Source organism: Ovis canadensis, chromosome 16 (genome assembly GCF_042477335.2).
Source record: "Ovis canadensis isolate MfBH-ARS-UI-01 breed Bighorn chromosome 16, ARS-UI_OviCan_v2, whole genome shotgun sequence".
In the NCBI taxonomy this organism is placed as follows: domain Eukaryota; kingdom Metazoa; phylum Chordata; class Mammalia; order Artiodactyla; family Bovidae; genus Ovis; species Ovis canadensis.
Genome location: NC_091260.1, coordinates 23,449,402 through 23,593,580, shown reverse-complemented (window position 1 = coordinate 23,593,580; position 144,179 = coordinate 23,449,402). Strand labels below are relative to the sequence as shown.

General features: G+C 40.5%; 3 protein-coding genes and 1 long non-coding RNA gene across 6 annotated transcripts; 3 read left to right on the top strand and 1 right to left on the bottom strand.

Annotated features, from left to right (window-relative positions):
• The first annotated feature begins 61,772 nt into the window (after positions 1 to 61,772).
• Positions 61,773 to 96,625, top strand: SLC30A5 (solute carrier family 30 member 5). Of its 2 annotated transcripts, XR_011249650.1 has the most exons (17): positions 61,773 to 62,200; positions 72,108 to 72,230; positions 76,936 to 77,002; positions 78,398 to 78,483; positions 81,174 to 81,261; positions 83,837 to 83,924; positions 85,411 to 85,487; positions 85,720 to 85,890; positions 86,544 to 86,832; positions 87,008 to 87,216; positions 87,826 to 87,983; positions 88,765 to 88,894; positions 91,496 to 91,703; positions 92,477 to 92,703; positions 93,667 to 93,795; positions 94,398 to 94,942; positions 96,356 to 96,625. XR_011249650.1 is itself a non-coding variant. In XM_069556222.1 (16 exons), exons 1-16 carry the CDS (start codon positions 62,121 to 62,123, stop codon positions 94,566 to 94,568), a joined length of 2,301 nt encoding a protein of 766 aa, XP_069412323.1. In that variant the 5' UTR covers positions 61,773 to 62,120; the 3' UTR covers positions 94,569 to 96,067. The 2 variants fall into 2 exon arrangements, 1 of the variants encoding a protein (XP_069412323.1); XM_069556222.1 differs by lacking the exon at positions 96,356 to 96,625 and having other exon boundaries at positions 94,398 to 96,067.
• Positions 83,244 to 110,161, bottom strand: LOC138421852 (uncharacterized). The gene is made up of 2 exons (XR_011249652.1): positions 110,078 to 110,161; positions 83,244 to 85,885 (listed from the first exon to the last, which is right to left on the bottom strand). It is a non-coding gene; the product is annotated as an uncharacterized lncRNA (long non-coding RNA).
• Positions 110,162 to 110,185: 24 nt separating this feature from the next.
• CCNB1 (cyclin B1) lies at positions 110,186 to 119,996 on the top strand. Its single transcript, XM_069556248.1, has 9 exons — positions 110,186 to 110,463; positions 111,054 to 111,224; positions 111,317 to 111,469; positions 113,131 to 113,313; positions 117,854 to 118,012; positions 118,225 to 118,461; positions 118,738 to 118,878; positions 119,488 to 119,598; positions 119,770 to 119,996. Exons 1-9 carry the CDS (start codon positions 110,443 to 110,445, stop codon positions 119,875 to 119,877), a joined length of 1,284 nt encoding a protein of 427 aa, XP_069412349.1. The 5' UTR covers positions 110,186 to 110,442; the 3' UTR covers positions 119,878 to 119,996.
• Positions 119,997 to 125,959: 5,963 nt separating this feature from the next.
• Positions 125,960 to 143,850, top strand: CENPH (centromere protein H). Of its 2 annotated transcripts, none has more exons than XM_069556374.1 (9): positions 125,960 to 127,124; positions 130,629 to 130,684; positions 135,589 to 135,637; positions 136,035 to 136,109; positions 138,085 to 138,141; positions 140,194 to 140,257; positions 140,587 to 140,638; positions 142,872 to 143,035; positions 143,690 to 143,850. In XM_069556374.1, the coding sequence occupies exons 1-9, from the start codon at positions 127,000 to 127,002 to the stop codon at positions 143,780 to 143,782; spliced, it is 735 nt and encodes a 244-aa protein (XP_069412475.1). In that variant the 5' UTR covers positions 125,960 to 126,999; the 3' UTR covers positions 143,783 to 143,850. The 2 variants fall into 2 exon arrangements, with proteins under 2 accessions (XP_069412475.1, XP_069412474.1); XM_069556373.1 differs by having other exon boundaries at positions 142,869 to 143,035.
• The last annotated feature ends 329 nt before the right edge of the window (positions 143,851 to 144,179 follow it).

Here is a 144,179-nt window from a genome sequence, read left to right as displayed (position 1 = left end):
TTTATTTTTTAAAATCTTATTATTTTCAAAAACCTGAATATATATCATGGAAACAAGAAGTACTGCAGTCATCTGTGTGGGGATTATGTCTCAACATTAAGGGTACTGTCATTGTTAGCATCTCCTTTCATGAGGAAAAAAAAAAAACAGAGACAGGTGAAGTCTTGGACTCCCAGAAATCACAGCAAACTCTGAACCTCGAAATATTAACCAGGTCCATTTCCCCCCTTCCTGCCCACACAGGGCCCCAGCGTAGTCCCACTTCCCTGATAGTCCTCAGGCTCAAGCCTGTACTGACGCTTACCAAAATATTCACTGGGTCTTGGCAAAACACAGCTAATGGCCCAGGAAAGGAAGAATAGAGAATCTCAGGCTTTTCACCTTTGTTTCGCTTTCTGGACCTGAGCCTTCTCAGGGCAGGACATTGGAGGCAAGTGCATTAACGTAAAGGCAAACAGAAATCTCCCTTTCTCCACACTTATTGCCAGCTCAGGGTTTGTTTTCCTAATCTACCCCATAAACACAGCTAAACCGTGCCCTGCCAAGAGGCACCTGGGAGAAAATGGGAGTCCTTAGTCGTGTTTGCCCCGGCTGCAAAGCTACAGTGATTCTAGTGAGCCAGGATCAGATCCAGCTTGCCTAGTGCAGCTTTATGCCCGCCTCATTTACTCGGGTCACTCTGTGTGGTACATGTTATTATAAGCAATGCACCCACCCGCCACAGATTGTAACGCATCCCAGAAAGCAAATTACTGTCAATGATGAGTTATATGACATTCCAGACCAAATTAGTCGGTTATTCATCTGAAGATCAACAAACTCAGCCTCTACTGAACCATGAAGGAAAGGGAAAACCATTGAATGATCACATAGATGTTCTACAGTGAAGGGTTGGGACAGGACTGTATTGAAACCCTTTCCTTAGCATGGAAAAGCTGAGAAAGGTCTGGAGAGGTCATTCAGTATACCCCCTGCCTCAGCCTGCTGCAGACTCCAGGGATCCATTAGCATCTCCCAACAGAACAAAAAAGATATACCAAGAAAAAGCATGTCTTGTTACACATTTGACAGCTACAGTTTTCCTAGGGCTACTCCACTGGAAGTAGAACAATATGTCAAGAATAACTTAGGAGAAGTTGGGGAAAAAAAGTCCTAGGGATATGTAAGAAAGTTGGTGATGACATGAATAAATGAAGCAGTATAAGACAAAAAGGCAGCTCTCAATAAGCTCAGATCACACCTCATCTGCCTCATATCACACAGGATACTCGCCAGCTGATTCCCACACAGTAGCGGGCAGGTGAAGGAGAAACAGGATTTGGGAGCTTTCATTTCTATTTCCATACTTCTGATTGTTCTTAAATTCCACTCCCTAGGTGTCTTAAACATTAACAGGCTAAAGCTATGCCCTAGCCTTACACTGGGGTCACACAGAGTCGGACACGACGGAAGCGACTTAGCAGCAGCAGCAGCAGACTTACACTGGGGTGCTTATGCTCTTTGGCTTCCAAAGGACAGAAATAACTTCACATAGGCTACCTCAAGTTGTGAGGGCTCATGATTCAGTTACACAGGGTAACATGTGGCTTCTCCCTTTTCTACCTATCTGCCCCAACTGTCATCCTTAAGCCCCAGTCTGGCTGGCTGATCCTCTCTATATTCCTCAGACCAAATTCCAGAGTCTGTTTCCTACTGTAATCACTTAACTCCTATTGGTCAGAAGCCTTACCTGTCAGCCACCTACGAGCTCACCAGCCTATGAACTGGCTGCCTCTGAGTCAGGTGTCTACATCTGGTCCAGTCATCAGGTGCCCACTGCACAAGATAAGGTTTAGAGTAGCTTCTTTGATCAGGGGCTATGGACCAAAGCAACTTTTTCCAGAAAAGAATGACTGGGGCTGGGGGTGAGGTCTCAAGCACATGTCTTAGTCAAATTGCCACCCAAAGCTTAGGCAGAAATAAGCCATTGATTTAGAGGCAGGGTCTTTAAAGGAGCAGGACCAGTTTCATAAGCTTATGCACAGGTACACAGGGTCCCTGCACTTACAAGGGCCCACACCTGGCTTAATGCTCCTTTGTAGATATCTTAACATTCTTAATAATCCTTGAATAGGGGGCTCTACATTTTCATCTTGTATTAGGCCTTGCAAATTATATAGCTATTCCTCTCTGAGAACTTTTATTGTAACAAGTGAAGGCAGTTTCATAGAACTAAATAATTTTGGATTCAAAGATTCTTCAGAGATCATTCATTCAAAATACTCATTTGACAAACAAGAAAACTGAGCTCAAAGAAAGGCTGATTGCTTAATCAAGATCCCACAGTGAGCACTGGCAGTGTCAGACTAGAAACAGATTCTTATCGCAAAGTCCAATCTTCTCGTTACTCCATGTGGCAGGCTTCCTAGCAGAGAGGACTGCTTGACAATCAGTCTATTTTGCCAAAATATTTGGTAAACTATTTATAAATCTCATTTTATGAGGCTGATGTAAAAACACAAATATCCATCTTTCCTTGTTCAATCTTGCATCCTATTTCCTCACCTGTGACCTCCAATGGAACAGATTCCATTGACAATCTCCAGAATCTAAAATGAGAGCTGGATAGAGAAATATAAATTAATAGAAACTCCTGGAGAATTATATGATAACAGATATAAAAATTACAGTGTCCATACCCCTCACTCCACAATTCCATTTCTACATAGTGTCTCACATACACATGAATATTATTGCACACCAGAGACTATTCATTGTGGTGTTGCTTATAATAGCAAAAGATTAACAATCTAAATATCTGTCAATAGGAAACTGGTTTAAATTTATATATATATATGCATATAATATGTATATAAATACATGCACACATACAGATATATATATGATACCATGTCCATGCAACAAAATATTACATAGCTCTTAGGAAAAAGAGGTTAATTTATATTTACTAATATGGAACAATATCTAACATACTGCTTCACAAAAAAGCAAGGTATAAAACAGTGTACAGCATGCTTCTCTTTGTGGGGGGAAAGGATACAGGAGTCCCCCCAGCCACCACCCCCGGCCACTATCTGTAAGAGAGAAGTTCCAAGTGGATGTCTAAAACCACAGATAATACCAGACCCTTTATATACTATGTTTTTCCTATACATTCATGCCATACATACTATAGGTATGAATGTATAAGAACTATGATAAAGTTTAATTTATAAATTAGGCACAGTAAGAGATTAACAACAATAACTAATAATAAATTGAATAATTATAACAACATATTGAAATAAGTTATGTGAATGTGGTCTGCCCTCTTTCTTTCTCTCTCTCTTTCTCTCTCAAAATATCTCATGGTACAAGTGTAATGCCTTAAAAGGAAGCACTTTACAGCATACCCGAATTGCCAGCATCTCTATCCTTGCACTCTGGGCCCATTATTAAGTAAAGTAACAGGAACAGTGCAATCCGGCAACAGTTATTTCATATCAAGACGGCCACTAGAGAGGATGCGATGATTCACATCCCTCATGGAACAGAGGGGACAGTGCAAGATTTCATCACGCTACACAGAACAGTGCGCAATTTAAAACCTACGAATTGGGAGTTCCCTGGTGGTCCAGCAGTTAAGAATCCGGCTGCCAGTGCAGGGGACACAGGTTCAATCCTGTATCCCTGGTTTGGGAAGATCCCACACACCACAGGGCAACTAAGCACATGCACCCATGAGCCCTAGAGCCCACGGTCTGCAACAAGAGAAGCCCCCGCGATGACAGCCCTTTGCACACAGCTAGAGAGTCGTCGCCTGGCTCTCCACAGCTAGAGAAAGCCTGCATGCAGCAGTGAAGGCCCAGGGCAGCCAAAAATAAATGAATAAACACATAAAACTTATGAATTGTCTATTTCTGGAACTTTCCATTTAATATTTTTGAACCTCAGTTGACCACAGGGAACTGAAACCTCAGAAATCAAAACCACTGATAAGGGGGAAAACACCACTGTATTTAGTTATATTCCCTATAATTACACAAACATACGCTGGAGTATTTGTTCTTGCACATAATCTATCTAGAAGTACATTCAAAACAGAATGACTGCCTTCAAGGAGACTCAGGGATAGGAATGTGGGGAAAATTTTTATTCTATGCCCTTTTGTTCCCTTAAAATGTGTGCAATTGGCATATATTTTAAAAAATTAAACAGTTATAAATTAGGAGGTTGGGATTAACCCATACACACTGTTGGATATAAAATAGATAGCCAATAAGGGCCTACTGTATATCACAGGGAACTGTAGTTAACATTTTCTAATAACCTATGAGGGAAAAGGATCTGAAAAAGAACATATATATGTATGTATGTATATAACTGAGTCAGTGTGTTGCACATCTGAAACTAATATAACATTATAAATTAACTAAACTTCAATAAAATAAAAAAATTAGTTCCATTGAATGAGTGTCTGAAAGAGGACCCTATGACACTGCCAGTATTGATTCATGTCTATAATAGTGGCTTTGCTCGTAGCTCAGTCAGGAAAGAATCTGCCTGCAGCGCAGGAGACCTGTGTTCGATTCCTCGGTCGGAAAGATCCCCTGGAGAAGGCGATGGAAACCCACTCCAGTATTCTTGCCTGGAGAATCCCATGGACAGAGGAGCCTGGTGGGCTCTAGCCCATGGGGTCTCAAAGGGCTGGACACGACTGTGACCAAACCACCACAATAGTGAAAGCACACTATTGCTACCTTGTTTACTAAGGCTTTTGCTAGGATCTTGTATTGAACTTACAGACAAAGGCAATTATAAGCAGTTACATCAAACTGGGGGGAAAAAACACACAATTCTCTCTTTTCCCCCTCCTCTGCTCTATATAAAAAGAAAAATCTGAAGTTTTCAAAACCTGCTTAATCCATTGCTTGTTTAGTCATTGGCGCAGCTGTGTGACACAGCGGAGAAAATGAGAAATGTTCCAACTCTTTCTTTGGAAATTTGCCAATATCCTCTCCAAAGCGTCCTTCAGAATATCCACTAATGTTTTACCAATGCACCTACCAATTGTGTTGCTGAGCACTTTCACAAGAGCTTTACTTTGAACCAAAAGCACAAAGGGGGACACAAACGTCAGTACTGCCCTCATTCAGCAGAAGTACATTTTCCTCAAGTGGCAACACAAATGGTGACTTTAACTTGCCAAGTGAGCCCAGTTCCCTTGGGAAAACCGATTCGTAGTTAACAAGCAGAGACAAGGGAGTCCCCCATCAGCCTCGTATGCTCTATTCTTCCACTTCACATGGTCTACATTTATGCAGCCCACATGTAGTGGACCAAGAATAGCCACACATTATTGACACACCTCTCCTTGGGAGGTAGGATCTGTTTCCACTCTTCGAGACTCTGGGTTGCCCTGTGACTTCTTTGACCAATGGGATATAGCAGAATTGGTGCCATACCAAGTCTGAGTCCAGTTTTTAAGAGACTAACTATTTCCTCCTCTTCTTTTCAGCGTCCTAAGCAAGGCACTGTGTAAAAATTCAATTGCCTTCCTAAGGAGGGCAGGTGGAGATGCTAAAACAGCATGGAGAGGGAAAAAGGGCCAAAGCCATTCCTGTCAAGACACCAAGCACGTGGAGAAAATAATCTAAACCCTCAGCCCCTACCAGCCACCAACGGAAGAGCACCAAGTAACCTGTGTCAATGTTGGGTGCAGCGGAAGAGCCACCCAGCCAAGCACTGCCCAGATTCCTGACCCAAAAAATTATGAGATGTAGTTAAATGCAGCAACACATAACCAGACTACCATCCTAGGGGCTATTAAACACTGACATCTTCAAATAGTTCATACTCAAAATTCAGTCTTTCCTAAATTACCTTAGAATAATAATAGAATTATCTCATGCCAGGCAGCCACCACTCCTGGGAGAAGGAGCCAGGTTCAAGCTGAGAGAATAGAAGGGTCTCCTCCCCTAGCATCTCTTCCTATGATTTCTAGAGATGAATCTACATGGCCAAGGTGAGGGACCATCATCTGTCACTGAGGACTCCAGAGATCACAGGTCACAGAGCCTGAAGTTTGCCAGCTCACACAGGATCCCCATCCCTGAGGGTATCCTTTGACCAACCCTATCCATGGCACTGCTCGACCAAACCCACGTCCACCATGTCATGGCGGTCACAGGTGGTTATTCTTGGAGGTGGGATAAGAACCAGTCCTCTCACTGCAGCCCTTGCCCTTCCAGGCTGAGCTGAGAGGAAAAGCCAAGTCTTGGAAGGAGAGATTCCTGGATTAACTTCCCCAAACCATCACTGGCAGCTGCCACCCACTCCAGCCCATGTGCCTGTCCTCACCCACCCACAGGGTTGCCAAGGCCTGAAGGAGGTGGCTCTGTCAGAAACCATAATTAGGGATTTCATCATATGCTTTAGCTCCCTGAGAACAAATTCTTCCCTACAGCATGCAAATCTATTGTTCAAATTTCAAACACCCAAATGACCTTCAAACACATTATTGGGAATGCATTAGGTGGAAAAGTAAAGACACCACCTCTTCTGAATTACAGACATGGTCTCGAAATGCAGAAAAGGGCATTTCTAAGGTTGAAGCAAGAATGAGCGACTTTAAAACAACGTGATGAAGGAATACAATGAGACTGACAAATACAACTTCGCAGGGTCCAGGTTGTACAGAGGAGAGCATGCACAGAGATGCTATGAGAGAGGAGAAAGGGGAGGTGAAAAGAGGGTCTTCTCCCCTCCTGGTTCCTGGCTCCAAAGGAATGAAGTCTCATTCAGTGTCACTGAACACCTTCCCCCACTGTCTGTAGAAACAAATATAAATGGTGAGCTGACCATCTGAATAATCTATTATTCAGAAAATCTGGATATTACTAGGGAAGAAAGGTGTTGGTTTAGAGGAAAGCTTTTTTTCCTCCCAAGCCAAAGGAAGAAATTTAGGACTTTTCTAAATGATCTCAATAATTTTCTCAATTTTTTACTTCAGATAATGACTCTTCCCAGAACACTCTTGGGTCAGGTCTATAGAGGCAGAGGAGGGAAGAGAGAAGGGGAGAGCCACCCAGGTTACCTCTCTGGTTGCTTAGACTGGTCTAATTCCACTAAGTATCACACAAACCTCTTCATTGCTTCTGCTGTGTTCACCTGACCTTTTTCAATTTCTTTTTCCTCTCTCCATTACCCTAAGGGAGTTATCTAGCCACTCCGACTTTCTTTGCATGCAAAATGTAACAGTCCTTTGTTTCTTCTTTCAGATAAAGGCCGTCTTGGGGAGGGGAAAAGAAAAGAGCCTGGCTTCTTCAAATTAGCTCTGAAATAAAAGTAACTGCCAGATGTTATATAAAAGGTGACGTAATCCTAAAGTACTTCATTACATATGCAGCTCTGCTCTTCAGCCCAGGAGGAGTTTATTACATTTTGTCGATCCCATTTTCTAAACCCACATCATTTTTACATAATTTTTCCAGCCTGACAGACATCTTCACATTTTCACAGCAACCCATCAAGATAGCGTTGCAACAGCACAGGGAACTGGGTTGGCCGTTTACAAATAAGGGCGCTAATAAGCCAGATTTGTCCCTGAGATACAATTCAGAGGTAAATGGTCTATCCATGCATGTAAGAAGCACATCTATTTTAGAAAAATAGGGAAGAAAGCAGAGCATCATTCCAGCTGACACCGTGTTCTTTCAAAATAGGTACTGAATCTATTCTACAAGTAGGAAAATGGGGAAATGCCAATCTAAACTTATTCTTGCAATCCTCTTCGTTTCCCTAATAAATTCCTGAGTCCTAGTGGAATAAATAGCCATGGCAAATGCATTAAGATCAAACTTCCTGCCTTTTTGGATTGGCGCAAAATTTAGATGAAAACACGCATTTGTACCAAGGCAATATCTAGCTACCGGGATGCTTTAAGTGCAAACACTGCGAGACATTTCCTCCCACTCCCCAGGTGCTAAGCATCTTTCCCCCTCCTTTCCTGGGCACTTGGGGCCCTACTGCCCTCTGATGGTGAAAAGCAGCAGTGCAGGCTGGACACTTCCCTCCCAGGAGGATTAAGGACTAGCTGGAGTCCAGAGCCGAGAGGGCTACTGCCTTAAGATCACTATGAGAGGCCGAATACTCTCAGCTACTAGCTGGGAAAAAATCTGACTCAGAATTCCGGTGGGAGAAGAAAATGCCTGTAACTCCCACTCCCAAGCAATGTATATACATATATGCCATTCATGTTGAGAATCTCCTTCAGTTTTAATGAAAGACCTCTGTTAAAATGAACTTTATGGCTCCAGACTGTAATTACAAACTCGGGGTAACAGATTTTCTCGTTTAAGCGCAGAATTTGAATATAGGACAAAGGGAGCTGTGAAGGCTTTGTAAAAGAACTCGGACGTTCCCCTGTGCCCTCCTCCCCCATTGCTGAGGAAAGAGATGTACAGCGATGGGTCACTAGGCCCCAAAATACACGCATTATTTTCTACTTTTGCCCAAGGTCATCATTAGCTCTAAAGTATTTTGCTTCATAGATTCAAATTTTCCTTTCCCTTTAAAGCAGTTTCTCTTCATACGAAGGTTATTCGTGCACATGGCCTAAAGAGTCAAATAGTTCCGCAAGACTCATTCCAAAAAACAGCAGTCCCCACAGCATCCACCTCTTGTTTCCTGCTCCTAAGAGGCAACTACTTTCAACTCTTTCAACTGAATCCTCTACTCTCTGCCTCCATGTTTCTGAATGATACCCCTTGGTGTTCGGCTTAGGCATTTTATGCTGAGTGTGCACTGTGGAAGACGATTTCATGCACGTATACACACAGACCCCATCACACACAATATCCTTTCCAGTAGAATTTTGGTAAGATTAAAACTCAATATGTATAGTACTATGACTATTAAATTCTTAACAGCCAAGTCATGTAGGCTTCGGGAGCTCTGGCATGCTGCAGTCTATGGGGTCGCAAAGAGTTGGACATGACTAAGGGACTGAACTGAAATAATGTGGTATGCCATATTAAGTTTTTATTTTCCTTGGAGTTTAAAAAAAACAAGTGGTTTTTTTTTTCCCCCACATGCTCATTTTTCTATTGTATTCATTCCCTGGAAGAGGTCATGGCAACCTACTCCATTTTCCTTGCCTAGAGAATCCCATGGACAGATAGAGGCTTGCAGGCTGCAGTCTATGGGGTCACAAAAAGTCAGACATGACTGAAGCAACTTAGCATGCATGTACCCAATGTATTAATTTCATAGGGCTGCCGTAACAAAATACCACAGTCTTGGTGGCTTTAAGCAAGAGAAACTGGGAATTCCCTGGAGGTTCATGGGTTAGGACTCTTGTGCTTTCACTGCAATAAATAAATTAATAAGTCCACTGCTGAGACCTACAGCTCAAGGGGGTGAGGATTCTTTTAAAAAATAATAAGAGAAATTTATTATCTCACTGTTCTGGAAATTTACTATCTACAGTCTGAAATCAAGGTGTCGGCAAGACCATGTTCCCTTTGAAGCCTCTAAGGAGGAGCCTTCTTTGCTCCTTCCTACCTTCCAGTGTTTGCCAACAACCCTGGCATTCCTTGGCTTACAGAAACATCTACACCTTGATGGTCACATGGCCTTTTTTCCTGTGTATGCCTGTATCATCAAATGGCACACTCCTCTTCATATGGCATGGTCTCTCTATATTGCTTCTCCTCTTGCTATCAAGACATCAATCATCTAAGACTAAGGGCCTACCCTGTTCCTGTCTGACCTCACCTGAATTTACATCCTCATTGCATCTGCAAAGACATTATTTCTGAATAAGTTCACATTCTCAGGTATCAAGTGTTGGAACCTCAACTTATGTTTCAGTTCAGTTCAGCTCAGTCGCTCAGTCGTGTTAGGGGGTCACTATTCTACCCACATCTACATCAGTTTATTCCCAAATTCCCTCTAATTGTCTAAATCTCCTCTGAGTATATGCAAATATTTTCTGTTTCCTATCAGGTTCCATCTTATGTGTTGGTTCCCACTCAGGCTTTCCCTTTATGACTAATTATAGTTACAGTCCATAACCTTTCAAGTTCAAATGCAAGAACAGTGCATGTTCCTATCTCAATGGTGTCATTGGCTAAACAAGGTCACATGCCAATCTCAAACCAATAGTTACATGCAGGAAAATGCTATGTGCACAGTGGCTTAAGCCTGGGTCTTATGGTCTATCCCTGGAGCTGAGAGTAAGACCAGTTTTATTTAACTGCATGATCTGAGCATGAGAAAGAGGTGATTCCTGTATAAGAGCAGGATTTGAATATGAGACAAAGTGACATAGGAATATGGAACAAAGGGTGAATAGATGTCAAGCACCAAAAAACACTAATGTCCACTATATCCTGTCAACAAGACCCTTAAGAGGTTTCACTTTCCCTAAACCAGAACACCAACTTTGGCTCTCTAGAGAATTTTATGATAATCGACTCACTCCAGGAAAGTTAAAAAAACAGAAAAGAAATTGAACAAAAATACATTCACATCTACATTTTATCCTTTTTTTTTTTTTTTTTGCTTTTATAGGAATTGGTCTGGTAAGATCTAAAGGAAAAACACACATCACTTTAACACATTTTGACATCCTAAAATGTTTGGGGAGAAGGTATTATCCCACAAACAAGATGTCCTACAAATGCAAAGAAATACCCTCTGGTCAAATCCTCATGATTTCAAACAGAATGATGGAGAAAACAAAAATTGCAACCAAGCAGGCAATAACCATCCCACTGATATTAAAAATGTTCTCCTGCCGAGATGCCACAAGAAGTTTTCTTCCAGTGAGTTTTCGCACTTCACCCTGGTTGTCCAAAATCATCTGTTCCCGTCTGGAGTTTTGAGAACACCAGACTCACTCCCCCTCCATCGCACAGCATCGAAGGAGTTCAGAAATGTTTAGCTTTGGGTTTCCTTTCTATTGACTTCTCTATTAATCTTTGACCTAATTCTTGGTACTTTGGAACAACAGATCCCAAACTTTAACAGTCATTTTATTCACTGAAACAGTTAGTGTTTGAGTCTAAGAGTTAATGATCTTTCCCAGCCTAACACAGGCTTAGAGACGTAAGACCCAAGCCAATAAAATCACAAAGAAAAATGGAGGAAATAGGAGAAGATGGTGTCATGGTTAATTTTACGTATTAGTTTGACTGGGCCCCAGGATGCCCAGACGTCTGGTTAGGCGTTATTACCTGGGTGTGTCTGTGAGGGTGTTTCAGGAAGAGAGAGATAGGCATTTGAATTAGTGGACTGGTACCATCCCATCCATTGAGGACACAGATAGTACAAAAAGGCAGAGCAAGGTTGCATTCTCTCTCTGCCTGAATACTTGAAGTGAGATATATATTTATATTTTATGATCACAATGAAATTTCCATTTACTTTGCATTATATGTCATTGGTCATGTATGGATGTGAGAGTTGGACTGTGAAGAAAGCTGAGTGCTGAAGAACTGATGCTTTTGAACTGTGGTGTTGGAGAAGACTCTTGAGAGTTGGACAGCAAGGAGATCCAACCAGTCCATTCTGAAGGAGATCAGCCCTGGGATTTCTTTGGAAAGAATGACGCTAAAGCTGAAACTCCAGTACTTTGGCCACCTCATGCGAAGAGTTGACTCATTGGAAAAGACTCTGATGCTGGGAGGGATTGGGGGCAGGAGGAGAAGGGGACGACAGAGGATGAGATGGCTGGATGGCATCACTGACTCGATGGACGTGAGTCTGAGTGAACTCCAGGAGTTGGTGATGGACAGGGAGGCCTGGTGTGCTGCAATTCGTGGGGTCGCAAAGAGTCGGACACGACTGAGCAACTGAACTGAACTGAACTGAAATGTCATTATAAATGTTAACAAAACTTAAAAAGGATACCTTTGGGTCCGTCAGAGGAAAGTACCAAAGTCTCATGTTGGGGCTGCAGTTTAAGGATGCTGTCTTCAGCCATCACATGGTAGCAAAACAGTGGTGAGCAGTACTCAAATCCATATCAAAGACACTGTGCATTTCCCTATATATCTTATGGAATCTGTTTCTCTGGAGAACCCTGAATGATACAGATGGAATAGAGAGAAAAAGAAAAAGTAATCAAATAAAAAGCTAGGGAAAGAGAAGGCAACAGAAAGAGAAGAAAACAGAATAAAGAACATGGAGAGAAGAATATAAGATGATAAGATGGGTATGAGGAGCTGCTCTTTGTAACTCACTGCCTAGCCCTGTGCGCCTGTCTGGGGTTACCCCTCTGGGCCCCAGCCTCCCCACTAAGAGGAGCAACCTGACAACATCTCTTGAATTCCTCTGGTCCAACCACTCTCTGGAAAAAGCAGTGGCACCCCACTCCAGTGTTCTTGCCTGGAGAATCCCAGGGACGAGGGAGCCTGGTGGGCTGCCGTCTATGTGGTCGCACAGAGTCGGACACGACTGAAGCGACTTAGCAGCAGCAGCAGCAACCACGCTCTAATTGTGATTCCTCCAGTCCACCCCCTCCTAACACTCATGCAATAGGTGCCCACCTGCCAGGGTCCTTACCTGGGTGGAGATGACAAGCAGCTCACTGCAGGACTGGTTTTAAGTGCTGCCTTTGTCAATAAAGCCCTTTTCGGCATTCTGAGCTCAGAGAGAGGATCCCGGTGGGATGGGCAGCTAAGTGCTGGATGTAAAGCTGCCAAACCATCAGGCCCAGGGGAGGCGCTCTGTGAAGAGCATTTCCTAAAAACTCAGCATGTAAATGACATCTCGACATCCCATTCCCAGAACCTATCACTTCACTTCCTATGGGGTTTTAACGGTTGAAAAAACAATAAGCTCTCTATTCCAGGTGATGTTAGCAAAAGACCTATTTCTCGGATCAATGCCCTCAACCAAATACCAGAGCAAATACACAGGCTCTTTTAGGCCTTACCCACTCTTCTATTTGCTGCTGCCCCTCCATGGAAGCAGGTGAGATTTTATGGCATGGTTAGTACTGAGAGTTCTGGGCGAGCAGTGATCTTCAACCAGAGGACATTCAAATGCCCTGGAGAGATTATTTTTTTAAATGGCTGTTTAGGCCCCTTTCCTGAAATTTTTCATTTAATTGGTCTAATAGAGGAATGCAGGCATCAGTCTTTTCTCTTTAAACACTCCCCAGATGATTCTAATGTGAGGCCAGGATGAGAACTACTAGGCTGAGGGCTACAGTGTTTCCACCAGGTTAGGAGCAGCAGGGAGCCCCCCAGACACATCTGCTTTACCAAGAATCCTTAACAGAAAGGAAGTTTCCCCCACAATAGCTGTAGATGCTGTGTTTTGGTCTAGCTTTTCTCTTTCCCCTACAGAGCTACAGACATACTCCAAGCAAGCAAGGGTCCTACCAAGGGTGAGAAAACCATCAAATTTTTGCCAGACTAGCGCCCTTCTAAATTTGGGGCTGACATCACTGCTTTAGAACTTACAAGAACCATTGATCTACCTCCATCTAAGGAAATGAGTTCCAATGCCAAGCAGTTCTGGTTCGATAATATGTTCAATCATCAAAGCCATTTCTTAGGTACTGGAGGAAGTAGAGTCACTGGCCCTGTGTTCCTAAATCTTAAACTTTGTCCTGTATTCTGAAAAGTCTGTCCCTCCACAGAGTTTAAAACAGCTATATCCATAGTTTGAGCAATATCTCAGTTTGTCATGGATCTTCAGAGTAAATTATCTGGCTTCTGTGGCCATCAAGTCTTACTTTTGGAAATTTGTCAATAATATTCCTCCCTACAATGTCCCATTGGTCAGTTTTCATTCCAATCCCAAAGAAGGGCAATATCAAAGAATGTTCAAACTGCCGCCTAGTTGCACTCATTTCATATGCTAACAAAGTAATGCTCAAAATTCTCCAAGCTAGGCTACAACAGTACATGAACCGAGAACTTCCAGATGTTCAAGCTAGATTTAGAAAAGGCAGAGGAACCAGAGATCAAATTGCCAACATCTGTTGGATCATAGAAAAAGCAAGAGAATTCCAGAAAAAACATCTATTTTTGCTTCATTGACTACGCTAAAGCCTTTGACTGTGTGGATCACAACAAACTGTGGAAAATTCTGAAAGAGATGGGAATACCAGACCACCTGACCTGCCTCCTGAGAAATCTGTATGCAGATCAAGAACAGTAGACTGGTTCCAAATTGGGAAAAGAGTACGTCAAGGCTGTATACTGTCACCCTGCTTATTTAACTTACATGCAGAGTACATCATGTGAAATGCCAGGCTGGAAGAGGCACAAGCTGGAATCAAGATTGCCAGGAGAAATATCAATAACCTCAGATATGCAGATGACACCACCCCTATGGCAGAAAGTGAAGAGGAACTAAAAAGCCTCTTGATGAAGGTGAAAGAGTGAAAAAGCTGGCTTAAAACTCAACATTCAAAAAATTAAGATCATGGCATCCAGTCCCATCACTTCATGGCAAACAGATGGTGAAACAATGAAAACAGTGAGAAACTTTAATTTCTTGGGCTCCAAAATCACTGCAGAAAAGACACTTGCTCCTTGGAAGAAAAGCTGTGACAAACCTAGACAGTGTATTAAAAAGCAGAGACATTACTTTGCCAACAAAGGTCCATATAGTCAAAGTTAAGGTTTTTTCAGTAGTCATGTATGGATGTGTGAGTTGGACCTTCTGAGATTACAATCTCAGAAAGCTGAGTGACAAAGAATTGATGGTTTTGAACTGTGGTGTTGGAGAAGACTCTTGAGAGTCCCTTGGACTACAAGGCGATCAAACTAGTCAGTCCTAAAGGAAATCAATCCTGAATATTCATTGGAGGGACTGAAGCTGAAGCTCCAATACTTTGGCCACCTGATGGAACAGCCAACTCATTAGAAAAGACCCTGATGCTGGGGAAAGATTGAAGGCAGGAGGAGAAGGGGACGGCAGAGGATGAGATGGTTGCATGGCATCACCGAATCAATGGACATGAGTCTGAGTAAGCTCTGGGAGATGGTGAAGGATGGGAAAGCCTGGCATTCTGTAGTCCATGGAATCACAGAGAGTCAGATATGACTTAGCAACTGAACAAAAATAACATGATCTTCCATATATTTAGCCCTTACAGTATATCAGGCACCATAATAGACACAAAATATATCTAATTCACAGGACAACCCTGAAAAAAAAGCACTATTTTTCTAAGTTTACAGATGAGAGATCCCTTGGCTGGTAACTGTTAGACCTGAGATTCAAATTCAAGTCTATCTGGCTCCAAAAATAATCATCTTCTCACAGTGCTCTACTTCCAACAGAAAATCTGTTGGAAGGTCAGTAGCTACAACAAAACAATAAAAGTAGATATTTGTATAGTAATGAGCTGAGTTACCCCCAGTGTTCTCTCCTTACTCCCTGAACTCTAAAAGGATCCTTAGCCCCAGATTTCCCATCCTCAACTATATTAAAGTCTTTAGAGCCTCCAAGTCCTCTGAGAATGCCTATACTTCCTGATTAATTTGTGAGATGCATTACACACTTCTAAACTCTGTATAATCAAATCCTATAGATGTTAAATCAGTGTGCCTGGTAGAGTAGGAACTGGAAGCTCCAAGGGACAGACGGACATCTGTTTGAGTCGACTAGGAAAAAGACTTTCTAACAAGGATGCAAGTTCTTACACAGATCAGGCTCATTGAGAGAGAAAGGGAACTTGGGGCAGACACCAGGACCGCAGTCAGCCACATTCAAAGACGAGGAACTCAGGATGCGTGCCAGCCTTTTGAGAACAATGAAGGCCCCACTCCCCAACCTCTGGTGCTCTACAAACCAAGCGAATTGACTGCAATCTTAAAATGTTTATCCAGCTACGTTCCCCAAGGGTTGTCTTAAAGAAGATAGAAAGAGCCAGACCACAACAGAAAAGCCCCTCTCTCACTTGGTAGGTGATGCTGAAGTTGGAAGAATGTGATTGCTTGAATATTTAGATCCCATCCGAGTTGGCCCTTCTCACTGAGACAGTCTAGCCTTAAAGAAGGGCTGTCCCTTCCTCTCTCCTATTAGTAGGCAGCAGCCGCCTCGTCATCCCCTCCAGAGTCAGGAAAGCTATTATCTATCTCCTGGATTTAGTGAAGCAAATAGAAGTTTGATTTCTTTTCAGATAAAAGAGATGATGCAAATGAGAATTTTATCTTGCATGGAGGAGTGACAAAGTAGGAGAATGAATCCTTCTTGATTACAATCTTCCATCATTCTGATTTTATAATTACTGAATGGAATCAATCAGCTTTCAATTGTTACCTTGGTGAAAGATTAAAACATCATTACTTGTCCTACATATTTCACACTTTAGCAAATTTTAATAAACTGAATGCATGAGAAATGGTTATATTATTTCTCATGATATTGGGATGCTAATGACATTTGTATTGATTTTAGTACACATTGGTTGGTCAAAAAGAGTCAGATTCCAACGAGGCATAGCATCCTATAATCAACACTAACAAATGAAGACTGCTGAACACAGAAATGGCCCAGATGAAGTCATTAATCAGAAATATCATAAAATAATTGCCAAAAAACTAGGGCGGTCTTATCTTCCTAATGAACATCTTTTATGGAATATTGATTAATTTATAACTATTACACATTGTTGATTTCTCTATTAAAATATTTTAAGTAAGTATATGAAAAGCACTTTAAAAAGCAACATCAGGAGAGAACTAACTTCTCAACAGAGAGGCTCATAGGTACCTTCCCAAAAGGTGAGAAAGAGTCCTAAAGATCACAGCATATATACAACTCTTCCTTAAAGCAATTGAAGTCTGAAAATTTCTTAGCCTAGGAGTGGGAAAGAACTTACAGAGTTATGAATAACATAAAACAGAATAAGAAAGGTGATATTTCCATAGTTAAGACACCACAGCTTCAAGTAACTTTGGCTGCTTGACTTGTACTTCAGTCCCCTCATCTGTAAAATGGGACAAAATAATAGCACTCACTTCACAGGGCTGGTGTCATGATAAAATGCAAAAGTAATATACATACAGCCTATATTAGCATCCTCCAGTCAAACTGCATTTCCCCAGTTAAAAGTGTGTTGTTGCTGTTTGGATGCTAAGCTGTGTCTGACACTTTGTGATCCCATGAACTGCAGCACGCCAGGCTTCCCTGTCCTTCACTATCTCGGAATTTGCACAAACTCATGTCCATTGAGTCAGTGATATCATCCAACCATCTCATCCTCTGAATCCCACTTCTCCTCTTGCCCTCAGTCTTTACCAGCATCAAGATCTTTTCCAATGAGTTGACTCTTTGCATCAGGTGACCAAAGTATCAGAGCTTCAGCATCAGTGCTTCCAGTGAATATTCAAGGTTGGTTTCCTTTAGGATTGACTGGTTTGACTTCCTTGCTGTCCAGGGGACTCTCAAGAGTCTTCTTGAGTTTCATATATACGAAGATCTTATTTTGTTTCTCCCAAATTCTCTCTGTTTGATTTTTTTATGATTACTTACTCTAGCTTGTACATTGATCCATGCCTCCTAGGAGGCTAATCAAGTCTGGGAGGATCTGGAAACTAGAGTCTAGCCTTGCAGGTAATAAATAGTGAGGGGTGATGAGGAAGCCAGAGAATGAGGTGTTAAATGCGTCACAGTGTGAAACTTTACCAGTGCCAGCCTTTAACAGACCTATAAGAGTTGTGATAAATGTCTTCTGTGGGATTCCATTTCTTTTAAATGCTGGAAAAAGCAATGTTTTTCTCCAAGAAAATATAGAAGATAAAATATAGATGGCCCTGGAAAGACATGTGAGTGGAAACAAGAGAGCCAAGCTTATAAGAAGCAGGACACATGAAGAGTCACGGGAAGGGGACTGGTGTGTCTGAGCCAAGTTCACCTGAATCTTCCAGAAATGAGTTAGAGGACTGGAAACAGGGGTCCTAAGTGACACCACTGGGTATTTCAAAATAAAACCAACTCTTCCAAAGCCCATTTTCTCAATTTTAAGATTCACTGGCTTTCCTTTCCATTTTGGTTTTTCAAAACTTCATTGACACCAATTCAACATACTATTCTTCAAATCCAGTTAAATTCATTCTACCAACCTCTTTTATCAGCTTTTTATTATCCCACATCTTCCTTTAATGTTATTTGAAATTTTAAAACAATACAATAATGAGCGTTTTTTAATCAAAGCAAGATACCTGTTATGTCTGCTGTGGAAAAAAAAAAAAACGTATATAGGCCACTTATACCTTGACTACGATGATGACAGCAGTAGCAGCTATTGTCTGTGGAGTGCTCACCATGAAGCAGGCATCATGCTAATTGTTTTACTTACATTAATGTGTTTAACTCTTACAACATCCCAGCAAAAGCAGACTGTTATTACAGATGAGGAAGCTTAAGGTCATAAAGTTGGTGGTAAAACAAGGATTGCTTCATTCTTAAGTAACTATTCACTAGGGGTAAAATACAACAAATAAAGTACATTTTTAAATGTAGATTAAAGAAGAGAGAGGTGTAGTTATATTCTTAAGTACATTTATTCACAAAGGGTATAAAAAGCAACCTGAGAGCAATCACAGATAAATAGTGCTTTACTTTAAGGCCCTTGAAAAAAGGTTTTGGTCTTCAAAACTAGTCATAACAGTAAGTCCCATGCTACATACCTGTAGTGTGATTTTTAACTCTCCTTACTTTGTGATACAGGGGGGTCTGGGTTCCTTCGTTTGAATCTGGGAGGGCTTATGACTAACAGTGGGGGTGACACTATGTACCCCAAGTTTAGTTCATAAATGCCTGCTTCTGATGGGATACTTGCTTTTGGAACCCAGCTACCATAGACTTTCATCTTAAAGACCCAAGAGAAATACCAATTCCTTCTAGAGAATTAGAAGCTCTAGAGAGCTTAACCAATTACAGGAGGCTCACTCAGATACCGTAGCAAAGTCCTTAGGCGCCATTGTTCTTCGGATCTCTTGGCAGCCCCCATTCAGCAAGGACAACCACCACAGGACCCCACAAACCAGTGGAGAGCCAACAGAAGGTTTTCCCCACAACTTTCGGGATCACCTCCACAACTCTCGAACCCCGCATGTCAGTGGATGGCCACCCTGGTATTACACCCACAATTTTCAGGCCCCCATGCTGGTGGTCAGCTCCCACCACTTTCCATTCCCTGTCCTGTATCTCCCAACATCTCAGCATTCAGGGCAGTTTCCTCCATCTCCAGGCTGTCCTGCCGATTGCTGGGCTGCATCCCTGCAAGGCCTATGCTTGCCCAGCTCCAAGATGAAGGAAAGAACCCAAAGTCAGTAACAGAAGTTTAATGGATGGGGGGATCTTACATGTCTGAAGCAAGGTCTTGAAGCGACATCCACCGTGTGCCGCTGAGGGCAAGCAGGACATGGTGGCTGTCTTTGCTGGGAGGTGGAGGGGATTACCAGTTACAGGGGAATTGGCCTCAGGTGGTGCTAAAGCTGAAACTCCAGTACTTTGGCCACCTCATGCGAAGACTTGACTCATTGGAAAAGACTCTGATGCTGGGAGGGATTGGGGGCAGGAGGAAAAGAGAATGACAGAGGATGAGATGGCTGGATGGCATCACCAACTCGACGGATGTGAGTTTGAGTGAACTCCGGGAGTTGGTGATGGATAGGGAGGCCTGGCGTGCTGCAATTCATGGGGTCACAAAGAGTCGAACACGACTGAGCGACTGAACTGACTGACTGACTAGGCTCATTAGTTACCAGGGAATCCCACAATGGGGGCTTGCTCCTCACTGCCCCTTTGATGAGAACAATCACCAGCTGGGGCCTGAGGCAAATATGTAGAAAGGTCAGTCTGGTGGATAAGATACAGGTGAAGCAGGCACTGGTCAGTCACGGGGGCTGGGCAGAGGGCAAGAGAGCAGCCATCTTGAGTGCCCTGGCCATACGGAGACCAAAGGAGCCAGCAGGGTTGGTTCCTTCTGCCAGCTGTGAGGAAGAGTCTGTCCCAGTCCTCTACCCTGGCTTCTGGTAGTATGCAGACAATCTTTGGTGTTCCTTATCTTGTAGATGTATCACCCCAACCTCTGCCTTGATGGTCACATGATATTCTCCTTGTGTGCATATCTGTGTCCAAATTCCCCCTTTTTATAAGGAAATGAGTCATATTGAATTAGGAAAGTGAAGAGGAACTAAAAAGAATCTTGATGAGGGTGAAAAGAAAGAGTGAAAAAGCTGGCTTAAAATTCAACATACAAAAAATGAAGATCATGACATCCAGTCCCATCACTTCACGGCAAATAGAAGGGGAAAAAGTGGAAGCAGTGACAGATTTTGTTTTCTTAGTTTCCAAAATCAGTGTAGACAGCGACTGCAACCACGAAATTAAAATACACTTGCTCCTGGGAGGAAAGCGATGACAAACCTAGACAGTGTATTAAGAAGCAGAGACAAAAATAAATAAAAGCAGAGACTTGACTTTGCTGACAAAGTAGTCATGGTTAAATGTTAGGACTTAACTGTCCAATTTAGTCAAGTCAAAGCTATGGTTTTTCCAGTAGTCATGTACAGATGTGAGAGTTGAACCATAAAGAAGGCTGAATGCCAAAGAATTGATGCTTTTGAACTGTGTGGTGCTGGAGAAGACTCTTGAGAGTCCCTTGGACTGCAAGGAGATCAAACCAATCAAACAAGCCTGAATATTCATTGGAAGGACTGATGCTGCAAAGCTCCAATACTTTGGCCATTTGATACAAAGAGCTGACATTGAAAAAGACTCTGATGCTAGGAAAGGTTGAAGGCAAAAGGAGAAGGGGCGGCAGAGGATGAGATGATTAGGTGGCATCACCAACCCAATGGACATGAATTTTAGCAAACTCTGGGAGATGGTGAAGGACAGGGTAGCCTGGCATGCTGCAGTCCGTAGGGTTGCAAAGTCAGACATAACTGAGTGACTCAACAACAACAACAACAAACAACTAATGACCTCATTTTAATTAGGCTTTGATTATCTCTGTAAATCCTATCTCCAGTCTCACTTTCTGAGGTTCTGGGGGTCAGAACTTCAACATATACCTTGTGAGTAAGGGGAGAGACACACAATGCAACCCATAACATCAGTGAAGAAATATGACCTAAAATGGGTAGTTTCATCATTTTGAAAAAAGCAAAACATAAATTCAGCAGACACTGGCAGTTTGCTTGATGTGTATATAAAGAAATGTGCAAAACACTTCTTTAGAAATTCCAGACAAAAGCAACTCTGGCTGGCTCTTTTCATGAGCCTCAAATTCGGCCCAGATTCATAAATCCTTGTAGAAAACCCAGGCCAATTTTGAAGTTTCCGACAAATTCCAGAGGCTGAATGGATCAGACAGAATTTCACTTGGTATTTAGGATTATTGCAACTAACCTGAAACTTAAGGCACATTCACGGAACACAAACTCCTTACAAATTGAATAGCAGCAGATACTAAGGGCTTGTGAGCCATCTGGAATGTACATGCTGAATGCTGAGGTTTTCCCATGTCAATAACATGTGATGAGGGTGGCAGGCGGGCTGGCGAGTTCTCACTGTTATCAACTCTATAATGGCGTATTTGCATCTCATGTACATTTGAATTATTTCAAGTAGTGCAGATACACAAACAGTAATAAAGAACCTCTTTGCGAGTAAAATTTTAAAACAATGTGTATCTCATCAAATGTAAAATTTGTCAAAACTCGCAAAATTTCAAGATGGGCAGGCTGATTGACTTGCAAACTGTGGTTTTACTAATGCCATAGGAAGATGTTACTTTAGCTGGTTATTGGAAACAACTGCCATCTTTGACCAGCAGGCATTAGTATCCATGTACATCTAAACGTCCACCAGTGGTTTCAGTAGCCATTGTGCTCTCATTTCAAATTTGACTGTGTTGACAAAGGATTAATAGGCAACCAGCTCATGCAACTCAATACTAGAAAAACAAACAACCCAATCAAAAAGTGGGTAAAAGACTTAAACAGACCTTTCTCTAAAGAAGACATACAGATGGCTAGTAAACACATGAAAAGGTGTTGAACATTGATCGTTTTTAGAGAAATGCAAGTCAAAACTACAGTGAGGTATCATTTCACACTGGTTGGCCATCATCAAAAAATCTACAAACAATAAATGCTGGAGAGAGTGTAGAGAAAAAGGACTGTTGCACTGTTGGTGAGAATGCAAACTGATACTATAGAGAACAGTATGCTGCTGCTGCGGCTAAGTCACTTCAGTCGTGTCCGACTCTGTGTGACCCCATAGACGGCAGCCCACCAGGCTCCCTCGTCCCTGGGATTCTCCAGGCAAGAACACTGGAGTGGGTTGCCATTTCCTTCTCCAATGCATGAAAGTGAAAAGTGAAAGTGAAGTTACTCAGTCGTGTCCGACTCTTCACAACCCCATGGACTGCAGCCTACCAGGCTCCTCCGTCCACGGGATTTCCCAGGCAAGAGTACTGGAGTGGGGTGCCATCACCTTCTCTGGGAGAACAGTATAAAGATTCCTTTAAAAACTAGGAATGAAACTACCATGAGTGCATGCTAAGTCGCTTCAGTCATATCCAACTCTTTGTGACCGTATAGATTGTACCCCACCAGGCTCCTCTGTCCATGAGATTCTCCAGGCAAGAATACTGGAGTGAGTTGCCATGACCTCCTCCAGGGGATCTTCGCAACCCATGGATCAAACCCATGTCTCCTGTGGCTCCTGCATCGCAGCCAGATTCTTTACCACAGAGCCACTGCTGAAGCCCCCAAATTACCATGTGACCCAACCATCCCACTACTGGGCATGTATCCTGATAACCATAATTGAAAAAGACACATGTACCCCAGTGTTCTTTGCAGCACTATTTACAATAGCTATGACATGGAAGCAACCTCAATGTCCATCAACAGATGAATGGATAAAGAAGCTGTGGTACTTATACACAATGGAATATTACTCAGCCATAAAAAGGAATACATCTGAGTCAGTTCTAATGACTGAACCTAAAGCCTATTATACAGAGTGAAGTAGATCAGAAAGAAAAACACAAATATTGTGTACTAACACAAATATATGGAACCTAGAAAAATGGTGCTGATGAGCCCATTTGTAAGGCAGCAATGGAGACGCAGACAGAAAATAGGCTTATGGACACAGCAGGGGAAGGAGAGGAAAAAGTGGGGTGAATGGAGAGAGTAGCATGGAAACAAACATTATCATATGCAAAATAGATAGCCAGTGGGAATCTGTTGTATGATGCAGGGAGCTCAAACCAGTGCTCCGTGACACCTAAAGGGGTGGGATGGGATGGGAGGCGGGAGAAAGGTTCCAAGAGGAAGGGAGCATATGTATACCTATGACTGATTCATGTTGAGGTACGGCAGAAACCAACACAATATTGTAAAACAATCATTCTCCAATTAAAAATAAATTTTTTTTTAAAATTTGACAGTTGTTAAGATGAAGATCTTTGGAAAAACAGTGTCACCTAGGGGTTCATTTAAGTGATGGATCTACTACTGAAAAACACACTGGAAAGATCAGTAGCTTGGGACTAGGAATTAGGTGTGATAAAAAGCTATGGAGGCAATCAAGATACCAACCTTGATATGCCCTACTGTGAAATTAGAAGAGAGAACTGTGTAAAAGACTAAAGACCAAGAAACAAAAAGCAGTTCAAGCAAAAATAGGCCTCCATAGGTGTGCGGGGCTTACACTTTGCAAGTACATCCCCTCCATTTTATACTTATTCCCATGGGAAAATTAGTCTTAAATTGTGAAGATTTTAATTGTTCAAGGCCTTCAGGAATATTTCTCTTGAATTAAAAACCACCATCCTGTATTTTCTTAATAGTTTTACTGAAATATAATTTATATATCCTCCTATTGTACCATTCAATGATTTTTAATAAACTTACTGAATTGTGTAACCCTCACCATAATCTAGGCTTCCCAGGTGGCACCAGTGGTAAAGAATCCGCCTGCCAATGCAGAAGGCACAAGAGATGCTAGTACAATCCATGGGTTGGAAGATCCCTTGGAGAAGGAAATGGCAACCCACTCCTATACTCTTGTCTGGGAAAGCTCATGGACAGAGGAGCCTGGTGGGTTATAATCCATGGGGTTGCAAAGAGTCAAACACTCCTGAGCACAGGCACACATGAGCTCACACACGCGCACGCACACACACACACACACACACACACACATCATACTCTAGTTTTAAAGCATTTTTATCAGCCCAGTAAGATTTCTCATGACCATTGATGATTTTTGTAATATTTATTTATTCATTCAGTCATTCATTTATCTGGCTGCACTGGGTCTTGATTGCAGCATTCAGGACCTTTGATCTTCATTGCCGCACGTGTGATCTTCCAGTTGTGGTGTGCAGGATTTTTACTTTTGGCATCCTAAAAGTAAACTATTTGGCATACTAAAAGCAAACTATTAGTAGCAGCATGTGGGATCTAGTTCCCTGTCCAGGGATCAAACCCAGGTCCCCTGCATTGGGAGCACAGAGTCTCAGCCACTGGACCACGAGGAAAGTCCCCCCACTGAGAGTTAATCCCTATTCTTACCTCCATCCCCAGGCAACCACTGACTACTTTTTGTCTCCTTGGAGTTGCCTTTTCTGGACATTTTGTACAAATGGAATCAGATATAATCATACAATATGTGGGTTTCGTGTCTGGCTTCTTTCATTCAGCATGATGTTTCTGAGGTTTATCCATACTGTACCATGTATCAGTATTCCATTCCTTTTATTGCTGAATATTCCATCATATGGATCCTGTAGTCATTTTTGGCCTTTTTGGTTTGTTTTGTTTGGGTCTTTTTTTGGTGGCACTATACAGCCAAAAAACTAAGCTTGCAGGATCTTTAGTTTCCCAATCAGGGAACCAAACCTGGGATCCCAGCAGTGACAGCACCAACCACTGGAACACCAGGGACTTCTCCTGTAGTTGTTTTTAGACTTAAGTTTAGATGTCCCAAAGGTACAGCTACTTCTTACTGTGTATGCCAGATGTGACTTTGAGTATGTGTAGTACATAGTACCCCTCCCTGCACACACAGCTTACACTGAGGGGTGGAGTCTATTTCCTCTCCTCCTCTCCCTAGCTTGCCCTGTCACTTGACTTGTTCAATAGACATAGAAGTATCATCCTGGGACATCTAAGCCCCATTAAGAAAACTGGCATCTTCTGTGTCCTTCTCTGAGAAGCCAGGCATCATGCTGTAAAGAAGTTAGGGCTAGACTACTGGATGAAGAGAAAGCACAAGGAGCTAGGCTCGCAACCACAAGAGACATCTCAGATGTCCCAGCTCCAGCCAAACCTCCAGGTGAATGCAGCTGCATGAATGACTGCTGTCACATCATGCAGATCTGAGAGAACACTCGGCTTAGCCCAGGCAATCCAAACAAGAACAGATAATAAGTGGTTGTCATTTTAAATCACTCAGTTTTGGAGTCGTTCGTTATGCAGGTATTTTTGGTTACCTAACCAAAACATAATGATTAGCCACAGTCTTTCTCTTCCATTTTAATTCTTGTTGATTTTGCTTTCTTAGTTTCTATAGTTGTATTATATTCTGTATTATAGTATTGTATAGTCCATATATCATACAGTATATTCTACAGAGATTTCTAATGGGCCTTGACTTTAACATTGCTTCCTTGGCTTTTTTGGGGGCGGGGGTGGGTACATTGAAGAATTTTAGGTCAACCAACCTGCTTTCTGATAGTCATATGCTGAAATACTGAGACAAAAATTTTTAAATGCTCTGAAGAGAACCACCTGGAGAGCTTTATAAAAATGAATTCTACAGCCCCATCTCCAGGCTCTCACTGTGATGGATAAGGAATCAGTATCCAGCTGTTCCCATAACAGTATACAAGTTAATTTAATAATCACACCAGGAAAGCTATTTTAATAACTCAATTAAGTATTTCCTGAAATTTGATTAAAGGAAAATCAGCATGTTAAACACTGTGTATAAGGACACAAAAAAGCATCAAAATATAACCCTTACCTTCAAAAAGTCTAGACATTGGCTGCCAAAAAAAAAAATCAAGTCAGTATCAAATTAATTCTCAATCAGCATGCTCTCCAAGTTTCACAACGCTATGGGGCAACATTCACAGAGAAAATAATGTGAATGGTATCTCTTTGAAGCTATTTCACAGACTGCACTAGACATAGAAAACTTGATAATTGTTACATATCAATTCTATCTCAATAAAATGAGAGAAGGAGAGCGAATGTCCCCCTTCACCTCTAGAGGACCATCCCTACCCACTTCCCATGTATTCAGTCCATGAGTTATTGTCTCCAGGCTGGCCAATCAGAGGACAACATCCTTCTTGCTGTTACCAAGTCCAACCTCATACTGCTCACTGCACAACAGGCCAATAAATCAAGAGACAAGTTGTTGGGGCAACAACAGAAAGCCAGCAGTCCAAGAAGACGGTGGACCTAGTGTCCCAAAGAACCATCATACCTGAGTTAGAATTCAGACTTCTTTTATACTAAAAGGGGAAAGGAGTGTGATTGGTTGTTGCAAACACCCATAGGAATTTTGCAGGAATACTTTATTCTTGCAACTGTCCACATAGTCATACTATTCCTATAAACCTTCAACAAGACAAATGTTATTCTCTGTTCTGCAACTTTTTATCTCTAAATTAATGGGAAAATGTTATACCTTTAAATGTCAGAGCCTTGAGAATGGGCTATTCTGTATATTTTAAGCTATAGGCAACATTTTTTAAAAAGACTGATTATTAATTTTTAAACTGGATTTTCAGTGATGCGTGCAGGCCCCCTCCAGCCGCGGTGAGTGGGGAACACTCTTTGATGCGATGCTTGGGTTTCTCACCACAGCAAACTCCTCCGTTGCAGAGCATGGGCTCCAGATGCGTAGGCTTCAGTAGTTGCAGTGCCTGGGCTCAGTAGCAGAGGCTCTCAGGCTCTGCGGGTAGGGGTGAGGGGCTCAGTAGTTGCTCCGAGGCACGTGAGATCATCCCGGACCAGGGATCAAACCCATGTCCCCTGCATTGGCAGATGGACGCCTAAACACCAGACCACCAGCGAAGCCCTGTAGGCAACAATCTTAACTTGTAGCAGAAATAGTAGAATACAAAGGTTAAAGGAAAGGAAACAGAACCAGTGTGAGGTCAGATTTGTTCTTCCCTGTTACACAGCTCAGGGATGAACATGGGATGCAGTTAGAGACAATGAGACACAGCGTCTAGACTTCTGCTGGGACTGTGAGAAGGAGATACTCTCCTTTGTCTAACTGGATTTAAAGCTGAGAGTGAAACCTTAGAGCTATTAACAGCCATTTTGTCACCTAACCAGGAAACAACGTCTTAGAAGAGAACAATATATTAGAAAAAAAGAACTGGGAACTGTCAAGAGAAATGGGACCCTCATGGTATCACCTGAACATCTCTTTCAAAAAACATTGAAACCCAGTTCCTGTTCTGGACTTTTCAATTCTGTGAGCCAAAACACAGACACAGAGAGAGAGAGAAAGACATCTATTTTTCATTGTTTAAGCCAGCTTGAGTTGGAGTTTCTGTCACTTTGTAACTGGTTTTGGTTTTGCTTTTGCTTTTGCTTTTTTTGTTTGGTTTTTTTTTTTTGGGGGGGGGGGGGCGCGGGGGGGGCGTTGGCCATGCATGCATTTGTGGGATCTAGTTTCCCAACCAGAGATCAAACCCAGGCCCATAGCAATGAAAGCTTGGCATCCTAACCACTGAACTGCCAGGGAATTCCCAATAACACATCTTTCTTAAAAGCATGTTTCTCACCAACAAAATGAAAATAGTACCTGCTACTGGGCTTTGGTGGAGTCTGAGTATTTTGGAAAGCATACAACCTATTCACCTATGATATATTATTCCTAACTCCTCTTTTTCCTCCTGCCTGAGTTCCTTGCAGGAGAACATAATATATAATGCTATACCAAAAGAATATTTTCATCACCAAATATGCCCATTCTGTGTTCAGGGACTTCTGATCCCCATCTGTTCCGCAGGATTTTTCATATCATAGAATTCTTTGAAACCATATAAGCAAAGTTCTGTTTCAGTGAACTGTTTGTTCCCTAAGCCACAAAAATAGCTTCTGCAAACAAGGTCCTATGTTAAAATGATATTTCTGAAAACATTTTACCTGCGATATATGCCAACACACTTTGGAAATGAAACTGCCTAGTAAATTTGTCCCTGATGTTTAGTAAATTTTCATTACTGCTAATTAAAGTTTAAGTTCCTTCTAGTTTCTAGGTCTTGGGACATGCTGCTCAAAAAAGACACAGCCATCTGAGAAACCAACAATAAAAACCGTTTGGTCTTGACTCAAACAGCTGATTTTCCTTTCAATAATCAACTGCTCGTTTTGACTCTGTAATTCTCTTTTTCCTTCATTTCTGCTTCTCCTTTTTTTCCATGACTTTTAATCCAACACTGAAATTTCATTTTTTGATTTGATCCGTCTCCAATATTTATTCCTCAAAGCCATCATCAATGCTTTTGTCGAAACTCATCTGATGCCCCTGAACATTCAGTTCAGTTCAGTTGCTCAGTCGTGTCCGACTCTTTGCGACCCCATGAATCGCAACGCCAGGCCTCCCTGTCCATCACCAACTCCCGGAGTTCACTCAGACTCACGTCCATCGAGTCAGTGATGCCATCCAGCCATCTCATTCTCTGTAGCCCCCTTCTCCTCCTGCCCCTAGAGGACAAAAAGATATTAGACGATAGGGAGACTTTAAAATTTCAGGAACAGAAACAATATTTTGGTATTTGAATTCTATCTCAGTGGCACGCCACTCCAGTACTCTTGCCAGGAAAATTCCATGGAGGGAGGAGTCTGGTGGGCTACAGTCCATGGGGTCTCTAAGAGTAGGACACGACTGAGCGATTTCACTTTCACTTTTCACTCTCATGCATTGGAGAAGGAAATGGCAACCCACTCCAGTGCTCTTGCCTTGAGAATCCCAGGGACGGGGGAGCCTAGTGGGCTGCCATCTATGGGGTCGCACAGAGTCGGACACGACTGAAGCGACTTAGCAGCAGCAGCAACGCTGTTACTTAAAAAGAAACAAAACAGCAATGAGTTAATCCTGACCCAGCCCCGGGCAAAGAACCCATACACCATCACATACTGACTGCTTCTCCCCAGAAACAAACTGTGCCTGGGGTTCACCAGCAAGGATGGTGACGTTCTTCCCTTGGTGCTCAAATAAAACCCAGCAAACTCTCCTTCGAGTGTTATGGTGAGGCATGTGGACGCACAGTGAATGGGCTGAACTGATTAAGGCACTTCATCAACCAGCACTTCACGTGCCCCTTCAAGGCTGAAATCCATTTCAGTGTCCCTCTTTATACTCCGGTGCTACCTGTGTATACAGAGCAAACCAGCCATTAAGAAAGAAGCTTTCGGACTTCCCTGGTGGCGCAGCGGATGGGAGTCTGCCTGCCAATGGAGGGGACAGAATTCTATCCCAGACTGGCAAAGATTCCACATGTATGGGGGCGAGGGCAGGTGCAGCTCTGCCTCCGCGTCACAACTTCTGAGTCCGCCCTCTAGAGCTTCTACTCCGCATCCGCAACCGAGGAGGCCGCCCCGCAAAGAGTCCCTAAGCACTGCAAGGAAGAGTGGCCCCAGCTCGCCACAACTGGAGAAAGCCCTCACAACGCCACGAGGACCCAGCGCAGCCAAAAAGAAAAGAAGCAGTTTTGCATCTTTCTACATAATCCAAAATGAGGGCAAATTATAATGTGGTAATTAAATCAAAACCTCACACAAGAAAAAAATATCTCTGGACTGGTATATCCAAAGCTACCTTCTTTTTAATTTTATTTTCTATTTTTTATGTTTTATTCCTCCGCCTTGCTGGTGCACGCTCCTTGTAATTCATTCTCCAGCTAAGCTGAACTTACTGCTGCAGACAGGACAACAAAAAGATGATGTCACCCTTTAGCCAAATTGCACTGTTATTTCAGGATCGCTCTCACTCATTTATCTCTGCCGACAACGCTCCACGGGAAGGTTTTCCAGGGCAGATGCGAGCTCCCTCGGCAACAAAAGTGGTGGAGAGTGCACATTCATTTTCAAATCCTGAGAGGCAGAATTTAGTAAATCTTGAGATTTGAGAAATATATTGTGAAAAGGAGTCATCTAATGGCCTTCAGTCTCTTCTGATTATTTAAAAACCTCAACGAATCTTAAGTATGAAACAACCCCCGGGTTTTTTCTCATTACAGAAATGTTTTCACCTAAAAGCATGCTTTTGACCCACGAAAATATCGTGCAGACTAGTCTCTTTTGTAAACATATGCATAGATGCTAAGACATGATTTTCCATTTTAGTTATCATTTGATTAAGAGTTGGGCAAAAATTAGTAAAAGATAAATATGCAGGGTTCCATCAAGTCCACAGAAGCAGCTTCAAGATCAAATGCAGGTGTCAGGGATAAAGGAATGAGATGACTTTTTGAAGAGGAAATCTAGCAATCAGAGAGACAGTATAAAACCAAAAAAGCAACCCAGAAAATGAGAGTAAAAAGAGAACCTAGAATAAACTGGCTTCATTTGAGGGGTACTTTCTCCCATATCTGCTCTTTTTCTTTCTTCCCCGATTCTTTAGAGCAATAGGTAATTTTTTAAGCTACATTTTCTGTTTTGTCTTATTAAAATATAATCCACACACATCACAAAAATTCCAATAGTACATAAAGAGATACAAAGAATAGGAAATCCCTGGGACTTCCATGGTGGGCCAGTGGTTGGGACTCCACGCTTCCGCTGCCGAGGGCTCAGGTTTGATCCCTGGTTGGGGAACTAAATTCCCACATGCCACACAGCATGGCCAATAATTTTTTAAAAAAAGAAGAAGAATAGGACATCTCTCTCCCACTCCTGATTCCAGCTCCCTAGTATCAGCCTCTCTACCACCTCAAGAAGGCAAATACTGCCATAGACTCCTCAGCTATCTACTCAACACTATGGATGACCATTTCAGAGTAATGTTTGAAAGTGAGTGAAATGAAGTGCAGACAGTTACAAAGGAAACCAGTCACGCTGACATGATTCTATCCAGGAAGCCGCTAGGCGTCTCTAGGCTCCAGGACAAGAGCCTCTGCTCTTATGGTTCCCAAGCATGTACAGTGGTGTGCATGTATGTATCTATGCTTTCCCTCAAATGCCAGCGGGCCTTCTGCAGTGGGTGCTGCTGCAGCTCTGCCCAGATTCCCTGCACCGCCGCTGAGTCCGTTCCCCACCTGCTGTCAGTGACACAATCTCGCCCTTCTACAGGGAGTCTCCCCCCACACACACCCCCACACTTTGGCATGCCCAGCCAACACAGGGGAACCAATGACTGGTTGACTCTGTGGTGCAATTCATGCTCCAGGGCCCCGCATGGGATCAGGCTAAAGCTGATATCCACTGAGACCACCCCCATTTTTTCCTGCCCTACCCCATCCCTCCTGCCCCTGGGAGCAATGCACCCTAAAAACCCAAAAATCCCTGTCTCAGTCTTGGCTTTCAAAAATCCAGACTCAAGGCACTCACTCACCATTCCTTACTGTGACTTTTCCATTTATCAATTTCTTGAAAGAGATTCCACACTGTACTTATGAATCTGCTGCATTCTTTTAACAGCCACATGCTAATCCATTCAGTGGATTTACCATAATTAATATAGCACATTTCCAGCACAGTCATTTCCAGCAGTTCCTCTCTGAGAACTTAAAAATCTAATTTTTACATGTTTAAATGCAATTACCAACTTACCACATTTTAAGCACAAATGGTCCCTGACTTAAGATTTTTCAGCTTTACAATGGTGAGAAAGTGATACACCATTCAGTAGAAATCATGCTTGGAGTTTTTAATTTTAATCTTTTCTCAGGCTAGCTATATATGCCCCAGTGCTCTCTCTGATGCTGGACAGTGGCCGCAAACTCAGCTTCCAGTCAGCCACCTGATCAGAATCAACACACTTACAATCATTCTGTACCCATAAAACCATCCCATTTCTCACTTTCAGTACACTATTTTATTCAATAAATTACATCAGATATTTGATACTTTATCATAAGAGAGGTTGGGCTTCCCAGATGGCACTAGTAGTGAAGAACCCACCTGCCATGCAGGAGACGTAAGAGACTCGGGTTCGATCCCCCGCTGGGGAAGATCACCTGGAGTGGGGCATGGTGACCCACTCCAGTATTCTTGCCTGGACAGTGTCCATGGACATAGGAGCCTGCAGGGCTATAGTCCATAGGCTCACAAAGAGTCAGACACAACTGAAGCGATGGAGCATGCATACACACATAAGAGACATTAGAGGATTTTGCCCAACTATAGGCTAATGGAAGCGTTCTAAACTCATTTAAGGTAGGCTAGAATAAGCTGTACTGTTGAAAATCCATTGTCAATAAATGACATTTTCAACTTACGATAGGTTCACCGGAATATAACCCCATTGGAAGTTGAGGACAATCCATTTCTAATTAGTTGCTCAGGAGTCTTTCTTCAACTTCATTAGCTACAAAACTTTAGAACCTTGCTATCTTTGGAGAAGAAAGTTTTATTCTCAAAACAATTTATATTTCAATTTGACAAACTATAAAGACTCAGCTGGCTCCTAACCCATCCATCCCTCAATCCCCACAGCACCAGCCTCTTTAATACCAGATCAAGAAAAAAATCTCCATTGTAAGCAGAAGAAAAACCAGGACCTACAAACACTTCACTTGAACCCTCGAATCTCTGGACTTCACAACTTGCCTCCTCAACAACACGCATAGATGCTACTCAGGAATCTGGTAAGAAGCTGCTGGATCCCATGCTCTCACAGACCCATGCTTGTGCTTGGTCATGTCTGACTCTTTGCAACTCCATGGACTGTAGCCAGCCAGGCTTCTCTGTCCATGGGATTTCCCAGGCAAGAGTACTGGAGTGGGTTGCCATTTTTTCCTCCAGGAGATTTTCCCAACCTAGGGATCAAACCCACATCTCCTGCATTGCAGGTGAATTCTTTATCACTGTGCCACATGGAAGTAGCAATAGTCACGCATTCCCAAGGACAGCACAGCCTAAACCACCAAGGAGAAGAGAAGCATTTCCTCTCTGCCCCTCCCGTTGATAGGGGCCCCGTCCCTGCCCCCAGGGTAGCGCTTGTTGAGGGTGTTTATTTGCAGCTGACCAGCACCTTTCAAAGACCCCCACCTTACTGCAGGTAGGAATTTCCTACAGTGTAAATTCCACTATCCCAAGACAGAAACCAAAACTTGCTTTTCCCGCCTATCACCTGCTCACAGTGTATGTGGTAATAAACCCAGAACAGAGCAATGCTAAGAAGCAGGTGCTGCTCAAAACGATTATTTCTGGTCAGAATGAAAGCGAGTATCTGAGAGGCGTGGAGACTCCCAGGAGGGCAGTGGCAGTAGGGTCTCTGCTGTATTCATTCAGTGAAGTAAGTTCTGTTGCTCACGTAAGAATTGAGGCTGATCATTTACTTCACATGGGTTTCTCTTTCCCTTATAAGCTCCTCCCTCCTCCAACCATAAAAAGATGCTTAATTTCACTCAAAATCAGAGAAGTGCAAAACAAATCAAAAGAAATAATGTTTTCTACCTACCATATTGGCAAAGATGAAAAAATTCAATGAACTACCACCTAGATAGCATATTAAAAAGCAGAGACATTACTTTGCCAACAAAGGTCTGTCTAGTCAAGGCTATGGTTTTTCCACTGGTCATCTATGGATGTGAGAGTTGGACTGTGAAGAAAGCTGAGCACTGAAGAATTGATGTTTTTCAACTGTGGTGTTGGAGAAGACTCTTGAGAGTCCCTTGGACTGCAAGGAGATCCAACCAGTCCATTCTAAAGGAGATCAGTCCTGGATGTTCTTTGGAAGGAATGATGCTAAAGCTGAAACTCCAGTACTTTGGCCACCTGATGTGAAGAGTTGACTCATTGGAAAAGACTCTGATGCTGGGAGGGATTGGGGGCAAGAGGAGAAGGGGACGACAGAGAATGAGATGGCTGGATGGCATCACTGACTCGATGGGCATGAGTTTGAGTGAACTCCAGGAGTTGGTGATGGACAGGGTGGCCTGGTGTGCTGCGATTCATGGGATTGCAAAGAGTCAGATACGACTGAGTGACTGAACTGGACTGAACCTTGGTGTGAACATGGGAAAGAATGCTGATGGTGGAGAGTAAACCAGAACAACCTTTACAAAGAGACGTGGATTATGAACTATCAAGTGTGAATGCAAAACCCTCGATCCAGCAATTTCACCAATGGGAATTTATCTTACAGATCAGAGGTGAAAAGACTTTGTCTTTCAAGGACCAGGTAGGAAGTGGTTTAGGCCTCTGGGCCAGGTATCACTGCTGCTATCACTCAGCTCTTGTAGCATGAAAGCAGCCACAGACCTTTTGAAAACAAATGGGCATGGCTGTGTTCCAATAAAACTTTATTTACAAAAACAAATGGCACTTTGAATTTGGCTCACAGGCTGTGGCTTGCCAACCTCTGCTAGGTACTCTTGCACAAAAAAAACAAAAACATGTACTATATTCTTCATAGCAATACACCTAAGAATAGAAACCACCTTGATATTGGTCAAGAGAGGACTGATAAGTAAATCATAGTACATCCATTCAATAGAATACTTGCAGCCATTAAAAAGAAGGTGGCAGCTCTATGTGCCCTGATAAGGGTTAATATCCAAAATGTATCAGAAAAATTCTATTAATTTATTTACTTATTTCGGCTGCACTGGGTCTTCGTTGCTGCAGGGGATTTTCTCTAGTTGCAGCAAGCAAGGGGCTCCTCTTCATTGCTGTGCACGGCTTTCTCATTGCTGTGGCTTCTCTTGTTGGGACTCGGAGGCTCTGGAGCTCGGGCTCAGTAGTTGTGAACACGGTCTCAGTTGCCCTAAGGAATGCAGGATCCTCCCAGCCCAGGAATCGAACTGGTGTACCCTACATTGGCAGGCAGATTCCTATCCACTAGACCACCAGAGAAGTCCTCACAATTTTTAATATATTAAAACAATTTTTTTTATATTTCACTACATTGAGTTTATTGGATGATACCACACTGAATATCTTTAATCCCAGAATCTGCTTGTTATTGTTGTACAATTGAAGTATAGTTGCTGTACAATATTATATGAGTTACAGGTGTATAACATAGTGACTCACAATTTTTAAAGGTTATACTATAAGTTATTATAAAGTATTGACTACATTCCCCATGTTGTACGATACATCCTTGTTAATTACTTTATACCTAATGGTTCATACCTCTTACTCCTCGACCCCCATATTGCCCCTCCCCTTCAACTTTTTAAAAAAATTTGTAAGTGGGGAGCAGGGTAGAATACACTTCCAATTTTTATAAAAATTATATACATATACATATATATATATGCTTATCCAGGAATAGCACATACGTGATGAACACAAAAGAGAATGAGGAGGGAAACTAGATGGCTAGGGAACAGGAGCATGAGGGAGACCTTTTTTCACCATATGCCCTTTTGTGCTCTTTGAATTTCATACCATGTGCTTTACCGGTGAAGGACTGAATACTGTCCTTCACTGAATGAATACCAAGAACACTGGAGTGGGCAGCCCCTCCCTTCTCCAGCAGATCTTCCCAACCCAGGAATCAATCTGGGGTCTCCTGCACTGCAGGCAGATTCTTTACCAACTGAGCTACCAGGGAAGCCCCACTAATGAAGGACAGATAAATACAATTAAATTTTTTTAATGCAAGTGCTTTTTCAGTAGTATTTTGAATCATCAAGTACAGACAGAAAAGTAAAACAGGGCTCCAGATAGCAGACCTAGCTATTTCCAAAGTCCCCTCCAGTACCCAGAGGCTGCATGAAAAGAAAGTGAAAGTGTAAGTCACTCAGTCATGTCCAACTCTTTGCAGTCCATGGAATTCTCCAAGCCAGAATACTGGAGTGGGTAGCCGTTCCCTTCTCCAGGGGATCTTCCCAACCCAGGGATTGAACCCAGGTCTCCCACATTGCAGGTGGATTCTTTACCAGCTGAGACACCAGGGAAGCCCAAGTCTGCATGGTGTCCCTCAAAGAGCATCCCAGTGAGAATCAGACTTGGGCTTCAAGTCCACCCTATGTGACCAACTCCCTGTACTGCCCTGGACAAGTCACCTCAACTCTCTGATCATCTCTTTCCTCATTGGTAAAATGGACACAATGGTACTTGTGAGCTACATAATACAAAATAGTGTTATTCTTATTGGAGAAATCTCTTAATGTCTCTGGGCCTCTTTCCTAATCTGCAAAATCAGAAAGTTGGACAAAATGAGCCTCTAACATTATTATTCTGTTATTAAACAAAGTTGTCATTTACAAGAATTCAGGCAGAATCATGGACTTGGCAAGCAAGTGAGGATCTCATTTTACTTATCTCAAGAGAGTGACCTCCAAGTCCAAAAAAGAAAATAAGATACATGTTTAGACTTAGAGATCTCGGAGGTGGGAAAGGGCTCCTTTTACCAAGGACACCACTTCTTCTTTCCTTGATCCAGCCAACCATGCAGGTGTTAAGTCAGGCAACTTTTTTTTCTACCTGCCACTGAATACAGAAGAAGCCCTATTGGGAAAAAGAAGCCCTATTGGGGAAAAAAGGTTAGAAAATGTCACTCATAAAGAGGGGTGGACACACTAATAATGTCAAATGATAGACTCCTGAGGGCTGACAAAGAAATGGAGGGGCCGTGTAGGGAGGCCCATTCTAACTTCCGTCTTCCACTAAGAGTTATCATTTGTGTTGTTTCAGGAGCTCCAAGGAGATGACAGGGTGGCAACAAAGAAGAGCACCATTGCACTATCCTATTTCTGAGAATTTCTGGTTATTGTTAAACAAGAGTTTGGAGAAGTTAAACTGACAGGAAATAACACACATGTTGAGTTATAAGGTGGAAAATGTTGTGAAATTCGTTTTCAGAAAAGTTCAGCTGGACGAGCGTGTGCTGATGTGATAAGGAGCAGAGCGCTCAACACCATCTCAGTGGGTGAAAGACTCTTCCTGCCCCTCCTCATTTCCATGGGCTTGGGATAACTACCTAGCCACTTTGAAAAGGCTCTTCATGTCTTTGGCTCCAAAGAATGTTTTACTCTTGAATAAACCATGTTTGTCCTCTCAATCTTAGAACCAAGGCAGCCAACCCAATTTAAGGCATTTCAACAAATCACAGACTCTACCTGGACATGCACAGAACCTGGTAGGGATACATCCCCCAAAATGATGGTCTGAGACAAGAGAGAAGGAATATGGGCCTTAAGGCATCAGAGGAAAAAGAGAGTGGGATTTCAAATTCGAGTTGAAGGATTGCACTTTCTCTGTCTCTGGGCACGTGGCATCTGGACCAGGGATCAAACCAGAAGCCCCAGGAGTGGAAGCCTGGCACACTAACCACTGAACCACCAGGGCAGTCCCAAGATTGCACTATCTGTATGAGAGGTGGGAGGAAATGTTGTTACATAAAAGATGCAGGACATAAGGGTTTGCTAAAAATTTCAGTGGGCTATGGAGCAACTAGAAATAGGATGGAACAAATGAACGTATTTATGAAACAGAAAGAAACAGACAGACTCACAGACATGGAGAACAGACTTCTAGTTGCCATGGGGGAGAACAGGTAGGGGAGGGATGGATTGGGAGTTTAGGATTAGTGGATGCAAGTATTATATATAGAATGGGTAAATAACAAGGTCCTCCTATGTACAAAGGGAACTCTATTCATAAAAGAATGCATATATTGATCACTTTGCTGTACAGTGATATAAATACAACATTGTAAATCAATTATATGTCAATAATAAACAAACAAATGAATAAATTATTTTAATAACTTTTCAAAAGAGAGGAGAAGGGGGGTACTTTCCAGGTGTCTCAGTGGTAAAGAATTCACCTGCCAATACAGGAGACATGCATTCAATCCCTGGGTCAGAAAGATCCCCTGGAGGAGGGAATGGCAACCCACTCCAGTATTTTTGCCTGGAGAATCCCATGGACAGAGGAGCCTGGTGGGCTATAGTCCATAAGGTCACAAAGAATTGAACATGACTGAGCAAATGAACACACACACATGCAGGAAGGGTGGGAAGGAAGGACAGAAGCAAAGAATAAGACAGATACATGCGTATGCTCAGCAAATGTACTAAAGAGAAGTGTATCAACATATTAATAAGAAGTGAAACTATGGGAGTGTTTTTTCTTCTTATGGATTATCTGTGTTTTTTACAATGACCATATTTTATTTTCTGTTCAGTTATCAGAAATGTCATCATGCAAATGAGAATTATGTCTGGTGACCCTATGATACTTACAAGTACTTTAAATAATTTTCCTGGAGCTCAAAATAAAATAGAAGAGAGAAAAGAAATCTGTTTGGAGTAGAGAAAGGTTTATCACAAAGGCCAAGCCAAGAAGAACAGGTGATTCATGCTGTAAAGACCCAAACTGGGCTTTCAGACAAGCGTTTTTAAAGACAACATTAGGGGAGAGGGTCCTAGGATGCATGCCCAGCTCATGGAACTTCTTCTGATTGATTGGTGATGACCTAACAGGGTGATATTTTCAGAATCTCAACCTTCTGCTTCCAGCTGCCATCTGTGTGCTTGTGGTCAGCATGTAGTCACCACCCACCACCTGGGTGAAGATCTTAGTTCCTACAAAACAGCTCAAAGAAATGCATCAGATTATTATCAATACCCTTTCAGGAGGAAATAGGGGTCCTGTCACTATCATCCTAATCATTAACTATTTGAGCCTGCCCTTTAAAACTGGAAGAGACTTTTTTCCCCTATAAATAAGAAATGCAGGGTGAGGCACACAGAGGTGCTTTGTACCTGGGAGGACCACTCAGGGTCCTGTGGGTTTCCACTAAAACTTCTATCTCACTTGGCTATAAGTTGGCGCTTTCTGTGACCTCTTCCCTGGTGGCTCAGACTGTAAAGAATCTGCCTGCAGAGTAGGAGACTTGGTTTTGATCCCTGGATGGGGAAGATGCCCTGGAGAAAGGAAATGGCTATCCAATCCAGTATTCTTGCCTGGAGAATTCCATGGACAGAGGAGTCTGGTGAGCTACAGTCCATGGGGTTGCGAAGAGTAGGACATGAATGAGCGACTAATACTACCATGACCTCTTCTCCTTTAGATTCAGTTATTTCCTAGAACAGCTCACAGAACTCAGGAACACTTGCTTATGTTTACCAGTGTATTAAAGGACACGATAAAAGATACAGATGAACAACCAGATGAAGAGGTTCATCGTCAAGGCAAGGTCAGGAAGGGTTCTGAGCACAGGAACTTCTGTCCCCGTGGAGCTGGCAGGCCTCACTCTCCCAGTAAGTGGATGTGTTCAGCCCACCTGGAAACCCCCCAAACCCCACACTATGGGGATTTAGTGGATGTTTCATCCATTGTGTGTGCGTGTGCGTGCACTCAGTCATGTCCGACTCTTTGCAACCCCCTGGACTATAGCCCTTCAGGCTCCTCTGTCAGTGCAATTCTCCAGGCAAGAATACTGAAGCAAGTTGCCATTTCCTTCTCCAGGGGATCTTCCCGACCCAGGGATCAAACCTGCGTCACTTGTGTCTCCTGCATTGGCAGGTGGATTGATAGGCATGAACAATTACTAACTTCATTTCTAGCCCCTCTCTCTTGTCTAGAGAATGGGAGTAGGGCTGAAAACTCCGAGATTTAATTGCGGCTTGGCCTCTCTGGCGACCAGCCCCCATCCAGAAGTCTATTAGAACAACAGATGCTCCAGGACTGCAACCCGCCAGGCTGCTCTGTCCTCCACTATCTCCCGGAGTTTGCTCAAACTCATGTCCATTGAGTCAATGATGCCATCCAACCATCTCATCTTCTGCTGCCCCCTTCTCCTTTTGCCTTCAATCTTTCCCAGCATCAGGGTCTTTTTCCAATGAGTCAGTTCTTTGCATCAGGTAGCCAAAGTATTGGGGCTTTAGCTTCAGCATCAGTTCTTCCAATGAATATTCAGGATTGATTTCCTTGAGGAGTGACTGGTTTGATCTCCTTGCTGTCCAAGGAACTCTCAAGAGTCTTCTCCAGCACCACAATTCAAAAGCATCAATTCTTCAATATTCTACCTTCTTTATGGTCCAACTGTCACATCCATACATAACCAGTGGAAAGACCACAGCTTTGACCATATGGACCTTTTTCAACAAAGTGATGTCCTATGTTTTAATACACTGTCCAGCTTTCCTTCCAAAGGGCAAGCATGTTTTAAGTTTATGGCCGCAGTCACTGTCTGCGGTGATTCTGGAGCCCAAGAAAACAAAATCTGTCACTTGCTTTCTCATAGGGGAGCCGTAAGAGATAGTAACAGTGGAGCGGTCACCAACCGCAAAGGAATAAGGGAAAGGAAAGCTTGCCTGAAGCTAGAGATGTTGCTAAACTCAGGCTCAGCTGCTCACCGCTTGATGGAGCAAACTCCGGGCGATAGTGGAGGACAGAGGAGCCTGGCAGGCCACAGTCCATGGGGTTCCAAAGAGCTGGACACAGCTTAGCGACTGAACAACAGCAACTGTTTATGTCTCTTCCTTGAGGAAGAACCAGAACCCTGCTCCGAGGGTACACTTGTTTCTTGACCGCTTTTCCTCTGTTTCTTCATTCCCTCCTTCCCACGATAAGCAACTGTTTGAGTCTGCCCTTTGGAACTCAGGGAAGGTCAAGGAGAGTAAATAAAGCCTTTTTCCTACAAACAGGAAACAGGGGACATGGACAGGATCTGTACTCAGGAGGGCCCCACGGGGTCCTGATCCGTTTCAGAAAGAGAGTAGTTCAGAGTGAGCCACCTAGACAGGAGTGGTGATCATCTGCTGAGGAGAGCAGCAGCCTGGCAGCCTCCCAGGCAAGATCCAGAGAAAGGAACCAGCTCTCCCTCCCGCCTCCTGCAGAAAGCCAAAGACCATAGGTGCCTTTGATGTAATCCACGCACGACAGCCTCACAGGAGAGAGAAGAGTATGGAGAAAGGGGAAGAATGGACCTAGAAGGGCACAGTGAAGAAATTCAACCCCTTTGCCCAGCTAAACAAGCTCAGATTCTATCCCGTGTATAGGAAAGGCAAAATGCTGTAAGGAATTTTGAAGCATTTTTTTTCTTCCTGAATATGAGTTTAAATCATGAGTTGCTAAGCCAAAACCTCTATTCTAAACCCTACAGAGCACAGACTATAATAATGCCAACCCAATAAAAAAGACATTTAATAAAGATCAGAAATGTTGAATAACTCACAGTTCTTAGTAAACCCAAGTGCCCTCCTATAAACTTTCAAATGTGATGGATGACTTTTTAGAGATTACATAGGAGTTATAAGGACAAGGAAAGCAAAAGAATGGTAATAGGGGCATACATAGTTCATGGAACATTTCTTCTATTTTCCATCTTTCATCTCTGCCAAGGAGAAAGTTTATTGGACAGAAAATAGAAGAACAAGCATTCAAATGAGAGACCCAAAAGTCCAAACTGGTTTAGCGATTCTAAGAGAGCACCTGGATTCACTACATTCATGCAAACCTTCTGGTTCTGACAAACTACATCCCAGCCTAATACTGGAAGAACTTGGCAATAAAACGAGCTACTGTTTGTTATCTCAAAAGAATCTTAGAAACTGGGGCAGGGATAGATGATAAAATTCTCAAACAAGTTATCAAACACGATCCTGAACACAGAGAGAGAAACGGGGGGCATTCAAACATGCCTAGGTGTCAAGAAAGGCCAAGTCATGATTTAACGAATTCACAGCACTTCCCTCCTTCTCCAGACTGTGCCAGATTAGTAAATCAGAGAAATCTGTCGACATTCCACTTCAGCATTTGAGATCATAATTTGATAAAGACCCTCACCCTGTGAACAAGATGGATGAATGTGGCTCAGATGATCACAAAGATAAATAATAATTATGAATCAATGTCAGCACAGAGTCTTTGGTGCCACAGAATTCTGTCTTTAGCCTTGACCTGTGCCTTGAGCAAATAGCTGAGTGTATAGCCAACTTGCTTTTCTTCTTCTTCAATGGCTGGAAAGAGAGCCAAATATATTGAATGACAGTGTGGATCCAAAGGCCATAAAAAACAAAATTCAACAATAAAACTCTTAATTGGAATAAATGCAAAAGCCTACACTTACACTGTTTGATGCATAAGAACAGAATCAGAAAAGCATGACTAGGCTTCCATATAAAAACAGTCATGTTTTACTTCTTACTTTTCTCTTCCAAAGCAGACCAAAATGGCAGTGGGTGATTTTTTTAATAAAATTATAAATCATAAGAACAAAAAGAATGAGAGGGGATGAACAGAGGACATGAGATGCGGGACTTCCCTGAAGGTCCAGTGATTTACAATCCTGTACTTCCAATGGAGGGGGCACAAGTTTGACCCCTGGTCAAGAAACTAAGATTCCCCCATGCCACAAAACCCTTAGAAAAAGCAAAACTCTTAGAAGGAAGGAGATGTGAGCAATAATTCAAAAGATGGAAAGCCTACAGTAACTGATTTGGCAGAACCCACCACGAGATAGCTCAGTTGGTAAAGAATCTGCCTACAACGCAGGAGACCTGGGTTCGATTCCTGGGTCGGGAAGATCCCCTGGAGAAGGAAATGGCAACCCACTCCAGTATTCTTGCCTGGAGAATTCCATGGACTGAGGAGTTTGGTGGGCTACAGTCCATGGGGTCGCAAAGAGTTGGACACGACTGAGCGACTTCACTTTCTTTCACTTTCACCACCAAAGTACCTGCAAAGAGGGATGCCAGTGAGAAAGCAGCCAGTTCTACATGAAGAACCCTGGAAAGGCCTCGGACCAGGAGGCCCAATAGTGCAGAAGAGACTGGTGAAGCCCAGAGTGAGAAGCAAAAGTATTGAACATATGAAGAGAATGAGCTGCTCCGTGAAAGTGTGTTTCCATTCACTGAGGAGGTTCAGGCAGAATTTAGACAGCCGCTCATCAAATACACTAGAAAAGTGATTCAAGATTTGGATAGAAACATGTCTCTGACAACCTTGAAATTCCCATGACCTCTGAAATCCTGTGATTCTAATCTTGTGAACTGTGATGCTGAAGAAGACTCTTTAAAGTCCCTTGGACTGCAAGATCAAAACAGTCAATCCTAAGGAAATCAGTCCTGAATATTCATTGGAAGGACTGATGCTGAAGCAAAAGCTCCAATACTTTGGCCACTGATCCGAAGAACTGACTCATTGGAAAAGACCCTGATGCTGGGAAAGATTGGAGTCAGGAGGAGATGGGGACAACAGAGGATGCGATGGCTGGATGGCATCACCAGCTGGATGGACAGGAGTTTGAGCAAGCTCCAGGAGTTGGTGATGAACAGGGAAGCCTGGCGTGCTGCAGTCCACGGGGTCGCAAAGAGTCCGACTGGACTGAGCGGCGGAACTGAACTCTAGACAGGACTCCAACGGATTTGGTAACTTTATACACGTAGTTCCGACAAGAGTTCTATAGGTGGCACTGTGGTTTAAGACGAGAATCGGCGATGGGTCCTACCTGATTCTTCTGGGCTATTCTATTGACTAAGGAAAAAAGCAGGTTCATATAGTCAAAGCTTTGGTTTTTCCAATAGTCATGTATGGATGTGAGAGTTGGACCATAAAGAAGGCTACGCCTGAAGAATGGATGCTTTTTAACTGTGGTGCTGGAGAAAATTCTTGAGAGTCCCTTGGACTACAAGATCAAGCCAATCAATCCTAAAGGAAATCAAGCCTGAATATTCATAGGAAGGACTGATGCTGAAGCAATAGTTCTAGTGACTCATAAGCCTTTGAGTGTATTACTTTGGTCACCCTTCTCGGTTCAAGCCTTCTGCCTCATTCATATCGCAGTTGTGACACTTCACCATATTTGTCATTCAGGGACAACAAAATAAGTCACACACCAAAGCAACTGTTCTTTCACATCCCAAATGTCCTGCTTCACTATCTGCCCTGCCCTTTATCTCAGGGCTCCTAGGAGTATGGGACTCTACAAGCTTTATCCCCCTTGTTTTAAAAAACAAGAAGAACAAAACGCCGTATTTTTTCAAGTTTAAGTCTAGGCCAGTAACTCAAATACCATGTCTCTGCTCCTCTTCCCTTTTCCATAGCTAAAGATTTGTGCTCTGCTTTCTAAAAGCTATTTACTTAATATCCAGCTCTTCCTGACAAATTTTGCCACTCATCAATACTGTAAAATTTGGTTTATTTCTCTTATCAGCTTCAGATTTACAAGGTCTTTGGGGAATTTCTGCTTCTCACCAAGGAACGTCTCCAACAACTCCATCAGTTCCATAGATTCGAAAGGCTCCTCCATTCAGGTCTCAATTCCAGGAAAACTTCTTCCCATTTGGAATCTATAAAACTGTGAAATCCACTCACTTTTGGCGAAACTAGCCTCTTCCAACCCACTGATGCGGGTTATTGTTGTTGTTGTTCAGTCACTAAGTAGTGTAGGGGAATGCCAAATGTCATCAGTCTAACCAAAAGCCCAGACTGCCTTCCTTTTTTATGTTGAATCTAGTCTAGTTGAGTGAGAAAAAAAAAAAATCTCATACTTCTTTTTTGTTATATTCACTAGTTTGTTGTCTTTTTCAAATTCCAGGTATAAGCGATAAGGGTAAGGGGGTAAGCAGTACAAACTATTACACATGATATAAGCTATGAGAACATGTTGTACAACACAGGGAATATAGCCAGTATTTTATAATAACTATTAACATTAATGGAGTATAACCTTTAAAAGTAATCACTATATTGGGGCTTCCCTGGTGGCTCAGTGGTAAAGAATCTGCCTGCCAATACAGGAGACACAGGTTTGATCCCTGGTCCAGGAAGATCCTACATTCTAGCCTCGGAGCAACTAAGCCCGCGTGCCACAACTACTGAGCCCATACCCCTAGAGTGTGTGTTCCACAACAAGAGAAGCCACACAATGAGCAACCCACACACCACAACCAGAGAGTAGCCCCCACTCACTGCAACTAGAGAAAAGTCCGCTCCCAGCAGCAAAGAACCAGCACAGCCAAAAATAAATAAGGAAAATAAATTTTACAACAATTACTATACTGTACACCTGTAAATTGTATAAAATTTTATACAGCTATATTTCAATTAACAAAAAAAGATATGTGATCACCAAATGCAAAAAAAAAAAAAAGAAACCTCATACTCATTCTTTTATGACTACATTTTCCGTTGTAATGGCATCCTTGTCACCTATTCCAAGTATTTATCCTAATTACCTTGGTCCTTTATAGGCCCAGGCCCTCAATATCTGATGGACCCAGGTTGTTCTGTTTGTTTTCTGGACTGTCCTTTCTACTAATTTGATCTAAACCTAAGACTATGACGTAGTAGCTCACGACATTCTCCATCTGTCCTAATTCTTATACCAGCTTTCTAGATTTAATCTTTCTTTCTCTGGAGAGAACAGAAATAATTTATGTCCTATTTAGGGCAATTAATAAGGACTTACAGAATCATCTGTGAATTGTTTGTCTCACAGAAGGAAGGGTAGCACCTGGTTAGTTAGTCCTCCAACTAAATCATTTCTATTGTTTCAAAAATATTCTTGGCATTGCCAGCATCATTTGTGCAAGTGAGTACCCCTCCACCTCTATATCACAAAAGGGAAAACTTTCAAAGGAGTGCTGTGCATTGGGGCATACTTTTAAAAATTATTTATTGTATTTTGGTGCTGTGCATGGGCTTTCTCTGGTTGCAGAGAGCGGGGGCTACGCTCTAGCTATGGTGAGTGGGCTTCTCATTGCAGTGACTTCTTGTGGAGCATGGGCTATAGGCATGCAGGCTCAGCAGTTGTGGCGCACAGGGCTTAATTGCATGTGGGATCTTCCCAGACCAGGAATCAAACCTGTGTCACCTTCACTGATAGGCAGATTCTTAACCACTAGACCACCAGGGACGTCCAAGGCATACAAATTTGTTTTAAATTTCTTATGATCTTGTCATGTTCATAGCTCATACTTAAGCCCTTAAATGGCTTGTGAAATGGGGGGTAGTGCTCTAGTGATCCTTGTAATCTATTGCACCTTGTAATCTACTGCTATAAGGCAAATTACAGTGTATTGAAAAGAGAAGAATTTAAACTTTGTGGATTCAAATTAAGCATACAAGTCCCCATTTGAGACAAATTCATTAATGCTGTGTTAAAACTGTGTGCTGGGAGACCCTAAGGATGAAACAAACCAGCATCTCTGGGTGTAATTCATGCATTTTAAATATAGCTGTGGCTTGCATCAAACCAGGATGTGGGAGAAGCTTCTAAGGCTGATGAAAGAGCTGCTCAAGAAAACATAAAAGGTCTTAGTTTAAAAAAAAAAAAATCAACAACTTGAGCCTATACTTGCTTCAGGAAAGTCTGCAGTGAAAATTAAAACAAACAAATAACAAATAAAAACATCTTAATAAATGCTCCAGAATTAGTTTCTCATTAGGGCACGTGGAGGGATAATAGGTCTCTAAAAGTCTACTCAAAAAAGCCAACAAAGATTCTCCACTCTGTGGCTGTTCTGGTGTTTGTCTCCTGATGTTTATAGCAAAAATAAGGCTAGAAATATGAAGATAAGAGCTTTTGACTAGAGTTTTATGAGATTATCTCATGTGAAGTGTAATGTTATATACACTTGGCCTGCTTGATCAATTAAGAAATAATTTGGAAAGCATCTTTTAATATTTATTTGTTTGATTGCACTAGTCTTAGTTGTGACATGCAGAATCTTCAGTTGCGGCATGTGAGATCTAGTCCCCCCCACTCCCACCAGGGGTAGAACCTGTGACCCCAGCACTGGGAGTACGGAGTCTTAGCCACTGGACCGCCAGGGCCATCCCTGGAAAGCTTAATACTGTGCAAAATCAGTTCCTCGAGTCACCTCTCTAAAAAGAAATCAAGCTGCAAAGCAAGAATATCACCTCCCCATTTCACTCTTGTTTCTATAAGAAGCCAAAATTCAGCTTGCTTTACTTCAATTTATAGAAGCTTTTCCATGCTCATACGCATCATGAGAAGGAACTGACTTATGAATGGTACATAAAGTTCGAACATGCAAAGCGTACGAGAATGTCTGTATGTTTGTGTGTGTTAGGGTTTTTGATGTCAAGGCAACTTCAGTTTGAGTACTAGGGGATTTACTGTGTGTTGCACACAGGATTAATAAAATAGGAATCTGGGCTACATGGCCAGGCACCATGGGGCTCAGTGGAGCAGGACAGTAGCTGCTACAGGGCCTGAAGGGCAGTTCCCAGATCTAAAAGGCACTGGTGCAGTGGCAGTGACAAGGGACCCAGGCTGCCAGCCTCGGCAGCTGGGTTCTCTGCCTCTCCATCCTCACGGTGACTCAGCAGCTCTCTTTCTTCAGTTTGTCAGGCTGAGACAACCTCCTCACTGCTAGAACCAACCACCCCACTGCAAATATCTTTTCTCTCCCTCAGGGCTTACGTCACTCATGGCTTCTGCTAGTTCATGGTCTATGTCCTCTTGGCATCGATGCACTGCCTTCCATGGGGGAAATCCACCCCGCTTCCATTATCACCTGGCTGTCTCTTTCCCTTTATTGCCAGCACAAATTCTTGAAAGAGAAAACTGCTTGACTTCGTAACTATAGGCTACCTCAGGGCTTCCCTGGTGGCTCAGTAGTTCAAAAAAATAAAATCTGCCTGCCAACATGGGAGACGCAGTTTCAATCCCTGGGTCGGGAAGATCCCCTTCAGAAGGAAATGGCAACCCACTCCAGTGTTCTTGCCTGGAGAATCCCATGGACAGAGGGGCCTGGCGGGCTACAATCCATGGGGTCACAAAAGAGCTGGACACGACAAAGCAACTAAACAACATCAAGCAACAACATAGGCCACCTCATAGGCCTCCTGCCCAGGGGTTCTCAAATTAGGGCATAAAATCACCAGGAAGATTTATTAAACACAGATGGCCCGCCCCCAGAGTTTCTGATTCAGTAGATCTCTAGTGGGATACAATAATTTATGTTTCTAACAGAGCCCCCAAGTGACTCTGATGCTTCTGATCTAGAGATTACACTTTAATTAAAAGTTTCTGCTGTAGCTACAGGTTGATGGTCCTTCATGTGTCAGCAGGGGATAAGTGGTGTGATTTAGAATATATGGCCACCTATAAATAAGGACCTTACCAGTGCCAGTTTCCTCAGCAGGAGACTCTGAACAGAAAAGCTTTAATATGGTCTATGGATAGGCAAGCTCTGACATGCTCCCTGTCTACACTTCTTCTAAATGAGGTTCTGCAGCGTTCAATGAGTGTCTTTTATGCGCCACACCTTTAACGTACTAAGCAGTGGAAATACCAAACTAGATGATATTAAATTATCACCAGGGACTCAGCTAAAGCATTTTAACAACATAAAAATCAAGATAAATGTTTGCATTCCCTTTTGGATATACAGACACATCAAAAGAAGACTACAGAAATCCTCGTTTCCTTTCCAATCATATTGTGACAGAAACAGAAAAAGTGCATAAGCAAGAAAAGCACATTCAAACACGTTAATTAAGAGAGGGGGCTTCCCGGGCCTTCCCTGGTAGCTCAGTGGTAAAGAATCTGCCCACAGTGCAGGAGACTGGAGTTCGATCCCTGATCCAGGAAGATCCCACATGCTGTGGAGCAACTCAGCCCGCAGGCTACAACTATCCAGCCTGTGCTCTAGGGCTCAGGAACCGCAACTATAGAGCCCATGTGCCGCAACTACTGAAGCTCGGCGCCCTGGAGCCGGTGCTCGGCAACAGATGAAGCCACTGCAGTAAGCAGCCTGTGCAACGCAATGAAGACTAGCCCCCACTCGCTGTGACTACAGAGAAGCCAGCACAGCAACAAAGACGCGGCACAGCCAAAAATAAATAAATAAACAAGACTTATTAAAAAAAAAAAAAAAAAGATAGGGGGCTCGCCTGTTAGTACAGGAGTTGAGAACCCGCCTGCCAATGCAGGGGACACGGGTTCAGTCCCTGCTTCGGGAAGATCCCCATGCCCTGGAGTGACTAAACCCATGAGCCACAACTAGAACTGGAGAGCTGCAACTAGTGAGCCCACACGCTGCAAATACCGAAGCCCCCTCGCCTAGAGCCTGTTCTGCAGCAGAAGCAGCCACTGCAGTGAGAAGCCCACACACCACAAAGCCCCTGATCACCACAACTGGAAAAGCCAGCACAGCCAAAAATAAATAAATCTTTTTTAAAAAGAAAGAGTAAGTTACAAGTGACTCAATTTCTAACTCTGAGTAAAACCAAAGTATATTTTGATAGGGACTTGCATGGTCCAATGACTAAGACTCTGAGCTCCCAACACAGGGGGCCCAGAGTTCAATCCCTAGTCAGGGAACTAGATCCCTCGTGTCACAACTAAGACCTAGAACAGCATCCAAATAGATAAATTGTAAATAATTTTTGAAGTATATTATAATGGAAACAAATTAGGCTCTGCGCTTTCAAATTCGAGTTGCATGCAAAAGAGTCAAGTAAGCAGATAGTGACTGCAGCCATGAAATTAAAAGATGCTTACTTCTTGGAAGGAAAGTTATGACCAACCTAGATAGCATATTCAAAAGCAGAGACATTACTTTGCCAACAAAGGTCTGTCTAGTCAAGGCTATGGTTTTTCCACTGGTCATCTATGGATGTGAGAGTTGGACTGTGAAGAAAGCTGAGCACTGAAGAATCGATGCTTTTGAACTGTGGTGCTGGAGAAGACTCTTGAGAGTTCCTTGAACTGCAAGGAGATCCAACCAGTCCATTCTAAAGGAGATCAGTTCTGGGTGTTCTTTGGAAGTACTGATGCTGAAGCTGAAACTCCAATACTTTGGCCACCTCATTCGAAGAGTTGACTCACTGGAAAATACTCTGATGCTGGGAGGGATTGGGGGCAGGAGGAAAAGGGGACAACAGAGGATGAAATGGCTGGATGGCATCACTGACTCGATGGACATGAGTTTGGGTAAACTCTGGGAGTTGGTGATAGACAGGGAGGCCTGGCGTGCTGCAGTTCATGGGGTCGCAAAGAGTCGGACACGACTGAGCAACTGAACTGAACTGAACTGAAGCACATCTTAAAAGGAGGAGATGTCCAGCAGATCTGCTTGGGGCAGGAAAAAGCCACATATATACAGGTTTTAGAAAAGGTCACATTTAACCAGCCGGAAAAGTGGGTGCTGTGAAGAATAGTTCATACTATTTTTCCCTGACAGGAGAACCCCAGATCAGGCAACAAACTTGTCTCCTTCTCTAGGCCAGGCTGCAGTGCTGTCTCTGCCCTTCTCTAACTTTCCTCAAGCATTCACAGCCTAAATTCACCATGGATTGTGTTGTCTTATATCGTCCTCTAGTGGTTTCAAAAATTTCTTATCTCCCATTTTTAAGGACAGTATTTATCACAGGGCCCTACACATACATGATGCTTAACATATGTCTGTTAAATGGATGAAAATGACTAACAGAGATCCTAGAGATGGCTGCAAACAAATAAGACAACCTACCTCAGCATCCCTGGGAGAACGAGTATTCTCCCAAGCAGGAGTATTTCAGGCTCAGGTCAGTTATGCCATCCCAGGCTTTCCTTTAAAGTACATAATGCTTGCATAGTTTGAAGAAATTCCCACGTAACTTTGGGGAGTACGACACCCTGAGAGTACAAAAATTCCCAAAAGGATAACTACAAGCGAAGTGTTTAAAGTTGGTCTCCATTCCAGAATATTGTGACCAAAAGGCACTTTGTAATGAGGCTTCACTTCTCAGTCATATCTAAATAACACCTCACTGAATAAGGAAACCATATAACTTTATGGCTTATTAAGTTTTCTAACCCAGCAAAATGAATTTGTTTGGAAATAGCAGAGAAATTGCAATTTGTAACATGCAAACCATAGACTAGTCCCTCCTTAGTCTTTCTTTTGTGTCAGCTTGCTATATTGTGCGTTTGGGTTTATTTTGTTTTGTTCGTACTTTATGTGTCCATTCAGTAGGTGTTTACTGTTCTGCTATATGCAAGGCATCCTGATGTTAGTTCCGGTAGGAGCTAGAGATACAAATGAGATTCACCCTTGCTTTCAAACTGCTTACCCTGTAGAGAGAAAGCAGCGTACACACAGAGAGAGATAGAAAAGGAGTTTTAGGAGTTCAAAGAAGGACGAGGTTCCCTCTGAAATAATTCTTTCTGAATCTCTGGCACATATCTTTCAATCCTGATTGAAGATCACTCAACAGCAAACAAACCACAGCAAATCAATAATGACCAAGAGCTGATATTATCACCTATCTTGAAACTGTGACTAAGGACAAAAAAATCCCACTCCTGTTCTTCAGATAACAAAAATACCACTGGATTTCAACCCAGGAGAAAATATTCACTCAGAAATTTCCAGCTTTAAAATACCTTACCAGGTACCAAAATGAAAATTAAAAATAGCGAAGATATTGACTGCCCTGAGAGAATTCATCACATCGTGGGAAACCTGCTCAGGATTAACAGTTACACAGCGTGTCAGAGCAGAGATCCTCTGAATGACTCTCAGGTTAAAGCTCAGCTCTTTTTTCCTTTGTTCTGTCAAAATATTTTGTATATAAAAAAATCAAATAAATAAAAATATAAAAACATTTTATAACTCTCCAGGGGTTAGTACTGAGATTGGTTGTTTTTTTTTTTTAGGCTTATCTTTTTTGCTGGAAGAAAATACTGCAAAACATTTATTGACAAAGGAATGGTATAATCAGAATACAAAAAAAAATTCCTACAACTCAGTTTAAAAATACAAATCACCCAATGAAAAATTGGGTGAAATACTCAAATAGATACTTCTCAACAGAAAAATGGCCAACAAGCAAATGAAAAAGCACTCAACTTATTAGTCTTTGGGGAAATGTAAATTAAATGAGATATCACTATATACTTATCAGAATTGTAAACAGTTGCAATTGAATGATTGATACCACCAACCACAGTGAGGATGTGTAGCAACCAGAACTCATATGTTGCAGTAAGCCTGTAAAACAAAACAGCTACTTTGGAACAAAGGCTGGCATGTTCTTAATAAACTAGAACATACCCCTACTCTGTGACTTGGCAATTCTACTCCCAAGAAAAAAAAACACCTTTCTACACAAAGACCTGTACAAGTACGTTTAAAGCAGTTTTATTCACAATACCCCCAAACTGGAGCAACCCAGGTATCCATCAGTAAGAGAATGAATAAACTGTTAACTCATACACTGAACCAAAAGTACCAAAACACACAGCAAGAAAAAAATAATAAACTACCAATCTATGAAGCAACTATGAAGACTCTTAAAAACATGCTGAGTGAAGAAGCCTTTCTCAAAAGAGAACTGTGGCAGGATTCCACTTATGTATAGTTCTAGAATAGGCGAATCTACTGTATGGTGGCGGAAAAAATGAAAGTAGCTGTTTCCTCTGCTGGAAGTCAGATTGATTGAGAAGGGACATGAAGGAACTTTGAGGGGTGATGGGAACAGCCCATAACTCCATAGAGGTGTAGGTCACAAATATTTTTCAAAACTCAGCAAATGTACAGTTAATATGTGTACATTTCATTGTACATAAATTTTACATCAAAAGAAAAAAGTGGTAAGCAAATATTGAACTTTAGTTGACAATAAGCATGCTGGGCTTCCCTGGTGATCCAGCGGTTAAGAATCCACCTTGCAACGGAGGGGACACAGGTTCAGCCTCCGGCCTGGGAAGATCGTACATGCCACGAGGCAGCTAAGCCCATTAGCCAAAACTACTGAGCCCATGCACCCCAGAGCCTGTGCTCCACAACTACAGAAGCCACAGCAAACGAGAAGCCCCCACCTGCCGCAGTTAGAGAAAGTCCGCTGCTAAGTCGCTTCAGTCCTGTCCGACTCAGTGCGACCCCATAGACGGCAGCCCACAAGGTTCCCCAGTCCCTGGGATTCTCCAGGCAAGAACACTGGAGTGGGTTGCCATTTCCTTCTCCAATGCATGAAAGTGAAAAGTAAAAGTGAATTCACTCAGTCGTGTCCGACTCCTAGCGACCCCATGGACTGCAGCCCACCAAGCTCCTCTGTCCATGGAATTTTTCAGGCAAGAGAAAGTCCACACACAATAGCAAAGACTCAGCACAGCCATAAATAAACAGAAAAATTTAAAGTAATAATAAACATGCTGAAGAATTTAGGAAAGGCCTAGATTTGCCCATTTTAATTGCTGATGTGAATGTTTTAAAAGGGTCTGACGCAGGTTGGGTTCTCCAGTTGCAGACACTGGTTTGAAATTTGCACACAAAGTATTTACGAAGCATCAACACCTATGGAAAAGAGTGGGAAGCAGGACTCGGCAGAGAGAAAAGTGGAACTTCAATCCAACCTGCTCAGAACCTCAACCCCAGGATGTGCTCTGGGGTGCATATGATCAATCAGAGTTGAAGAGCATTGAGACACAATGGCAAAGCCCTGGAACCCGGCCTCGGTCAGCATGATTGCAGACCACCCGTGGAGTGAGGGCACCCAAAAGGAGTCACAACTGAGGACCGCAAGCTGCCAGCTGGACAACAAGTCCTGCCTTGAAGTGGGATCTGGGACACACATGTCTATGCCCGCCACAGCATATTTCCTGTTTAAATTTGCACTTCTTTCATGATTAACAACACTTTTTAAAGTGGATTAAAGTGCAAATCTAACCATGCTCTAAGACATTTCCAATCTAATGTGCAATCGAGTCTCCAAATAAGGAGCCACTAAAGGCTTTGGCGTCTTGAAGCAACTTTGAGCCCAGATGCAGTGGAATGGAAAAGATAGGGATGAAGTTGGATGGGAAAGGAAGGACAGAACCAAATTAAGGAGAGAGAAGGGAGGTTGAAACTTTACATCGTCTGGGAACACAGGAGTCAGTCGCTGACTGTTTCATAATAGGGGAATGGTGTGATGACATGGTCATCTAGCACAGGGATTCTACCAGAATATGTCAGCACAACTGACAACAGATGAGCTTTCTCCAGCCATCTTTCGAGTTTGACCTTTCTGACTTCTTTCTCATCTAGTTTTCACTGGCCAACCACCCAGCCATGATGAATAAGGTAAGATCAAAGACTAATGTGGCATCAACAAGCGGTGGTTCAGAAAATACAGAAGACAGTGTAGAAATTACACCTCAACATGGCCCAGGCAAAGAATCCAAACTGGAATTCGAGTCAAAGGAATTTCCTTAGTGTATAACTTTATTTTTTTATACGAACAGAAGCTAAGTCCCTTAAGAGAAAAATGAGAAAGATCGGAAAACAATTTCCATACACTTGAAAATGAAGCAGAAGAGTCAAGAAATATGTCAACAGATGTTCAAACTCAATGGTGAAAAAAAGTTTTGCTTTAATTAAAATACCAGTGATATACAATATTTTAACTCATAAAATTGTCCAAAATCTTTGTCCTTTTATTTTTCTTTGGGGGTATCCAAAAATGCAGGGAGCATGGACCTCAGGTTTGCATCACATTGTCTTGCCTCCTCCACTCCCAAATCCCATGGAGATGATGCACGTTAGCCTAGATGGATGCTCAAATGCAAGTCAGGGTTTGAGAAACCCCTGTCTTTTAATAGAGCTGCTAGCCCAACCTTGTCCTAGAGGGAAGCGGTATCTTTGTTATGTGTTAGTCGTTCAGCCATGTCCAACTCTATGCGACCCCATGGACTGTAGCCCGCCAGGCTCCTCTATCCATGGAATTCTCCAGGCAAGAATACTGGAATGAGTTGCCATTCCATTCTCCAGGGATCTTCCCGACCCAGGGATCAAACCCAGGTCTCCCTCATTGCAAGCAGATTCTTTACTATCTGAGCCACCAGGCAGCAAACAAATCTTCCTTCTGTTTCAGAGGGAGATATTATCTCTGTCTTCCAAGGTTGTTTGTTATACAAACATCCTTGAAAACAGTCTGGGGCAACAGCTATCCGTGCTCCTGCTCAGAAGGCATGCAAACCACAACAGACCCATAAAGAATTGCCTTCCAACAAATTTCTTTTTTAAGTTTTTTTTCCACAGTGTGTTTCTCCCAGTTAAATTTCCGATCAGTTTGAGAAGGGTAACACTGTATTTTTCTCCATTCTGGGATATAATTGGTACAGGCACATAGGAGGCCTTGAGTGAATATTTCCTTTATGATTACTGGGTATATGTGTGGATGAATGGCAGGATAAATTCTTGAAAAACTTGGGACATAATTATGATGAAACTTCTAGATCCACTGTTCTGCTAGCTGAAAATGTCAAAATAGCAATTATTTCCCTCATTTGCATCCTCCTAATCATTCCTATAGTGTTTTTCATTTTTAGCTGCCCATATTTAATGTCTGCTAAAGAGATTACACACTAATGTGCCTAACTGATAGAACCTCAGACCCTTAAAAATATCCAGCGCTTCCTTTTATAGCTTAGCATTTGTATTGCAAACTCAGTATCTCCCTTATAATTCCAGGGCACACACACACTTTCCTCCTTCTTCCTACCTGGTCAGGAAGGATAAGGAATTACTGAGCGTTGTCTCGTTTCCTTTTTCCACTTTCAAACAGACAACAAGAATATGTTTGACATCAAATGAAGTCATCTGATGAGTTTGGGGCAGCTTTCTCGACTATGGTGCAACATTTTAGGAGTTCATTTTTATAAGCATCATAGTGTTCCCCACTCACACTGTGAGTGAAATAAAATGCACTCACAAAATCTCTGAGCTGATTACTGTTCTTAAAGGGTTGCTGCCATATCACCTGTACCATTCAGTGATTTAATTACCAACAGCAACCTCCATTCTGACTAGTTTAGGCAGGAATTTATTGAGGGGTATTGGGTAAATCACAGAACTTCTCGGAGGACCAGAGACCCACGCTCTGAAGCTAGGCAGCCAAAAACAAAGTCCAACCATATCATGAAGGCCATTCTGCCCAAAACACCAATGCCATGGCCACCTGGCACCAAGGACACTCAGAAATGGACACACACCAGACACACACCAGACGCTCAGCTGCCACTCTTCCAAAGTACTGGGTCCTTTTTCCCAAGTAGAACATCAACTCTCGATTTCCTGCCTCCTCAGCTGAGGTCAAGTTATGCCTGGATAGTCTGAGTGGTGAAAAACCCAGGTCACATTCCCAAACCCCAGGTGGAAGGAAGTCTGGGAATGTGAGGTTTCTGATTTCAAGCTTGAAAAGGTAGACCATATAATGTGGGAAATGATCAAAATATTTGTAGTCTTGCAGTGGACATTATCATCAATAAGTCCCTTGCCCATGCCCCCTTGATCCCTTTCCTATCCTTACCCATGCACTCCTAACAGCCAGGCAGCACCTTCCTCTCTTTGTCGGTGAACTACTCCTGAAATATCCTCATTCCTATATACTATGGTCTCAATGTTGTGTCTCCCTCAGAATGCACACACTGAAATCCTAAACCCCAAGGTGATGAAGTTGAGAGGTGGGCTTTAGGGAAGTTATTAGGTCATGATTTGGATTAATATCCTTGTAAAAAGGACCCTAGAGAGTTACTCCCTCCTTCCACCACTTGAGGGCACAGTGAAAACGCACTGCCTATAAACCGGGAGTATGGCTTTCACCAGATACCAAATCTGCCAGCACCTTGATCGTGAAAATCCCAGCCTCCAGAACTGTGAGAAGTAAATTCCACTGTTTATTTATAAAACCACTGAGTTTACAGTGTTTTGTTACTGCGGTGCAGGTGGACTAAGACACCTTACCCCAACCAGGACTCTCTGAAGTGGGGCCTTCACAATATCCAAGCTCCCCAGGGGAAGTGAACCTGCTCTCACTTCCTGCTTATCTTTCTTTCCTGTCCCACCTTCCCACCCTCCTACCAGTTTTTCCTGGGAACACTTCCACAAATCCTCATTTCAGAGTTTGCTTCAGGGAAACCAACAAGTACCTAGAATTGGACCTACACAAAGTAAGCACTCAACAAGTACCATTAGAAGGAAGGAAGCAGCCACTAATTTGCTCCGCAGGACGATGGCCGCCATATTCTTTGATCCAGATTCCTAGAGGCGGCTTACAAAAGAGGCCCTCCCGGCATTGGGCTCGCGTACATCACTGGAACAATCGTCACTCGTGCAAGCAGAAGAGAGGAGCCAAACAGCTGACCCTAGGGTGCACTTTGCCCAGTTAGTGGGGAGTCTTGCCTTACCCGTTATATAATTTTGGACAGTTTACATAATCTTTTTTGGGAGCCAGGTTTTTTTACCCTCAGGGAAGAGAGATACAGACATAGAAAGGGGCAAGTCTAGGATAAAAACATCTAAAATTAGCTTGCACTTGGAAGTATCGGTATGAACTTTTGGTTTCTGGTATATGATAAATAGAAAAATATACTTAGGTACAAAAACACACACCTAGTTGTGTACATATGTACATACATAATTCCTAACTCTGTCCACTGAGAATTCAAACCAGCAATGAGTGCACCAGCAGCAACGCGATACAGAACACCCAGACCTCGGTCTTTGTTTTATTGAAGTATAGTGGATTTATAATACTGTGTTAATTACTATTGTAAGATGACTCAGATATATGTGTATATACACACATATATTCTATTTTTGCATGCACGCTCAGTCATGTCTGACTCTTTCCAACCCCATGGACTAGTCCACCAAGTTTCTCTGTCCATGAGATTTCCCAGGCAGGAATACTGGAGTGGGTTGCCATTTCTTCTTCCAAGGTATCTTTCCAACCTAGGGATCAAACCTGGGTTTCTTGCATTGTAGGCTGATTCTTTACCACCGCACCCCCTGGGAAGCCCATATATTCTATATAGAGAGAATATATAAAATATATATTCTTTTTTCTATTCTTTTTCATTACAGTTTATTGCAGGATTTAGAATACAGTTCTATGTGCTGTACAGTAGGACCTTACATTTATCCATTCTATACATACTACTTTGCATCTGCTAATCCCAAACTCCCGATCCCTCCCTCTCCCTCCCTCATCCCTTGTGGCGACTACGGAGGTATTCACCATGTGACTCTGTTTCTGTCTCACGGATAGGTTCCTTTGTGTTGTATTTTAGATTCAACATGTAAGTGATATCATACGGCATTTACCTCTCTCTTTGGAATCATGTCACACCTTGGTTTCTGTTTTTAGCCACGACATACTGAATCTTAGTTACCCAACCAGGGATGGAACCCGTGCCCCCTGCAGTAGAAGCACTGAGTCTACAGCACTGCCAGGGAAGCCCCGTACAGACCTCAGTTTCTAAATACCACTCTCCTCAAAAGGAACCAGAGCTCCTTGGAGGAATGGCTAATTCCAGAGCTAAATTAGGGAAAGCACGTAATAAATTTGGAACCTCTTATACCAAAAAATATGGAAATTCTGAAAGATTGATAGGAATATTTCAGAACTGTACAAAAACCAGTGGCTTAATTTGGGACAATTTAGCATCAAAAGAGTCACAGCAATGGATTATAATCCATTTAATACAACAGGAACCCATGAACTTCACAATACTAAGATAGATACATTGGGGGCGGTACAGGAAATTTTTACCTTACAGTAGAAAGTCAAATAATAAATGTAGACAAGATGATGGAACAGGTGATTAGCATGTAGCAAACTTTATAGTAAAAACTGTTTTGATCGAGGAACAAAATGGATACTAATACAAATGACTGAAAGTGTGATCAGAAACAGAATTTTAACACGGTTTCAAAGTATCTCCAGGCAAAACATTCATTCAGTAACATTACACTGGAAAATCTAGCAGATGTCTTCTTATCAAATGATAAAAGTTAACTTTTTACCAGTTCATGAGACAAATCAGCATCATGTCCCTTCTGATGTAATGCAGCAAGAGGAATACAGAATCACTTCTGTGCTATTCCTGCCAAAAACGCATACCTAAAATCCAATCATGAGGAAACATCAGGCAAATGCAAACTGACAGACATTCTGCAAAGTAATTGTCCCATTCACTTCAAAAATGTCAAGGTCACGAAAAAAAGGAGAGACCAGGAACTGTTCCAGATAAAATAAAACTAATGAGACATGACAATTAAATGCAATTCATGATCCTGGATGAATCTTGAACCTACAAAAGACTTTATTCGGGAAAAAAAAAAAAACTGTAACGTATTTCTCAAGAACCATTTTAGCTCCAGATACGGCCATGAGGTTTACTGTGGCTTTTGCTGGTGTGCACCACTTCTCAACTTCTCCTACCCAGCTGTTTCCTTTCCCTCCCCTTTACAGCTGTTGGTCCCAAAAGCACTCCTTAAAAAGTATCTTGCACAATAAACTCCATCTCTCAGAGTCTGTTTCCTAGAGAAACTCAACCTGAAGCATAAGGAATGAGTAGGATCTTAGCAATCAAAGGTTGAGATGGGGTGCATTCTACACATGAAAATTGGTCTGAGAAAAGTCTTATATTAGAAAATAAACAGCACAATTGATGACTGGGATCCTGAGAGTAGAGGGCAGCTTGAAATGAGATAAAGCTGAAAAGACAGATTAGGGCAAGCCCATACAGGATGTTGCTGGCCACATTAATGGTTTGATTTTGTCTTAAACACTGCGTACTCAGTTGTGTCCAATTCTTTGAGACCCCATGGACTGTAGCCTGCCAGGCTCCTCTGTCCTTGGAATTTTCCAGGCAAGAACACTGGAGTGGATTGCCATTTCCTCCCCCAGAGGATCTTCCCGACCCGGAGACTGAACCCGAACCTGGGTCTCCTGCGTTGGCAGGCAGATAGATTCTTTACCACTGAACTTGTGTTAAGAGGGATAGAAAGTCACAATGGATAGGAATCCGTCTGCCAACGCAGAGGACATTAGTTCCACCCCCGGTCCAGGAAGACCCCACATACCTCGGGGCAACTAAGCCCATGTACCACAACTACTGAAGCTTAGGTGCCTGGAGCCTGTGCTCCGCAACAAGAGAAGCCACTGCAATGAGAAGCCTGTGTACTGCAAGAGAGTAGCCCTCACTCACTGCAACCAGAGAAAGCCTGCACGATACAACAAAGACACAGCACAGTCAAAATAAATGAACAAAATCTTTAAGAAAAGAGTAATGGGAAGCCACTGGAAGCCTGGAGCGTAGAGTCGGGTGGGGCAGTGCATAATGAGATTTGCAACTGGAAGAGATTGTTATTACTGTGGCAGAACGTGGAAAACAAGACTGTAGAAAAGGAAGAGAACTTGGACAGACTAGTAAGGGGGTTATTGTAGCCGTCTAAATAAAACACCACGGTCATTATAATGGCGATGAGGATGGAAAATTTTGGATTGATTCAAGAAATACTGAGAAGGTAAAAAATGGATTAGAAAATAACAATTCTGCAAAGAAATTGCTACAAGAAAAAAAAAATGCTACAAAAAGTGTCACTTCAAGAAAGTGAAGCAAGAAAGTCATTCTCCGTTCAGCTTCACCTGATCTACTCCACTCTGAGTCAATGACTATCACCTAACTCAGGTAAAAGACATGGATGTTTTTGTACAAACTCAATAAACAAACATCCTGAATTTAAAACCCAATTCACTGATGGGGTATTGTATCTTTGCTCTCTTCTTTGCCTCAAATGGGAAAATGTGCATCCTTAGCTTTTACAGTTCGTGCCTTCCCCTCGCACCCTAGAGCCCACACTACGCAATGAGAGGCCACTGCAATGAGAAGCCGGTTCACTGCAACCAGAGAACAGCCCCTGCTCTCCCCGAGAGAAAAGTCTGGGCAGCAGTGAAGACCCAGCACAGCCATAAATAAACAAACAAACAAATAAATAAAAATTAAAAGGAAAGTTCATGCCTTCTTTGTTCTACACTTAGGACCTATCCTCCCACAATGTTTTTCTCACATATCCAAAACTCAGGTTCCAGATCAGCTTCTATCTGTGAGTCTTCTCTGGTTACACCCCTATTACACCTTTTTTGGGAACCCTTAGCATTTGTGCGTTTAAGGTGTAATGTTGCCAACCAGGTCTTACTCTCAAATTGCTAAATATTTTCCACAATAGATTATGAAGTCCCAGAAGGCAGAGACTGTGACTCCTCATTCTCTAAAAGGTTTCTCAGACTCTATATATCAATATATTTGAATTAAGTGGAACATTGTAAACTAATCATAATTTACACTGCTCAAAAACCCCATTTTTATCTCCATATCCCAGGCCTCAAATTTCCCTATAAATAATAGCTAACGTTTGATTACTATAGACCATTCGCTGTTACAGACACCACATAGTAACACTTACAATCCTCCCAACAACCCTATGACATAGATATTACTATTCTTGCTTTGCCGATAAGAAAACAGGTACGGAGGCCAAGTGACACAGTAAGTGGCAGAGTTGACATTCAAAGACAGACAGGCACTGAAGCCCATTTTCTTAACTTTTTAGCAACAGAAAAATAACCCGAATAAAGCCTGCTCCTACCTGCCCAGGTTTACTGATGTGCCAGGATTAAGTAACAAGTTTTAAAACCAGAATTTAAAAGAAATTCTAGTCTATCAATATTTCATCACAAGAGGGGCATTTTCGGTCTCCTCTCTCCGCAGCAGAACTCGTTGTAGTTCTTACGGCCCATAGGTGGCGCTGCAGGGACAGGCATGTGCTCAGGCTTCATCAACTGGAGGGGCAGATGCGGGGGGGCGAGAACTGCATTCAAAGCCCCGCGGTAGGAGGAGCCTTGGGGAGGGGATGGGGATGGGGAGTGTTGTGCAGTGCGCAGGCGCAGGACCGGGCCCTCCCGCCCCGAGAGTGAGGGCTGCTGGGCCTGATGACGTGGCCTGGTGCCGTCCGCTCCGGTGAGCCTTCGGGAAAGCCGGCGCCCCCGGAACTGTCCGTGGCCTAGTCCCCACGCACGCGTGCTTGTGAGCCGGGGATAGCGGCGGCGGCGGCCATCTGGCCTGCGGAGACCTGACGGGGCCGTTGCCATGGGGGAGTGACGCGCCCGCGCCCGCTGTTCCGCGGAGCGGAGAGACATGAGGAGCCCCCGCCGCGGGGGTAGCGGCGGCGGCGGCGGCGGCTCCTGATCCCCGGGATGGAGGAGAAATACGGCGGGGACGTGCTAGCCGGCCACGGCGGCAGCGGCCTCGGGCCGGTGGATGTGCCCAGCGCTCGGTAAGGGACCGATCGGGCTCCCGCTTCCGGAGCCGCTCTCTCCCTGCGCCCGCCCGGCCGCTGCCCGGATCCTCCCCGGTGCACGCGGGGCCCGGCGGCCGAGAGCCCGGAACGCCCGCCTCGGTGCAGTCCGCGCTCCCGCGGCAGCTCTCATTGGCTCCGCCGTTCCCCGCTGCGGGATAAATGCTCTAGGATCCGGGAAGGTTCCGCCTGAGTTTCTGGTGTTCAGAGCGGTCCGTTAACCTTAGAACTGCTGGCCAGTTCACGTGAGAGGTTTTTCTCACCTGTCAGAAGAATTTCTGTTGGCTGCTCCTCCCTCAAATAGTAGTTTGGTGATATTTAACCTTTCTGACCTTTTAAAGGAAGGGTCACCATCATCTCTTCAGGCGAGGAAATCAAAGTGCAAACAGATGAACTTTGAGGTTCAGGTTATAACCCAGCACATTAAGAATCCAGCCCGCCCTCTAGTTTTTCTTTTCCTTTCTTCGCTTATTTTGTTTTATCATTAAATAAGAAATGCGTGTGCACTGTCAAAAAGTTCAAACAGTACAGAAATTCATAGAGTGAAAAGGAAAATTTTCCCTTTCCCTCCCTCCCTGTAATGTTCCCACGAACGCCAGAAAGGTAAGTCAGTACAGTGACCACTTTCCAGCTTGTCTTTATGGACCTGTGCTAATATCTGAGGTAGTGTCGCAGGATGCACGAAATACCGCTCAACAGTCTGATTGAACCTGATTTTCATCCCCTTTGTATTTAATAAGGTTAATGAAGTTAGGTGTTTCTTGTTCTTGGATATCTCCTTTGAGACTGGAAGATTGTTTTGCTGAATTCTTTGGAACTGTATAAATAAATAGCATTACTAAAATAACTTTTTTTGTGAAACGCTGAGCAACTTAAATCAGCTGCATTTTTTGTAGTACAAGTTTAGTTTTCTGATCTATTTTGAACAGCTCGTTTTTGTAAAATAAAAACATGGTTGTGGTGGTTTAGTTGCTAAGTCGTGTCCCAACTCTTTTGCAACCCCATGGACCGTAACCAGCTCCAGGCTCCTCTGTCCATGGGATTTCCCAGGCAAGAATACTGTAGTGGGTTGCCAGTTCCTTTTCCAAAAGGTCTTCCTGATCCAGGGATCAAACCTGGGTCTCCAGCATTGCAGGTGGTTTCTTTACTGACTGAGCCACCAGGAAAGCTCAAAAAAAAAAAAACATCATATCAAGTATTATTTACTGAGATGTGACAGCTAAATGCAATAGGCAATTCTGGTGTAGATTTAATACTGGAAAAAATGTAGTAAAGGATAGTACTGGGTCAGTTGATAAAAGTGGACTGTAGATGATAGACTAAAGTACATTCATGTTAAATTTCCTATAGTTTATAACTCTGAGTTCAGAAGAGAATGTTCATGGGTTTAGGAATACAAGTAATTACGGGTAGAGGAGCATAATACATGTAACTTACTCTTAAGTAGTTCAGAAAAAAAAGTTTGCACCTGCCATTGCAGGAAATGTGGGTTCAGTCCCCAGGTGGGGAAGATCCCCTGGAGAAGGAAATGGCAAGCCACTCCAGTATTCTTGCTCCCAAGGGCAGGAGGCCCAGGTCTGATCCCTAATCAGGGAACTAGATGCCCAGATACCACAACTAAAAGACCCCACATGCTGTCAGGAAGACTGGAGATCATGAGTGCCATAACGGAGACCTGGAGCAGCCAAATACATAAAAATAAATCTTTTTTTTTTTTAAATAGTTCATTACAGAATCAAATTCAAATCAGGACTGGTTGAATTTTGAATAGATTCCAGGTTGAAAGAATTTTTCTTTCTATAGACTGAAAATCAAATTCTGATTATAATCTGCAACAAAAGCTAATTGACAGATTCTTTGTGGATGTTTTTATGCCTGAATTCACAAATATGAATTATTTTACATGTTTCTGTGTTGGCTTCAATAAATCCTCTTGGCAGGAAAGAGCAGAGGGTGACAGCCAACATTTGTTAAGCACTTCCTATGTTCCAGGGACTTTGCATGCAGCATTTCACTTAAGTCTTACAACAGCACTGCAGACTCATTAGTTATGTCCTTGTCTCACAGATCAGGAAGCTGGGACATAGAAAAATAATTTTTCTAAGGCCACACACCTAGTAACTGAACTGGGAGTCAGTTCCCTCAGACTTCATTTTTTTTTTTTTTTTAAGCTAGAAGCTTCCTTTTTATTTATTTATTTTTGGCTGTGCTGGGTCCTCTTTGCTGTGCAGACTTTTCTCTAGTTGCAGAGAGCAGGGACTACTCACTGGTTTCAGTGTGAAGGCTTATTGTAGTGGCTTCTCTTGTGGAGCTCAGGCTGCAGGGGGTGTGTGGGCTTCAGTAGTGGTGACTCCCTGGCTCTAGAGCACAGACTCAGTACTGTTGTGGCACAACCACTGAGCGAGTTGCTTAGTTAGTTGGTCCCAGCATATGGGATCTTCCCAGACCAGGGTTCAAACCCGTGTCTCCTGCATTAATTGATAATTATTGGATTGATTGATAATTATTGGATTCAATAATGGTTCAAACCCATGTCTCCTGCACAGACTGAGAATTATTGAATCGATTTATAATTACTGCATTGATTGATAATTATTGAATGTCTCCTGCATTGCAGGCAAATTCTTTACCACTGAGCCACTAGTGAAGCCCCCAAACTTCATTTATACTGCCCTCTACATAGTAGACACTTAAATATTTATTGAATGAATCAAAATAGAATTACATACACTGATTCTGTCATTTTAACTGCGAGCTGCTACAGTGGGCAAAGCCCAAAAGGCACGTTTGAATCCAAACTCGGATTTCAGTAATTTCAGATTTGAAGAATGAGTTTTTTTCTAACCCTTCACAGGAAATACCAGTGATACCTTAGATGAGGCTAGTTAATGGCAGATAATGATTTACAAGTCAGGAACCTGACCTGCCTCTTGAGAAACCTATATGCAGATCAGGAAGCAACAGTTAGAACTGGACATGGAACAACAGACTGGTTCCAAATAGGAAAAGGAGTACGTCAAGGCTGTATAGTGTCACCCCTGCTTATTTAACTTCTATGCAGAGAACATCATGAGAAACGCTGGGCTGGAAGAAGCACAAGCTGGAATCAAGATTGCCAAGAGAAATATCAATAACCTCAGACATACAGATGACACCACCCTTATGGCAGAAAGTGAAGAGGAACTAAAAAGCCTTCTGATGAAAGTGAAAGAGGAGAGTGAAAAAGTTGGCTTAAAGCTCAACATTCAGAAAATGAAGATCATGGCATCTGGTCCCATCACTTCATGGGAAATAGATGGGGAAACAGTGGAAACAGTGTCAGACTTTATTTTTTTGGGCTCTTAAATCACTGCAGATGGTGACTGCAGCCATGAAATTAAAAGACACTTACTCCTTGGAAGAAAAGCTATGACCAACCTAGATAGCATATTGAAAAGCAGAGACATTACTTTCCCAACAAAGGTCCGTCTAGTCAAGGCTATGGTTTTTCCTGTGGTCATATATGGATGTGAGAGTTGGACTGTGAAGAAGGCTGAGCGCCGAAGAATTGATGCTTTTGAACTGTGGTGTTGGAGAAGACTCTTGAGAGTTCCCTGGACTGCCAGCAGATCCAACCAGTCCATTCTGAAGGAGATCAGCCCTGGGATTTCTTTGGAAGGAATGATGCTAAAGCTGAAGCTCCAGTACTTTGGGTACCTCATGCGAAGAGTTGACTCATTGGAAAAGACTCTGATGCTGGGAGGGATTGGGGGCAGGAGGAGAAGGGGACGACAGAGGATGAGATGGTTGGATGGCATCACTGACTCGATGGACGTGAGTTTGAGTGAACTCCAGGAGTTGGTGATGGACAGGGAGGCCTGGCGTGCTGCGATTCATGGAGTCGCAGAGTCGGACACAACTGAGCGACTGAACTAAACTGAAGGTGGATTGGATCCTGATAAGTTGCCTGAAGGATCAGTGAGTGGCTCAGAAGCCACTGCCCTCATTTAAAAGCCTCCCTTCCTCACCCCTGAAAATTTTCCCTCTTGGTATGTTTCCCTTTGCAATGTGAACTAGGGATTATGTGCTTATTATTGATAGTATATGGTTACCTGGCCTTAGCTAGTGTTTTGTTGTTAGCCCCACAGGAAGTCTTCATTAGTTGACACTTTAAAAATCAAAGTATCTACCTTTCAGCTAAATATTAAAATAGTTTTCCTAATTAATAATGACAACAAATCTTCAATATATATTACATGAAAAATCATAAAAATATCAAAATATGTGTACAGTGGTAAATACATGAATGTATCTAAAATACATGCTTGTCCATACATGGAGATGCAAAGGAAAAGGTTTGGAAGGATGTACCCAGTTGGGCACCTGTGAGCAGAAAATTAGGAATGGTTTTATTTAAAATGTTGATAACAAGCAACTACTCAGGAATTCCTTTCACAATCTGTTTTTTTGTTTTTGTTTTTTAATTAAAAAGGAAAAGCATCCTTGTTGGCTCAGTGATAAAAACTTGCCTGCCAGTGCAGGGGACACAGGTTCAATCCCTGATCCAGAAAGATCTCACATGCTCCAGAGCAACTAAGTCCTTGAGCCACAACTGTTGAGCCTGTGCTCCAGAGCTGGGGAACCGCAAGTACTGAAGCCCACTCACCCTAGAGCCCAAGCTCCACAACAAGAGAAACCACCGCAATTAGAAGCCCAAGCACCACAACTAGAGAGTAGCAAGTATTAACTAGGGACTTCCCTGGTGGTCCAGTGGGTAAGAATCCACCTTGCAGTGCAGGGATGTGGGTTCAGTCGCTGGTCGGGGAACTAAGATCCCACATGCCTGGGAGCAACTAAGACTGTGTGGCACAACTAAAGAGTCCATGCGCTGCAACGAAAGATCCCTCGTGCTGAAACTCAGATGCACGCAGCCAAATATTTTCCCAAAGAAATACCATGTTCAATGTTCCATATGACTGAAGCCTGCCGTTAAATTGCCACATTTTTAAGTTTTGTTAGCAATTTAAAGAAAAATTATTTAGAAATAATTTTACATATTCCCTCATCTTAAAACAAGCCTAGTAGTTTACGTTTTTCTTGATGACAAGACTTGATTGTATCTGACTGTGACTGCATGGACTATAGCCCATCAGACTCCTCTGTCCGTGGAATTTTCCAGGCAAGAACACTGGAGTGGGTTACCATTTCCTGCTCCAGGGGATCTTCCCAACCCAGGGATGGAGCTCAGGTCTCCTGTGTCTCCTGCATTCTTGGCACCGTGCCACCTGGGAAGCCCCATTGCAGCACACAGACTCTCTAGTTGTGGCTCTTGGGCTTAGTTGTTCCACAGGATGTGGGATCTTAGTTCCCCCACCAGGGATCAAACCCACATTTTTTGATTGGGTTGTTTATTTTTTCTACTTAGTCTTTAATACACACACACACCTGAGACTCTGAAGACTACTTTTGTTTCCCTAGTTGCAATTAGTTGCTTCCACATCTATTCCTTTAGATCTCTGCTAATTAACCTGGGTCACATAAACACTTGTTTCTTGCCTGTCTTCTTTAGACCTCAAACTCCTTGAAGGGAGGGCCTCTATTACAAGTTTCTTGGATAGCACCTAGAAATGCATTTAGTTGTAAGTAACCAAACTAAGAGAGCTTTAAACAAATACGGATATATTCTTCTCACATAAAAGACGCCAGAGGCTGCCAGTGTTGGTTCAGCCCCTCAGCAGTACCATCTAGGAGCAGATTCTTGGCCTTTGCTCTCTGCCATTCCAAGTATGGCCCTCATATTCAGGCTTATTACCAAATGGATGTCATTTTTTAAAGAATGTTAAGACTCTGATAACATTTTAAGATAAATTTTAGATAAAAGTCCTCCTTTGAAGTCAGAAAGAATGCAGAACTAGTTCCAGGTGCATCAGGCCCTTTTATCAGGAGGAGGGAAGGCTGTCGTGCCTGAAACCAACCTGTCAGACTGGTCTCATTGGACTCCAGTGACACCTGGCACATAGTAAGTGAGCAGGGAGTATTTGAAAAATGGCTTCACAGCTCCCTGAGGGCTGTACAAGGCTCTTTGCTGGCATCAGGAATCCCCAGATTGCCGGGGTTTTTAATGTACGTCCGTCGGTTTTTTCTGGTCTCCTGTTTATCCTCCCTGTCTTGTTGACAGTGTCGTTCTTTGTGCCCTTGCTTCTACCCTGCTGCCTTATTTTTACATGTCGTTAAGAGCTGAAGGAGTGAAGTGCTTGAGGCTTGAGCTTCCCTCTCTCTTCCCTCATTCTGAATTCATGCCTGAGTGGATGACAGTTTAAATTGCCAGAAGCTTGACGGCCAGTTATGTACTGTATTACTGTGCTATCTGTATTGCTATGCTAGACATCACTGTATCACACAAATGTTAACAGTAGAGTTAGCATTCTTTCATTTAGGAAGCATTTGCTAAGCACATATTATGTAAGTCCCCTTGTTAAGAACTGAATAAACAACAGAACTGAATAAACGAAAGTAGTATTTTTATTGACTAATTACAAATTGCTGCCATGATCATTAGCGTTAATACAGTTAATCTACTTCAGTCTATCTGACTTTTTTCTTTTTTTTTAATCTGACTTTTTTCTCTAGCTTAAGTGAAGTTGCTCAGTCATATCCGACTCTGCGACCAGGTAGACTATAGCCCGCTGGGCTCCTCTGTCCATGGGATTCTCTAGGCAAGAATACTGGAGTGGGTTACCATTTCCTTCTCCAGGGGTTCTTCCCAACCCAGGGATCAAACCTGTGTGTGTCCCACATTGCAGGCAGACTCTTTACCCTCTGAGCCACCAGGGAAGCCCTAGCTTAAATAGAGAAAATCTGCATTAATCTTGGGTTTTAATATGCATTTTGTTTGTAATATTTAATGATTTTACCCTTTGCGAGGGCCACTGAATATATAATTGGGAACGGTTTAGAAGATGGGAATCCCCAAAGCCTTCTGGATGAACTTGGGTTTTCTGTGTGACCTAGGAAAAGAGCATACATAAGAGTCTAGGGCTGGGCCCTCGCTAACTCTGTGGCCTTCAACTTCCCAATCTGTGACAGGGAGGAATTGGACTAGAGAATCTCCAAGGTGTTTTTCAGCTCTTAAATGTTGTGTTTTGTTTTTTCTAGCGCATATACATTTACTTTCATACCTACATAATTGCTAGAAATGTGACGGATTTTTCATGTCGTACTGTGTTTTCAATCAGTCTGCAAACAATCCAAAAACAAAATACACTCAGTTTTTTGTAGTTGTTATAGCCACTAGTTTTATTATTTTCTCCAATACTCCTTTTCTCATTGAGATATAAATTACTGTAAAATGCGTAGATTTTAAAGGTACCAGTTTGCATTTTTCGCAAATGCCTATTCATCTTTTGAGCACAATCAGGCTATAGGCCGTTTTTATCACCCCAGAAAATCTGCTTGATCCTTTAAACAGAAATTTCAATATTTATACTATTCTATAGGTAGATTGGGCTTCCCTGGTGGTGCAGAGGTTAAAGCGTCTGCCTGCAACGTGGGAGACCTGGGTTCAATCCCTGGGTTGGGAAGATCCCCTGGAGAAGGAAATGGCAACCCACTCCAGTATTCTTGCCTTGGTGGGCTACAGTCCATGGGTCGCAGAGTTGGACATGACTGAGCGACTTCACTTTCATAGGTAGATTAAGTAGGAACCTCTGTGCTTTAAGATTTGAGTTACATCATTCTGCATAATGTTTTTATTAGCTTATTGGTGATAATTATCACATAGTTAAAATTCCCAAATGGCACCAATAAAAGGTCCCACAGATTATGTTCATGAAAAGAAAAACCATTTTGTTCTAATTCTGATTTTCGTTAATGTTATTTGGTCTAAAACAGAAAATGAGCTGTCAGACAGTGAAGATGGTAGAATTGTTGAGATTCATTCTTTCAAGGATGAAATATATTTTCACAGTTGCATTAAAATTTCCAAAAGTATATATTTTGATGTCTTCTTAAGCAGATTAGTTTGTTGATTTAGTACCATGAGACTTAATGATTCACACTCAATGATTTTTTAGACCATCCTGTGTACATTGGTATCATTGCAAATCAAACTATTTTAGCTCTAGTATTTGAATGACTAAGGTTTCCTTTAAACTTCTGTGTCTGCTTTTTTGTATTTTTCTCCCATGGGTAGAGACTTCTTCCTCTGCTGTGCTGCTTTGCACATCCCCTGTACCTCCTTTTTAATGTATTAACTCCTGTTAGACGTAAACTTGGCAGATAGTCTCCTGGGTGACTTGTGAAGACGATCTGTTAGAATTTCTCAAATTTTTATCTCATTCCTTTTCATTTCTAATTTGTATGTTTTATAACATATAATAATATCAATGTAGTAGTACATGTTTGTAATATCTAGATAAATAATGGGTTTCAGGTACTTTTTTTTTTTTAATACTAGGTATATGATCAAAGAAGACTCAGTTCAGTTCAGTTTAGCTGCTAAGTTGTATCCGACTCTGCAACCCCATGGACTGGCCTCCCTGTCCATCACCAACTCCCGGAGTTTACTCAAACTCATGTCCATTGAGTCAGTGATGCCATCCAACCATCTCATCCTCTGTCGTCCTCTTCTCCTGCCACCTTCAATCTTTCCCAGCATCAGGGTCTTTTCACATGAGTCAGTTCTTCTACTAAGCTGGAAAACAGATAATTTCTTCACTGTTTTCTGATTGCTCTTTCAGGAGTTCCTTTTCCCTTTCTTTTTATGGCAGCACCAGGTTTTCATTGGATGCACTGTTCTTTCTTGTCCGAGAATATATAGTTCTTTGATGTTCTCTACTATTCTCTATGCTCTCTGTATCTTTTAAATTTCTTTTTTATTTTAGTTTGGTCTGTTGTTATAGACTTATCATAAATAATCAATTATCCAGATTTGGCTTTTCATATTTGAGTGAGGCCTAAAAATCTAGTTAGAAGACTTGTGTAGGGCTTGTCCCCTGATGGGCTTCCCAGAAAAGGGTTCTCCTGCTGGGAGATTGAAGTCTGACTGTTAGGATGTTAGAGCTAACTGAGGGAAGACAGGTGTGTTGGGGTAAAGACGGGAAACTTCCTTTTAACCTCTGTGATTTTAGTCTAACACCTCATCCTTTTTTTTCCATTTGCCTTTTATCTAGACCTCTCCAGAGGCTGAACTTCACTTGTTCTGTCCTCATTGAGGGAAAATGGTTGCCTAGCTGTGCTGGGTGGGATTCTGGAGACCAAACTACTTGGCACATTTCTAGTGTGTGTGTGTGTGTGTTAGTCACTCAGTTGTGTCCAACTCTTTGCAACCCCATGGACTATAAACCCCCAGTCCATGGGATACTCCAAGCAAGAATACTGGAGTGGGTTTCCATTCCCTTCTCCACACCCTTTCTGAGGTGCTTCACATTCCTAAGCCTTTTCAAGACTGTAGGTCAGGTCACTTGACTTCAACTATGACTGCTGCAGCCACTTAACGAAGCAGAGGAGAGGAAAACTTCAGGCGTTTGTCGTCCTCTCCCTTCCTGTATTATGGTCTCATTTCATGACAGAGTGGTTTCTGTTTTTATTCTCTTTGTTTGGAGTAATTCTTTAAAAAGTGCATTATGTAGTAGTCAAGGTGACTCAGGAAATCAAAAATGTTTACTTTTAGTTTGCCTTTTTTTTAAATAGACTGTACCTATACATAATACATTCATGTACATGAAAAGAATCTGAAAGTATATATACCAGTGTTAGTAGTAGTTATCACAGGGGGGTGAGTTTTGTTTCATCTTTTGTTTATATTTATGATTTTCATAATGACCTCTATTGTATAACAAGAAAAAGATTTCAGAGTTCCTTGTGATTTCATTGATAACTGAAACTTGCTTCTGTTTTTTTTTTTCAGATTAACAAAATATATTGTGTTATTGTGTTTCACTAAATTTCTGAAGGCTGTTGGACTTTTTGAATCATATGATCTCCTAAAAGTAGTTCACATTGTTCAGTTCATTTTTATATTAAAACTTGGGTGAGTGTGTACAGTTCTTTTTTTCTTAATGTTTTTTAATGTCTTTGAAAATTCTGTGTTAACTGAGTGTCTTTAGGAAGTTTTACATAAAACATTTTGTGCATTTTATTCCTCCTGAAAAGTGTTTGATATATATATATGTATTTTAAAGATAGACTACCTAAGGTTAGAGATAACAGGCTGGATTTAAAAAAGAATTGTCACACTCTATTAGCTTGCCAAAACATCAGCTTTTACTTTGGTTTGTGTTAATGTGTGAAGAGATACCCCACAACCAAGGTAAGAGAAACCCCAGTAAGACAGTAGGCACTGAGAGAGGGCATCAGAGGGCAGACAGACTGAAACCACAATCACAGACAACTAGCCAATCTGATCACATAGACCACAGCCTTGTCTAACACAATGAAACTAAGCCATACCATATAGGGCCACCTAAGACAGGCGGGTCATGGTGGAGAGCTCTAACAAAATGTGGTCCACTGGATAAGCCACTTCAGTATTCTTGTCTTGAGAACCCCATGAACAGTATGAAAAGGCAGAAAGATAGGACACTGAAAGATGAACTCCCCAAGTTGGTAAGTGCCCAATATGCTACTGAAGATCAGTGGAGAAATAACTCCAGAAAGAATGAAGGGACGGAGCCAAAGCAAAAACACCCAGTTGTGGATGTGACTGGTGATAGAAGCAAGGTCCGATGCTGTAAAGAGCAATATTGCATAGGAACCTGGAATGTTAGTTCCATGAATCGAGGCAAATTGGAAGTGGTCAAACAGGAGATGGCAAGAGTGAACGTTGACATTCTAGGAACCAGCGAACTAAAATGGACTGGAATGGGTGAATTTAACTCAGATGACCATTATACCTACTACTGTGGGCAGGAATCCCTTAGAAGAAATGGAGTAGCCATCATTGTCAACATAAGAGTCCAAAATGCAGAACTTGGATGCAATCTCAAAAACAACAGAATGATCTCTTTGTTTCCAAGGCAAACCATTCAATATCACGATAATCCAAGCCTATGCCCCAACCAGTAACGCTAAAGAAGCTGAAGTTAAACAGTTCTATGAAGACTTACAAGACCTTCTACAACTAACACCCCAAAAAAGATGTCCTTTTCATTATAGGGGCCTGGAATGCAAAAGTAGGAAGTCAAGGAACACCGGAAGTAACAGGCAAATTTGGCCTTGGAATGCGGAATGAAGCAGGGCAAAGGCTAATAGAGTTTTGCCAAGAGAATGCACTGGTCATACAAAGCACCCTCTTCCAACAACACAAGAGAAGACTCTACACATGGAAATCACCAGATGGCCAACACAGAAATCAGATTGATTATATTATTTGCAGCCAAAGATGGAGAAGCTCTATACAGTCAGCAAAAACAAGACCGGGAGCTGACTGTGACTCAGATCATGAACTCCTTATTGCCAAATTCAGACTTAAATTGAAGAATGTAGGGAAAACCACTAGATCATTCAGGTATGACCTAATTCAAATCCTTTATGCAGAGTGGAAGTGACAGATAGATTTAAGGGACTAGACCTGATAGAGTGCCTGAAGAGCTATGGACCGAGATTTGTGACATTGTACAGGAGACAGGGAACAAGACCATCCCCAAGAAAAAGAAATGCAAAAAAAGCAAACTGGCTGGCTGAGGAGGCCTTACAAATAGCTATGAAAAGAAGAGAAGCAAAAGGCAAAGGAGAAAAGGAAAGATATATCCATTTGAACGCAGAGTTCCAAAGAATAGCAAGGAGAGATAAGAAAGCCTTCCTCAGTGATCAGTGCAAAAAAATAGAGGAAAATAATAGAATGGGAAAGACTAGAGATCTCTTCAAGAAAATTAGAGACACCAAGGGAATATTTCATGCAGAGATGGGCTCAATAAAGGACAGAAATGGTATGGACCTAACAGAAACAGAAGATATTAAGAGGTGGCAAGAATACACAGAAGAACTGTACAAAAAAGGTCTTCACAACCCAGATAATCATGATGGTGTGATCACTCACCTAGAGCCAGACATCCTGGAATGTGAAGTCAAGTGGGCCTTAGGAAGCAACAATACAAACAAAGCTAGTGGAGGTGATGGAATTACAGTTGAGCTATTTCAAATCCTAAAAGATGATGCTGTGAAAATTCTGCACTCAATATGCCAGCAAATTTGGAAAAGTTAGCAGTGGCCACAGGACTGAAAAAGGTCAGTTTTCATTCCAATCCCAAAGAAAGGCAATGCCAAAGAATGCTCAAACTACCGCACAATTGAACTCATCTCACATGCTAGTAAAGTAATGCTCAAAATTCTCCAAGCCATGCTTCAGCAATATGTGAACCGTGAACTTCCAGATGTTCAAGCTGGATTTAGAAAATGCTGAGGAACCAGAGATCAAATTGCCAACATCTGCTGGATCATCAAAAAAGCAAGAGAGTTCCAGAAAAACATCTATTTCTGCTCTATTGACTATGCCAAAGCCTTTGACTGTGTGAATGACAATAAGCTATGGAAAATTCTGAAAGAGATGGGAATACCAGACCACCTGACCTGCCTCATTGAGAAATCTGTATGCAGGTCAGGAAGCAACTGTCCAGTTAAAACTGGACATGGAACAACAGACTGGTTCCAAATAGGAAAAGGAGTACGTCAAGGCTGTATATTGTCACCCTGCTTATTTAACTTCTATGCAGAGTACATCCTGAGAAACGCTGGACTGGAAGAAGCACAAGCTGGAATCAAGATTGCCGGGAGAAATATCAATAACCTCAGATATGCAGATGACACCACCCATATGGCAGAAAGTGAAGAAGAACTAAGGAGCCTCTTGATGAAAGTGAAACAGGAGAGTAAAAAAGTTGGCTTAAAGCTCAACATTCAGAAAACTAAGATCATGGCATCTGGTCCCATCATTTCATGGGAAATAGATGGGGCAACAGTGGAAACAGTGTCAGACTTAATTTTATTGGGCTCCAGAATCACTGCAGATGGTGACTCCAGCCATGAAATTAAAAGACACTCCTTGGAAGAAAAGTTAATGACCAACCTAGATAGCATATTGAAAAGACATTTCTTTCTTTGAAGAGACATTACTTTCCCAACAAAGGTCCATCTAGTCAAATCTATGGTTTTTCCAGTAGTCATGTATGGACATGAGAGTTGGACTGTAAAGAAAGCTGACAGCCAAAGAATTGATGGTTTTGAACTGTGGTGTTGGAGAAGACTCTTGAGAGTCCCTTGGCCTGCAAGGAGATCCAACTAGTCCATCCTAAAGGAGATCAGTCCTGGGTGTTCACTGGAAGGACTGATGTTGAAGCTGAAACTCCAATACTTTGGCCACCTGATGCAAAGAGCTGACTCATTTGAAAAAACCTTGATGCTGGGAAAGATTGAGGGCAGGAGGAGAAGTGGATGACAGAGAATGAGATTGTTGGATGGCATCACCAACTCAATGGACATGGGACTCATGGACTCCGGGAGTTGGTGATGGACAGGGAGGCCTGGCGTGGTGCAGTCCACGGGGTCACAAAGAGTCGGACACGACTGAGCAACTGAACTGAACTGAATGCAGTTTTTGCAAATTTAATGTCTGGCTTAATAGAACACAGCTGGATTCCCACATCTGAGTCAGCATTCAGTTGGTTACGGTCAGCATTCAGCTGCTTACAGTTGCAGTAACCCACATGAACTAGCTTCTGAAAAGCTCTCCTGTACAGCCCTGAGAGAATAAGAGTGAAAAGAGTAAATAATATCTAAATACTCCTTTAAAAATAGTGTGACCTCACAGCTCGCTAAAGGGGCCTCAGGGGCCCTAGGGATTCCCAGACCATCCTACTGGGGATGGAATGTCACCTGAGCCTTGTCTGGGCACAGATGTTCATTTTCCAAGTTGCACCACACTGGTCTGTGTTCACTATATGTCCCTTCGTAATATAGGGTAGGCTTGAAAAGAAAGTAAAAGTGTTCGTCACTCAGTCGTGTCTGACTCTGCAACCTCGTGGACTGTAGCCCGCCAGGCTCCTCCGTCTGTGGGATTTTCCAGGCAAGAATACTGCAGTGGGTTGCCATTTCCTTCTCCAGAGCATCTTCCTGACCCAACAGTCTAACCTGGGTCTCCTGCATTGCAGGCAGACTCCTTACTATCTGAGCCACCAGGGAAGGGCCCGCTTACAGTATACCTTTTACATTATTCTGCATGTAGTAAGAAATTTTCTCTAAAAGTTCTCAGGACCTTGGGACTGATGGTGACCAACCTCTGTATTAATAAGAGTTTGTTACACTCCTGGCAGTATAATTTTAGTAATAATGAAAAGTGATTCTTGACTAGGAAATTTTAAGCACCAGTTATATGTATTTTTAATAACTATTTTGGGTATGTGAAAGGTAGGGTATATAATTAGTACTTTTTCAGTTCTATTTCAAGACTTGTTATTACTAAATTTTTTAGAAGGTAGGAGTTATTTTCTTTGGCATTTCAGAGTATAAAAAAATATCAAGAGTTCTTTTGTGGCTTGTAAACTGGGTTTTGAAGGCCATTACAAAAGAAAGAAGAGTTCCCAAGACATTGTGGCAGAAGCCTTATTAAAATAAGTGGTGTTCTCTAGTATAATTTCTTTAGAGGCTAACATACCCTTTAAGTTCTCGTATATTAAAGTGTCTTTAAACCATACCTTGTATATAAGATTAATTAATATTAGTTAATATTTCAATATTCACAGGACTGCATTTTTTATGGTTTTGTTTCAAAAGCCTTTTTCTTCTGGGAAAAGTATTACCAAACGCCAGGTAAGTCTTTTGCAGAATCCTTTTGTCCTAGCAGTAGACCAGGAGGCACTGTTCTTTCCTTGCTTAGGGTTACTTATTGAATGATTTTAAGTGCACAACAGAACATTCCTAGAGTTAACTTGCTGTTGACTTAGCTTTTCAGAACTGAGGCTTTAAGAGTAAACTATAAAGTACTAAGATAATGAAGTACTTAAAAATGTAGTATAGGGTAGAAAATGTCTCAAGCATGCATATAATTATTTCCTTTAATACACGATCCATATTTTGAAAAGATTTACAAATCAGGCATATTAACATGCCCACAAAACTAGGATAGATGTCACTGGGGAGCAGGTGAAGCATAAGGGTAAGAACAAGGCACCTGCAGTCAGACAGACTCATGGCTGGTCTAGTTACTAACTCTTACTTAGTAAGTTACTTAATTTCTTTACCTTCAGTTTCTCACCTGAAAATGCAGATGATAATGCTTTCCTAATGAAGCTATGAGGAATAAATGGATTAATACATGTGAAGTTCTTTAAACAGTGCTGGACATGTTGTGAGTGTTAAGTCGCTTCAGACTCTGCAACGAGTGGACTGAAGGCAGCCAGGCTCCTCTGTCCATGGGGATTCTCCAGGGAAGAATACTGGAGTGGGTTGCCATGCCCTCCTCCAGGGGATCTTCCCAACCCAGGGAGCAAGCCTGCATTTCTTACGTCTCCTGCATTGGCAGGCGGATTCTTTACCACTAGTGCCACCTGGGAAAACCCACGTAGTGAGTATGCAGTGCATACTGGCTGTCTCCCTCGTCGTCATTATTATTTTCTTTAAGCATCTGAGGTTCAGGATGCATACCCAGAAGTGTCCTACTTCTGCGTAATCATCTCACATTATCACCTCTTTGGACAGCACTTATATCCTACTACATGTTTGCTTTATGCCACAACTTAGAAACCTGGGCTGTGATTTTTTATTAGAAAGAAATTTAAGTACCTTTGTTTTAGAGGACCAAAACATTTTTTAAAATAGGATTAATTTTTAAACCCCATCTTAACTTCCCCATCCCCCTTTTCAAATAATTGGAGAATTGACTATTCCTGCTGGAGAAGAATTTAAAGACTAAAACATTTTATGTTCCTGGCAAACTGGTGAGAACTAATGTAAAAAATGGAGAAAATTGTACTCTATAGAAAAAGATTTCAGGATCTAGCACCAGAGAAGAATATAGAAAATGCAGAACAGCATAGTATCTTGCAAATCTAGATTTAGTCAAGACATCTTAATAATTTCTGCTTGATTTCAAAATACGTAATTATTTGGCCTTTAAAATATTTGTGTTACCATTATCTTCCCCTGTGTGTTTTGTTTAAGATTTTGAGATATCTGGCTAACATAATTTTTTGTTTCCATTTTTAGTGGATCAAAATATTTAAACATGCAGTTGCTGGGTGTATCATTTCACTCTTGTGGTTTTTTGGCCTCACGCTTTGCGGACCACTAAGGTAAATAGAAATGCATGTTTTGAGTGTTCTTATTTCTTCATTTCGAATATTGGTTTTTTGCCATTATGTTTTAATGTCAAATATCTTTGTCAGTTTTATACAAATGTTTCTTTCACTTCGACAGCATTGGGTACAACTAAGTAAGTATATATATATATTGAGGACCTGTTTAGTCTGTGGACTAGTTCTTTGTTGAATAGCATTTATGTATTCATGATATGTCAGAGATATTTTACTAGAGTCTACCAAACAGTTTCAGAAAAATTTTAGCATAAATGGCTTTTTTGTTATTCATTGATTATATCCCTTTTAGCAGCTGATTTTAGAAATGAAAAGTCTAAAATGGTAAATAAAATCAGCCCATAAGGAGAAGAGCAAAATCTTTTAAAATTGCTCCCTCCTCCAACTCTGAAAGTCCTGTAGTATCCACAGAAGATGTGTGAAAGGTATGGTTATAAAAAATGTCTTGGAAATAGTGTGCCAGTCATCAGATTTAAGATGAGTTAACTCTGATTGCATATTCCCCTAAGTCTATATAGATTCTTTTATATAAATTGGTCAGTTCAAGGGGCAAAATGCTTTAGGGCCACTTAATTTAATAAGAATTATGACAGGTGCAACTGTGTATAAGTCTTAATGTTTCTCTTTCTCAAAATTATAAGAAAAAGTACCCTGCCATTGATGAGGGAAGAATATGGGGACAAGAAGCAAAGAATAAGCTGAAGGGTATTCTAAACAGATTCACTCAGGTTGATGGAGTGAACAGAGTAGAAAGTGATTAATGGGACCTGCTTTGTGAAAAGGCTTTTCTTCTCTCCCAGCGAATAAACGAGCTCCGGGTGTGTCTCCCTTTAGCTTGTGTACCCTGTACTTCTTGAAAGAGGAATATGTAGAACTCCAGTGTCACATCCCGGTCCGTGACAGCAGTAGGATCCCGGAGTGGTGGGAAAGCTGGCTGGAAATTTTCAGCTTGGGGAAAGCCTTTTCAGTTTATGCTTAAATATGACTGACTGATCATTTCTTCCTCCTGAAGTGATCCTTTGGTCTGTTTGTTACTAAATCACCATCACTGAGTGTCAGGGAAGGAAGGGGGAACGTTGTTAATTCTTACTTGGCTCCTCATTTAGTCATCTGTTTCTTCCCTTGCAACCCTCAGTACCACCAGCTCCTCTGCCAACGCTGCCCCTCTCATTCTTTTACTAAAATCGTCATTCAGCTTCTTGATCATAGACTTCTTTGGTGTTTCACAGCCTGTCTTATTTCAAGTTACTGTCATTCTGCTGATATTTTTTTATTGTAATTTCCCAAATGTTAACAGAACTAAAATAATCACTGCCATGTTTTCATTACAGATTTTGAGTAAAGAGGAAAAATGAAAATGTTCTTAATGAGAAGCTCAAGATCTGTAGATCCTATAAGCTCCCTTCAGCTGGCAATAATTTTTTAATATTTCATACATATAAAACCATAAATCTAAATAAATACGAACATTCATGTGTTCCCCCAAATAAAACCTTACCAGTTCCTCTGGTGCCTTATGAATCCCCCTCCTGATTAAATCCCTGTCTCTGGCTACCATTGGATGTAACCAGCATTTCTTTTTTGCAGATTTTTTACTTGATATGAATAGAATCACATTGCATGTGCTTTTGTGCAGCATACTTTTTACATGTAGTGTTATGTTTGAGATTTGCTCATTTTGATGCATGTAGTGTGTGTGTATATATGTGTATATAGTTCTTTCAGTTTTATGTTGTTTTTTGAAATATAATTCATAGACCATAAAATTTGCTCTTTTTGTCTCAGTCCATTTGGGCTGCTGTAACAGAAATACCATGGGCTGGGTGACTTTTTAAAAAATGCACATTTGTTTCTCATGATTCTGGAGGCCAGGAAGGCCAGGATCAAGGTACAGGTGATTCGATGTGTGAAGAGAGACCTCTTCCTGGTTCATAGAAAGCCGTCTTGTTTCTTCACTGTAACCTGACATAGCAGAAGGGGCAAGGCCGCTCCCTTTGATCTCTTTCATAAAGCTTTAATCTCATTTATGAGGGTTTCACCCTCATAACCTTAAGCACCTCTCAAAGGTGTTCCTTACCTCCTAATACCGCATGTTGGGGATTGAGTTTAACCTTGGGGCAGGGAAGTGAAGTGAAGTGAAGTCGCTCAGTCGTGTCTGACTCTTTGCCACCCCATAGACTGTAGCCTACCAGGCAGGGAGGGACACAGACATTCAGTCTGCAGCACTTGTAAAGTATACAATTCTGTATTTCTTAGAATTTGTGTATATTTGTAGAATTTCCTCCATTTTTTCCACTGTATAATAGTCCTTTGAATGGATACGCTCTATATTATATTACCCATTCTATCTTCAGTGAGTAGTTAGGTTGTTTCCAGCTTAGGGATATTGCAAACAATACTGGTATCTTATAAGTGTTTCCTGGTACATGTATATAAGAAATATGTATGATATAATCCTACAAATAGCATTATTAGATATTTATAGTTACAGCCTTCTAAGATACATAATGCCAAATGTTTTCTAAGGCAGCTGTGCATGTTTATTTTTTCATAATGGTTTATGAAATCAAGGGGGAAGATGTATTTTCTTCTCCCTTAATCCGGTTGAATTCCTGCCTCCTGATAAAGATCAGACATACTTCATGAATTACGGTGTTTTATTTTTGTAGGACCTTGCTGCTATTCGAGCACAGTGATATTGTTGTCATCTCACTGCTCAGTGTTTTGTTCACTAGTTCTGGAGGAGGACCAGCAAAGGTAGAATTTTCCATTATTTGAAAATTGAAAGTATACAAGTAAAATACTGGAAGGCAATAAAATAGTATATCCTTTCCCATTTAAAAGAATGCAGAGACTTTTTGCTAATTATAAATTGTTCTCATAAGTGTTCTATTTTTTACTGTTTATTTTTAAATCATTATAAATTCCTGCGTGTGTGTGTATACTCAGTCATGTCTGACTTTTCAAGACCCCATGGGCTGCAGCCTGCCAGGCTGCTCTGTCCATGGAATTTTCCAGGCGAGAATACTGGAGTGGGTTGCCACTTCCTCCTCCAAGGGATCTTCCTGACCCAGGGATTGAACCCATCTCCTGTGTCTCCTGCACTGCAGGCAGATTCTTTACCACTGAGCCGCCTGGGAAGCCTAGGAAGCTGCAAATACAGTACAGAGAGGTCCTTGTGGCTTCACTCAGTGTCAGCAGTAGCTTCTTACCAGCTCAAGTACACTGTCGAAACCAGGAAGCTGACATCGGTACAACCCATAGACAGTATTCAGATTTCACCAGTTCTACGTACACTCGGGTATATGTTTGTGTGTGTATATGTGCGTTTAGATTTGTTTAACCATTGCCATAGTCAGAGATACAGAACTGATCAATCACTGCAAACATCTCCTTCATGCTTTACCTGAGCCCTCCCCTATTTCATTCTTAACTCCTATACATCATTTTTGGAAAATATGTCCCTAAAACCTTGTTATATTTAAAGTTTGATGAACATTTGCCAAGTAGGCAACCCTATTCATCTTATATAATTTAAGTATTAACCTACTTTTAGTAAATTTATCATCAATATGCGATTAAAAGTTCTTACAACTATAATACTTTTACTTACCAAATTAAATGCTTCCTGTGTTACAGAGGAAAGGAGAAATAAAGGCAAATAAAGTATAATAGTCTCTTTTCTGAAAGGGACTTTCAGGCTCAGTAGTGTTCCAAAGCAATATGCCACGTAGAGCAAAGTGAGTCTGCCCAACTTGTACATTTCAGATTGGAACTATGGGTATTAAAGTATATGCTACTATTTAATCTTTTTCCTTTACTCACAGAGTATTCCAAAATAAACGTTAAGTGTACTCACAGCATACTCCAAAATCAATGTCAAAAAATTACAAAAGAGAAAACCAGTACATGTGACTTCATAATGATTACAAACATCTACGTAACAGATACCATTGTGCAGGGACTTCCCTGGCAGTCTGGTGGTTAAACTCCAAGCTTCCACTGCAGGGGACGCTTCCCCGGGAGGGGAACTAGGATCCTACGTGGTACAGCCAAAAGAATAAATAAATAAAAATATTTGGAAAATAATTGTGCAAACTAACAATGGTAACAAATTGCCACAAAATTTTACATTAAAAATATATATATATACTCAGATCACTCACATAGTATTAAAAAATGCTGAAGATCTTCAACATAAACAAGCTAAGGACAAAGACAACTCATAAAATAAACACAAATGACTTTACAACATTAAAAATTTTACTGTACTAAAATGAGAGTATAGATCTTACATATCCTCTCGTTAGTGTGGGTAATGAATCCAGGCATCTAACCAGAACTGTGGTTTATATTTTAGTTCTGACTGTGAAGTTCTACAGAATCCTCAGTGCCCTCTTTGCAGCAAAAGTCTTAAGTTATAGTCTCCATGTTTGGGTATTGTTAATTTACCATGTCCTGATTCAATGAAAATTAGGAAATTTTAAATTGTATGGCTTATGGATACTGACTTTGTCAAAATACCTACCACACTGATAGGAAATTTATCAAGTATAGTGGTTATCCTGTAATGAATAAAAATCCTCATTTTGCACTTAAAATTTTTATTTTCTGAAAGTATCTGGTATTACACCTGTAAATTTGTAACTAGAGAATGTGTAATAGTGCTGTTTAGATTGCTTCTGTATGAAAAACTCTGAAGTATTTGCATAAACCTGGATAGTCTGTCCTTCTTTTAATTTTCTTTTGTCAAAATCCTTTCCTGGAATGAGGACTTAAGAAGTGTGTCAGCTTTTAAGTGCATTACACCTTTACTAGATATTAGAGATGACTACTGATTTTCTTAACATGCCCTCTTAGTTCTTTTTCCCTAGAAGAATGATAACTAGAGTATGGACATTATTGTAAAGCAACTGTCTTCACTATTACTTGCATGTTAGAGAATAAAATGTCACTACTAATTATTCCTTAGCTACTTGAGCTTTTCAAACAGAAGCAAAGTAACATTTAAGAAGATTGGCTCTTTGAATATTTAATAGTTTGTGCATGGTAATATCCCTATTCATAGTTGCAAAGACACAATTGAAGTTGTCATTATTAAGTGTCTTAAAGTGCCCTGAAAACATACTGCGGAATTTATGGGAGCTCTTTACTTTTGCATCTTACTGTTAATACTATAAATTTACATGTATAGTATACAGATTTTAATGTCAAATGTTATTTTATCTTTAAATAGGTATTTGAAAAAATTTTCTTTAGCATTTGTATAGTCATGGTCTTAAAAATCAACACTTGAAAAAGCCACTCTTGATATTATTCTCTTCATTTTCAGACAAGGGGGGCTGCTTTTTTCATTATTGCTGTGATTTGCCTGTTGCTTTTCGACAATGATGACCTCATGGCTAAAATGGCTGAGCACCGTATCCTTTTGCAGAAGATGGGAGTTTTTTAGTCTTACGGAAAAACAGAAGACTGGCAGAATGGGAAAGAAGGAGTAACTGAATTAAACTAATCAATCGTGAATGAAGCTTTCATAGATTAATGTAGGTATTCTAAATCACTATTCAAATAGTGAATAAATTCATTCTAAGTTAAACATCTTATAAAGCACCCTAAATTTTCAGCAATTTTGGGACAATGAAAGAATATTTTAGAATGTTGTGGTGCTAATGTATGTATGTGTATACATATATATGTATGATTTACTCACTCAATAAAATCAATCTGTTTGCTCCGTTATAATTTAACGATTTAAATAAATGCTCCCTTTAGAAGGCAGTGGCAGTTATTAAATATAAACTTTTTTGAAATTAAATGAAAAAACCTTTGGCATCTTCTTACCTGAAAGAAGTTTAAATTCCTTAATCTGGTATTCACTCCCTTGCTCTAAATTATTTCCAACTCAGCCCCCCACTCCTCTCTTATATTGACTAAACCCAACTTCCAATCAAATATATCTACTCATTTTCCTCTGCAGACATGGCTTGTTCTTTCCTATCCACATACCCTAGCTGCTGCTAAGTCGCTTCAGTTGTGTCTGACTCTGTGTGACCCCACAGACAGCAGCCCACCAGGCTCCCCCATCCCTGGGATTCTCCAGGCAAGAACACTGGAGCAGGTTGCCATTTCCTTCTCCAATGCATGAAAGTGAAATGTGAAAGTGAAGTCGCTCAGTCGTGTCCAACTCCTAGCGACCCCATGGACTGCAGCCCACCAGGCTCCTCCATCCATGGGATCTTCCAGGCAAGAGTACTGGATGGGGTGCCATTGCCTTCTCCACCACATACCCTTAGCCCTCTCCATTTAGCAGGGCTCAGAACACCAGTTTTGAATCTTCTGGTGATTGATACTGCCCTAAAACCTATTCATTAACTAAGACCAGTTTACTGTGTTACAGTGAAAGACAATGGTATGACTTTTGCAAAACTTCAGGTTGACTGTTAGACAACTGTTGCCCACCCTCCCCTCTTTTGCTTGCTGCTTATTTTGCTGAGGTTTATGTTATCAATGACTAAGAAGCAGATTTAGGACTGAGTTTTACATGGCATTCCAAAAAAAATCAACCTTAATTGAATCAGATAGGAGTGGTCCAAGGAGGTTCTAGTAGGTATGCATATGTCATTTGGAGGTTATGTACTAAAATTTAACAACTATGCCTTAAGCACTATTATACTTGTCTTGGAGACAACAAAAGAAGTATATACAAGCCATTCTAATTTACAAATCATGTTCCCTAAATTAATTTTTTCATTATTTTCTTTTGTTTTTAAGGGAAACATAATTGAGGATAGTCAGGTTTGGGGCCCTCAGACTAATAAATAGTGAACCCAGAATAGTAGGTAAATTCCAGGAGGACTTCAGGATTCAAAGAGTTAAATTTTTTTTCCTTTACTCCGACTCACTTAGCTGAAGGACATCATGACAGTGCTCTAACCCACATGCTTTACACAGCCATTGCCTTCTTAGGTGTGGCAGATCACAAGGTATGTTTTCTTTTCTTTGTTCTTAACATGAGAGATTCTGAAAAGTTAAAGCAACGATAACTTTAAAAGTGCATTTAAAATGTTTTACAGTACTGCCAACCAATTTAAGTAGTTTAGTAATTTGGGTTATGAAAAAAAAAATGCTAGCTGCATTTCTTTAAATATTATATATTTAAGGCTTAAGTATTGAACTCTTGTGTCTCTAATAAGACTTATCTACTTTTACTCACAGGGTGGAGTATTGTTGCTAGTACTGGCTTTGTGTTGTAAAGTTGGTTTTCATACAGCTTCCAGAAAACTCTCTATAGATGTTGGTGGAGCCAAACGTCTTCAAGCTTTATCCCAAATTGTTTCTGTACTTCTCTTATGCCCATGGGTCATTGTTCTTTCTGTGACAACTGAGGTAAGAACAGGAATTTATTGGTAATAAGTAAAATAAATTACTGTTACTTATAGATTTTAGTTCAGTAAAGTATATTTTATTTCAGTTTGATGTTGCAAGTGGCTTAAATTTCTTTGCATTTTCTTTATAGGTTTTGAAATTTTTTTTTAATATTTATTTTTATTTATTTGGCTGCACAGGGTCTTTTGTGGCATGTGGGATCTAGTTCCCCCACGAGGGATCAAACCAAGGGCCTCAGCATTGAGAGCTCAGAGTCTTAGCCACTGGACCACCAGGGGAGTCCCTGAAAATTTTTTAGAGTTAACTTTATTGTTTATAGAAAATACAAATCAAGTACTATTACATTTATATACCCCTCCCGTCCCTGTGGTAGTATTTAACTGATCCCTTCAGTTAAATACTACCCAAAATAATTTAATACTTACCCAAAAACCCAAGGATTGTACATCACCAAGTATTTATTAAATTATTAAACCATAATGCTTCTTTTTTTAACACTTGGGGGAATATGAGGAAAATGTGACAATATCTTATAACTCATATTTTGGCATTTTACAAGTTATATTGAATCATGGAAAAACTTGTTTACACATATAAGATGTGAACTTTATACCCATATGGTATTAACAATTTTTTTTTTTTTAAATTTCTAGAGTAAAGTCGATTCTTGGTTTTCTCTCATTATGCCTTTCTCAACGGTTATTTTTTTTGTCATGATCCTGGATTTCTATGTCGAGTCCATTTGTTCAGTCAAAATGGAAGTTTCCAAATGTGCCCGCTATGGATCCTTTCCCATTTTTATCAGCGCTCTACTGTTTGGAAAGTTTTGGACACATCCGATAGCAGGCCAGCTCCGGGCTGTGGACAGAGCAGCACGCCAGGAGGGCACGGAGCACGTGCTTTCTGGAGGAGTGGTGGTCAGCGCTGTGTTCTTCACCTTATGTGAGCATTTCCCCTAGCAAGTTCCTTCCTGTGGATTCTGCGGCTCATTCACTCAACTGGGGAGTGTGTTCAGTGCTTACATAGTGCTGAGAGATACTGTTGGGTTCTGTAGGTTAAACTTTAAAAATTTTTGTAATATATGTATATATATATATTTTTTCTTTCCTTCTTTTAGCTGCCAACATCTTATCATCTCCTTCTAAGAGAGGACAGAAAGGTACCCTCATTGGATATTCTCCTGAAGGAACACCTCTTTATAACTTCATGGGTGACGCTTTTCAGCATAGTTCCCAGTCCATCCCTAGGTTTATTAAGGAATCACTAAAACAAATTCTTGAGGAAAATGACTCTAGGCAGATCTTTTACTTCTTGTGTTTGAATCTGGTAAGAGTTTTAAATATTAATGGCATATCTTGAAAGCTTAATTTTTTTCTTTTCTTTCTTTTTGAAGGCTTAATCTTTTAATTTTGACAGTTCTGGTGTAATTTCTGTTATTCCCAAATAATTTTAATAGTTAGAGGTGGGCTAAAATATTTTCTCTAGTAGAAAGATTACAGGATCTTATTCATACTGCTTAAACACTTTTGAGGTATTTTAGAGACATTGGTTTAGTGTGCCGTTCAAGAGTAGCTTATAAAGATTCTTATGTACACCTTATGGGATCTCACTCCCAACCAGATTGCTAACATTTTCTAATCTAGCTTATTGAGTTCTACAGACATGTAGATAAAGCTGTCTCCTTTTAAATAATTTATAAGATGGACATACCTGATGTAGCATGATTTCTTACCATTTATATGAAATGAGATTTCTTGTATGAGAATCAGTTAAGTAATGAAAGAGGCAGTATATCTTCAAGTAAGCTTTGGGTAATTAAGCATTAAATTCCTTATGATCAAATTCTGATAAGTTAAAACAGTATTTCCCAATTGTTTTTTTGAGAAATAAAAACTATTCCCCTGTTGTTGTTGTTGTTTTTGGAACATGTTTTAGCTTTTTACCTTTGTGGAATTATTCTACGGCGTGTTGACCAATAGTCTGGGTCTGATCTCAGATGGATTTCACATGCTCTTTGACTGCTCTGCTTTGGTCATGGGACTTTTTGCAGCCCTGATGAGCAGATGGAAAGCAACTCGGATTTTCTCCTATGGGTAGGTACACTGACTTCAAGGCTCGTGTTAATAGCAAATTCCATGTCATGGGATAACATTTTACTACCTTTAATACAAATTTAATTTTTCAGAGCCTAATTCTTCTTTAAAGTAGATAAGAGGAAATAAACCAAGCATTTGATAAATACTGAATGGCAATAAGCTTAAGACCATATTCCCTGACAAATCCTTCTCATAGATAGATAGCAAAAGTCAGTTAAACAGTGAGCTGTTTGGCCAACAGTGTTTCTTTGAGGTCATGGAATGTGCATGTTCATTCACATCTTTGCTGTTAGAGAATTCAAACCTTGAAGTGACTGTACATGCAATATCCTTCCACTAAGTGAATCATTCAGTGAATATTAGAATCCATGATTTGTGCAGAGTATTTTGATAAAGACCTATTGTAAATAGGTTAATAAATTCAGCTTCTTTTCAGCTGTTTATATTTTGAAAGATGGATGAGCCAAAGATACAAAAAATCTTGATACAAGCTAAATCTGTGTGTTATGACAGATACAGAGAACATCAAAGTCTTAAAGAGAGAAAAGTAACTTCTTGCTAAGAAATTAGGACAGGCTTTGTATAAGAGGGGACACTGAAGAAGGACTCTGATAAACACATAAAATCTCAACAAACATATAAACCTTCTTTCAAGTCTTACTGTTTGTGTAGTTGAAAATCTGGACTCATTTCCTCATTTATAACATAATAATGTTTATATTTTAAAAATACTTCATTTGTCAATTTCCTTTTCTAAAAATATATTCTCCACTTTTAGGTATGGCCGAATAGAAATTCTCTCTGGATTTATTAACGGGCTTTTTCTAGTGGTAATAGCTTTCTTTGTGTTTATGGAATCAGTGGCTAGGTTAATTGATCCTCCGGAATTAGACACACACATGTTAACAGTAAGTCTTATCATTTTACTATTTGAATTTCTACTCATACAGCTATTTCCCTACTAATGTTTAACTACTTGTAATTATTGACCTAACAAGGTTTTTATTTTTATTTTTTTTTACTCAACATAACTTCCTATCTTGCTATTTATATTTACACTGCTGACTCTTAGAAATTAATTAATACACCTTTCTCCAGTACATTGGTAGTCAGAATATTAGATGACATTCTAAAACACAGATTGTTTCTCTGCCTTATTAAATGTTTTTGTTTGAAGATGTGTTTTTAGGTACCTGAGGAAATTTGCAGACTTTATTACTCTGAGTTAGTGCTGTGGTGGCTCAGTGCTCTCCCCGCGCCCCTTAACCTCTGCATGTGCTTCTCCTTGTCGCTCTCACACCTTTCCCACATTCTGCCCGTTTAGCCTGCACTTCCAGCGTCACCTCTGGTGGGATATCTTCCCTTCATCCCTCTCTTCTCACCACAAAGTATGTTTGATTTCCCTTTCTGAATATTCCCATTATATCTGTGCAGTCTTCTTATAGCAACTCTGACTTAAAGCTGTTTAATTTGTCATTCTTCCACAATTAAGATGTATTTTCAGGACCTGAATTGTGTATATTAACTCTTAAATTTTAGCACCTGGCTTATAATAGAAAGCCAACTATTAATTGGTAGGGATTTTTTTTTGTAATATAGTAGAATTTTTATTATAATGTTATGTTAGTTTTCAATCTACCACAAAGTGATTCAGTTTTATATATATATATATATAAATACATATGTATATAAATACATATATATACACATATATATAAATACATATATATATTCTTTTTTTACAGTCTGCTGTTAATCATTAAATGACTAAAAACAATTATGAATCTTGTTGATGGAAGCATATATTAAATGGTTTTGAATTGTAGTTTGGATATATATTTTGGATTTTTAAATGCTTATATCTTTGACCTTTAATATTTGCTACAGAAATATTCACACAAGGGTATAGGGGTACACCATTCATTGGACCATTGTTTATAATGGTATAGTGGCAGGGAAAAAAGAAAAACAGTGTTCACCAATGAAAGGACTAGTTAAATAAACAGCACTCGTACAATAGAATACTACACACCTACTAAAAAGAAAGGTATATCAATATATGCTGGCATGAAAAATATTTACAGTATGTACTAAGTGAAAAAATATACAATATTGAATATGATCCTGTTACTGATTTTTAAAAGGTATATATGTATATTAGTATTGTGCATAGAATATACACCATCCTCTTAGGAGAGACTAACTCTTAGAGGGGTCTTTCACTTTGTTATTTATTTTCATTCTGATGAAATACAGAAACATGAAGTATTTCTTAAAGAGTAGAGTATTTATGATCTAATGAAGTCTCTGCAAGCAGTATTTTATTTCATTCAAAATTCATTAACACTCTTCAGGATCATAAAGCTGACTGAAGTTTTAAAATCTGACGACAGATGGTCTGAGTCATGAGAAAAAGTAAATAAGTTCTACACATGTTTACTACAGACTACAAAGCTAGTCTCTTACTAGCTTTGAAAATTAATTAAAATATTCTGTGCCCTTAATTTTATATGTTCTTTTTATAAAACAAATGGATTTCTCTAAAGGAGAAATTGTAGATATATGTAAGTTAAATAGTGCCATGAGCTACTACTTCAGATCACCTTGTAAGAGGTGTTAATGAAGGTAAGTAACTTTGTTTATCCTCTGAGGTGTTGTTGTGGCACCATTAAGTCAAGATAATCCCGCTTACTTTTTGAAAAAATGCTTTTTCATTATACTTTTTTTATTTTGGGAAATCTTACTATAGTTAAGACACAATAAGACTATGTTTATTTGGAGTCCACTCGTTAGTAAATTACAGTCATTGTCTTTTAAAGTATTGACATTTACCTAGTAATATAAATGAGATTTCAGGTACAGTGTATACATGCTCTAGTTAAGCAGTACTTTCAAACTCTTCTTTAAATAAACAAGACAAAACTTGAGCATCATTTACTTATTCATAAACCCTGAATCCGGAGAAGGCAATGGCACCCCACTCCAGTACTCTTGCCTGAAAAATCCCATGGACAGAGGAGCCTGGTAGGCTGCAGTCCGTGGGGTTACTAAGAGTCGGACACAACTGAGCGAATTCACTTTCACTTTTCACTTTCATGCATTGGAGAAGGAAATGGCAACCTACTCCAGTGTTCTGGAGAATCTCCAGTGCCTGCAGAATCCTGGGGACAGCGGAGCCTGGTGGGCTGCCTGCCGTCTACGGGGTCGCAGAGTCGGACACGACTGAAGCAACTTAGCAAACCCTGAATCAAGTACACTTTTATTCTTAATCATTTAATTAAAGCAAACCTAAATCCTTTTACTTGTCAGCACTTTGGTATTTGAAACTTAAGTGCTGCTTCTAAAATATTCTAAAATTCACACTTTAAAATTTTTTCTAATTAATGAGGTTTTACTATATTTTCAAAACTGTAAACCAAAAAAAAACGTATAGCTGTATAGTAAATTTTAGATAACAATTTTTTTTTGTTAATTACAAATTTAAAGGTTTCTTTCCTCTTTTTTGCTAGCCAGTCTCAGTTGGAGGGCTGATAGTAAACCTTATTGGTATCTGTGCCTTTAGCCATGCCCATAACCATAGCCATGGAGCTTCTCAAGGAAGCTGTCACTCGTCTGATCACAGCCATTCACACCATGTGCACGGACACAGTGACCATGGGCACGGTCACGGCCACAGCCACGGATCTGCTGGCAGAGGCATGAACGCTAACATGAGGGGTGAGTCCTGGCCAAAAACTGTCCTACCTTTCAACTCTTCTGAGTTGATACTGCATTAAGAACTGGGCTTCTGGTACAATTTTATTTAAAAAAAAAAAAAAAAATCTGTAGCTAAGAGATCTAAAATCATCTGTTATAGAAAATGCCCGCAAATGTTCATACATGTCAATTTTTTTAATGAATTATTGTAATTATAGAGTCTCTTTCATTGTAACACTTGAATAAATATTAGTTGCAAGGGAGACTGTGTTGTTATGCATTTTCATGTAAAAGAATTAGGAAATGTTTATTGTACTGTAAAAAAAAATACAGGGGAAGTATTTATCATTTATGTGATATTTATTCTGATATTTATTTGTTTGGATGTGCTGTGCAGCTTATGGGATCTCAGTTCCCCAACAGGTGATTGAATCTGTGCCCTTGACAGTGAAAGTGCAGAGTCCTAACTTCTGGACTCGCAGAGAATTCCCCATTCTTGTAGCTTAAATAATTTGAGTATTGTCAAAAGTTGGCAAATGTATGATTTCTAGGAATCCATCCCAGACAAACTACACTATCGTAAAACTCACCACATTGTGAACAGTTGCCCAAATCTTTATTTTCACCTCTATGCCATGAATTCCTTGATGAAGTGAGGAGGTTAATCATTTGGAAGTACCAGCCCCTAGCAGAGTACCTGGTGGATAATAGATATCCTGTGATATTTGTATAATGAATAAAAATCTAAATTAGATGTGCTTTAATTTTTAATATTTTGTATGCCTTACTTGTAGGTGTATTTCTACACGTTTTGGCAGACACGCTCGGCAGTATTGGTGTGATCGTATCCACCATTCTTATAGAGCAGTTTGGATGGTTCATTGCTGATCCCCTCTGTTCTCTTTTTATTGCTGTATTAATATTTCTCAGTGTTGTCCCACTGATTAAAGATGCCTGTCAGGTTCTACTTCTGAGGCTGCCACCAGAATATGAAAAAGAGCTACATATTGCCTTAGAAAAGGTACTGTATATAATTTCCTTACTATTCTTCTTCCTTTTAAAATAGTATTTGAAATTAAGTTGGCCTAATGAGATGAAAATGAAAACGATAGTCTTGTAGAAAATGAACTGAAAATATGGACAGGCAATTCATAGAAAAACCAGACACAGAATATATTTCAACTTGTAGTTTGCCATTTAATATTATCTGCTGATGAACAGTTGGCATGTTGACTATATAAGGTATAACATTTTAACCACACTGGTTTCATAAATAAAATTAGTAAAGTTTTCTCACTTTCTCATAATTGGTATCTACTAAAGAAAAGTTTTTACTGTGTCCTACTAAAAAAAGTATTTTACTTCAAAACTAATATACGTCCATTACAGAAAGTTTTAAAGTATAAAAAAGGAAATATATATATAGTTAGTTTCACCACCTGGAGAGAAATACTTTTGAAAAGCTATTTTTCTATGTAAAAATACTTTAAAAATAAAAATAGCCAAAAAAATGTTTTGTACTGCTTTGTAAATTTTTTCCCATTGAATTTAACCGGCCTGTATTGTTGAACATGAAGGCTATCTTTTGAATGTGTTATCTCCAATATAAAATAAAACTTGAACATTTGTATCAGTATAAAGGAAAACAGGTAGTTCACTAAACATATCCGATGTTTAAAACAGGTAAAGTGCATGTTATATAGGTAAAAATAGGTGTGCACCCATTGTGTATAAAGGCGCCTGTGTAACCCTGTTCACTTCCTATTCCAAACTTCCTTCCCTGGCATCACTGCCAGGTCAGTATTGTAGACACCTTGACTTGTAGTTGTCCCTCCTGTTCCCTTCTAAATTCTAGGCTCTCCTTATTGTTGTTGTTATTATTTTTAATCAGCTTAATAATGGTTCCTGGATCAGAAAGACTGCTGTGTGTTCAGTAAGTTAGCCTTTCAGGTCCATTTATATCCCCTCTCCTTTTATCTGACAGCTACAGAAAATTGAAGGATTGATATCATACCGAGACCCACATTTTTGGCGTCATTCTGCCAGTATTGTGGCAGGAACAATTCATATACAGGTGACATCTGATGTGCTGGAACAAAGAATAGTACAGCAGGTAATCCTCTTAAGTTTTTAAAATAATTTCAGTTGAGGTAATTCATAAGTAAAATTGTACACATTATAAGTTCTACAGCTCGATAGTCACTTAATTTTTTAAAAATATCAGCCTTACAGCTGTCCAGGGATAGCTTTCTTTTTTATATTTAGATTTGTTTTATATCCCCAAATAGTAAAAATAAAGTCAGTCTTTATTATGTGGAGGACAAGCTTAAGTTAATGTAAAAAAAATTCATTTGTAATCCACCGTGATTACCAACAGATGGTCAAGAAATAAGTTATTATAAATAGTCCTAAGTTAATAATAATAAAGTTGGCAGGGTGGCGATAAGGATGAAAACAGTTCCTGTATCCCTATTCTGGACCTACTGAATTGAAAACAATAGCTGTTTTCCTTTACACTTCTGAATGTCAATTCAGTGAGCTACTGGCCTCCTAACAGATCGTATGTAATATTTGACCAGCTAAATAATAAATGTTACTTTAAGGACTTACAACTGACTATCTGGCTGTTTTCTAAAATGTGATATTCATTATTTAATCCATGTGCACTAAATGCATTAATCTAAATGCTTTTCAATGTATGGATTTTTATAACAGGTTACAGGAATACTTAAAGATGCTGGAGTAAACAATTTAACGATTCAAGTAGAAAAAGAAGCATACTTCCAACATATGTCTGGCTTGAGTACTGGATTTCATGATGTTCTGACTATGACAAAACAAATGGAGTCCATGAAATACTACAAAGATGGTACTTACATCATGTGAGATAACTTGGGAATTACTGCTGGGGTTTGAACAATGAAGATTAAAAGGCCGGGTATTTATAATACCACCAGAAAAGAAAATTGCACATAATTGTACAGAAACATTTTGTTGCTTTTGAAAAAATTTTTAAAGCTCCCTAAAGTTGGATCAAGGAATCTTTCTTAAAGGAAATTTAAATACAGAATGAAGCATTAATTGTACAAGTGAAATAATTGTTGAAATTATGTGTAAAATAGCAAACTTGAAATTTGAGTGAATGTGATGTAATATCACATCATCTTCAAAAATGAACATACAATGATGGATTCAAGTGAAGACCAAGATTACTTCTGTGTGTTTACTTTCCGCCAGAAAGCATCTCCACTGTAAATAATGTATGTAACATGTTTATTACGAAGACCCAAATGAAAAAAATTTAGTCACTTTTTTGCATAGCCCTAGGATAAAATAGGAATAAAAGATCTATATTTATGGACTTTCTGTATATAAAACTGGTTTCTAATTATAACTTAAATCCATTAAGTAAAACCTTTTTTGCCACTTTAAATGTAAACTGAATTACTTGGGAGAGGCCTCAGCCACTGACGGGAGGCAGCAGTGGGGGCGTGAAGGACAGCATGACAGATTCTAATGCATTACAGAAGCCAACCACTCTGTGAAATACATTTCTTTTTACTTTTGGTAATATTTGCAAGTGAATAATTGCTTTATTGGGGTAAATAACTTAGACTAAGTTGTGTCCATGTTATTCACTCACTTGTCTTCTTCTAAAGTAGAATATTCCACTTCTTGTTATGTATCTGGCATTCCAAGTTGCTTATTAAGCTGGTATCCAAGCAATGCTAGGCTTTTCATCTTTTCATTTAGCTCCATATACTGTGGAAGAGCCAGTGGAGAGAGTCATAGATAACTGTCAACTCAGAGTTGAATTTTCTGCCTAAAAATGTAACTTAAAAAAATTCTGAAACATGTCGCTATAAAAGAAATATCAAAGAATTAGGTGGTTATTTTAAAGTTTAATAAGTAAATCTTGTTCATAAACCCTTGGGCACTATGAAATCAAAATACCCTTAAGTACTTTCTGTAGTAATATCTAATTTATATTTTTTCATTTCCGATTGAAACTGAATGTATAGTCTGAAAAGACTGTATGATAAATAGATACATAATAATATATGCAGTTCTATGAACACCAAAGAATGTTGTCCAAAAGAAACTTTTTAATACCTATTTATAAGCATCTGAATATTTTCACTCTTATACTAGGAATTTTGACGAGTAGGATGAATTAATTTTAGTATGGGTACTATTTTCTTATCTATACCATAATGGCAAACATGTATTGTAAATCATATTTTTGTCTTACAAATTTTAATATGTGAGAGAGAGGTTTTAGAAATTTGTTATAAGTTATTTTGATATTCCTTGTCTACTCTTTACACATTTTCTGGTCCAGAATCTTCAATACATATTAAAATTTTGGAATGGTGGGAAAATAATTGCATATGGATGTTTTAATGTAATTTTTATACATTAAAAAATTTTAAGAAGATAGGTACAATAAATATTACATCGTTTTTTAAAATTATTATTTCCCTTTAAAAATAAAATTGTCATCTCCCTTAGAAGGCATAAAAATAGCAAGAAAATTAAGCTAATGTGATTGACAACTATCAAGATGAAAGAGAAGGCAGCATGAGGATATGACTTTAGGCAAATCAGCTTCTGGTTTGTATTTTTTTTTTTCTCATACATAAAATCAGAATACAATCTGCTCGAATTCACAGATATGGAGCAACTGGAACCCAGACAGTACTAGTAGGAATATGAAATGATGCAGCCACTTTGGAGAACTGTTCAACAGTTTCCTTTAATGTTGAACATACATCTATCCTGTGACCCAGCAGTTCCACTCCTGAGTCTTCACCCAAGAGAAATGGAAACATGTCTATAAAAAGAGTGGAACAAGAATGTACATGTTTGTGAGAGCCAGAAACTAAAAGAATCTAAATGTCCATCCTCAACAGATAAGTAAATTATGGTGTATTTACAATGGACTACGACTCAGCAGTTTTTTAAATTACTGTTAGAAACGATATAGGTGAATCTCAAAAACATTAAGTGAGGGACTTCCCTGAAAGTCCAGTGGTTATGACTGTGCTCTCAATGCAGGGGGTAAGGGTTCAATCCCTCGTCCAGAAACTTAGATTCCTACATGCCACAGGATGCGGCCAAAAAAAGAATCAGTGAAAGAAAGCAGCTACAAAAGAGGTCTGGCTTCCCTGGTGGCTCAGATGGTAAAGAATCCGCCTGCAGTGCAGGAGACCTGGGTTCGATCCCTGGGTTGGGAAGATCCCCTGAAGGAGGGCATGGCAGCCTGCTCCAGTATTCTTGCCTGGAGAATCCCCATGGACAGAGCAGCCTGGTGGGCTACAGTCGTTGGGCTACAGTCCTTACAGACTGGGCGACTAAGCACAGCACAAAAGAGGTCTGTATGGTTCCATGCATATAAAGTCCCAAAACAGAGAAGATTACTTAACAGAAACTTATCTTATACTTCTGCAGTCAGAAGCTGAGGATAGGACTTACTGGGCTAAAATCAAGTTGCCACAAGGCTGCATTTCTTTCTGGAGGCTCTCAGAATCCATTACCTCATTCATTTCAAGTTGCTGGCTGAATTCAGTTCTATAGTTGTGATTGAGGTCACTGTTTCTTTGCTGCTGTTCCCAGATTCTAGAGACCACCTATATTTTTCGACCACCCCCTTCCTCCATCCTCCAAGCCAACAAGAGTAGGTCATGTGCTTCTTACACTTCAGATCTCTCCTGCCTCTTTTTTCACTGTAGCATCTTTCTCTGACCCACTCTTCTGTCTTCCTCTTCTATTTTTAAGGACTCTTGTGGTTACATTGGGCCCACCGAGGTAATCCAAAATAATCCCCTTTCTCAAAGTCCCTTTTGCTATGTAACATGGTCACAGGTATGTTCATATTCACAGGTTCTGGGCGTGAGGACAAGGACATCTTTCGGGGAGTTGTTATCTTGCCTGCCACATGGTTGCCTTGGGAAGACAAGGAATTGTTCCAAAAGGGCAGGGAGATCTTTTTGGAGTGGTGGCAGCGTTCTATACCTAGAGCACAGTGGTGGTTACACAGGTATATACAGTAGTCAGAATCTAACTTCTGTTACTGCATTTTTTTCGAGTGCTTTTATATTACTAATTTGCTAGTAATTACTCAGAGCAACTATATGGTAGGCACACAATTATCCATTTTTTCTCTTAGTACTCTAGTGTTACCATATAATAAGGTAGCTTTAACTTATCTAGTTCAATAACACAGTATAATAGACTAGATGTTTTTCCAGATACATTGTTCCTCTCTGTGGCTATGTTCCTCTTGAATATAAAGGCCAAGGAGGTTTCCCCCGTAACAAAGTACAGTACATAGATCTGTCAATATTCACACAGTTATGGAAAGCCGAAGAAATAATACAATTCAGTTTATTTATGGTTTTTTAAACACTGAATAAATCCATTCATTCTTAACAAAACTCACTAAAGTTCTTTATAGCAAGACACTGCTCTGGGAGCTAGGGGTAAAATCACCAGTAAAACAGTCCTGCCGTAGAGGAGCTTACTTCTAAATGTAGAAGACAGACCAATATGTAAAAATACCAGTTTGTGATAAGCACTATGAGGAAGAGCAATAACTTATTGAACCCTTGTTATGTACTATGTGGGCACTATTATAAGCAATCAATATGTCTAATTATTACCCACATTTCACTGATGAGGAAACAGGAAACAAAAGGTTAACTGCCCCAAATCATACACCTAATAAGTTATAAAGCCAACTTTCCAAACCAGGCAGTCTGGTTTGTTTTACTCAAGGGAGGTGCTAGAGATAGCCAAAGAGGATCTCCATGGGCGGGGGGGGTGGGGGGGGAACAGAACCAGATTTGAATAAGGAAGCAAACAATATTAGTATCCTAAACCATATTCTACTAATAGCCCCTTTTCTACCCTGAAAGAACATCAAATGCATGGCATTTGAGGCAGGCAGTGGTTAGCATGATAGAAGAAAAGAAGGCCAGTGTGATAAGAGCAAAATTAGGCAGATGGTGTAGGGAGGACATGGAAAATCTGTGGAGGGCTTTGAGTAAGGGGCCACTTGAGCTGATTAGTTTCAAAAAGATCAGGACAGGAAAACCAGAGTGGAATCCAGGGAACAGTGAGAAGGCCTTTGCCAAAGCCCAAATGAAAGATTTGGGTGGACTAAACAGCATGTCCATTGCCTCTTATTTATAAGCTCGCTGTTTAAATAAAAATAAATCAGACACAAACCCTGCCTTCACTATGCTTGTTACATAAGGAAGATAAGGTGTACATAACTGTAATTCAAGATTTAGAGAGATTTGGTGCCATGAGGGAGTGGCAAAGTTCGGAAAATGGAAGTTACTTTTAGCTGAAGGGACAAGGGTGAGTCTTCACAAAGGAGGTGGCATTTGATAGATCAAAAGGACCGATGGGGTTGGAGACAGAAGGCAAGGGGATTAATTTCCTCTGGAGTAAAGTGTATAAACCCATTAGGGGTTCCCTTTTGCACAATCACAGCTTGTGGGTGTGGGTGTGGGGTTAGTAGTCCTATGATTAGGAAGGTTAGGAGCAGAGCATTGATATCTGAAAACCAGGTTACAGCCAACCACTGACCTGTTAGGTAATCACGCATGCATGCATGATAAGTTGCTTCAATCGTGTCTGACTCTTCAACCACATGGATTGTAGCATGATAAGTCGCTTCAATCGTGTCTGACTCTTCAACCACATGGATTGTAGCTCACCAGGCTCCTCTGTCCATGGGATTCTCCAGGCAAGAGTACTGGAGTGGGTTGTCATGCCCTCCTCCAGGATAAGGTAATCATACAGGCGTTCATCTCTAGCTCTATAAAAAGCATCAGCTAAGTTACAGTGACTTATGCCTTATTTCAAGTAGGGTTTTCCATTGTTGGTTGCCTTGGTTTTTCACAGGAACAGGATAGGAATGCCTAATATGAAAGACTGCACACTGATAGTGGGCTGGACACTGGCGGGCCTAGGAATCAGACTTTGCCCATAGCTGTGATCTAAGTGTCCGTCACTTAATCTCTGACCTAAAATGATAGGGTTTGGATCCAGTGAATATAAGGTGATCAAGCCCTTGCAGTCCTGTGCAATCAAGGCAATAGTCCTAAATTCGTCTACAGGAACCATTTTTGTTAAAGGCAACAGATGCATTAAAAGCCTAAAGTGTACAAAGCAGAGTGCATGATACAAAGAAGTCTAATACAGTCTCTGCCCTCATAGGAACAAAACAGTTACTAAAAATATAAAAATATGTAAAAGCATGAAAGAGATACATGCTGAGAGAAAGGCAAGTGTAACACTGCTCTGAGTTCAGAAGAGAACCCTTCCTCTTGGAAGACTGCAAAAACAGTTATGGAGGAGAGGGCATACATTTTCAATAATCAGGGAAGATCAGTGCACTTCGTTATGATTTTGAAGCTTGACTTGTCCATATCTTGGCTATGTAAAAAACTGAATCTGCTTAAACTCTGAGCCTCAGGTTCATCAGCTAGGATCACCAGTGAGTTCTGGGGTGATCAGCAGTACCCTTCACCTACTCTCACTTCTGAACTCATCAAACAGCCACTGTAAAGTATAGCTGGGCATCAACAAAAACTATTAAATTGTGCTTTAATTTCGCTCTGTACTGTACCCCATGTTACTCAGCCCCAATCTTAAGAGTCTCAGGCTACTCAGCCTTCTAGAAAGACTACTCACTGTGCAGACTCATTACTGTGCAAACAGAATAAGGACAGATACAGCAGGAGTGGCTTGCAGAAGAGAATCCTTTCTTCAGTTTCCAGGACCAGTAGACTGTCCTCTCATTCTCTATCCATTTTTTCTTGGGCTTCTTTTATTACTTGCCTTTCTTCTTCATTCCCTTTTATTTCTCTCCATCTCCTTGTAAGTGAAAGTCGCTCAGTCATGTCCAACTTTTTGCGACCCCATGGACTATACAGTCCATGAAATTCTCCAGGCCAGAATACTGGAGTGGGTAGCCTTTTCCTTCTCCAGGGGATCTCCCCATCCCAGGGATCAAACCCAGGCCTCCCACATTGCAGGTGGATTCTTTACCAGCTGAGCCACAAGGGAAGCCCAAGAATACTGAAGTGAGTAGCCTATCCCTTCTCCAGGGGATCTTGCTGACCCAGGAATTCAACCAGAGTCTCCTGCATTGCAAGTGGATTCTTTACCAACTGAGCTACCAGGGAAGCCCATCTCCTTACCACGACTTAACCCAACAAACTGAAGGTCCTACGAGCTGTGAAGTTTGACTTTACAATAGATTTCTCAAATGTGTGAGACATTTAGTTGTAAAATACTTCACCTCACTTTGCTAGCTCTTCCCTTGGAGCTCAGTTGGTAAAGAATCTGCCTGCAATGCAGGAGACTTGGGTTTGATTCCTGGGTCAGGAAGAGGCCCTGAAGAAGGAAATGGCGACCCACTCCAGTATTCTTGCCTAGAGAATCCCATGGACAGAGGAGCCTGGCAGACTACAGTTCACAGGGTCACAAGAGATGGACACAACTCAGCAACTAAACCACCACATAGGGCATAACTTATTCCCAGAGTAATGTCTGTAGGAAAAAACAAATGTATTAATATTTCCTTTCCTGGACACTGCTATAATTAATCACAAGTGTCAACAAAAATTCAATTAATAATCAAGAAGAAAAAAGGGAATGTTATTCAAGTCAAACTAAGGATCATAACCTGGGAGATAGACTCTTCAGCTCCTAGAACTGTTTCAAAGTTAGAAGTTGAAGGCGCAGTCATATACATTTTCAGGACAACAGATTATACATCAAAATGACATACAGATATTTGGTATAAAGTTCACCAAAGATACATAGACTAAATAAGCCTGTACAAGGGTTCCCTGGTGGCTCAGTTGGTAAAGAATCCGCCCACAATACGGGAGACCTGGGTTCAATCCCTGGGTTGGGAAGACCCCCTAGAGGAAAGCATAGCAACCCACTCCAGTCTTCTTGCCTGGAGAATCCCCTGACAAAGGGGCCTCGTGGGCTATAGTCCATAGGGTCACAAAGAGTCGGACACGACTGAGTGACTTAAGTACACACACATACAAACTCGTACAAAGTGAACAGCAAGTCACCGTGACCTCCTACAGAGTTGGGAAAGAATGCTGTTCCTTTCTGATGGTACATTGCTAGCATCAGAAGAAAGAACAAATTGATCTTCACAGTTAAGCAGACACTTCCGAATTTAAGAAGGTCTAGTTAATATGTAATGCAGATGAACACTGGATATTAGGGAGGGAAGGGAGACTTTTATGTTTGTTTTCTTTCCCTGCCATAAAATGTAAACACGATTTCATCACAATAAATAGAGCTTCAACTGTAAGATGTTTTTGCATGAGAGCAATTCAAGAAATATATACAGACCATATTCTAAATATAACAAATTATATTCTAAATAAAACAAAAACAAGTTTTTCACTTTCTTCTCAAGTACCAATTCATTAACACCCTTACTTCTGTAAACCAATTTTTGTGTTCCTCACGCTCACACACCCACATATCCACTGTGGGGTAGAAGTAGGAGCAGAAGTATCTTGCAGCTTTAAAATCTATGTACTTTTACATGGGACTTATCTGATGGTCTGGGTGGTTAGGACTCTGTGTTACCCCTGCAGAGGGCACAGGTTCAATCTCTGGTCGGAGAGCTAAGATTTCCCAAAACACCTATGTACTCTTATATGTGCACAGAATATTCCTGAAGGATACGCAAGAACCGTTTAATATATTTTCCTTTGTGGAGGTGGAACGACTCTTTATTTTATAACCTCCATGACTATTAAACACAGTATCCAAACCCTAAAATAACAAATTTAAGGGACAATGGCAAGGGGTTATAGTATACGTCAGCTTTACACATCTGTGGTCAATATACAGCTGAAGAAATTATTTTATGGTGTTTTTCTCTATACTGTGTTTTGTTTTGTTTTTTGACCACATAGCTCGTGGGATCTTAGTTCCCTGATCAGGGATTGAACCCCAGTCCTCAGTAGTGACAATGCTGAGTCCTAACCACTGGACTGGCAGGGGATTCCCTATACTGTCATCTTTTTCAACTCCTGTTTCTATCACCATTTTAGTGTGAATGTCCCTGATTTTCAGTCAATACATCAACCACTCTAACCTTAATTTTTTTTTTCAGTTACACAGTGTATTGTCTTAGAAAGTCAAATAGTTCTTTAAAACTGATAACAAAATCATTATACCCCTTTCTACCATTCCTGCTCTCTAAAAAGAACCATTTTCTATTTTTGTAACTGTGTGATTTGCTATTTACAGTCATAATTCTTAATAATGTCCTTATCTTGTTATTTTCTGTAGTTTTTTACAGGTTTTAAAAATCATCCATGTCTAACAATGGAAGACGAGGGTTCAGCTCTTTTATACTATCAGCACACATACATACTCACACCTAACACTCCCCTCCCCAACCTTCCAATAGAGTTGAACCATACTTTGGGGTTAAATCAATCTTCAGTGTTTTAATTATTTTATGACCATATGATTTACCAATCCGCACTAAGTCCCATATTATGATTACATTTCCAATTTTTCTTTTAACTAGCTCATTACAGATTTAATAGTGCCTTATTTATCTTCATTTGCCTAGTTTTTCTGTACCTATTACTCATACAATCTCTTCTCAGTATATTCAAATACTTCAAGTAAGGTATTGATTTAATTTTCTACTTGGAGATGTCCCACTTAGAACCCCCTATCATCCTTGTCATTCTATTCAAACGTACCCTGACTGCTCTCCAGGCCTACTAAAGAGAGTCAGCTGAGGGTTACCTAAAGCCTCGGGAATTCTCTTTGCCTTTGTCCTATGGTGGAACTACTGTTTTGTTTTGTTTGATCCCACACCATGCAGGCTCTTAGTTCCCCAGTCAGGGACCCAGGGACCTAACCCACGCCTGTGCAGTAGAAGCGCAGAGTCCTGACCACTGAACCGCCAGGGAAGTCCCCTTCCCCTTTTAAACTTTTCATCCTTGTTAGAAGACTACACACTCCAATAACTTTCTACAAATGCACATGTGGAAAATAATTTTTAGACTTTGCCAATCTAAAAATGTCTTTATTCTACTTCATGACTGTTTAATGGTCTGACTGGGTACAGAATTATGGACTGAAAATAACTTTCCTACACAATCTTGTAGCTTTCAACATTGTTATCGAAAGCCTCGTTCCATTCTGACTCTAGATCCTCTGTATGCTATCTGATTTTGTCTCCTTAAGGGTCTCCCCTTTGTTTCACATGTCATATGCCAGCACAGTCTGCAGTGAGATGAGCCTTTGGTTCACTAATTGTGCGACTCTCAGACATGGACCCATGAAACTCATGTCCTTTAGTCCTAAGAGGTTTTCTTGTATTATCTCTTTCAAAATTTCCTCCTTTCATATTCTTTTGTCTTTTTTTTTCCTAGAACTCCTCCATCTGTTGTATGTCAGATCTTATGAAATGAATTTCTTATATAAATAAATTTCTTATATTTGCTATAGTTTATCTTTTTGTCTTTTTGCCCTTTCTGGGGGAAATTTTCTTGACTTTCTTTTACCAACCTGCTATTGCATTTTAATGTTTGTTATCATATTTTTAATTCCCTAGAGTTCTTTCTAAAGCCTGTTTGTGGGTGCATTATTATCTTTTCTTTCTCTGATTATATAAATAACTTTTATACTTATTTTTTAGCTTTCTTCTCCCTGAATTTTCTGTCCACTTGGGAGTTCTTTTTTAAAAAAATATTTATTTATTTGCTGTGCCAGGTCTTAGTTGAGGCATGCAGGGTCTAGTTCCCTGACCAGGAATGGAACCCAGGCTCCCTGCACTGAGAGTATGAAGTCTTAGCTACTAGACCACCAGGAAAGTTCTAGGAGTGTCTTTTTATGTATTCTTGTTAGGTCTCTTTCAAGTTGGAGGATTTCCTTGAATTGTCCAGTGCTCCTTGACCGGCTGTTAATAGTTAGGAGTAAGAAATTAATATATTGATGAGAAACCTTTGTCAGCATACAAATAGGTCAAATGGTATCACTTTAAACATGTCGCATCCATTTCATTGATCATCCTTCCTAACCTTCTGTATTTTTAAGACTTCTCTTTCAGGCTCTTCACTTCTCAGAGAAGCACACTTCGATCTCACTTAGGAGGGTGTAAGTCCAGCTGCCTGCATTTAGGGGACTAAGTGGAAGAGGGAGCAGGAGGTCTCACTAATTGGGATGAAGAATTTCACTTCATCCCCTTACAGCTTGCCTGGAGTCTGAAATCCCAAGTTCCATTAGTTCAGCCTCTAATCTGCCAGGACCAAGAAGATGTTTCACTCTACCCATGCTCCCAAGTGCAGGAGGTTATCAAGCAATCCTGCTCTCAACTCTACGTGTGTCACCAGTTTCATCGATTCCCAAGACTAGCTGGAATCCACAGGACGAATCCGTTTACTTCTCTAATCTCCATTGCCAGCCTAGGTTCTAACTTCCTTGGTCTGGTGCTTCCATTACCATTCTTCAATGTGTTTCCTGCTTCCAAAATGATGTCATTATTGTTTCCTCACCCATCTTTGACAGTTTATGCATTAAAAAAAAAAAATTCCCTTTATTGCCTTCAGGAAGAAATATGCACGTTCAATCTGCCATGTTAAACCGCTACTCCCTCTGTGAAACACCACCTTCTCTTTCATGAGAAACCACTGTTTGGTGTCCTATGTCTTTGGTGTTTTTCCCCGATCTTCCTCACAGAGACGGGCTCCCCCTCTCTGTCCAGTCTTTAAAATGGAGGGCCCTGGGCCCTCCATTCTCTAGATGATCTCACCTGCCTCACACTGACAATACTATCTACAGGAAAAGAGGATTTAGCTCCCACCCTGATCTTTGCCTAATAGACTTCTCTTGTATATCTCTAGGCATTCCAAATGTAGCAGAATTCTTGATCTCCTACCCAAAACCTGCTACTCCCTAAAAAATGTCCATCTCTTAGTCTTCTGTTTCATTTACTCAAGTCCAAACCTAAGCGTCATCCTTGACTCCTTTTCCTTCACTCCAAGAATGTAAACCATCAAGACTCAGCAAGTCTACCTCCAAAACATATCCAGAATCTCTCTTTCTGTCTAACACTACTAATACCATCAGAGTCATCATCTTTTATCTGGCCTCCTACAGTAGCCTCGTAATGGCTCCCCTGCTTCTCTTCCCCTCCTCCTGCTTTCCCCTATGCCTCCTCCCCACCTACACTGTGTAATCTCTCCACAGTCACTATCTTTCAAAAGGATAGATTATGCCTTGGTTTAAAACCCTCAAAGCCTTCCACTGTACCTATCATAGCTTGGCTTAACAAGGCCTTATATAATTTTACCCTTTCCAATTTCTTCAATCTCATCTCTACTCCCACCTCTCGCCATGCTCTAGCCATATGGGCTTTTCTTAACATGACAAGCTCATGCCTATTTTAAAAATTAACAAACAGAAACTTCAATTAAAACAGAATGGGAGGTCAGAAAGGGGATATTTCATGCCCCGTGACTGTTGTTATTTAGCTGCTAAGTCGTGTCCGACTCTGTTGTGACCATTTGGACTCCTCTGTCCATGGCCAGGCTCCTCCGTCCCTGGAATTTTCCAGGCAAGAATACTGGAGTGGGTTGCCATTTCCTCCTCCAGGGGATCATCCGACCCAGGGACTGAACCATAGTCTCCTACACTGGCAGGCAGATTCTTTACCACTGAGCCACCTGGGAAGCCCAGCTATAGCAGGGCCCAACAGGAAGAAGAGGGACTTCTTACCGGGCAAGAATGCAGTCAATAAAAAGCCACAACACTTCAAATTCTCAGTTCCTTCAATGGACTCTGTTTACTACAGCCCTTCCAACTTCCTTTTCCCCTCTCTGTAAGAGTCCTCTAGTGGCATGGAACTTGTATGGCTTGCCATGGTTACAGATCCCAAATTGCAAGCCTTTGTTGATTGTGAATAAACACATTTTTGCTGGAGAAATAACTGGCAGTCTATTTTAGGTCAACACTCTCATTGGGTTTTCACAGACTATTTCCTCTCTCTGGAATGTTTTCCTTCTTGTCATTTAAGCCTCAGCTTAAATGCCGACTTCTCAGACTATCTCTGACCCACCAAGTCTAAGCCAGCTACCAAATGGCTCTATTTGAATCACTTTCTTTTTAGTCTCTGCTTTGCACTTAGTACTATCTGATTTTTTCCTAATGTACTTATTTACTTAGTTTCTCTCCTAGAATATACACTCTCCTAGAATATACACTTAATGAGAGCAGGGATCTCATCCGTTTTGTTCAGAGCTGTTTTCCTAGCACCTAGAACATTGCCTGGTATGTAGTTGGCACTAAAAACCAGGCCAGGGGAGAGAACATGGAGTAGTTCACCCAGAAGAAAAATCAAGTTTTTAAGTGTTATAAAGAAAGGAGATGATCCATGGAACTTGTGTTAATTAAGCATCAAAAGTTAACATTCTGGTGATCCAGTGGTCAAGAATCTGCCCTGCAACGAAGGGGTTCAATTCCTGGTCAGAGACCTAAGATCCCACATCCCTTGGGGCAAATAAGCCTGAGTGCCACAACTAGAAAGACTGTTCGCCAAAAAAGATCCTGCATGATGCAACAAAGATCCCAAATGCTGCAACTAATGCAGCTAAATAAATAAAAAACAAACACAGCTCCTAAAAACAGATGTTAACATTCTAAATAGAAATGACTCATAAAGTATGAACACAATTTGCAAAATTTCTCAAGCCTGCGCTCCGAAACTATGTACATTTGCTGTGCTTAGTCACTCAGTTGGGTCCCACTCTTTGCCACCCCAGGTACTGCAGCCCGCCAGGTTCCTCTGTCCATGGGGATTCTCCAGGCAAGAATACTGGAGTGGTTGCCATGCCCTCCTCCAGAGGATCTTCCCAACCCAGGGATCAAAGCCAGGTCTCCTGCACTGCAGGCAGATTCTTTACTGATTTGAGCCACCAGGGAAACCCAACTGACATTTGGGGCTGGATAATTATTTGTGTGTGTGTGTGTGTTTAGGGGGTAAGGCTGTTTTATACACTGTAGGATGTTTAGAAACCTCCCTGATCTTCACCTACTAGATGGCAGTAGCACCTTGCCAGTTGTGACAATTAGAAATGCAAATCTCCCTCTCCCCGCAGCCTCTCCCACCCCGGCACAAAATGCTCACCAGTTAAGGACTATTGTATTAAAAGGAGTTCCACTGTGCAAAGTTCACAAAGGGGTTGTCACTTAGGTCTGCTAAAGGCCTGGCATCCTAGGATCATTCAAAGTGTATGCTTATTTATTTTTTAATCAGCTTCAGCTAGTGGGAGAGAGCCCACAGTACTAGAACAACAGTGTCACCATTTCCTAAGCAAGCGCTACTGCTCGGGGAGGTGAAACGTAGGGGGAAATCTGATGAAAAGCATGGTTCTGAAGTGTCTTCCCATAGACACTTTATTAGTTGTAAGAAACAAACAACTAAATACAGTGGAGAAAGGAGGTAAAAGCGTAACCATGTGATCAAAATTAATCTCATTTATGGGGAACAGGTGAACACCATGTGTCTGCAGAGTTGATTCCCTGAGAAAAACATGATGTCACCTACGTGGCTTAACAGCCAAGAATGCAAATCACGGGGAACAATTGTACAAACACAAAAATAAGAAACCTCTTTTCTAAAAAAGTGGCAGGGAGTACTGTATTCTTCAAAACCATCAGTGTTATAAAAGAAAAAGAAAAGCTGCAAGAATTGTTCCGGACCAAAGGAGACTACATCCAACATTGCCCCTAGCTGGGTCCTGTACTGGAGAAAAGAAAATAATGGAAAGGACATTATTAGGCCAACTGATAAAACTAGAATACAAACTAGGTTGAATATAATGTTGTGATAAAGTAAATGTATAAAGTTGATAACTGTTAGGAAATACACACTTAAGAACTGAGGGATAAAGGGCCATGATAACTGTAACTTACCCTCAAGTATTTCAGGAAAAAAAAATTTATATACAATTATATAAGGAAGAAATATCAATAACCTCAGATATGCAGATGACACCACCCTTATGGCAAACAGTGAAGAAGAACTAAAGAGCCTCTTGATGAAAGTAAAAGAGGAGAATGAAAAAGTTGGCTTAAAGCTCAACACTCAGAAAACTAAGATCACGGCATCCTGTCCCATCACTTCATGGCAAATAGATGGGGAAACAGAGGAAACAGTGACAGACTTTATTTTGGGGGGCTCCAAAATCATTGCAGATGGTGATTGCAGCCATGAGATTAAAAGACCCTTGCTCCTTGGAAGAAAACTTATGACCAACTTAGACAGCATATTAAAAAGCAGACACATTACTTTGCCAACAAAGGTCCCTTTAGTCAAGGCTATGGTTTTTCCAGTAGTCATGTATGGATGTGAGAGTTGGACTATAAAGAAAGCTGAGTGCCAAAGAATTGATGCTTTTGAACTGTAGTGTTGGTGAAGACTCTTGAGAGTCCCTTGGACTGCAAGATCTCACCAGTCCATCCTAAAGATCAGTCCCGGGTGTTCATTGGAAAGACTAATTTTGAAGCTGAAACTCCAATACTTTGGCCACCTGATGCCAAGAGCTGACTCATTTGAAAAGACCCTGAGGCTAGGAAAGATTGAGGGCGGGAGGAGAAGGGGACCACAGAGGATGAGATGGCTGGATGGCATCACCGACTCAACGGACATGAGTTTGGGTAAACTCCGGGAGTTGGTGATGGACAGGGAGGCCTGGCATACTGCGGCGGTTCATGGGGTGGTAGAGTCGGACACAACTGAGCGACAGAACTGAACTGATACATAGATGGGTAGTTATATACATAAGAAAGATTAAGTAAATGAGAAAGCAAATGGGATAAAAAGTTAAGGATGTTTGAATCTGGGTAAAGGGTACACGTGTGCGTTCCTTGTGATATTTTTGCTTGCAACTTTTTTGTTTGAAACTATTTTCAAATCAAAAAGCAAAACATTATTTTCAAATAAAAAAATTGGCTTTGGGAAACAATCTGATTGAAATAATCTGGCAGGTTAAGAGGCTGGCAATATTCTTAAGAGACTATTAGTGTTATGGAAACATCACGGATCTAAAGAAATCTATGTTTTGTCCCGTGTTACTAACTTATGATCCAGAGAAAGTCACCCAAAGCCTCTCTGAGCTTCAGTTCCTCCACTTCAGAGAGCTGATGGGATGATCAAACGAAAGAACTCGTATATAAAATCCTTTCCTGCTACATGCCACTGCAGAAGAGGAAAGTTTGTTTAACAACGGCAGGACTAAAGCCATAACTGCAACGCAGCGGCTTCACCATGTCTTTTCCAAGGCCCTGAGGCCAGCTACGGGGTTGAACAGTCTTACCTCTTCATGTGGGTGGTGAATGCACCACTTCCCTCTTTAGGTGGGTACAGCCGCTGTCCGAGGGCGCAGGCGCCGAGTCACACCACGTGACGGTCTGGCCCCGCCCCCGCCCGAACGTCTTCGCGGGATCGCCCTGGAAATGCATTCTCGGAGGAACCAGCCTCCGCCAATGGGAAGCGAGCGAGTGCCACGAACAGGCCAATAAGGAGGGAGCGGTGCGGGGTTTAAACCTGAGGCCGGCCCCGATTCCTCCCGGCGTGCTGCGGCGGAACGGCTGTTGGCCTGTGGTTGATTCAAGCTCCCGGCTGGTCGGGGGCTCCAGTGCTCTCCTCCTCGCTGAGCTGCTGCCTGGTGCAGAAGAAGCCATGGCGCTCCGGATCACCAGGGTGAGCTGCGGATGGTGAACAAACGCGGCTCGCGTAACTGGCTGCGCCTCCTCTCCCTGTCTCTCATACCGGAGTTCCCCTGGCAGGAGCGGAGCGGGACCGAGATTGAGGGGAGGGTGTGGAGGATGGGCGTCGGCGGGCCCCTAAAGTGGTGGGAGAGTTTGGGGGGCGGACGGAAGGAGAGAGGAAGATGATAAAAGTTAGTGGATAAGGGGGGAGGGGCAGATGGAGGGTAGACGCGAAACATTTTGTAAAAAGGTAATGGAGGACCCCTGAGCGAGCTCCCACCAACTGCGCAACCACCCAGGGGAAGGTGCCTGCAACTGAAGGCTTTGTAGAGTTCCTTTCCTTTCAAATGTAAATTCATGGTATTTTAGGTCCGGCAGGGACTAAGCAGGCGATCCCTCAATAGGTGGAATTAGAGGTTCGGGAAGGAAATTGGCTTGTCAGCCTTAGCGTAGCCCCTGGAACCCTGGTTTTCTCCGGGAACCCATTTACAGCTGGCTTTCCTCCTGAAAGCTTCTGTTTGGCCCCCGTCTTAACCCTTGATTACACTAACCTGCTTTCAAAGTGGTCTTGATTCTTAACAGAACACGAAGATTAATGCTGAAAATAAGGCGAAGATCAGTATGGCAGGGGCCAAGCGCGTGCCTGTGGCCGGTGTTGCAACCTCTAAGCCCGGGCTGAGGCCCCGAACAGCGCTTGGAGACATCGGTAACAAAGTCAGTGAACAACCGCAGGCCAAACTGCCTCTGAAAAAGGTATAACTGTCTCTCTGAATCAACTACTCTGTGAGTATGCCTTCCAGCTGTGACCCGTGATGCAGAAACGTTCCTCTCCTTTTCATCCACAGGAAGCAAAAACTTTACCTGCTGGAAAAGTTATTGCTAAAAAAGCACCAAAACCTCTGGAAAAGGCTCCTGTACCTGTGCCGGAGCCCCAGCCGGAGCCAGAGCGGGAACCCGAACCTGTTAAGGAAGAGAAACTTTCCCCCGAGCCTATTTTGGTAAACTTGACTATTTGAGAACCTGTTGTTTCTTTTCCTTCATTTTACTAATGGATGGCACGGTATTTGAATAAATATAAATAATAGTTACAGAGTGTTTAGGAGGTAGGCTCTGCTAAACACTTTGCATGAGTTAGCTCACATAATCTTACTCTCAGCACTGGTATTGTCATCTCTAGCTTTGTAGATAATGGTGTAGAGAAGTATTAAGTTTGAACAAACAATTCATAGGGTCCTAAAAGGGTCGGACAGGACTTAGCCACTGAACAACAAACTCTCTTTTCTAGAGTCACTTCTCATCAGTGGCACAAAATTAGATTCAAACACAAGACTATCTGGCTTCAGGATCTGTGATTTTAATTGCTTTTAATTGTCATACTACCCCTCCTTTGTTTACTGTATTGAGCTGCCTGGACTAAAGATTTGACTGTCTTTTGGTACAAGCCATCTCTGTCTGGAATTTATTGATTGAAACAGATTGTTCTCTTGAGTCCTTTTTTTTTTTTTCCCTTAAAAAAAAAAAACTCCATAATGTGGCCTTCAAACAATAAGCCTGTAACTTTGGAATTTATATAAGGATGTAAAGCAGAAAACGGAGCTCTTCAGAGTAGGCAAGATGAGTTAACACTTTGCCTCAAAACCAAGAACTTTTTTATTAAATATCAACGCATGTAAATGTATCTACTTCTGTGAAGGAAGACTACACCATCTTTGAAAAGGCTGCTTTCCTGAAATTGCAATGAACTCCATTCTTAAGTTTTAATTTTTAAAACTTTCTTAAAGCTGGTTGGGCAAATAATCAAAGTCATTTTGCCTAGCTCTCTACATCTAAGGGAAGTGGGTATGAAGCTATGGCTTTAGTATTGACCTTGTGAACATAGCACAGAAACCTGTAGCGTGCACAGTCTTTAACTGGCCATACTGAGCTTTTCATCAAAATCCCATACTGATTCTTGCCTTTGCTTCCCCACCCGCTTTAACTGATAAGCTTTTCATCCTTCAAAACAGCTCATGCATCCACATTTAAAGCTTTCCCTAATTTTCCAAATGCCACCCTAACTCTCCTCACCCCTACTTTTGTTCTAGAATCAATTTCTTTTACTTCATTTACTTATTTCTTCTAAATTCAAATCCCCTTGAGGACACCATAAAGCCAGTACTTAACACAAAGCTTGACTTGATGAAAGTGCTCAATAACTGTTTGGACAGCAGGGTACCTGGAGCTTGAAGAAAATGATTCATGATAACGAAGTCAATTAATCCTTAGTAGTCCAGATAGAACTTATGTTCTGTGCAGTGGGAAGCAGTCCCTGTTTTGAAATATAGACTGAAAGCTAACTTGTCATTCACTTGGATTAACTTTACATGACTTTGCTAAACAACACATTACTAATTAGTTCCCTTTGGAGAAAAGTCTAGATATGAACTTGCTTCCTCTCTGTTTTACCTGTTAGCATGCTCCTGATTCTAAATTGGTTCAGTCTAAGTTGGAGCTCACTTTTCATATTACTCACTTCCTGGAGACGAATAGATTTGAGAAGATGAAAATAAACTGCATGTCTATCCGGCAAATGGTCTCTTGAGTTGACACCAATAATCAGACCATCCTCAGATAGTATACTCCTTTTTGCTATTATTTCAAAAAGTCTCTCTGTTTCCAGGTCGATACTCCGTCTCCAAGCCCCATGGAAACATCTGGCTGTGCCCCTGCAGAAGAATATCTGTGTCAGGCTTTCTCAGATGTAATTCTTGCAGTGAGTGATGTGGATGCAGAAGACGGAGCGGATCCAAACCTTTGTAGCGAATATGTAAAAGATATCTATGCTTATCTAAGACAACTTGAGGTCAGTAATAGTATTAAACCATTGTTTTTTTCCAAACTGCGTCTAGCTTGGAGATTTTCCATTAACAGTTTTAAGCAGGATACAAGCAGCGTTTCTTAACCGTAGATTCCACTTTGAAGTTCTTCGCAAAATGTCAAAAGTGGCACAAAATGCCAAGAAGGTGGGTTTTTTTTTTTTTTTTGGTGAAAGTCCTAACTGTTGGACTGCCAGGGAATTCCCAACGACAGCTTTATTTGCCATTTTGAATGAGGGAAATTCAAAGTGAAAGATATTTCCATGGCTTTTCTAAAGGAAAGTCCACAGATTGAAAGATATTTTATATCCATCACAATTAGCAGTGTTCAGTTCAGCTCAGTCGTGTCCGACTCTTTGTGCCCCTGGGGACTGCAGCATGCCAGGCCTCCCTGTCCATCACCAACTCCTGAAGTTTACCCAAACCCATGTCCGTTGAGTCAGTGATGCCATCCAACCATCTCCTCTGTTGTCCCCTTTTCTCGCCCTCAATCTTTCCTACCATCAGGGTCTTTTCAAATGAGTCAGTTCTTTGCATCAAGTGGCCAAAGTATTGGAGTTTCAGCTTCAGCATCAGTCCTTCCAATGAATAGTCAGGACTGATCTCCTTTGGGATGGACTGGTTGGATCTCCTTGCAGTCCGAGGGACTCACAAGAGTCTTCTCCAACACCACACTTCAAAAGCACCAATTCTTTGGTGCTCAGTTTTCTTTATAGTCCAACTCTCACATCCTTACATGACCACTGGATAAATCATAGCTTTGACTAGACGGACCTTTGTTGGCAAAGTAATGTCTGCTTTTTAATATGCTGTCTAAGTTGGTCATAACTTTTCTTCCAAGGAGTAAGCGTCTTTTAATTTCATGGCTGCAGTCACCATCTCCAGTGATTTTGGAGCCTAGAAAAGTCTGTCACTGTTTCCGTAGTTTCCCCATCTATTTGCCATGAAGTGATGGGACCAGATGCCATGATCTTAGTTTTCTGAATGTTGAGCTTTAAGCCAACTTTTTCACTCCCCTGTTTCACTTTCATTAAGAGGCTCTTTAGTTCTTCACTTTGTGCCATAAGAGTGGGGTCATGTGCATATCTGAGGTTATTGATATTTCTCCCGGCAATCTTCATCCCACATTGTGCTTCATCCAGCCCAGTGTTTCTCATGATGTACTCTACACATAAGTTAAATAAGCAGGGTGACAATATACAGCCTTGACGTACTCCTTTTCCTATTTGGAACCAGTCTGTTGTTCCATGTCCAGTTCTAACTGTGGCTTTCTGACCTGCGTATAGGTTTCTCAGGAGGCAGGTCAGATGGTGTGGTATTCCCATCTCTTGAAGAATTTTCCACAGTTTATTGTGATCCACACAGTTAAAGGCTTTGGCATAGTCAAAGCAGAAGTTGATGTTTTTCTGGAAGTATCTTTTTCTGTGATTCAGCAGATGTTGGCAATTTCATCTCTGGTTCCTCTGCCTTTCCTAAATCCAGCTTGAGCATCTGGAAGTTCTCTGTTCATGTACTGGTGTAGTCTTGCTTGGAGAATTTTGAGCATTACTTTGCTAGTGAATGAGATGAGTGCAATTATGTGGTAGTTTGAACATTCTTTGGGATTGGAATGAAAACTGACCTTTTCCAGTCCTGTGACCACTGCTGAGTTTTCCAAATTTGCTGGCATATTGAGTGAAGCACTTTCACAGCATCATCTTTCAGGATTTGAAACAGCTCAACTGGAATTCTATCACCTCCACTAGCTTTGTTCATAGTGATGCTTCCTAAGGCCCATTTAATTTCACATTCCAGGATGTCTGGCTCTAGGTGAGTGATCACACCATTGTGTGAAGATGGGTCGTGAAGATCTTTTTTGTACAGTTCTTTGTATTCTTGCCACCTCTTCTTAATATCTTCTGCCTCTGTTAGGTTCATACCATTTCTGTCCTTTATTATGCCCTTCTTTGCATGAAATGTTCCCTCGGTGTGTTGAATTTTCTTGAAGAGATCTCTAGTCGTTCCCATTCTATTGTTTTTCTCTTTCTTTGCATTGATCGCTGAGGAAAGGCTTTCTTCTCTCTTCTTGCTATTCTTTGGAACTCTGCATTCAAGTGGGTATATCTTTCCTTTTCTCCTTTGCCTTTCGCTTCTCTTCTTTTCACAGCTATTTGTAAGGCTTCTTCAGACAACCGTTTTGCGTTTTTGAATTTCTTTTTCTTGGAGATGGTCTTGATCCCTGTCTCCTGTACAGTGTCAGGAACCTCCATCCATTAGTTCTTTAGGCACTCTATCAGATCTAATCCCTTAAATCTATTTCTCACTTCCACTGTATAATTGTAATGGATTTGATTTAGGTCATACCTGAATGGTCTAGTGGTTTTCTCTACTTTCTTCAATTTAAGTCTGAATTTGGCAATAAGGAATTCATGATCTGAGCCACAGTCAGCTCCCAGTTTGTTTTTGCTGACTGTATAGAGTTCTCCATCTTGGCTGCGAAGAATATAATCAGTCTGATTTCATTATTGACCATCTGGTGATGTTCATGTGTAGAGGAGAAGTAATGGAGAATGCTAATTATCCTTTGCTAGTTTTGTTTTGGTTCAGATAACTAGTCTATTTTAATTTTATGGGCACAGTGATAGAGTTTCTCTCAGGCAGGTCAGTAATCTTAGAAATCAAATTCATGCACTGCCTCGCGTCAAGTGTCGGGTGTTAATTTTGCATAGTCTTACTCTGGCCTCCATCTTATTTGTTTCATTACTCTTACTTCCCATTCTCATAATTCTTCCTTACTTTAAATGGCTTTATTTTGTTCATACATTTATAAGCCACGATGAAACATTAAATGGCTTATGTTGCTGCTAAGTCACGTCAGTCGTGTCCAACTGTATACGACCCCATAGACAGCAGCCCAACAGGTTCCCCCGTCCCTGGGATTCTCCAGACAAGAACACTGGAGTGGGTTGTCATTTCCTTCTCCAGTGCATGAAATTGAAAAGTGAAAGTAAGTCACTCAGTTGTGTCCAACTCTCTGTGACCCCATGGACTGCAGCCTACCAGGCTCCTCCACCCATGGGATTTTCCCATTGCCTTCTCCGAAATGGCTTATAAACACACACTTTGTTTTACTTTGGTAGCTCATTGTAAATTCTAACAGCATTCTCTATAATCACTAGGCTCTCTAACAAAAACTGTTAAGTGCTACTGGTTTGTATTAACTGGAACCTTCAGTTCACCTCTGTGCTCATATCATGGGGTTGGTTATAAATTAATATATGTGTATGGAGAAGGTGGTAAGAAACCATAGCCAAAACAAGGCATTTGGGGTCAGTGTGGCTTATGAACATGTGATATCTGGGAAATTGTTTTTGTCCAATAAGAATATACTCAAAAACTAAAACTTTTGGTCTTCTTCCATTTCATCTCATTTCTGAAACTTTGTATTGGTGTCCTTTGCCCGTTCGCCCAAACAAGGAGGAATTCTGTATGTTAACAACATAAGCAATACAGTTATCAAATTTACTCAGTTGATTGTTCATAATGCATTCTATTGTAGTGGCATCATTAATATCTTCAGCAGGGTGTTGCCTGGTTATTTTGGGCATCTCCATCTTCTACACGATTGTCCTGTAAGACAATCCAGAACCACCCTTCTCTGAATTTTTTCTCCTTCGTTTTTGTTTTTTATTTATTTGGCTGCACTAGGTCTTATTTATAGCGCTCAGGACCTAGTTTCCTGACCGGGGATCAAACCCAGGCCCCCTGCATTGGAAGCACAGAGTCCCAGCCTCCCGACCACCAATGAAGTGCCTTCTCCCTTGTTTTTAGTTAGCAGTCTAACTTAGCAGATGTGTGTGCTGGATTTTGATGGTTGACTTCTCTTACCCATGCTGTTTCGGGGGTTTAAACCTCGAAGCACGTGTGGTAGCATATTAGTTCCAGCTGATCTGGAAGCTGCTGCTATTATTTTCTCTTAACTCCGTGAAGCTCAGGGGCTTCCCAGGTGGTGCAATGGTAACAAATCTGCCTGCTAATGCAGGAGGCACAAGAGATGCAGGTTCGATCCCTAGGTTGGGAGGATCCGCTGGACTAGGAAATGGCGACCTGCCCCAGTATTCTTGGCTAGAAGATCCCATGGACAGAGGACCCTGGTGTGTGACAGTCCGTGGGGTTGCAAAGAGTCTGACGCAACTGAGTGCGCACACATAAAGCTCAAGGTTCTGGGTTTAGAGTCCTGAAAAGATCTGAGGTGATAGTACGGTATCTTTATTTGCAAAGGAGGGACAGGATGTGGGCCAGCAGTGGTGATGGTGAATTCGATATAGTAAAATTTGCCGATAGGAAAACCTGTCACACTGTCCTGTTTGATATGTGCTTTCTTTGTTTCTCGGTGATGGAGCTGTTTGCAGTGACCAAATGATAACAGAGCTTAGCGCTATTAAAGATTGTAAATGTTCCAGAGCTATTCTGAGGTCACCAGTTATTTCTGGTCAGAAATGTACCGTGGAATCTTACTTCTTAGGATAATCAGCATTTCTTTTGCAGGAAGAGCAAGCAGTCAAACCAAAATACCTAATGGGTCGTGAAGTCACTGGAAACATGAGAGCCATCCTGATTGACTGGCTAGTGCAAGTTCAAATGAAATTCAGGTTACTGCAGGAGACCATGTACATGACTGTTTCCATAATTGATCGGTTCATGCAGGTGAGTGTAAGTCAGCAGTTGAGGGTTCTTCCTCTAAGGGTCCTCTCTGAGTCATAAGAAACAGACCTTTTCAGCTAAAATCTGTCTTGAGGCATGGGGTGTCTTTGAGATTTTGTTGTGGGAATGTGTCTTTCCTCTCTCTCTTTCACAATTCTGTGCTTCCTTTTTCAAATACCTATTACTTGTTCATCGACTTGAAATTCCCACTGTAGGATAACTGTGTGCCCAAGAAGATGCTGCAGCTGGTGGGAGTCACTGCCATGTTTGTTGCAAGCAAATATGAGGAAATGTACCCTCCAGAAATCGGTGACTTTGCCTTTGTGACTGACAACACCTACACCAAGTTTCAAATCAGACAGATGGAAATGAAGATTCTGAGAGCTTTAAATTTTAGTCTGGGTCGCCCTCTACCCCTGCATTTTCTTCGGAGAGCATCTAAGATTGGAGAGGTACAGATTTCTTGAAACCTCTGGTATGGTACATCAGGGAGTGCTGCTGGCCATTGAGATCTAATTCAAGTACATTATATTTATACCTAACTGCCTGAAGAAGGCATAAAGGTGGTCTTTATTTCCAGTCAATCTCTGTGTTAATATTATTATTAAAGCCTTTCATGGACCATTGAATTTGAGAATTTATGGGCAAACAGTTGTAGGTACAGTGATGGGCATACTAGTTACTGCCAGTGCAGAATTCTCTGACAGAACCTGTGGGTTTCATTCCAGGTTGATGTTGAGCTACATACTCTGGCCAAATATTTGATGGAACTAACTATGCTGGACTACGATATGGTGCACTTTCCTCCTTCTCAGATTGCAGCAGGAGCTTTTTGCTTAGCACTGAAAATTCTTGATAATGGTGAATGGGTAAGCTCTGTCCTACAAACAGATTATCCTGAGCTTTGACATTTCACTATTTGCTCAGGATAGAGCTGTTGTCATTAAAGGACAATTCATATAGCTCCTACATATGGCATCTTCTGAGGCAATGATTATAATATCTTGAAATATTTTCTTAGAATGCTTCCATTTCATTGCCTAATCTCATCTTGCTATACCCCTTTGAGAAAGGTAGAGCAGCTGCTGCTGCTTATAGAGAGAGTAGCTCAAGCAGGTCAAATAACGTGCCAGAAGTTCATTCATATTCATTGAGTTAATGAGTATTTCTCTTATGTCACGTGATAATACTCTAGGCCCTAGAAATAGAGTTGTAAATGAGAAAGTCAGCTCCAAATAACTTGGTCTAGCTTTGGGGTGGAGAATTCAGCAATTACAAAAGTGATTAAGTTTGAGCACAGGATCCTAGAGAAGCCATAAAGAAGAGTAACTGAGGAAGAAAGGGTCTTAAGCTTGTATTAAATTTCAATTATAATCGTATAGAGTGTCTGCTTCTCTACCTGCTTTTGAAGAACATCTAGAAATTTTATGAAAACCCTTGGTGATGAGCATTTCCAGCATTAACTTTTGTTGTCTTAGACACCAACTCTACAGCATTACCTGTCATACACTGAAGAATCCCTGCTTGTTGTTATGCAACACCTGGCAAAGAATGTGGTCATGGTGAACCGTGGGCTTTCAAAGCACATGGTGAGTCAATCAGTGGTACTCCAGGGTGTTGGGGAAAGTGGAAGTCATTCAGACTTTATGCCTGCCTGTAAATTCATAGCTTACTTTTTTAAGGAGTTGATTTTTAACTGAATCATTGATTCTTATGTTTTCCTCTTTACTCTCATTAATTTCTGTACTTTTCTCTTCCAGACTATCAAGAACAAGTATGCCACATCTAAGCATGCTAAGATCAGCACTCTAGCACAGCTGAATTCTGCACTAGTTCAAGATTTAGCCAAGGCTGTGGCAAAGGTGTAACTTGTGAACTTTGGAATACTATCTGCAAATAAAATTGGCACCATGTGCCATCTGTACATATTATATGTTACATTTATTTACTTTTAATAAAGTTGTAGTTCTTTTTACTTACCCTTTAACTCATTTGAATGTGGCTACTTTCCACTTGAGGATAAAAGTTGTTTTAAAGGTATGGTGGGGATTACTTAAAAACAGTTTTCAGTTATCTGGGGACCCAACTATACATACAATTGGTTCTTCATGGCTTTTGTTTTATATGCCTGGCTTTACTTAAGAAGATTTACTAAGCTCTTGAAGGCATTTAAAATCTAGATGTACTTTATATGTCATACTGTGTGTAAGCCCAAGTCACCTTAAGAGATTCTGCTGCCTAGTTCTACATAAGGAAAAGTCTACCATCTCATTCCTGGTCCTCCTGATTCCTATTTACTCTGGTGGTTGCTGCCATAATTCTAAGTAATCTACTAGTACCACTTTCTTAAATTATCAGTGTTAGCTAGTATCAGCATTTTCACTTGGAAAAATAAGAATTTTAATTTATATTCAAAGCCTAGTTTTTGTTTATTAGTTAAGAAAATAAAACAATCCTTAAATATGAAAGTATCTTAAAAACTATTTACCCACCCTTCTTACTGTCCTGTCTCAGTCTCATCTGAAGGATATAAGGAGTTTGGAGTGTATCGATCCATGAATATAGATTGTGTATAGACCTGCCTATGTGATATGGGACGTATTAAAAATGGGGTCATTTTGTATACTTAGCAATTCATTTCAACATGGACAGGCCTACCTGTATTTGGGCATTACAGTCCATTGTATGGATATATTATAATGTATTTAACTGTTCGTCTGTTTACATTCAGATTGCTTTTTCTCTTTGTTCCTATAGACAATGCTGTTTAAATGTCATTATAGCCCATACTTTCCTTTATGTACATTGACTGAGTTCTCCAAAGAATGTGAGTTCTAAGTTCTGACAGGTGTAGCCAGAAGACGTTCTCAATGTCATCAGCAATAAATCTTCAAAAGTTCTGGTTTTCTCAGCATCTGTGCCTGAACTGAAGCTAATCATTCGCTTTAGTTTCTGTGACTTTTTGTGGCAAAAAATATCCTGTTTTGTTTACTGTCTTAATTTATACTTCTCATGACTAGTTGAATCAATTTTTGTTGTCCAGTTAACAATTTGTAAAAGCTTTCCCACTTTTGTCATTTGCCCTAAATCTGATTATGCTGTCTTTTTCCTTGCAGACAGTTTTAAATTTTGGTATTATCAGATATATATTTTTTCGTAGTTGCTTTTAGATTTTCAGTGTTAAGGTCAACTCCATCCCCAAACCATTAACATCTCTTAAATTTCTAAATTTTTTCCTGTTAGGTATATAAGCCCTCAGTTAAACTTTGTATGTGGTATGAGGTAGGATTCTTAACTTGCAGATGAATGCCCATCTGTGCCAGTACCGTATGTTTAAACCTCTCCTTGTACAATTGAAACACTAGTTTATCGTTCCCTGATCTACTTTTTCCCTGTGATTAATATAGTTTTACATTAAGTTTATCTGGAAAGATAAGGCTACCACTATTTTTCAAATATTTGTGCGGAAAATTTCAAAGAGGAACTTTGCAGTTATTGATAAGCGCCTGTAGATTTTGACTGAATGTTGTATACATACATATGTGTTAGTTCTGGATAGACTGACATTGTCTTCCGTTCAGAAACTTCTCCGGTAAGGCTTGTTGCATGCCCTTCACTGCAGTGTTAGAATTTAATTATGTAATCGCTACACTTTTCTTGTCAAGTTAATTGCTGGGTTTAGGCTCTGTTACTCACCCCTATTTTTTATTGCTTTTTGTATCTTTTCTTACCCAGTTGATAGTCAATCCCCCAAATTTATTTTTTCAACTACATGGTTTTTAGGTTATTGTTTTAGAATCTCCAAACATTGTGAATAGGTAGATTGCTGTCTTATTCCTGAGTTGGACATCTCAGTATTTTTACCATCTAATATTTTTGCTGTTAGTCTGTAAGTGGTCTTTATATTTTAGGTATTTTTCTCTTTCTGTTGAGAAAGGCTGTGGGATTTTATTTACTCTTTCAGCTTTTGAAAACTTAAAAATATTACCACATTAATTTGAGGTTAACGAATTCTTACGGTATACGGATTTAATCTGCTAGCATTTCATTTAGGAAGTTTTGCATTTTGTGGGTAATTGGCTCAGTTTTTGTTAGCATTTTCTGATTTTTGTCTCATTTACCAGCTTTAAGGTGGATTAAAGAGGTTTTCATATTCAAGTGTTATAACTTGAAATCTTTTATTCACTTGTTGAAAACTAGCTAAATCAATATGTAAAGTCACCTGGCCTGTGCTTATAGTGGTAGCTTTCCGTGGTTGTTCAGTGTTTTTTATGAATTCCCCTCCTCTATCACCACCACTTTAAAAGAAAATAACCCATTCTAGATTTTCTTAATTGTAGCTGTAGAGGTATAGGATATTAGTTAACCTCTTCGGTATTATATCTTCATAGTTCTGATGTTGAATACTTGTGTTTTCTAATCATGCTTGCCTAGAGGGTATTATTGGTGTTTTGAAAGAATCACTTTTTGGTGTTATCATTTCTACCACCTCTGTTTCATAGTTTTAGCTTTTATGTTAATTCTCACCATCTGCTTTTCTTGGTTATTTTCTAGTTAAATACTTAATGTATTTTTAGTAATAAAAGCCTTTGTATATACATTTTCCTCTGAGATAACTCATTTCTAAAGTTCTCTTTTTCATCAATCTGGTTGTTACAATTTCTTTTGTAATCCTTTTTGATCTGGAGATTATTTTACTGCTTATTTTCTTAAGTTTATTGTTTTTTGTCAGACATCTATGTGTTGGTGTTTTCTTATGGCATTGGAGAAGTCTGTGTATTCAGTCGTGTCCAGCTCTTTGTGACCCCATGGACTGTACCCCACCAGGCTCCTCTGTCCATGGGATTCTCCAGGCAAGAATACTGGAGTGGGTTGCATTGCCCTTCTCCAGGGGATCTTCCTGAACCAGGGATCTGAACCCGTGTTTCCTGTGTCTCCTGCATTGCAGGCAGATTCTTTACCGTTGAGCCACCCAGAGATGGTCTGGAAAAAGCCTTTGAAACTTCTGTGTGGATTAAGTCTATGATTGACTTATGTAGATAGATAGTCCATGGACAGAAGAAAGGGTTTTATTTCCTAATAGACAAAGTTTTAGTGATTGAGGATAATATTCCCTTAAAATACTTCCATCATGTGTCTAATGTCCTAAGAATTAGGATCCTCCAGAGCTGTAATCTTTTTGTCACACTGAAAAAGTTAACTATTTATTTATTTGGCTGCACCTGGTCTTAGTTGCCGCATGTGGGATCTTTAGTTGCAAATAAAGCACGTGAGCTTTTCTCTTAATGCAGAAGCATTTTTTCCCAATGCTTTGAATTTTTTGTTTTGTATTAGGATATAACTGATTAACAGTTTTGATAGTTTCAGGTGAACAGGGAGGGACTCAGCCATACATATACATGTATCCATTCTTCCCCAAAGCCCCCTCCCATCCAGGCTGCCTCATAAAAATGAGCATGTGCTTTTGAGAAACCTGTATGCAGGTCAGGAAGCAACAGTCAGAACTGGACATGAAACAACAGACTGGTTCCAAATCGGGAAAGGAGTACATCAAGGCTGTATATTGTCACTCTGCTTATTTAACTTATATGCAGAGTACATCATGAGAAGATGCTGGACTGGATGAAGCACAAGCTGGAATCGAGATTGCCGGGAGAAATCTCAATAACCTCAGATATGCAGATGACACCACCCTTATGGCAGAAAGTGAAGAAGAACTAAAGAGCCACTTGATGAAAGTGAAAGAGGAGAGTGAAAAAGTTGGCTTAAAGCTCAACATTCAGAAAACTAAGATCATGGCATCCCGTCCCATCATTTCATGGCAAATAGATGGGGAAACAGTGGCTGACTTTATTTTGGGGGGCTCCAAAATCACTGCACATGGTGACTCCAGCCATGAAACTTAAAAGACACTTATTCTTTGGAAGGACAATTATGACCAACCTAGACAGCATATTAAAAAGCAGACACAAAGGTCAGTCTAGTCAAGGCTATGGTTTTTCCAGTGGTCATGTATGGATGTGAGAGTTGGACTATAAAGAAAGCTGAGCGCCAAAGCACTGATGCTTTTGATCCTTGGTGTTGGAGAAGACTCTTGAGTGTCCCTTGGACTGGAGATCCAACCAGTCCATCCTAAAGGAGATCAGTCCTGGGTGTTCACTGAAAGGACTGATGTTGAAGCTGAAACTCCACAATACTTTGGCCACCTGATGCAAAGAGCTGACTGATTGGAAAAGACCCTGATGCTGGGAGGGATTGGAGGCAGGAGGAGAAGGGGACGACAGAGGATGAGATGGCTGGATGGCATCACTGACACAATGGACATGAGTTTGGGTGAACTCTGGGAGTTGGTGATGGCCTGGCGTGCTTTGGTTCACGGGGTTGCAAAGAGTTGGACATGACTGAGCGACTGAACTAATGTATAACATGTACTTTACAATAGGTCCTTGTTGAATATTCATTTTAAATATAGCAGTGTGTACCTAACCATCCTTAATTATCCCTCCTCACCACCACCACCCCCCATTACTATAAAATTCATTGTCTAAATCTGTAAGTCTCTTCCTGTTAAAGCCTGTGGGGTCTAGTTCCCTGACCAAAGATTAGACTTGCGCCCCCACATTGGAAGTGTGAAGTCTTAGCTACTGGACTGACGGGAGTCCCTAGCTTTTTGTCTTTTACTTTCTTTTTATTTAGCCATGGAACCATGCCCTTGGCAGTGAAAGCAGAGCCTCAACCACTTGAGCACTAGGGAATTCTTTTTCTAATCCTGACATTAATGATACTTGTTTTGAATAATTTGTCTCACTGGGAGTGAGATGATGGTAATTGTTTGATTTTATCATCCCTTCTATATAGGACATTCTCTAAAAATTGGGTCTCTGCTCACAGACATACCCTCTTTGTTTGACTCTTTTTTGGGGGGAGGGCTGCACCCAATCTTAGTTGCAGCATGTGGGCTCTCAGTTCCCTAACCAGGGATCAACCCCGGGCCCCTTGCATTAGTAGCGTCTTAACCACTGGACCACCAGGGAATTCCCTGTTCCTTTTTTCATTTTTGTTTTTTATTGTTATAATCCGCCACTGCAGCGGTTCTTAAAGTGTCATCCTCAACCAGCAATAGCAATATCACCTGGGGACATGAAATGCAAATCAGAATCAGTAACGTGGAGAGGCACCTAGCTGTCTGTTTCAACCAGTCCTTTCAGTGATCCTCATGCATGCTCATGAGGAAAAGCATTGCATAACCTTTCGCCCAATTTTGGCCTGTGGACTCCTGATGGGCAGCTGCTTAAAAGGATGAGGTTGATGTGAGATACTGGAAGACATCCCGGATAAACTAGTTCTGAAACATTGTAAGACATCCCAGACAAAGTAAGTGAAAAAAGAAAACAGTAACTTTCTTGTAAAAGAAAAAATGAAGCAAAATGTTCTTCCAGGAATTTGGGAGTAGCAGTGGTGAACTTAACATTTTACATCCTACCATGCCTTTTGAATCTTTTACCAGGAGCCGAATTACTTTGATAATAGGAAAAAGAGAGTACTATTGTGTGACAAGTATAACTCAGGAAAAACTAGAAACTCTCCTGTTCAAAGAGGCCCGAACTGCTTATGCCACAAAGATCAGTCACTTATGGGACTGATCATAGTGAAAAACTACAAACCAATCAGGCATTTATGCCCTGCATTTTCTCCATTACCTGGTCACTGCTCAGCTAAGCACTGGAGCATTAAATTCAGCTGAGAAAGGTCGATTGTAATCTGTCAGATCGAAAAACTGACACTCAGGGGCACGCAAACCTGTTGCAGCATGTGGGATCTTAGTTATCTAACCAGGGATCAACCGCCTCCGCCCTCAAAAAAGTGAAATAAAAAGTTCAAATCTTACAGTTGAATTTCACACTGAAAGTCTGCACTGCCTTCTAGAGAGCAGTGGGTATCTCTGAACTTGGGCCTCTGCTTTCTCTGCCAAATGAGGGGCCTGGACTTAACGAGCTCAGAACAAAACTCTCAAATCCTTTTCTCTGCCAGCCTGCCCTCCACACCCATCTTCCAGGGCAGCAGATGGAAGGAGAATTCTAAAATGGATCAAGAATCACTATCCCAGCTCAAAGGCTGAAAGACGGTTGATGTCGGGGTTCTCCCCTCCAGGTCGCGGTGCCACAAGCCTGAGAGTGCCCCCAAATGGCTGCAGCATAGCGCTTAGCCCAGCTCGACAGAGCTGATGCTTAACTTTTTGCCTTCAAATTAAGTAATTGATGCCTTCAAACTGTGGTGCTGGAGAAGACTCATGAAATTCTCCTGGAAACCAATCAACTTTAAGAGTGATCAACCCTGAATATCCACTGGAAATACGGACGCTGAAGCTGAAAGTGGAAAGTGAAAGTCGCCCAGTAGTGTCCGACACTTTGCCACCCCACGGACTAAACATTCCATGGAATTCTCCAGGCCAGAATACTGGAGTGGGTAGCCTTTCCCTTCCTAACTCAGAGATCCAGGGAATCCCGCATTGCGGGCGGATTCTTTACCGGCTGAGCCATAAGGAAAGCCCAAGGCCATCTGATGCGACCAGAAGACTCATTGGAAAACTCCCTGATGCTGGGAAAGGCTGAGGGCAGAAGAAGAGGGCGTCAGAGGATGAGAAGGCTGGATGGCATCACCCAGGCAATGAACTTGAACTTGGGCCAACTCTGGGAAACGGTGGGGGACAGGGAGGCCTGGCGTGCTGCAGTCCATGGGGTCGCAAAGAGTCGGACACGACTGGGCGACTGAACAACAACTTTAATTACTAGAGCGGGAATAAAAGAAGGCACAGCCGCAACCATGGCAACCAGAGACCAGGGAGGAAAGGGCGGGGCCACGAGGCGGAAGGGGTGTGACCGAACGCGGAGACGCTCCGGCTGGTTCCGGGTATCAATTTTGTGGCGGGAAAAGCGGCCCCTTCTGTGGAAGACTCCGCCAGTCCTGAGTCGTAGCTCTTCGCGCCCGGAATGGAGACGCAGTCCGAGGAGCAAGCCGTCACCAAGCCTGCGGACTCCGGAGGGGAAGGCGGGCCGCCGCAGGTCGCCGGCGCCCAGGCGGTGCGTCCGGAGGACCGCATGACCCTGCTGCTCAGGTTGTACCCTCTGACCGACTGGGCAGGAGCCAAGTGGGAGTCTTGGCCAAGCGCTCCCCTCTTTGCCGAAAATGTCTAGGGTTCGAATTCATTGTCGATCGCTTAATGGCTGGTGACTAGAGCATTCACATAAGCTCTTTAAGCCCCTTTCTTCGTCTTGGAAAAGAGAGGGAAAATGACAGCTTCCTAGCTAAGTTGCTGTGGGAATTAAAAGAGATATTATGGGGTCAGAGTTTGGCAGAGGGCCTACGGAGCTATAATTAACATTGCCTTTCTTACCCACTCATGCCCTGCGGTCCTGATTTTCAAGCCCTTTGTGGGTTGCATCCAAGCCCAGATTTATATTGGAGGGAGGTTTCTCTGACCTTCTCTGTTATAGCTAGGACCCTTTTCAATCCAGAAGCTGCGTGTTTTGTATTTTCTACCAGGAAGCAATGTCTGTACGTTGCTAAGGAAAATGCTTAATGAGAAAGGACATCAGCCTTCTACTCCAGTGGGCAATTATGGTCCTGAGCCATATCCATCCTACTCTTTGTTTCTGTGTGACCCCTCAAGCTAAAATTAGTTTTCATGTGTTTAAATGGTTGGGGGAAAAGTTATAAGATGTTAATAATAGGTAAAAATTATATGAAATTAAATTTGTCTCCTTATGTAACGTTTTATTGGAACGCAACTTGCAAGGACAGAGTTAAGCAGTTAGAGCAGATACCATGAGTGAGAGTGAGTGAAAGTTGTTAAATTGTGTCTGACTCTTTGTAACCCTATGGACTGTAGTCTGCCAGGCTCCTCTGTCCGTGGAATTCTCCAGGCAAGAATACTGGAATGAGTAGCCATTCCCTTCTCCAGAAGTCTTCCCGACCCATGGATCGAACCTAGGTCTCCTGCTTTGACAGGCAGATTCTTTTTCGTCTGAGCCACCAGGGAAGCCCACAGTAGGAAGCCTATTGTATCTACTATAGGACTCACAAAGCCTAAAATATTTACTTTCTAGTCCTTTACAGAAAAAAATTTGCAGACCTAAATCGTAACAAGGGGATTTTTTTTAAAAAAGCTTTGTAACTGTATGTATTTCAACTTCATTACTGCTTTGAAAGGCCTCACCTAATAATAAACCTCACAACCTCACCTTCAAAATTACCCCCCTACAAATACACAACAGGTTCCTCCAATCATGGAATCTTATAGCCCAGGTCTTACCCTTCCTTTCCCACTCCACAGTTTTCCCCTTGCTCCTCACTCATGAAAGTTGCTAGGCAAATTTTTCACCTACAAAGGACTGAACATCTTCTGTAAAGACTCTGTGGGTATGGCTGGAAGTCTCCAGATAGTCATGCTTTTACATGGCTTTCCAACATCCAGCTCTGATTGGTACAAGATGGGTAGTTCTTACCCTCAGATTTCATCAAGTGATTGCTCTTAATTTCTTTGGCTTTGGCTTCGCTGACAACCAGAGCCCAGACTATTTCATTTTGGGGCAGGTCAGCTTCTTGGAGGCATTTTTGGCAACCTCTGGCGCTCCAGAACCACAGGATCAACCTTTGTCTCATGATTATGGAGATATTGTTGTCCAGGAGCTGTTCTGTGGGTTCAAGTGGAATTGATCTGGCTGACGTACTATATAAAGAGTCTGTCAAATGGAGTTATATATATATATATATATATATATATATATATATATATATATATATATATATATGTGGAGGAAGGTAACATAACTTTTTCCCAAACCATTTAAACACATGAAAACTAATCTTAGCTTGAGGGGTCACACAGAAACAAAGAGTAGGATGGATATGGCTCAGGTCCATAGTTGCCCACTGGAGTAGAAGACTGATGTCCTTTCTCATTAAGTCTTTTCCTTAGCAACGTACAGACATTGCTTCCTGGTAGAAAATACAAAACACGCAGCTTCTGGATTGAAAAGGGTCATATCTATAACAGAGAAGGGCAGAGAAACCTCCCTGTTTCACACGAAGACATTTAGAAGACACTGAATTCTTTCCTTTTAACTATTCCCATTCTTTTTATCTATGGGCCATTGGATCTGGTGAATTCCTATCCAGAGTTCTCAGAGCTATATAGGAAAGTGCTCCTATAGTCCAGGGTCAATTCCAGATGACCGTAATAGCCACTGTTCACAGCTAGAACATCCCATGGGTTTCTTGAAGGCATATAAGGGCTTCATCAGTTCCTGAACTGGAACGACTAACTTTCCTGTATTACTTTCCCCTATTCCCATCTGTTGTGTATTACACTTAGGAATAAATGCCCCAAAGAGGTCCTGGCCACCAGACACTATTCTCTCACAAAAGTCCACCTGACTCAACTGGTGAACAGCATTTAATTAAAAAAAAAAAAAAAAAAAGGCAGCAGGAACTCTGGGGGTGACATAATAGCCCACTTCCCATTCCTTTGACCTTTGACCAAGTGTATGGGCTTGCCTTCATCTTTTTGTTCTCAGAAAATGCTAATGAACACTACTCACTGACCTGGAAAGACAATCTTTTGTGTAAGTCTTTGAAACACTTGAATGACTAAATTAAAAATCCCTTTCTACCTACAATATGAAATAATAAAATATTAAAGATATAACATCTCCTTTTCCATCTCAGCTAAAAATGAATTATTGTTTCAGTGTGTCATAAAATGCTGTCCTACTTAAACTCTTAAGAAATTGCTCTTTTCATTTGGAATTTTAAAACAGGGAGCTTAATGCTGCAAAGTTTTAAAATTTTGTCTAATGTTCCTTAGCTACTTAACTAGATCTCAGAGTCACAAAACAAACTCAGAACTGGAGAATTACCAGGTAAATGTGAAACATCTAATAAGTAGTTATCATTTTACCCATAGCTCTTCTACCCATTTTTTGTATGATTTTTAAGTAAGTAGAGTCATAGGATGACTAAGAAAACTATATAAATTACTTATTTATCCAAGGATTAGTACCTTTGATATTTTTCTGTATCTCTTAAGAATGTTTCAATCTGTTTGTAACACATTACTGTGTTTGGGGGTTTACCACTTAAATCTATTTCTTTGTGTAGTGTTCTCTTTAAGCTGTATTTCAGTGTGGCCCGTTAAAAATAAATTTAAAAATCAAAATTTTAACTTTTCCTTACAGATGCTGTTTTCCTACTGTATTTCATTTTGTGTGTTTTTCTGAGGCATAACATCTTGTATGCCTATTTTAAATAAAATGAGGCCAACCTGGAAGATCTTTTATTTAAATATATATGTGCCAAGTCTTAGTTGCCATGTGTGGGAGGGAGCTTTCATTGCAGCATGTGGGATCTAGTTTCCCAACCAGGGATTGAACCTGCGCCCCTTGCATTGGGAGCACTGAGTCTTAACTGCTGGACCACCAGGGACGTCCCTGTAAGATTTTAATGCTGTTTATTTATACTCATTTTGTTGCATCAGATTCCAAAAAAGATGAGTTGATTTATCATATAGTAATGAATAAAACCTCAATAATTATATAACTCTCTTCTTATCTGTTTTCAGGCTAAGAGCACAGACCAAACAACAACTCTTGGAATATAAGTCAATGGTTGATGCACGTAAGGATTTCCATTTTCAAATAAGGTTTTGTGAGTTTGATGATGAACAGTACTCCAGGGAAAAGATCAATTTTACAATTATTTATCTAGGGAAGGAGGGGTGTTAGGAATTCAGGAAAATTAAGTTCTATTGATTGGAAATTCCTGTGGGCTTAGCTACCATCAACAACTTGGACATTAAGTTAGGAGATTAGATGATTGTTGAACAAGTGATCTGAGACCTATACTTTGAGAAACACTGGATTAATGACATGGAAACAGAAGGGAGATAGGCATAAAAGTGTGACTGACAATTTTCAATTCTATATAAAAATTTTAATTTATCTTTTACAATTATTAATCCAAAAATCTCAGGGCCAAGAGAGTAGTTAAATGATGGGTTTAGTCGTCCTAAGTAATAATCACCTAACGCCACCTGATTTATTATAAGCCCGTGGGTCACAAAGATAGATTTTGGTTACTTTTTCTTTCTCTATGAAATAAACTTACAGAATAAAACCAAATAGTACACTGTGTTGAATCAAGAATTGTGGAGAAGCCTAGGCACCTCATAGATGTTTTAGTTACTTCCCTGAGTCCATGTTTGAACCTCGATAATTTTTGTGCTCTGTTCAAGCTCACTTTAAGGCCACAGATCAGAAGGCATTTCTGGTGTGTTTTCCAACCCCAGTCTAGGGTTTCTAAAGGGGCATCTTATGCAACAAACAGAACAAAAGAAAACAAAACCTTAAAAAAAGATGGCCCCCAGCCTCTCTTCTGCTTACTATAGCTAATAACCATAGGAGTTAGGAAGTGAATCAGACCTTACTGGCTCTAAAGTCATGTCCCTTTTGTAATATCAATAATGCCTATAAAAGAGTATATATTATCTATAAAGTACTTATATTTATATATATGTGTATATATGTATAACAATCACTTTGCTGTATACCTGAAACTAACACAACACTGTAAATCAACTATAATTCAATTAAAAAATGCTTACCTCAAAGATGATCAGTAGGTCACTGTCCTTCCCCTGGAGGAATTAATGGTGTCCTTCTTTCCAAAGCCTATGTTCCTTCTATTAAACAAATTATATTTATCTTAGAGATGAGAAGTAGGACTTGTCTAATCCTTTTACTGGCATGAGAGCCCACATATTATATAAAAAAGTATAACTGATCTTAGACAATGAGGTGTAGGGGAAAAGCTATTCAAAACTTGAACCATTGAGGAATTATCTCTAGTGGTAATCATGCAATCATAGTTGAATGAATAGTGGGTGCTAGGAATGGAGATATGGTGTTGAACAAGGCTGACTTTATCCTCGTGGAGCTTAAATTCTGTGTAGCAAAACAGGTAAGCAAAGAGACGTGAGATAACTATGAGGTGAGGTAAATGTGATGAAGGAAATAATGGTATGATAAGAGGGAAGGACTACTTTAGATACAGTAATCAGAGATGGATTCTTCAAGACGATGACCTTAGAGCTAAAATCCAAGTGATAAGAATCTGCCTCTTCATGCAGTTCTTGTTTGCCCTGTATAGCTAATTTTGAAGGAGTTGTGACATCTAAAATCTTGAGTAGACTTAATAGTCTGCACTGTAGAATTTCTGCAGCTAAAGGAGAGGACCGATTGTTACGGCTTCCTGGTGGCTCAGATGGTAAAGAATCTGCCTGCAATGCAGGAGACCTGGGTTCAAACCCTAGGTTGGGAAGATGCCATGGAGAAGGGAATGGCAACACACTTCAGTGTTCTTGACTGGAGCATTCCGTGGACAGAGGGCTTAGTCCATGGGGTCAAAAAGAATGGGACATGAGTGAGCCACTAACACACACATAAGAAGTTAGGTTTTAGTTTTGAAGAGAAGATATGTATCTAAAATTGATTCGTGTTTACCACTAAAAAATACTGAGACTTTATTGCTTGAAGGCTTTTTTTTTTTTTTTACAATAAGTGCATCTATTCTAAGGGTATGATTTGATGAGTTTTTTTTTTTTTGTAGATGTTGTTGCAAAGATTTATTTAATTTTTGGCTGTGGTGAGTCTTCATTGCTGCACGCTGGCTTTCTCAAGTTGCAGCAAGTGGGGGCTCATCTCTAGTTGTGGTGTGCAAGCTTCTCATTGCGGCAGCTTTTCTTGTTTCAAAGCATGGATTCTAGGTGCTCGGGCTTCAGTAGTTGCAGCGCATGGGCTCGGTAGTTGTGGCTCCTGGGCTCTAGAGCATAGGCTCAGTAATTGTGGCACATAGGTTTAGTTGCTCCACATGTGGGATCCTCTCAAACCAGGGTTCAGACCGGTATCCCTTGCCTTACAAGGTGGATTCTTAACTGCTGGATCACCAGGGAAGCCCAATTTGATGAGTTTTGACAAATATATACATCTCTTTAATCAAGATCACCACTAAAATCACAGATGTAAACATTTCTACAGAAAGAGACTCACAGAAGATGAACTTATTTGATATGTGACTAGTACAACTAACTAATTTCACTTCAGTTTTACTTTAGTTGTACTACTCACATATCAAATGGTTCAGCCACAATGCGGCTGGTGGCTACCGTATTGAACAGTGCAGATATTAAGCATTTCATTTATCATAGAACAGTGCTTTTGAACAGCATTTGATGTAAATGTATTTATATGGTGGGGTTTTTTTTTCAACATCTTTCGTGACTTAATTCATGCAACAAAATTCACCATTTTAAAATGTACAATTCAGTAACTTTTAGTATTTACAATGTTGTGTAACCATTACCACTATCTAATTGCAGAACATTTGCATTACTCTATAAAGAAACCCCAAACCTGTCAGCAGTCACTCCCAAAGGGTCTGGCTACTTTTTGTACCGTGTAGCATTTTTGTGATTCATCCATGCTCTTTTGTCTCAGTAATTCTTTCCTTTTTATTGTGAAGTACATTTTATGATGACTGCACCACAATTTTAATCCATTTACCTGTTGATGAACATTTGAATTGTTTCCAGTGTTTGCCCCTCGTTAATAAAGCTGCTATGGGCAGTTGTCATTTGTAAATCTTTTTGTGGACATTTGCTTTCATTTCTCTTGGTTAAATACCTAAAAGTGAAATTTCAAGGTGATAAGTGTATGTTTAACTTTTTAAGAAACTACCAAACTGCTAAGATAGTTATACCATTATGGCAGATTCCTCCCCAGCAGTGTATGAGGTTTCCAGTTGCTCAATATCTTCTCTAAAACTTCATACTGTCAGTCTTTAAATTTTAGCCATTCTAGTAAGTATGTAGTGATATATTTTATGTGGTTTTAATTTATATTTCCCTAATAACTGATATTGTTGATCATCTTTTCATGTCTTATTGGTAGTTTACTTTTTGAAGTGTCCTTTCAAATCTTTGCCCATTTTTAGTTAGATTGTTAGTCTTACTGAGTTTGAGTTTTAATTAAAAATGAAAATATTATATATTTTCTTAAACATTCACTTCTTTCAAAAAATAAATACAGTCCTGTTTCAGATGAGTAAAAATATATATGTGTGTGTACATATATATGTGTGTATATATATATATATATATATATATATATGGCAGAAATTTTCTCCTAGTTTGTTGCTTTTTTATTTTCTTAACAGTCCTTTCAGGAGCAGAAGGCATAAATTTTTATGAAGTGTTGTTTTTCACTGTTTTTCTTTTGTGGTTTGCGGTTTTTGAGTTCTGTCTAAGAAACTGACTATTTCAAGGTTGCAAAGGTTTTCTCCTATGTTTGTTCTAGAAGTCTTAAAGTTTTAAGTTTAACATTCAGTACTGTGATTCATTTTGGGTTAAGTTTTGGGTATAGTGTAAGCTAAGTAAGGGTCAAGGTTCATTTTTTTTCATGTGTAACCCATTGTATATGTGTAGGTCTATTTCTGGACTTTTTCTTCTGTTCCTTTGAGGAACTTGTCTATCTTTACAATGGTGCCACACTGTTTGGATTACCGTAGCTTTATAGTAAGTCTTGATTGTCAGCTACTATAAGTCCTTCAAGTTCATTCTTTGTCAAAACTGTTTTGACTATTCTTGGTCCTTTATTTTTCTATGTGCATTTTAAAATCAGCTTGTCAATTTCCGGGATTTTGAGTGGGACTCTGGAAGCTCAGCTGGTAAAGAATCCACCTGTACTGCAGGAGACCCCGGTTCGATCCCTGGGTCAGGAAGATCCCCTGGAGAAGGGCATGGCAACACACTCTAGTATTTTTGCCTGGAGAATCCCCATGGAGGAGCCTGGTGGGCTACGGTCCATGGGGTCACAAAGAGTCAGACGTGACTGAGCAACTAAGCACAACACAGCATATAGATCAGTATGGGTGAATTCGTTATATTAGCAGTTGTTAGATTAGCCATGATTCTCCCAGTACATGTAGGTAGTATATCTTTCCATTTTACTGTTTGATAGTGTATAGTGTAGAGGTCATACATACATGTATTTTGTTAAATTTATCCTTAATTATTTTGTGTTTTTGGATGTAATTTTACATATATTTAAAATTTCTTATATATAGACATAGTTTCTATTTTTTTACATTGATCTTGATTTTTTTACTCTCTTTTTCTATCATTCTAATCTGTGCTGTCTAATATGTTAGTCACTAGCTCCATGTGGCCACTGAACACTTGAAATATGGTCATTCCTCACTGAGGACTAAATGTAAAATGCAAACAGAAGAAAAGATTGTGAACTATTTCAACAGTAATTCCAAATTGCTTAAAGTGACAATATTTTGGATCTACTGGGTTAAATAAGCTATATTAAAATTAATTTCACTTGTTTCTTTACTTTCGTAATGTGGAAACTAGAAATTTAAAATTACATATTTGGTTTGCATTTGTGGCTCACATTATATTTTTGTTGGACAACACTTTTATGAAATATTACTAACTTCAAAAATCTATTCATTTGTAGATGAAGAAAAGACTCCAGAACAAATCATGCAGGAAAAGCAAATTGAAGCGTATGTCATATTTTAAAATTTTAGTTGTGGTTTTTACAGATTTAATAATATTATCCATCTTATAATATTTTCTTTCTTTTTCCTTTCTTTGTTTTTCCACGTAATTTGTCATGCACATGTTGAGAAGTTACTGATGTGGGATGTCAACTTACATGCACATGAGTGAGCTATCACATTAGCAGTCTCGGCACCGGCCCCACTTTAACAAGATATTTATCAAAGTAACTCAGTGAGAGTCAAGTTACCAAATCTGGAAATGTCAGTGTGGGATCCTGTAGAATACTATTATTTAGATAACAGGCATTTCACTTTCTTCAAAGATTTACTTTATGCCTTTATTCCAGTGGTTACTTTATCTGACATTGCTGACATTCTTTGGTTCATGCTTCTTTGGCAGTAAAATTGAAGAACTAGAAAATGAAGTTGAAGAGGCAAAAACTGCTTTTGAAATTAAAAAGCTTGCGTTAGACAGGTAATTATTACATTTTAAGTATGCAAGATGGGTATGGCTCAAGGTGGGGTGTGTGTGTGTGCTAAGTCGCTTCAGTCATATCCAGCTCTTTGCAACCCTGTGGACTGTAGCCCACTAGGCTCCTCTGTCCATGGGATTCTCCAGGCAAGAATACTGGAGCAGGTTGCCATGCCTTCCTTCAGGGGACCTTCTTGAGCCAGAGATTGAACTGGAGTCTCTTACGTCTCCTGCTTTGGCAGGTGGGTTCTTTACCACTAGTCTGAATTAATCAAAATGATGATTAGTTGATGGTCCCACAAATTTTGAGCCCTGAGAGAAAAGTTACATCATTAATGTTTTCATTTGAAGAAGTTACATAAGACAGTGTTAATAAGAAAATGTCAGTCAAGACAATAGAAGTGTGAGGTTAAATCACATTTGGTGTTGGAAAGGATTATACGATTTATTTTTGGTTGTGCTAGGTCTTAGTCGTGGCACGAGGAATCTTTAGTTGCAGCGTGTGGGATTTAGTTCCCCAGCCAGGAATTGAACCCAGGCCCCTGCATTGCGAGCTTCGAATCATAGCTACTGAGCCACCAGGGAAGTCTCATATTTATTCCAGTAACTCTTAATGGAGTAAAGGAATTATCATTGAGTTTAAATGTATTTTTAATTTTAAACTTTGCGTCTGTATTTTAGAATTCATTCACCAAATATTTGAGTGCTTACTGTGTCAGAGCTTTGTGCTGGATGCTGGTATACAGCTGTCAGTAAGATAAACGTAGTCTCTATTATAGATTTATGATCTGAATTAATAATCTCAATCCAATGAATGACTCTAATAGTTTTTCCCTTGTATTTCTGACCTTCCCAGATACATTTACTTACATTTAATTGAAAATAGTTAAAGTCCTTTTAATTACTTCTAGCAGTGAACTTTTTTCCCTCATTTAATGTGCTGGCTCATTATATAGATGATATTTTTTGACTAAGATCAGAGCTATTAAGATATCCTCTTTAATGAAATGACTGATATTGCTGAGCTTATTAACTTTCTATTATCACTTATTTACTAGCTATTGAATTTAAAAACAAATTATAGTGCTTGCTTATACATAGACATATTTAAAGTTTATAGTTGAGTATGGCTTTGTATTCCCTAACTCTACCTAATTTAAGCCTGCTGATCTGTATGCCTTTTTTCCTTCTTCCAGTTTTATTGAGATATAATTGAAATACAGCAGTGTATAAGTTTGGGCCTCCCTGGCAGCTCAGTGGCAAAGAATCCGCCAGCCAATGCAGGAGACATGGGTTTGATCCCTGGGTCAGGAAGATCCCCTGGAGAAAGGAAATGGTAACCCACTCCAGTATTCTTGCCGGGAAAATCTCATAGACAGAGGAGCCTGGCAGGCTACAGTCCATGGGGTCACAAAAGAGTCGGACACAACTTAGCGGCTAAACAATAACTGTCTAAGTTTAAGGTGTAGAGCATGTTTTGACTTACATGCATCCTGAAATGATCATCATAGGAGGTTTAGTGAACATCAACCATCTCATATAGATACAAAATTTAAAAAATAGAAAAAGATTTTTTTTGTTGTGAGAATTCTTAATCTCTTAACTTTCATATGTAGCTTATAGCAGTGTTAATTGTATTTTATCATATTGTACATTACATTTTGTAGTGCCTTATTGCTTCCTCCAGCCCTGCACCTAGGTGGGTGGTTTGGAGAGCAAGTTCAGGCAGGGTGTCAGGTCAGCTCAGCCCCTCGCCTGGCCGTGCACAACCACATGCAACAGCCCCATCCCTCTTGGTGTTACTTCGTGTTTCTATGACTGACTTATCAAATTATTTCCCATATAATACTGTTTAAAAACCTACTTTTGTTTTATGTTACATTTAAACAGAAAGGAATCTTTGTTGTATTTTTAAATATTCTTTTCACTGTACCATAAATGTTATCCATGTTTTATAATGGAGTTTTTTCCTCTATAGGATGCAACTTTCAACTGCACTTAAAAAACACCTGGAGACGGTTGATATCAAGACTAGGTATGTTTTTTTTGTTTTATGTTTCCTGGATTTGGTCAGGTTGGCAGTAAGGGAGATCGCATAATGATTAGTTCCATGAATTTTTTTAATTATCTGTCACTGTTGACCATCTTTATCTGGGAAATAAGAAAAGTAGGCTCGTCTCATCCTTACAAACTTTATAGTCCTACTGACATCCTGTTCCAAATGGATGGGACCCTGAGGTTTTACCCTGATGATCTAGAATTTTAAAGGAAGCTTTTGAAAGTTAACTTTTGTTTAACTTGTTACTGTAAGACAAGAACAATGTTATCTCATTTAAGCCAACAATAACCCAATGAGATAGGAAATATACTCCTCATTTTTCATGGGCAGAAATGAGTAACTTATATAACTTGCCAAGAAATATAAAATAAAGACTCTGGCATCCAAGGTCATCTGTAATCCGATCCTAAGACGGGAAGCTGGCAACCCACATATAACAAGCCTCCCAAAGGACGGTGGCACTAGGAAATATGAGAACTACTCTTCTTGCCCGGTCTTATTTCTGCCCTTTTACTCCGGCTGTACCAAACTGCTTGTTAGGTATTCTTCATAATTACACTTGACCCTGGAACAGCATGGGTTTGAACTGTTTGAGTCCACTTCTATGCAGGTGTTTTGTGTGTGTTTTTTCAATAAATATAGTACCTGTATTTTCATTTTACAGATCTTTAAGTATGGGGGAAAGTTTGTATTTATTTAGAGGTCACAGTATGTGGAATCAATGAACTAGGGTTTGATCCAGGCTGTTTCAGCTTTCTGTCCTTGGGTGAGCCATTTAATTCCTGTGTTTTTGAGGCAGAGGTAGCAGTGCTGTGGACTGTGTGGACAGTTGGTAACTCTGACCATCCACTCTGCCTGCACTGTTCAAGGATCAGTTGTACTTTTACATCCTTTAAGACTCAGGGTTTCCTTGTTCTACCCTTTCCACAACTCTTACACAATCCATTACTGATTCTAATGAAGTCATAACGATGGTGTGGATTTATTTTTTTCCCCCATAAGATTCTTTCCTCTTTGAAAACAGGTACTGTGTTTTATTCTATTTTATAATCTTGGTGCGTGGCACAATCTTGACATGAGGTAGTCTCTCAGAAATACTTGCTGAAGAAATGGGGAATAAAAGCAGTTGATTCAGTGAAACTGTTGTGTCTGATATAGTTAGATACATGTCATTATACATTTGTCAAAATGCATAGAATATACACCACCAAGAGTGAACCCTAATGTAAACTATGGACTTTGGAGGATGATAATGTGTCAGTGTAGGTTCATCAGTTATAACAGATGGGCTACTCTGGTGGAGGAGGCTGTGCAAGTGTGGGGCCAGAGGGTGTATGGGTTTCCCTTCCACTTGGTTTTGCCCTGAACCTAAAACTGGTCTAAAAACTAACATCTAGGGACTTCCCTAGTAGAACAGTGACTAAAATTTGCACTCCCGATGCAGGGGGCCCGGGTTTGATCCTTGGTCAGGGACCTAGATCCCATGTGTCTCAACTAAAGGTCCCCCATGCTGCAATGAGGATGGAAGATCCTGTGTACTGAAACTAAGGCCCAGCACAGCCAAATTAATGAATTTTTAAAAAATCCTAAAGTCCATTTCCAAAAGAAACCTATATATTAGCAAGTTAGGGTTTTTTTCTCCCTAAGTATGAGATTTTTAGAAATGTTCTGGGGACTTCCTTTGTGATCCAGTAGTTAAGACTCTATGTTTCCACTGCGGAAGACACTGGTTCGATCCTTGGTCAGGGAACTAAGCTCCTGCATGCTACGGGGTATGGCCAAGAAAAAAAAAAAAGAAATGTTCCTACATGCTTAAATTTGTTATTCTTTGTTGCCTATGAGCAAAAAGTTTTCTAGGGAAATGCATCAGAAATTTAGTTTACCCCAAACTTGTCTAGACTTATCTTGTTAAACAATGACTATATTGAAGTGTACATTGGCTGTAATGAAAAAATATATATACTAACTGATTTCTTAATCAATGAAAAATTTTAAACTTAATAAATCATATTTTTTATTCCTTTTCAGTGCGCTCATGAATAACATGAAACAAATATTAAATCTGAATAAACTAATAATGAAATCACAGCAGGTAATTTTGAACATAAAGCTGCTTATGCATTCTCATGATTTCAGTAACACATTCTTGCTGGTAACTGTATGTGACTAAATAGGATTGCCCGAAGACTGGTATGTTTGGAATTCAGTATCCTTAAGTTTTCTCTCTTTTCATAGTTCCATTATTTCTGACTAATTATCTACTTATCATTTAAGCTACTCTTTCTTTCCCTTTTGTTGTGTAAAAATAGAGGAATTGAAAACTGAAGCTCTAGAAAATATGAATAGATAAAATTCAATGATTTAAATATTATAGGTGTGTTCTTAGGTTATGTGCCTTAATCTTTTTATTTCTAATAACAGGAAACTTGGGATTTGGAGGAAAAATTGCTTGATGTTAGAAAGAAGAGATTGCGTATGTAGAACACTTTTTGGCTTTTTTTTTCGAGAACACATTTTTCACTTAATATGAAGATCTCCCAATCACTGAAAATTTTTTTAATTTTCTGATTTTCTTAAAACTTTGGACGTGGCAATTTAAAGAGTAGTATATACAGTGCAATTTGCTTGATCTATTGTTTTAGAACTTTGAATCACAAAAATTAATACATTCTCAGTGGGGGGGGGGGGGCGAATATCAAGTAATACAGAAAAGTATAATGTGAAAGCCATACCTCCTTCTTTTGTGACCACAATTAGATATACATCATTTCAAGCCTTTTCCACACCCAAATAAACATTTATATGTATAATTTTTCAGGTTATTTATTTTGTTTTTTGGCTTCATTGGGTCTTTGCTGCTTTGTGAGGAGTCTTCACTGACTGTGGTGAGCAGAGGCCACATTCTTTGTTGCAGCACTTCGCTTCTCACTGTGGCGGCTTCTCTTGTGGTGGAGCACAGACTCTAGGCGTGAACGCTTCAGTAGCTGCAGCACACAGGCTCAGTACTTGTGACTAGGGCTTAGTTACTCCACGACATGTGGAATCCTCCCAGACCTGGGATCGAACGCATGTCCGCTCCATGGCAAGCAGCTTCCTGGGGGAGTCCACACATAATTTTATTTTTCTGGTACATAATTTTTAAATGATCACTTGATACATATGGTTCTATAGTTTAACTTAACATGAGATAGCTTTTTGCATTGAAAATTTTGAAATGTTTTATTGAAATCTATTTCAGAGAGAACTAAGGCTAGTTCTACATATCCTCTATAAAGAATTTGAAAACAAAAATATACATAAAATTTTTTTAATTTTATCAAGAGATAATCGATCTTCAGTGCTTTTTATTTATAAAATTGGCATAATTTTATTCTGTATTACTTTTTTCGTTTAACAGTTACAGGCATGATTTATTATTTTAAAATACTATGTATATTTGCTTTTTAAAAAATTATTCATTTATTTTTATTGTTTTCGGCTGTCCTGGGTCTTCACCGCTGCATGGACTCTTCTCGAGTTGCGGCAAGCAAGGGTTACTCTGGGTTGCTGTGCCGGTTCTCACTGCAGTGGCTTCTGTTGTGGAGCAGAGCCTCTAGGGCACAAGGGCACATGGGATCTTCCCGGATCAGGGATCGAACTCTTGTCTCCTGCATTGGCAGGTGGATTCTTTACCACTGAGCCACCAGGGAAGCCCCTAGATTTGCCTTTTGTAAGTAATCTCAGGGTCAGAAGTAGTCCTGTCACCTGTCTAATCACCCTTTGGCTTTTTTTCCATTGCATTCCAACCTGCTTTTGATACATCAGTGTCAAAGAACTGAGCTCCTGAGATATACCCATTTATATTTTTAAATACTGTCTGTCCCCCACTTATGATGATTCAACTTACAATTTTTTTACTTTACGATGATATGCATTCAGTAGAAACTGAATTCGGATTTTGAATTTTGCTTTTTTCCTGGGCTCATTATAGTCTCTCATGTGATGCCAGGCAGCAGCAGCCACGTGGTCATGAGAGTAAACCACCAATACATTTACAACTATTATATTTTTCACTTTTAGTATTCAATAAATTACATGAGAAATTTAATATATTGTTATAAAGCAGGCTTTGTCTTAGGAGGTTTTGCCCAATTGCAGGCTAATGTAAGTGTTCCGAGCATGTTTAAGGCAGGCTAGACTAGGCTGTGATGTTTGGTGGATTAGGTACATTTTTGACTTAGGATATTTTCAACTGAAGATGAAAGGAAGATCTCTAGTATAATTCTCAGAATACTTCAGGAACAACAAAAAAAAATGGTTGATGATATTTATCCCTATTTATCCTACCTTTCTTTGAAAATTTATTAAAATGTAAGTTTTGAAAACTAAGGGGGAGAGTATTTCCTTACATATATCACCTATTTTTTTGGCAGCCCAGAGGAAGTCCTCTGACATGATGCCTTGGCAGACATTTATAGACAGTATCATTGTCATGCTTGCACACTTGAACATCTCACAGAGGGCGTTGCTAAGTATGAAATTAAAATACTGGTGCTTTGCACCAGAGGAATCATTTTCATGTCAGAATGGAACTGCAACCTAAAATGCATATTAAAAATTTTCCCTTGACTGAAATAATCAGGAACTATTCTGCTTCAGAAGTTTTCAAGATTCTTGTTTATAGGAGTTGTCATATATAGTATATTGCTTTATTTTTAACCCAGCAGAATTAAAACAAGCTTCAGAAAGAAAGCTTTCAGAAATACAGACTGAAAAGAACAAACAGAAAGATGATTTGGATAGTATGGAAAATTCAGACAAAATAAAGACCATACAACAAAAACTGGAGACAGAGATACAGATTACTACAGTTATTCAACATGTGTTCCAGGTAATATTTATAAAAAGTAGAAAGGGGGGGGTAAATAACTTTTTAAAAGTGATTAATTCTATTATTTTCAGGCTTCATATTTTTATATATAACTGAATTAACTCAGTATCATTGAGCTGCAATTTTTCAAAGAATAATGTCCAGAATTTTCATTAATTATAACCTTAATCAGTCCTCCATTGCCTACCACAAAAATAATCTTCACCTTTGTCAAAGTCTTGGAACTTTGCAAGGGCTGAGAATTAAGGTCTTTTACCTCTTGTCAAAATGCATATTACTTACAATTTAATTGCTTTTCACTGTAGAAATGCAAAATGAACTCTGAACCATAACTGTCATCTTTTTCCTTTAGGAAACACTGCAAATATCCTTCCTTAAGAGGTAAAAACTATCTACAAAAACTGGCAAAGCAGAAAAATTGTTAGAAACATTGTCAATATTTCCCTAGCGTTATGGCGATCAAGGTTGAAGCCTTATTGAAAACAGAAATAAAGATACAAGAACGCATTTACTATTTTTTCCCATCATCACAGAGTAAATGTTCACACCTAGTTCTGTAAATATTTGATGTGAAAGACAATTTTTAAAAAATCAATAAATTTTTATAACTGCTGAGAACTTGTAATTTTAAAACTTTTTTTTTTTTAATTACAGAACCTCATTTTGGGGAGTAAAGTCAACTGGGCAGAGGATCCTGCCCTCAAGGAAACTGTTCTGCAGCTTGAGAAGAATCTCACAATGATCTAATAGGAATTCTAGTTTGACATTTTTTGTTTCTGTTTTTAATGTCATTTAAATAGAAATCTCAAGTGAAATGCTTTTCAGTGTTTTTGGAACGATTCTAATACTACAGTTTTTTTTTTCTAGCTTGAGTTAAGTGTTACATGGAATCTATTGTTTTAAATATAATAAAGTGACTGGGATAGTCTAAATCTGAAAATCAGCCTGGAAAGGGTCTCAAAAGACATCTAGCCCAGCATTCTACTGAATATGGACATTTTTTCTACAACATTCCTGGAAATCCCAGCTCTCATTTGCAATACTTCTGTGTATTTGTTTGTCAACAAAATATTAGAAAGTTAGAACAGCATATCCACACACATCTTTGTTTTTTTTTTTTCAACTGTCAATTGTATTTTATTCA

What these genes read in the sequence shown, in the direction of transcription:
- SLC30A5 (XM_069556222.1), top strand. Translation starts at nt 62,121, where the DNA reads ATGGAGGAGAAATACGGCGGGGACGTGCTAGCCGGCCACGGCGGCAGC. An exon ending in ACTCGGATTTTCTCCTATGG is followed by an intron (nt 87,984 to 88,764) that starts GTAGGTACACTG and finishes CTCCACTTTTAG; the next exon opens with GTATGGCCGAATAGAAATTC. An exon ending in AACAAAGAATAGTACAGCAG is followed by an intron (nt 93,796 to 94,397) that starts GTAATCCTCTTA and finishes TTTTTATAACAG; the next exon opens with GTTACAGGAATACTTAAAGA.
- CCNB1 (XM_069556248.1), top strand. Translation starts at nt 110,443, where the DNA reads ATGGCGCTCCGGATCACCAGG. An exon ending in TGGCGCTCCGGATCACCAGG is followed by an intron (nt 110,464 to 111,053) that starts GTGAGCTGCGGA and finishes GATTCTTAACAG; the next exon opens with AACACGAAGATTAATGCTGA. An exon ending in TAATTGATCGGTTCATGCAG is followed by an intron (nt 118,013 to 118,224) that starts GTGAGTGTAAGT and finishes TTCCCACTGTAG; the next exon opens with GATAACTGTGTGCCCAAGAA.
- CENPH (XM_069556373.1), top strand. Translation starts at nt 127,000, where the DNA reads ATGGAGACGCAGTCCGAGGAGCAAGCCGTCACCAAGCCTGCGGACTCC. An exon ending in TGTTAGAAAGAAGAGATTGC is followed by an intron (nt 140,639 to 142,868) that starts GTATGTAGAACA and finishes TTTTTAACCCAG; the next exon opens with CAGAATTAAAACAAGCTTCA. An exon ending in TTATTCAACATGTGTTCCAG is followed by an intron (nt 143,036 to 143,689) that starts GTAATATTTATA and finishes TTTTAATTACAG; the next exon opens with AACCTCATTTTGGGGAGTAA.